At 42.1% G+C, this 144,179-nt stretch overlaps 2 protein-coding genes across 3 annotated transcripts in view; both read left to right on the top strand.

Annotated features, from left to right (window-relative positions):
* DGAT2 (diacylglycerol O-acyltransferase 2) overlaps positions 1 to 15,250 on the top strand; it is a 23,564-nt gene extending 8,314 nt beyond the window's left edge. The window contains exons 2-8 of the mRNA XM_064410846.1: positions 244 to 363; positions 1,330 to 1,437; positions 2,254 to 2,324; positions 9,755 to 9,959; positions 13,039 to 13,213; positions 13,864 to 14,066; positions 14,852 to 15,250. Of these exons, the coding sequence (XP_064266916.1) occupies positions 244 to 363; positions 1,330 to 1,437; positions 2,254 to 2,324; positions 9,755 to 9,959; positions 13,039 to 13,213; positions 13,864 to 14,066; positions 14,852 to 15,006 (1,037 nt within the window). The 3' untranslated portion in view covers positions 15,007 to 15,250. The remainder of the gene's footprint in view (positions 1 to 243; positions 364 to 1,329; positions 1,438 to 2,253; positions 2,325 to 9,754; positions 9,960 to 13,038; positions 13,214 to 13,863; positions 14,067 to 14,851) is intronic.
* A 13,548-nt stretch (positions 15,251 to 28,798) lies between these two features.
* Positions 28,799 to 113,925, top strand: UVRAG (UV radiation resistance associated). 2 transcript variants are annotated; one of them, XM_064410844.1, is made up of 15 exons: positions 28,799 to 28,992; positions 42,430 to 42,547; positions 43,919 to 43,953; positions 45,708 to 45,869; positions 46,696 to 46,770; positions 51,231 to 51,316; positions 65,874 to 65,979; positions 67,846 to 67,972; positions 68,899 to 68,983; positions 69,451 to 69,538; positions 70,101 to 70,161; positions 72,170 to 72,335; positions 86,755 to 86,833; positions 103,765 to 103,856; positions 110,290 to 113,925. In XM_064410844.1, exons 1-15 carry the CDS (start codon positions 28,912 to 28,914, stop codon positions 110,990 to 110,992), a joined length of 2,064 nt encoding a protein of 687 aa, XP_064266914.1. In that variant the 5' UTR covers positions 28,799 to 28,911; the 3' UTR covers positions 110,993 to 113,925. The 2 variants fall into 2 exon arrangements, with proteins under 2 accessions (XP_064266914.1, XP_064266915.1); XM_064410845.1 differs by having other exon boundaries at positions 28,808 to 29,041.
* Positions 113,926 to 144,179: the final 30,254 nt, after the last annotated feature.

Here is a 144,179-nt window from a genome sequence, read left to right as displayed (position 1 = left end):
GAAAAAAGCTGGATGTTGGCAGATGGCAATCCTTCCTCTTCCAGGATGCCCAAACTCCATGGAAAATATTAGCTTTTAGCAAGCCTTGCTGTAAAAGCAAACTGCAGATTAATCTGAAACCTCTTACTAAAATAAGTTGGACTTAAAGACCCTTCCTTTTATGATTCTGTTTCAAAGCAAAAATATTGTTTCCTTTGCTCAGTGTGCAATGTAACTTTATTTCTTTTATTTTCCTTTCTTTAGGCACGGGATCGAACATTCTTTCTGCTCTGCAGGATTTGTTGTGGCTATTGAAATCCAAAGTAGAGAAACAACTCCAAATCATCTCTGTGCTGCAATGGGTTCTCACTTTCCTTGTCATGGGTAACACCTTTTGGACTAAAGCAAAGGGGTTTTGGCTGTAATTCGGGATGAATTTTAATGCAAAACGTTAACTTCTTCATAAGTGTTAATTACTAGATGTGTACTGCAGCAGTGTAGTTCCTGGGATATGTGGATATTGTAAACCAGTTATATTGACAATTTCAACTATAAATGACTTTTCCTGGCTCTAGAAAACCATAAGAGCTATAGAAAGACTGACTGATGTTTAGCTTGTGTCAGTGTCTACCATGCAAATGAGGCTGAAACAACTGGAAATGTCTTACTTGGCTGGCTCATGGGAATATCCACAGAGATTTCTTAGGAGCAGCTGGTAACTGATGCAAGTGATTGCAACAGGAATGCCTTCCTCTTGGTTTGGTCTCCTTCCAGGAGGTATCAGAGATGAGCAAGAATTGTTTGTGTTAGACCAGTAAAAGAGTAAAACCTGTTTATCCCTGGGTACTTAGATTATGTAAAACCTCAGGCTGCTCTGCTCCATTGGATTGTTAATAATTAAGCTGGAGAATGACTGCTCTCAGCATCTGTCTCGCTCTACCTTCCCAATTCAGTTTGTGCTAAAATGACAATGTCATTTTTGGGTGGGATCCTTGGCACCCTGGTGGGATGGCTGATACAGAGCTGGTGTAACCTGTGGAAGATGTGTGTAGCTGTGGGGGAAAAAAAAAACATTGGTGTGGGCCACAAGAAATCTTCATGCTCATCAAGTCTGATGAAGCAGCTCCCTACCTGGAGATACAAGAGATGCCTGGAGACACCATTAAGGGGTGGTTGAGGTTTTCCAGAGCTCTAGAGGAAGCTGCCTCAGCCCTACATAAGGGGTTTTTGACCAAATCCAATTTATTTGAGGATTAATGATGTCAGCATAGAAAAACCAAAAGGCAAGGGGTGTAAATGGATATCAAAACCTGATGCAGTCTTGTTTTCTTCTTTCTTGCACCTCTCCAGGTATTGCTTGCACTTTAATCCTCATGTATATACTGTGTACAGATTGCTGGGCGATTGCTGCTCTATATTTAGCCTGGCTGGTATTTGACTGGAATACACCAAAGAAAGGTAAGTATTGCAGAACAGATACTTGTTGTTAAAGTGTCCCTGTCTCCATATTTGGACAAAGAAGCTCTTCCTTAATGCATGACTCTTCTTCTTAGTGGAACTTGGCTGAATCACTGACCAAAGGCATTATTCAGTGAAGCATTTAAATGTCAGCCCTCAGCATGAACAGTGACTGAAGGCTTCACTGATGCTGAGTGCAATACAAAATTAACATTCACTACTATTATGCCATTGCTGGCTTTTACTAACATTTATAAGGCCTAGGTTCTTTCTTTACTTCAGAAAGATCTAAAGATTCAAGACCTTTCTGTCCTCTCCAGCTCTTGCAAGGTTCAGATTGTGATGTGATTATCAAGGTGTGGCTCCTCTGTAGAGTCAGTGTTGCTACAAATTAAGCAGATGACTTTATTCCAGAAAAAAAAACCAAACCCCAAACCTGTAGAAGCCAGCTCTGGGAACCTGCAGTGGTTACAAGCTCTGGCAACTACTTTTGTAGCCAGATGAGCACAGTTCTCCATTGCTGCAAGATAACTGAAACCATCCAGGATTTTGGCCTTTCCCAAAGGTTGAATTGGAGTGTTTCTAGTTGGAATTGTAGAGTTGTCTACTGTTAATTTGCAGTCAAGCCTTAATTTGCTTGAAGTACCTTGTATTCTAGAGTGTGCACTGATTTCAGTGAATAATGCAGGTCTCCCACTTGGAGGAATGAAAGTGTTGATTCCTCTAGTGAGACGGCAAATGCTGGAGTCCTTTAGGCTTTTTGATGGACATTCATGTGGAAAGAGCTGTAAAGACGTGATTCTTTTTTTTCAACAGGGGGAAGAAGATCCCAGTGGGTGAGAAACTGGGCTATATGGAGGTACTTCAGGGATTATTTTCCAATAAGAGTAAGTAAAAGTTTAACTGTGTACCCTGGGGTTTAACTGCTTTTGTGTCTTGTACTGGCACTAGTCTATCTATGACACTGAACTATAAGCAGGACATGGCTCAGTTACTATTGCCATACTAGTGCTTGTGGCAGCTGTGGTTAGAAAATCTGAAATGTATTACCAATGGTGGCAATGTGGTTGCCAGAAGCTGCTGTTTCTAGTGGTTGTACCAGATTCCTGGAGGCAGTCTGCAATCCTTGTTCATCTCTCCAGCTTCTGGAGACACTGGCACAGGTTGTTCCAACAAGTAGTTGCCTCATCCCTCAAAGTGTTCAAAGCCAGGCTGGATGGGTCTTGGAGTAGCCTGGTCTAGTAGAAAGTGTCCTTGCCCATGGGAGGGAATTGGAATAGGATGATCTTTAAGATTCTTTCCAATGCAGATCACTCTGTGATTCTCTTCTGTGCTGCAGCAGTCCTGTGTAGTGCCTGACCCTAACACTGTTCCCCTCTCATAAATCATAAAATCTAGCTCAGTTTTTGCCTGTTTTCCAGTAGCATTTCTGCTCTGGGGTGTATTGGGCCAGAATATCTGGGACCTCTGTGCACCAAAAGTCACAGCACTTCACAGGGAGCAGTGAAATTTTGCTTTGGAGAAGTGGATTTTCCAGCAGTGGGAATAGCTTGAGTTCTCCAGCTTGTAACTTGCTCACCACATACTTGTATTTTTCCTACTGATTCAGACATGTTGCAGAAAGAGGACAGGGCTGCCAGACTGCTCTGGGACCACAGAATTAGCTGGGTGACTTGGAAGGGAGCAGGGGTCAAATTCGGCTAGGAGGGAACTCGATCCTCTTTGGAAGGGCACACAGCTGAAAGGACTATTATGTAAGGTTGTTGGCAAGTTCTACTCAGCTTGAGTATGAGGGAGGGACCTTGATACAGCTTTTGAGCTACCTATCCCCAAGATAGTCTAGCCTCAGAAAGGAAGAGGGAATCCAGTTCCAGCAGGATGCCAAAGCGGCTTAGACTGGATTCTTCCTTTGCAAAGACACTTGAACTCTCAGGGTGCCTGAATGTGCTGCTGGTGAACAAGCCTTTTGTTGTACTCCGAGAAGCATAGAAACATTTAGGTTGGAAAAGACCCTTAAGAGAGTCTGGCCATTAACCCAGCACTGTGAAGTTCACCATGAAACTTGCTGTTGTTAACAGGTAATTCTTGGCAAGTCTAAGTGTACATGGAAAAATTCACTATGCCTGGAAGTCAGCCTGGGTGTCATGACTGACAGAGAGCTGAGCAGGCTCTGCTGTTGAAGATGGGTCTCAGATGTGTTGTGTTCTAGTACCAAGTCCTTAGTGCTGCACTAAACTCTGCTGCCTTGGATATTGCTGAAATGGGCTCTCTTATGCTGGGGCCTTGGTTCTAAAGGGTCACTTGTAGTGCTGGTTCTGCTGTTCCATCATTCCTTGGATGCACATTTATCTTGTCTTCATGGAAATATGCTTTGCAGAAGCCCTGCAGATCAGATTCACTGTGGATGTTAAAAGTTTGTCAAAGAGCTGGGTTGTTTAGGTAGGTTTAGAGATGAGATGGGGTAGATAAACTAAACTTTGCAGCAGTTTTTAAGTAAACACTTGCTAGTTCACATATCTGTTTGTGGGAACTCCTTATGTGTGTAATTCCTTTGCTGCTAAGGGGGAGGAGTTGTGCAAGGTTTATGGATCCACTGGTATTTCACATGCAAAGGGCAGAACAGGAGGGCTGACAGCTGGGAGATGACTCCTGCACGTGTTTTGGGGGAACAGCCAGCTGGCTGCAGGGTTGGGAAAAGCTGCTGCAGGGATTTTAGGGTAAATAGGTGCTAGAAGTGTTTTTCTGCAGTTACAGGACTGATGCATGAACAATGCATCAGTATAAACAATGAATAATGTCTCTGGATATTAAGAATGGTACCAAGAACCAGAATGCCTTGGGCTTGCTAAGAGCGTGAGAACTCCTGGGTTAAACTAGGTACCTGTTCTTGTTCAAGAGGGAGACGGGTCTACAGAGGATCACTTGTTTAAATGTTCTCTCTGCAAAAATAATTTTTACTGGATTCTGATCGGTGTAATGGCTCAGGAGGATTTGGTTTGTGCCCCAGGCTTATGGTTTGTCAGGACAGTCCTCTCTGCTGCAACTTGTCCTGTGCAGTGTGTCTGCTGAGCACTGCAAGGACAGACCACACCAGTGCCAGGCACACTGGTGGCACTTGTAATGCTGAACTTGCCTCCAGCAAAGTCTGCATATAGAGCTGTGGTAGCTGCATCCATAGCTGCACAGGTACCAGCTGTGTTGGGCTGTCAGCTCAGATTTAACTCATAGAATCACACTACAGCTGGAAGGGACCTTAAAGCTAGTTTCATTCCTCCCCTCTGTCATGGTCAGGGACATTTTCCATTAGACCAGCTTGCTTCAAGCAGGCTGTGTATCCTGGCCTTGAACACTTCCAGGGATGGGGCAGCTACAGCTTCTTTGGGCAACCTGTGCCAGGGCCTCACCACCCACACAGACAAGAATTTCTTCCTATTTGGTTTGCTCTGTTAGAGCAGCTGCATGAGAATCAAGCTCTGCTCCAATGTTTGTGCTGATTAGGCTGCTCTCACTAGAGTCAGCAGTGCCTCCCAGCCTGAAACACCAGGACTATTGTACCCATACCTGAAAATATGAGGTCATGTTTTGTAATCCCAGGTGGATTTGGAAAGCAGCCTGAATCTGGCTCAGTTACTCAGCATGAGCTGAGTTGGCCACATTCCCATGGACTTCATGCAGCTGCTCTGATAATAACCTATTTTAGGGCACTAGAAACTTAAGTTTGTCTGCTGGTTAATGGCTGGCCTTGTAAATAGTGCTTTAAGCTAAGCAGCACGTGAAGTGGCTGAGGAATGTTCCAGTGAACTGAGTCCTGGACCTGAAGTGGCAGGTGAAGCCCGAGCCCTTGCATGGGGCTGCATGGGGCTGCACTGGAGCAGACATCACCTGCACACACAATCTCAGTCTCATGCTGTTGATCCCAGCAGCCTCCTAAGCACATGCTGATCTGAGGATGTCATGCTGGGAGTGCCATGACCTAAAGGTTTTGTTTAGGTAAAGAAGCTGTCACCTGAGCATGTGAACATCTCCACTAGAAGTAGGGCTCCACGTAGCCAGGGCTTCACACCTTTGGCTTACCTTTGTCAGACTGTGAGCTCTTCAGGTGTCTGCAGGGAGATCTGCTCACTGCAGGGGGAGAGTGGGCATCTAGCCAGAGCAGGAATTGCTGCCAAAAGTGTCTTTTTTTTCCCTCAATTTGTCTTGTATGCTGTGTCTTGGCTAGCAAAGCTCCTCCTTAGCTGTTGATTGTTGTACATGATTTACTGGTTGGAAATAGAAGGGTTTGATTGCTCTGTCCTAACCTAGTATAGTGGAAGGCATTCCAGCCCACAACAGGGAGTTAGAACAAGCTGAGCTTTAAGGGGTTTTTGGGTTGGTCCCTTCTAATCAAAGCCATTCTGTGAATTTGTGACATATATAATATTAGGAGCCTGGCGAGGGGTATCCAGGTCCCGGGTATTAAGGTGAGATAATTCCTTCCATCGTGCTGCTGGGTGTGATGTGGCTAAGTGCAGTTCTGGGGTTGTTTTGCAAGCTTACATGGTCATGAGACCTGCTGCTTGGATCCTGCAGGATGAGCTCTGGTTTTCTGTTCTCTGTGTGCTTCCAGTCAGTGCTGCTCAGCTCCCACCCAGACAACGGATTTTTTTCCTGCTCTTTGGCTCCTGGTGCTGAGCACCAGTGGTTCTGCAGTCCTCTTTCTCCACTGCTGAATGCGCCACTGTTCCTAAAATAAAATTGGCAATATGGTTCTTTAGCTGTATCTGGCATTCAAATATTAACACTCGTTTTCTTTACACTACTGCACTGGCTTAGTGCTTCTGTAGGCTGGCTTAGTTCTGTGTAAAGAAATCTGTTGTTATTAGACAGGTAGATGGACTTTGCTCCCAGAGAAACAGGTTTGGTCTCTTAACAGCAGCTGAGAACAGGTGTGTTAGTGCAATGGGGTCAAGGTTCATCTTCACTCCCAGTACTGATTATCCAGCTGAGGTGCAGCAGGGATGTGCTGACTTGGCCTCATCGTGGGGGCACTGAGGCTCCAAAGAGCTGTGTGGGAATGGAGAAGACCATGGAGGCAAAAGGAAAAACCAGCTGGAGGCCCAGAACAGAGTTGCAGCGGTGTTGTTCAATGACAGCTACAGCAATTCCTTGGGGCAACCTGATAACGCTGTTTGCTTCTCAAAGGGGGGGTTCAAAGAACCAGCAGTGAGTGATCAGTCTCCTGAAGAGAGGGATGGTTTGGGCTGGAAGGGACCTTTAAATGCATTCTGGTTCCAAAGCCCTATCTTGTGCACTTCACTATCTTCACTCTTGCTTGAGACTAGAAATACATGATTTACACTACTTCAAAAATTCCTGCTTCTAGATTAAATTTAGGCAGAGATGAAGGTATTGGCAGGTCATACCCTCCCTGGGCTGAGTTTGTGGATTAGCAGATTCAAGACCTCTGCTTGCAGAGAAGTGCCCAGCCCTGTCTGATGTCTGTTGGTCTTAGGTTCCTTGGCATGACTTGGGTGGAAGAACACACAGAATCACCAAGATTGGAAAAGACCTTGAAGATTGAGTCCAACTATTCCAGTGCCTTTTTCCTAATGTGTAATCTGAATCTCCCTTGGTGCTACTTGAGGCTGTGTCCTCCTGTCCTGTCACTTCTTATCTAGGAGAATAGACTGAACCTCAGCTGCACCCTCCTTGTTTACCTTCTGTGAGCCTGTGTTGTGGGACAGGTGTAGAGGGCAGTGGCAGCCTGCATGGGGCAAACAGGGGGAAAGCACACATGTATGAATATGAGGCTAAATCTCAGCCCTTCTCCCTTGCCTTTGTTTAGTTGGATCCCTGCATACCCCTTGCCCAGCTCCTGCAGTGCTGTGGGTGATTGATTGTCATGGGTGTTGCCAACTCTGTGGCTCCATAACAGGAGCTGTTGGAAAACAACCATGGCAATAAGGCTGCAGCTTGGCTGGGGCTCCTGTTAGGTATCCAAGCAATGGGCTACACTGGGATCTGGGTGTCCTTGCATGTGGTGGAGGGGCTGGAGCAGGAGAACAGCGTGTCTTCTGTATGTGTGGCTCTGCCAAGCTCAACATGCAGATGCCTCGTGCTCCAGAATGATAAGGACAAACCTTCCTTCAGCTGTCTTTCCTATTAAAGGAGCTGTGCTTGGTGCAGGCGAGAGATGAGGCGTGGAAATTTCTACCTTGCTCTGACAGGAGCTTTAAGGAAGGAGTGTCTGCTGCTTGTGCAGCCAAGCCATGTGTCTGTATCTGCCAGGTCTGTAGTCAAAAAGTCAGAATATTGTCTAGGTTGGAAAAATCCCCCAAGATCATCAAGTCCAGCCATTCTGCTAGAAGTGCCAAGGCCACCACTAACCCATGTGCCCAGGTGCCACATCCACAAAGCTTTTAACTCCCTTCAGGGCTGTGGTGTCCACCACTGCCCTGGATAGCCTGTTATAGAAGTCTCTCTACACCTGAGCAAGAACTGATAGATGGAGTGGTTGCTTACCATATCACTAGTTTTTTCCTGGAGGTAGGTTTTTGGTCTTTAGTCTGTGATCCCTGTTTCTTGTAACTGATCAAGGCTACAGCCTTTTTATCCTGGGAAGTGAAAGCAAAGCCATCTACTAATTAGCAAAGAATAGGCAATGGGGCTCTGCAGAGCTGTTGCAACCAGAAGTCTCTGTACCTTCTTCCTGGAGTTCTACATGACCTCAAACAAGAGGAAGTTATGAAGAGGGCCAGTCAGCTTGCAGAACCTGCTGCTGCATCATGCTTATATCACAGCCGCTGTTTAAATAGCACAGGAGCTGTGGCTTCATCTGGGGGCAGGGCTGAGAACAGGGAGAAGGGAATCAAGTTTCTGGGCATGCTGCTTTAGTGTGTCGCAATGGTACTCCAGCCCCCTGCAGCATGATCCAACAGAATGAACTTGCATCGTGCCAAAACACTCCTTGCCCAAGGCAGTGGGGTGGGTAATGCTGGTGTGACATCTTGGAAATCTGTGGGGTTTTTTTTCCTGTGGGAACTGATGGCCTTTGAATATACAGTTTGAGGGATGGGGTGCCAAAGCTTCAGCCTGTAGGTCTGAGAGCTGCTAGGGTGTTGTAGTTGGCAAAAAGTGGCACTGTTGCAGCCTGAAAAGAGGAGATGTTTAGATTAGATATCAGGAAGAGGTTATAGACTCTTAGGGTAGTGAGGTCCTGGCAAAGGTTGCCCACAGAAGCTGTGGCTGCCCCATCTGTGGAAGTGTTCAAGGCCAGGATGGACAGGGCTTGGAGCAGCGTGGTCTAGAGAAAGGTGTCTCTGCCTGTGACAGAGGTTTGGAACTGGATGATCCTTAAGGTTTCTTCCAACACCAACTATTCTAGCATATGGAAAAAAATTAAATTTGGTCTCTATTTTTGTAGGATGATGCAGCAGCCCTGCTGTGTTTTGTCCTGTGTGCTTCCTCAGACTGCATGTGTACTGCCTGGGGAAGATGCTCTGACACATGGGATGCTGCTGCTACCTATAGCATCAGAAAAGCCCCCTCTGGCAGTAGTGGTACCAGGGAATGGGTTTTTCTGTGCTAGCTGAGACAGCTATGGAGAGTCCATGCTTTGCAAACAGTGGAGCAAATGGTTAGAAATATTGCACAGCCTGAAAACAATGTGATCAGGACTCCTAGTGCATGCCTTGCAGGAATCAGAGGTGGCTTGAGGTCTTGTTGACCCTTTGGCATGTAGGCCAGGGCGGAACCTCTTACAAGGAGGGATAATTTCCAGTGGTTACCACCCTTCTGCACATTTTCCCACTTGGAAGGTGGCCAACAGGCCCATTAACTGGCTGGCTCTTTTTTCAGGCATTAGGTGAACTTGCTTCTGCTGTGAGACAGTGATGTTTATGTTCTTTTCCCCTCGTACTGGGATGTGAGCCACTAATGTGCTGAGAGGGCCTGGAGGAGGTAGCTGTGGCTACAGGACTGAAGAACTTGATTGGTTTGGGCAAGAGGTGTGTCAGAATATCTTGGGAAGGAGTAGAGAAGCAGAAGGCCCAGGCTGCAGCAGCCCATGCCCTATTCCTGCCTGGCTGGCTGGCTTCTTGTGTCCGAGATCAGCCTGTTTATCTTGCTCCCTCTGCTCAGGAAACTGAGGTCTAAATGCTGGTCCTACTAGAGCCTCTGAAATCCAGGAGAGCCTATACATGAGCTCTTAGGCTGTTCTCCCTGATAGGAAGAGAGACAAAACCTGGGGAATATGATTTTTTTTTTTTTTTTGCTTCTCGCACTTTTATTTACTATCTGAAAATATCCATCTTCAATTGAGCTCTTTTTTCTTTCCTAGCTGGTTAAAACCCACAATCTGCTGACCACCAGGAATTACATTTTTGGGTACCATCCACATGGCATCATGGGCTTGGGTGCCTTTTGCAACTTCAGCACAGAGGCCACGGGTGTCGGCCAGAAATTCCCTGGGATCCGACCATACCTTGCTACCCTGGCTGGGAACTTCAGGATGCCAATATTGAGGGACTACTTAATGTCTGGTGGTAAGCACAATCACACTGTGCCATTTCTGTTTGTGCTCTTGGCTCTGAGCTGTCTTCACCTCTGTCAAGTGAAAAGCTGTGTTGGAAGCTCGTGTAACCACTTCCTGCTGGTAGCATCACCCAAACATTGCTTTCATAGAGTTGTCAAGAGGAAGCTGTGAATAAATGTGAGAAATCCTGTCCAGTGGAAGGTGTCCCTGTCCCTGGGTTGGAACTGGGTGATCTTTAAGGTCCCTTCCAACCTAAATCATTCTGTGATTCTGTGAATATGACTAGTTTGGGCTGCAGGCACTGCTGTTCCTCTGTGTTCAACCTTAACTCTGGGATACTCCTGTCCAAAACCACAGTAAAGATATCTGACAGCTGTAGTCGTGGAAGGTGGAGGCATGGAACCAAGTTGTGCCAGTTATTGTGTGAAGGTACAGGAAGAAGTTGCACTGGCTGAAAATACTGAGTAACCATGGCCAGCTCGGCTCCTGGGCTCACTGCTACATCACTTGTCACACATCTGTGTTTTGTGGTGGTGGTGGATGCTGTCTCCCCCAGTTTCACTGCTGGGTGCCTGCCAGGGGTAAAGAGTCTGAAGTATTGCATGATGCCAGCTGTTGACAGACCCCCTTCCCTGAATGTTTTCCTGTAGATGGATCCCACAGATTATGCAGTGATGTGAGTGGGCCAAATTACATTAATAGGTCTGTTTTAATGGAGCCCAGGATTTTAATGCTGGAGGGTTTGTAAGTTATGACTGGGCAGAGGAAATGGTGTTTAAAATACCAATGAGGTGTTCTTGCATGGCATGAGCTTCCTTTTCGGAGCTTCCTTTTTCACCTCCTGTCAGTTAGAGGTGAGGGAGTAACATGTAAAGGCTGTGAACTGAACAGTTCAGTAAGCTGTTTTCTGTTTCTGGAACTGATTAATCAATAAATGACTTTAAAGCAGATATCTTAATAAGTACCATGGCTGGGAAGACGATAGGAGTAGCTGTACCTGACTCTGAGTTGTTAGAATATACTATTTCTGAGATTACTGTCTTAATTGAGGAAGAGAAAAACTAACTGGATCTGATGCAGAGAAGGTGTTTGTCCCAGTCTAGAAAGGGCATATCTCAAGATGGGTTTTGTCTTCTGGTACTGATGTTAGTTGCTGTGTGAAGCCCATAATTTGGGAATTCCCAGGACAGCAGTCCATGAGAAGTTGGGATCTGCTTTCCAGTCTGTCACATTTGTAAATTTAGTTGTGTTGCTTAAGTTTCCATGCAGTCTTTTTATATTTAAAAAAAAAATCTTTAATCTGTTCAGTATGACTGGCAGACAAGTCTTGTGGCCAGCCAGAGCTGCTTTCTCCTTTTTGGAAGGAATGTGGGAGTAGGCATTAGCAACATCATTGCTGCCTTGGCTATCCCTGAGCATTGTGCTTAAACCAGAGGAAAGTGGTGCTTCTTTGGTTCCTAGGATCTAAGCAAGTTTAGAGGTGTCATGACATTAAACTTCTGAAAGCCATAATTTGTCTTCACTTTCCTATACTAGAACTTAAGGGTGCTGATACAAAGGCTTTAACATCACTTGGAAAGTACTGCTAATTCCCTCAATTCTTTTTTCTATGGATGAACTTCCAGGTGGAATTATAACAAATCCTAACGCTGTACCAATACACATAGTTGGTTTACAAATAGTACTAATTCTTAACTTCACAGCCTACTAGAGGTTAAGGTACAACAGGGATCCTATAAGGCATGAAGGCATGACCAGAAAACCCTGTATCCTGTGTGAATGTGCTGAAGAGCATAATTTTGTTTATTGCCACTTATCTCCGTGTCTCATTGCACTTTCTGAAGGAACTATTTGGTGCTGTGAGCAGCAGTAATCTCCCTCTGCTAACAAGTGAAAGAGCTGAACATAAATCTGTTACCAGGCCTGTGTAGCCAGCATGAGCCTTTGTGTGGAGAATGGGACAAATTTGAAGCAGTGAGTATAGCCTGAGCCTTTCAGAGGAAAAACAGTCAGAGAGATGCAGTTGTGCTGAAAGAAACTAATTCTTCATCCTCAATTCCAGCTGTTCTGTCTCGGGTGTGGTCTGCTCTGTTCTTACCTGGAGCTGGGATAGGTGATGACCCTGATGCCCAGATGGACATCAAGGCTGGCAGACTTGTCCTGTCTAAGTCCCCAGGGCCTGTTCATCATTTAGTTCTTGGCTCAAGCAATTAATACCATGAGTGTAATAGGGCATGACCCAAAGTACTCAGATCAGATGTGTTGTGTTATGGGAATGTAAGTGATGGCATCCCATTTTTTCCTTGGCTTATTCTGGCCAAAAAAGAGGCAGGAGTGAGCTTGGACACCAGTAGTAGGATAAAGGCAAGAGTTTATAGAGCAGACAATCAAATTTCTTTACATTTTTTAAAGCAATACAGAGGAAATTAAAGGTGTTGTCTTTTGGTTTTTATTTTCCTGGAGTGGGGACTGGTGCTTTAGGGCAGAGATTGCTTACTAAAGGTGAAGGGAGGTCCTGCTGTTTCCAGTGTGCAATAGAGGGAAAGGTCTTCATAGATACTTTCCTCAGAGTATGGATTTACATAAGCACCCTGTCCTGTAAATTGCAAGAGCTTGATATTATTTCAGATCTGTCTTAAATGTTTGTCCATTTATTCTTTGTATATTGCTAAATCTACTCCACTACCTAATTTTGCTGAGGAACTGGTCAATATCAGACTCTCATCCATCAAAATAACACAACTGCTTTCTGCCTTTTTAAAGGTAAACCAAATCCTACTGTAAAGTTTACATGGAGGGAGGATGTCTGACACCAATGCCTTTGATATCACTAGATATAGAAAATCCTTGCTGAAGTCTTTTGATAAAGGAAAATTGAGAGCTGATGTTTGTGGAGTTTACAGCTAGGTCTGAACTGTTTGTTTATTTGAGGAATAGGTTGCCTGCTAATACTGCCTGCTCTGACCAGAGGGAGGTTGGACAGCTCAACTTGCAACTGAGGCATAAACCTTGTGCTGCAAGTATGAGAAGATCCTGAAGTCACCAGTCAATCTTGTAGCATGACCCTTGTGTCTGTCTGCTTAATCCAGGTATATGTCCTGTGAACCGTGACAGCATAGACTACATCTTGTCCAAGAATGGCAGTGGCAATGCCATCATCATCGTGGTGGGAGGGGCAGCAGAGTCCCTGAACTGCACCCCAGGGAAGAACTCCGTGACGCTGAAGAACCGGAAGGGATTTGTGAAACTGGCTCTACGGCATGGGTAAGGGGCAGCCTCAAGTACTGCTGCCATCTGGAAGGTGCTTTCATTTGAACAACTTGGTCTAGGTGATGTCCCTGTTCAATGCAAGGGTATAGGACTAGACGGCCTTTAAAGGTTCCCTCCAGCCCAAACCGCTCTGTGATTCTGTTCCCTGAAGCAGCTGATACCTTGGAGGGATTCTCCTTTCTGCAGTTCTGCTGTGCTGTGTGGGTGTTTGCCCAGAGCATCAGACATGAGTGTCCTTTGGCTTCTGCCCCTGAGCAAGGTGCAGGGGTTGGGGGATCCCTGGGACAGCAGGAGGCTTCTGCAGCAAGGAGAGGCAGTGTCAGTATGGGGTGATGACCTGTGCAGTCCCCCTGATCCCCATGTGTCTGAAAGGAGATGGCCATCAAAAACAGGAGTCGAGTATATATGGAAGTGTGTCCCGTACCTGACTGCACAGGCCCATTGTCAGTACAATTCTCTTGAATGCCTTCAAAGTATATCTATTATGTCATGCCAAGTCTGGCTGGCTTATGTCAGTACCTTGTGCTGCTAAAAAAGCTCTGGGCAATGGTAGCAGCACCTGTGCAGCCTGGCAGAAGTGTGTGGGGCTGCCATATTGGGCTGCAGTCCAGGGGCTGGGGGCCTGAATCTTTCTGTCTTTCTAGAGCGGACTTGGTTCCTGTCTACTCCTTTGGGGAAAATGAAGTGTACAAGCAGGTGATCTTTGAAGAGGGTTCCTGGGGAAGATGGGTTCAGAAGAAGTTCCAGAAGCACATTGGCTTTGCTCCATGCATCTTTCATGGCCGTGGCCTCTTCTCCTCCAACACCTGGGGGTTGTTACCCTACTCCAAGCCCATCACTACTGTTGGTAAGGTTTTGGTATAAACATGCTGTGTGCCTCTCTAGGTAGCAGAATATTTGAGTCTATGCTGTACACCTGCTGTAGTTTGGTATTGGAGTCTTGACTATAAAATGGCTTTCCCTTCTATATAAAAACCTTCCAGCAAAACTGAGAACGAGCTAGAAGAGTTTCCAGAGGTTACAAGCCTTCAATCAATGTTCTGCTTCCAGGCAATTTTGCAAGAGTCCTCTTTTTTGAGGGAAAAGGCTGTAGCTGTACTTTCTTTGGCCTTGGGTAGCTAAAGTCAGAAGCATCCTGGCCCCCTATATTCCAGTGGGGTGCATGTCTGACAGTTGAGTATTTAAAGCCAACCCTAAAGCTTGCGTTTGAGTCTTCTAACCCAAAGCAGCAGGGCTTTAAGGGAGGAAGGGAAAAAAGGACAGCTTAGCTTTTGTGGTGTGTATAGGGGAATACCAAAGAAGAACTGACTCATAGCTCATGTTATTGAGGAGGGATTTATCACTCTGCTGTAAACAGAAGGGGGACTTTCTAGCCACCTTGAACAGTAGGCGCATTTGTATAGCCAAAGCAGATCTGGTATTGCTGCAGATATGGTGTGTGTCCTTGTTGTGGGACAGTTGGGCTTCAGAGCCTGGTAAAACTGTGAGGAATTGGGCAAACCTCTGCTATAATGGCAAACTGTGCTGTGCCAGAATGGATGTGCTGAACTACCATAGCTGTGTCCATAGAGGACAAATACTTTAGGTTGTAGGAGCATTTAAGCTAATGTGGATTTGTCCCTTTTTTATCAGTTGGAGAGCCCATCACCATACCCAAAATTGACAGTCCATCACAGAAGGATGTGGACTTCTACCATAGCATATATGTGGACTCGCTGATCAAACTCTTCGACAAATACAAGAGCAAATTTGGCCTGCCGGAGACTGAGGTCTTGGAAGTCAACTGAAGGCACTGGCTGAGCAGCACCTCTTCTCTCAGAACCAACACATCGTTTCCAGGAGTCCAAGTTGTCACTGTGTACTTGAAAGCATGTGTGGGTGTATGTATTCTTCAAAGCAAGTGTTCAAAGTGTTGCTAAACCACTTTAAAAATAATAAAGGCTTTGCTTTAGAGAAATCCCATTACAAACATCTTTTTATACAAAAAATAAAGCACAAGTCCCCATTGCTGTGAGGATTTGGATAAATGATTGCCTTTGTAATCTGCTATATAATGCTGTTGGATCACCAGCAATGGATTAAAAAAATTCCTACAGCTACTGTACCCACTGGCACAAGCAATTTTGGGAGAGTAGGATTCATCTGGTTTTGAATTTAAAAAGCAGCAGGTTGATTTGAGCAGCATGGCAGTTTTACAGGTATGTTACATAAGAACCCTGTTGAGACATGCTTATGTAGTACAAAGGTATTTCTGCTTTGGAAAAGCCCTTTCTGGAAGTACAGTTGGGCTGCAACCCCCCTGGTGTGGCATCTGTGCTGGATGGTGCAGAGAGAGTCAGGTGAAGCTTGATCCATAGTGTAGTGGATGATTTTGTGGCTGCAAATTCACCACTGTATTTAAGACGTCAGTTTAGAAGCAGGTACTTCCCAGGTGCTGCTTGCACAGAGGCTTTTAGCTGGAAATATGAGACTTCTTCATAGCCACAAACCTCCAAGGATGAGCTCTAGGAGCAGTGGGGTGGTGCAGTCGTGTAGCCCTGGTGTTGCAGACTTTTAGGGTAGACCTTAGGGGGAAAATGCAGTGGGGCTATTGATGCAAGTGCTTTGGATCCCGGAAGTATGTGGGGAAATCTAGAGGTTACTTCTGGCCTGAAGATGGCTTCTAATTACTCCATCCAGTGAATGTAAAGGAGTAGCATTTGCACACACAGGATCTAAAGTGAGCTACTTTTATAAAAGTATTTATAAAATGTTTTATGTGGATGTTAACACTGCTTGTAGTGAGATTTCTTGAGAGTACAATTTGTTATGTATAAACCTGAAACTGCACTACTTGCATGTCTGACCTGCCTTTTCAACCATTCAGTTGAGTGTATCTTGAGCTCTAAAATGTGCCTTTCTTCCATGCAAGAGGATGGTACTTCACATTCCTGGAATCTTGCCTCTAAAGACAAATGTTCATCTGTCATATTTGATAGATTATTGTATTACAGAGTATCAATTTTTGTACCAATTTCTAGAAATAAACTTGGGCAAAAATAGTGGGCTGCTTTGGTCCCTTCGGTGTTGCAGGGTTTGTGGCTGGTATTACAGCAGTAATCTGTATGATTGCAGTTGTGCCTTTTTTCCTATGGGGAAAAAATGGTTTGTCTCTACAAAAGCAGACTCTCACCAAAATCACCATCTCTGTAAGTGTGTAATGGTAGACCTGGAAGAGATAGGTTAAGGGTTGAACTTGATATTAAAAGTCTTTTCCAACCTTAATAATTCTGTTCTACCATCTGCGTGCTACCTGCATGGGGCAGCCAGGATAGTTTAAGCAAATCTTTGTGGTTTAAAGTTGGGGTTTTGCCTGGGAATGTACAGGGAGCTGAGGCAGCCTCCCTCTGTGGACCTCCACTGAGCAGATACAGAAAGCACATGCCCTATTGCCCCATACAGCAGATTACTTTGGGTTTTGTTCCTGCCTCAAACAAAAAATGCTGGATTGCATCCCTGCTCCTCAGGTGAATAAATCCTTCCAGCCCCTTTCAGTACTTAAAAGGGAGCTTCATAAAAAAGAGTGACTTTCTATACAGAGTGCTTAGTGAGAGGACAAGGGCCAAATAATGACTTCTATAAATAGGCAATAAACCTAATAGAGAAGAGATTTAGATTGGATATTGGGAAGAAATTCTTCCTTGTGAGGGTGGTGAGACCCTGGCACAGGCTGCCTGAAGAAGGTCTTGCTGCCTCATCCTTGGAAGTGTTCCAGGCCAGCAACATGGTTCAGTGGAAGGTGTTCCTGCCCCATGGCAGGGGAGTTGGAATGAGATGAGCTTTAAGGTCACTTCCAACTCAAACCACTCTGTGATTGTTCTTGTCAGAGCCCCCAGACTTCTACTGCTGGAGGTGCAAGGTGCTGCAGAAATAGCTCACAGTGCTGAAAAGTTCATGTGGGCCCTTCTGGTAACCAGGGAGGTTTTAACCTGTTGTTTTTGGACTGGGTCTGACCTGTGAACCATGGAAGTGATCAATCAGTGCTGGCTGACTTCCACAGCCTCACAATGCTGTTCTCCAAGGTGAAAGCCAAACTTACTCTTTGCCCTTTTCAGGTGTGGCAAATGGAATTTTAAGTCTCCTGCTCAGGAGGATAAACCTGGTGTGTTGCTTGCTTCCCCTTTTCCTCACCCCTAGTAGGATTGATTTGTATCTCTGTGTTCTGCTAGCTGACATAAAGGTTGTGTTTCCCATGACTTCTCTGGAAATAAATAGCAAGAAAAACTCTGTCCAAACCACTTATAGCTACTTGTGACATGTCATTGGAATCCACCTTTGAGGATTGCATGAGCTGGAGGAGGTCAGTTCTTGCAGATCTTTTTCCAAACAGTGTTTTTGATTATCAAGTTTAAGATCAAAGCATAGCTGTAGACTGAAAAGCCCCCTAACACAGAGGAGGGAGAGAGATATTTCAAACAAGGCTCCGTTCTTGCAAAAAGGGATATACTATTGAATATCCTGTGATTTTCCATACTGTAAGGTTGGACCAGCTCTGCTGAATTCCTGGCTGTGCTAGGAGCGTAACAAGAGATTGACACTCAATATTGTTGTGCTATGACCAGTCTATGAAAGAGGAATTTTTGTCTGATCTCAGCTGTCCACTATAGACCAGCTCTGATAAAGCTGTTCTTACAATCTCTGTTGAGAAATGAGCATCTTTTCTTTCCTGTGGACCTGTCTTGCCTTCAGCTCAGTAACTTCCCCTTCCTCTGCTTTTGTTTAGCTTGATATATGAAGTACATTTGAACTTCTCTGGTTCTTTAAGATCCCCTAACATTCCTCATTATACCTGCAAGAATCCTGATAAATCTGTCCCTCATTACAGGCTGGAAGAGGGGACTTTCCACTTTCCCCAGTTTTTCCTCATGTGTTTATACATAGTTACTGTCCTATTTTGTCATCTTTGCCTCAAATCAGAGCTCTCCTTCTGGCAAACAGAACAAAAGGGTACATGACTCAGTTTATGGAAAAGGCATGGCAGTTGGATGCAGGCCACCTGCAGTGATTTATCCCTTCCTTGACTGCCAGCCATGAGCATCCTGAGCATGTTACATGAATCCTGGGTCCAGTTTTGAGCCCTTCATGACAAGAAGGACATTGGGGGACAGAAGTATGTCCACAGAAGGGAATACAGCTGGGGAAGGGGCTGGAGTGCCAGTAGTGGCTGGGGGAGCTGGTGGGGCTCAGTGTGGAGGAGAAGAAGCTTGGGGGGGGGACTTCACTCTCTACAACTCCCTGACAGGAGAGTGAAGTCAGGTGAAGGTTGGGCTCTGCTCCCAGGGGACAAGGGACAGGACAAGAGAAAATGGCCTTAAGTTGCACCAGGGAAGGTTTACATAGAATATTAGGGAAAAATTATTCACTACAAGGGCAGTCAGGCATTAGAACAGGCTGCCAAGGACAGTGGCAGAGTCTCCATCCCTGGAGGGATTTAACAGAAGTGTAGATGTGGTGTTTGGGGACATGGGTTAGTAGTGGGCTCGCTATGGAGTGGTTGGACTCAATGGTCTTAGGGGGCTTTCCCAATCTTTGTGATTCTGTGGGTTTGCTCAGCTGTTTTTCCCTCTCTGTGAAGCAGGGCAGCATTATTTCCTGCAGCACCAGCTATACAGGTGGGATATCACCAGCTTGCTTTGAGCCCCTCGTTAATTAGCATAGCATAAGCAGAATAATGCTGTTTGTAGTGTGTACGCAGCTTTTTTTTTTTTTTTTTAATTCAGTGTGGAAGCAGACCTGGATCTAATGGAGATGGAAAAAACAGAGAGGACGTGCTGCCCCCATAAGGTGCCTGTCAGTAACTCCATGATAATGTAACAAAGCCCCCAAGCATTTTGGGGAAACGCCAAGTAGCAATGCCAAGAAATCACTCACTGAGACTAGAACGACCTTCTTTGAGTAGGCAGAGACCAGAAATGGATGCATTACCCTCTAAATGAACTTCTTGCCAATTTAGCCCAAGCAGCAGTACCACAAGGAATAACAAATTATTTTTCTACAGTGCACATTCTCAAAGCTTCGTGCTGTAATATGATCCCCTTGAAAATGGTTCTGTTTGGCAACAGCTTAGATAATTGAAGTTTTTCCATTTAAAGAAAAATCCATATTATCACAAAAATAGGCTTTTTCTTACCTGCTTCTACCAGGGATTCAAGGGACCACATTAGGCAGCTGAAAGGGCAGAAAAAATGCTAATGTAGGGATTTCTCTATTTTGCTTTGTGGTTATCTTTTTTTTGTCTCAGATGGGGCTTTTGGAGTGAAGGTGTTTTAACAGGTTGTAAAAGGCCATAATGTAAGCCTGGTGGGAATTTGAACTCTACCCATAGTCTAATTATTTATTGGTTCCCTGATTCCTCTTGGATCTGGTCCACACTTCTAGCTAATCATACATTGGGAGCTTTTCCCCCAGTAGTTTTTGTCTTTGCAGTGTGCTTTCTGCTGTGATTTGATCAAGGCAGCACAGTGCAGGCACATTTGACTGAGCCAATATTAGCCTCTGTGCCAAAATGTCATACTGCCATTACGTGAAATCTTTGGAACGGTTGAGCTTGATGATCTGAGAGGTCTTTTCTAACCTAAATGATTCTGTACTTCTATGCAAATAGGTTGTACAGCATCAGCAACAATAGAACCCATCCATTCTTCTTCCTTGTCACATCAGAAGGTCTGGATATCCCAAATTCTTTTTAAATAGATGTAAAGGTTTCATCAATGAAGAGTCAGTCAGAATATTATGACCTACAGATGATACCTTATAAATATCAAAGATCAAGAAAGTCTTAGTGGTTTGGTATAATGGCATTATATTGTCTGGGAGATGCTTATAGCCAATGAAAGGACAAAGTTTTGGTGCAAATGCTGTCCTGGGGAGGCTTAAGAGCCAGTAGGCTCCAATTCTATGGGTATACTGATTTTTTTGTCTTCTTATGTATATTTAGCTTTCATCAATGCTTCCATCTGGCAGAAACTTTTTATTCAAAAGGCTTTAAAGGTCTCTATAAATATTCCAAAGAAGGATCTACTTTTCCTATAGATTAAATGCAACCACTTCTAGAGCAGAAAGCACCAATCATGACACACCAGATTAAGTGATAAAATTGCATTTCCACCTCTGCACAATGAAAACGCAGGTGCAGTAAAGGGAGGGACTTTATTTCAAGCAGAATTCAGAAATAAATTTCCTTCAGAAACTTAAGGTAATGTACCAGGAGATATTTCATGGTTGTACTAACATGGAAGCTTAGGAATTTTACATCTTGTTTGGAAGACAGCTCTTGCAGCAGCCTGCAGTCCCAGTGCTTATTTGTTACATGGGGTCGGTGGTCAGAGACAGAAACAACACACACTTTCAGAGATCCATGCAACAACAATGAGTTTTATTGTGCAGATCCTCTTTGTATAGGGGGTTTGAAACACCTTGCTCTGGTTTTAACACCACCCAGGTCTTTGACCAGTGTGATGTCTGCAGCTTAGACTGGAACATGATTGGGTGTAGTCCCTGTTTGGGTTTGAATGTATCCTATCATTGTTCACCGAGGGACCAGTTTATGGAACTGGGCTGGGTTTCTTATTTATAGCTGAATTAATTGCTGAGCCACAGACCAGCTGTGACACTTATTTGGTTGTGAACCACTAGCTTTTGGCCTTGATCTACCCACTGAAATCAGAAAGCATCTTCTGGTTGATCAACGTGGACTTTTAATGTAGTCCCCAGTGGTAGCAACCACTTTGAGGCTGGGGGGTGTGATGGACCCCATGTGCTGTTCTCCTTCATTTAATTGCCTTCTCATTTAAAATATATTTAGGTTTGTAGAATTACAGAATAATTTAAGTTCTAAAGCCTCTGAGACCAACTATTCCCCCAGCACCACCGAGCCCACCACTAATTCATGTCTCCACTGCCACACCCACATGCACTCATCTGTTAAATCCCGCCACGGATGTGGACTCTACCATGCCCTAGACAAACTGTTTCAGGGCTGGATGATCATTTCCATTAAATATTTTCCCAATATCTAACTTAAACCTCCCCTCACACAACTTGAGGCCACTTCCTCTTGTCCTGTCCCTTGTTCCCTGGTAGAAGAACCTGACTCCCACCTGGCTCCATCCTCCTGTCAGGGAGTCGTAGAGAGGGAGAAGGGCCCAGCCTTTTCTACAGGTTGAGCCCCCCAGCTCGCTCAGATGCTCCTTGTCATACTTGTGCTCTAGTTCTTTCACTACTTTCCCTATCTCATTCACAATATATATTTAAAATACATGTTTGAGTCTGAGAAGGAAGTTTTTTTCCATGTAAACAATAGCCCTTCTAAGCACCAGGAGAGTAACAGATATTCTAAGCATCATTTGCCTTCCAAAGCACCAGGAGTCCTCTTCTGTGTCCTGCGTGGAAATTATCTAATGGTTGTGAGCTGACTTAAAAATGCCTTCTACTGAAAGTGGATCTTCTCTGCGCACATAATGTGACCTAAACAGCTTGATGGTGTGTAAAAAAGACAGTGAAGTGTCTGTGTCTGAGGTGGGGTTTATCTATAATGGTACACTCAGGAAACTTATGATAAATTAATTAAATCAGTTTTAATAGCCCCATATTTATGTAGCTGATGGTGATGGTAAAGTGCGAACAATGGTCAGTTGTAAATTAATACAGTCCCCCTTGGAGTTTATTGCATTAAAGACTTATATTACTATTAATTTAAAGCCAAGGGCCTCTACATTAAAAAGACCTGACCTTTACTGTGCTTGTCACTGTGAGCTTCTGATACATTGCCTAGGGATTACCAGAACACCTTAGGTATCTGCAAGTGTCTCAGCAGTTCAAAATAATCTCTGTGAAGGGAGCAAACATATTCAGCTGCAACTAGAAATACAGATCCTAAGAAATACCTTGGACACAGACAGGTGCAAAGTTCAATGCCCACAAAAGCAGTCGTTATTGCTCAAGATTGATCTCTCTCAAAGCAAAGCTAAACAAACTCTTTTAACCCCACATCTATAGCTGTAAATTACATTATTTAATACCCATTCAGTGCAGAATTTGTCCTTTTTTCTCTTTAAACAGTTTACAAACTTGAAGTATTTTGCTCTGCATTTGGAATGCTTCTGCCCATCAGTGAAGTATGTTGTCTCACTGGAGGGATTTTGTAATGATCTCATACCCCAAAGAGAAGCATATTTGACCTGATCTGTGGCAGAAGTAGGAATTATTGTTACCCACAAGGTCATTTCTTCCCTTCCCAAAGGTGCTACCCTGCCAAAATTTGCAATAAAGTCCATTAAATAATAACTTGCAGGTAGTATCTCTCCACCATATGTCATTTTGAAGGACATGAGTCCATGTATCTCAACTTCAGTGCAAAAAGACTACTGATAAAGTAGTGCTTCTAGAAATGGCAATTAAATATTCCAATGTAATTTCTGGCAATTCCTCACTGGCACTTCATCCAGCTTCCTCCAGAGCTTTTTCAAAAATAGACTTCATTCTGCAGGAGTCTTTACCAGATTTTGTTAAAACTGCTTTTTGGAATTTTGTTAGTAGTAATTTTAATTATCTTCTGGTTTTGCTTAAAAAAAAAAAAAAGTCCAGAAGAAATGCCCTCTGGTATTCCATAATGTCAACATGAGGAGCTGCCAGTATGAGTTTAGACAACACATAAACACGAGACAGAGTCAATAATCTGGTGATGGTTTTGACTGTTGAATTCATCTGAAGAAAACTGAAGATCACAGAACCACAGACTGGCTTAGATTGAAAGGGACCTTAAAGCTCATCTTGTTCCAGCCCTCTGCCATGTGCAAAGACACTTTCAAAGACACTATCTATTATACCAGGTTGCTCTAAGCCCCATCCAGTCTGGCCTTGAATACTTTCAGGGATGGGGCAGCCACAGCTTCTCTGGGCAGCCTGTGCCAGGGCCTCACCACTCACAGGGAAAAATTCATTTGAAATATCCAATTTAACCTTGCTTTCTGTCAGTGTGAGGTCATTCCCCCTTGTCACAGACTCACAGAGTCACAGAATACTCTGAGTTGGAAAGGGCCCCCTAGAATTATTCTGTTCATTCCAGGCCCTTGTCCAAAATCCCTCTCCAGCTCTCTTGCAGCTCCTTTAGGCACTAGCAGGGGGTCTCAGGTCTTCCCAGAGCCTTCTCTTCTCCAGGCTGGACACCCCCAGCTCTCCCAACCTGTCTCCAGAGCAGAGGGGCTCCAGCCCTCAGAGCATCTCCATGGCCTCCTCTGGACTCTCTCCAGCAGCTCCATGTCATTCTCATGTTGGACTCCAGAGCTGGAAGCAGCTCTGCAAGTGGGGTCTCACCTAAGCAGGACAGAGGGACAGAAACCCTTCCCCTGCTGCCCTGGCTGTGGGATCAGCCCAGCACATGGGGGGTTCTGGGCTCTCAGCACACATGGTCAATCCTGTTCAACTTCTCACCCATCAATACTCTAAAATTCTTCTCCCCCTGGGCTGCTCCCTGCTCATTCTTTGCCCAGACTGTGGTTTGTGCTTGGGATTGCCCTGACCCATGTGCAGGACCTTGTAGGAATACAGCTGGAAAGTCAAGCTGGGAGCACTGTCCAGTTCATGACAGAAGTGGATATGTTAGCATTAGTAGGCCACCAGCCTTGGCAACAGAAAGCAGAACCTTGAGGAAGGAATGCAGAAGTTGCAGTGTGCTTGGTATGATGTGCTTGATAAGCAGAACTTACATGAGATAACACACACCTGCACTAGTTATTAGGAGGTTCTGAATTAAGCAATGTTACATAGTTACATAAATGTTATAGTTGTGCTGTTTTTAGTAATTGCTGAAAAGGTATATAAGCTCAGCTTTGTGAATCAATAACAGCTTCATGTGTGCAAACCATGGAGTCCGCGTATCTTTCATCAATTGCCACCAGGACCTTGGATGTGATCCGGTTGAACTTCACAAGGTTCACACAGACCCACTTCTCCAGCCCGTCCAGATCCCTCTTGACAGCATCCCTTCCCTCTACACAGCAGACACACCACTCAGGCTGGGTGGATGGGGAGGTTATGGAGGTGGGATGCACACAGTGCTCCCATGTCCATAACCTCCCCATCTGCCCACCCTCAGTCGTGTGTCTGCTGTACTTGCTGCAGCTGCAGGAACTTCATCTTTTATCATAACACACTGCAGGAACACCCATGGGGACATAACAAAGGTTGTACTGTGATCTTCAAAATGATGCAGACAGATAATGACAACCTTTTGATTTGGTTAAAAAATTCAAATGACAGTTTCCTAGGGCATCAGTAAATTACACAGGGCCCTATGTAATGCCATATTACATGGGTGAGCTGGGCAGGACTGCTCCAGCATTACTGCCTCCAGTGACTGCTCATAATTAGGGGCAACAGAAACCACTGTTCAGCTGAACCTTGCAAATACTCTGCTTAAAATAATCCAACAATCCTAATGAATGAATGAATTATTGTAGGCCCTATAATTCAGGAACAATCTGGGTTATTAAATGCCTGTCATCATGTTGAATGGTCACTGTGGTGAACTATACAAGGCAGGTACTAAACCTCTCAGAACCCATGAAAATCAGATGTAAATCTGAAACTTTATCCCTACAAACTTCTCATTTTATAATGCCCTTGGAAATGGTTGTTTTTCATGCTGACATCACAAAACCTAACAATAAATCTGAAATTTAGAATAAGGCCAAAGCTTGAGCTAGTGTGAGCTGGAAAGCTGCCAGGACTTCTTTGCAGCTGTACGAGTTCCACTGCTCCAAAATCAGCAATATATCCACACGGATTTTGGGGTCATATCTGAATTTTTCTGTGAGCAATATTTTACTTTTTAGTCCCTGAATTGTGGGCTAGAGCTCTCAGTCTACATCAAGCAGCAAATGCAATCTCCATATACACGACAGGTGAACTGCTATGGTAAATAAATAATATGACTTTTCTAAACATCACTATTTTATCATCACAGTGTGGTCCTGTGGAAAAGAAGAAAAGTAGGAAAATCCCGCTATGGTAATGACATATGGACTTAAAATTCAGCAAATTTCACTATGTAAATTAGTGTCCTGGTGTTCTCTGGGATAGAGTTAATTTTCTCCCTAGCTAGTAGCTGGTATATGGTTGTGTTTTGGATTTAGAATGAGAATAAGGTTGATAACATGCTTTTTATAGAAGGAGAAGATGAAGAAGTGGGGGAAAATCAGTCACAGAAGCATCATGTTTCATCTGAGGATGGACTTATTTTTTTTTAAACGATGCTTTGGGTTTTTTATATTTTGGGCAAACAAGCAGTGACATCTTCACACTGTTTCCATAAATTGTTTTTAGTGCTTTATCTCAGGAAAAACTATTCTTATAGCTGTGATCTTCTTTGATTTTATATCTAAGTCTAAGCTAGAGTTAGTTATGCTCTCTGGAGGAAACATATCGAGAGTCTCAAAGGCAGAAAGCATTCTCAAAATTTCTTGATGCATTCTGAATGCATTTTTCACACCTTGAGCAAAGAAACCCCCCCAGATTTCATCCTAAAAATCAAGTTTCAATCATTCAAGGTGAAGATGGAATGCTTAAAAGGAAGGAATGTCTTGTACTGAACCAGAAACCAGGAGGTGAATCAGATACAACAGGTCCACAATGACTGTGTTTGAACTTCCTGAGCTCAGCATGTCTCAGGAGTCTGGGTGCTTGAAAATAGAACACTGGCTGTAGAAAATACTGAAATAGAAGGTTTTTTGTTTTTTGTTTTTTTTTTTTTTTTTTTTATCAGTAAGAAAAAAAAAAATGAGACGTGCTTTTTCCCAGAAGATATTCCAAAAAAGGCCACTGTTTTTAATTAATTTTCCTGATCAGAGACAGCAACATCCTGTACTCACACACGCCAGGCTCAACGGTGTCCAAAACTTAAGCTTGAGGTATTGAGTTTATTTGATACCTACATGTAGAATCAAACAATTTTGGAAAATAAGTGCATATAGATGTGTTACTATGGGATAAACCAGGGAATCACCCAGAATAAAAGTTTAGCATCTCCATTTCAACTAGGAAGCATTTTGGAGAAAAGCAGACAATGGTGAGCAGCTGCAAAGGAAGGAGCAGGATGGAAGATGACTTCATGCTACAAGGATGGCCATCACACCCCAGAAAACCTGACTTTCCATTCCAGTTTTAATTTTAATTCCTCTTTTTAACAAGTTCACTGTTGAATACCCTAGGCCAAAATAAGTGCTGAAGACAGTGCTGTTACAACACCTCATGGAATATTACAAACCGAGGAGCACTGCAGGTGAATGGAGGTTCCTGGGTTCCAGCAGGATGGTCTCCATGGTGTGAGAGATGCACGGTCTGCTGTGCTCAGGATGGATGCTGCCTGGGTGGGGTGGGATGGAGGTAGGTGCTGAGGGGATGGTTGCACTGGGCTTTGGTGTGTGTGGGCATCATGGCTGGTCTGGTGTGAGGCGAGCTGGCCTGATGTGGGATGGATGGGCAAGGAATGGGGTGGTTCTACGTGCTGTGGGAAGGGTTTGTCTGATATGGGGTTGGTTGGCACAGTGAGGGGCAGGTTGTTCTGTTGTCGGGCAGGTTGGGGTGGATGTGCTGTGCAGAAGGCCGGTGTGATGCGAGGCAAGTGGATGTGATGTGGGGAAGTGTCACTGTAGGACACGAGATAACACGACGCGGACACGCCGCTGCTCTTAAGGCAGGAAAAAGGGAAGTTTATTTTCTGACTCTAATATTTATAGATTTTTAAAGGTGACAGTGGATTGGAGGGTGAAAGTGCCACCTCTCCAATGACACTGGATAAACCAACAGTCTGTCACATTTCTCTTTTTCTATAAAAGAATGCAAAACAATAAGTTGTTTACAGAAAGCGTGTGACAAAGTTTGCTACAAGAATGCAAACATCAAAAAGCTTAGAAAATCCTAAAAAATCAAAACAACAGGGAAGGTTCATAGAATCATAGAATCATGGAATAAGCTGAGTTGGAAAAGACTCATCAGGATCATCAGCTCCAGTTCCTGGCCCTGTGTAGGACACCACAACAATCCCACCGTGTGCCTGAGAGCATTGCCCAAATGCTTCTTGAGCTCTGCCAGATTTGATGCTGTGACCACTTTCCTGGGGAGCCTATTCCAGTGCTGGACCACCCTCTCAATGAAGAACCTTTTTCTAATATCCAACTCAAACCTTTCCCAGCTCAGCTTAGGCCATTCCTTCAGGTGCTGTCGCTGCCTGTGAGAGTTCGGAGACTGGTTTTGGACTCTGCTTCTCCTCCTGAGGACACTGAAGACCTCAGTGAGGCCTGCTCTTGTTGTTCAGTCTCTTCTCCAGGCTGAACAAAAGAATTGACCTCAGCTGCTCCTTGTAAGGCTCTCCAGACCCTTCACCATCCTCATGGCCCTCCTTTGGACCCTCTGCAACAGCTTACAGCCTTTTTTATATTGACGTGACACAGATGGATGTGGCACTGGGCACAGGCGGGCCTGTTTCAGGGCAGGTGTCACACGGGGCAGGTGGATGTGGTGTTGGGCAGGTGGGTATGGTGTGGGGCAGGTGGATACGGTGCGGGGCAGGTGGATGTGGTGCGGGGCAGGTGGATACGGTGTGGGGCAGGTGGATATGGTGTTGGGCAGGTAGATACGGTGTGGGGCAGGTGGATGTGGTGTGGGGCAGGTAGATACGGTGTGGGGCAGGTGGATGTGGTGTGGGGCAGGTAGATACGGTGTGGGGCAGGTGGATGTGGTGTGGGGCAGGTGTCACACGGGGCAGGTGGATACGGTGTGGGGCAGGTGGATGTGCTGTGGGGCAGGTAGATGTGGTGTGGGGCAGGTAGATGTGGTGTGGGGCAGGTGTCACACAGGGCAGGTGGATACGGTGTGGGGCAGGTGGATACGGTGTGGGGCAGGTGGATATGTGTGGGGCAGGTGGATATGTGTGGGGCAGGTGGATATGGTGTGGGGCAGGTGGATACGGTGTAGGGCAGGTGGATGTGGTGTTGGGCAGGTGGATACGGTGTGGGGCAGGTGGATATGGTGTGGGGCAGATGGATACGGTGTGGGGCAGGTAGTTGTGGTGTGGGGCAGGTGGATATGTGTGGGGCAGGTGGATATGGTGTGAGGCAGGTGGATATGGTGTGGGGCAGGTGGATATGCGATGAGGAGGGCGCTGACAGTGACTCCGGCTCCCCGCTCAGGGCCGGGCCCAGCCCCGCAGCCCCTGGTTGCCATGGCGACCGCCCCCCCGCCCAGCCATTTCCCGTCCCACCACGTGATGACAACAGCTCCCGCACACGTGACGGAGGGCACGCCGTCAATCAAACTCGATCTCCTCCAATCACCGCCCGCAGTCGGGGCGCCGTCCCGCCTGCCGGAAGCGGGCCCTCTAATCGGCGCCGGCGCGCGTTCCAGCGGTTTGACAGGGCCGGCGCGGCGGGGCGTTGATTGGCGTCAGACTGAGCCAGTGGCGGCTCGGGAGGCCGCGCGGGCTCCCGCCCCTGCGGCGCCGGGACCAATGGGCGCGCGGGAGGCGGAGCCCCGCCCACCCCCCGGCACTGCGGTAATATGGCTCCGTAGCGGGCGGCCGGCTCGGCGCTGCCGCCGCCATTAACCCCTGCGCGCCCGGCGGCCTCGGGGGAGCCGAGCGGGGACCCTGCGTGAGGATGACCTCGGCTGCCGGTCCCGCCGCGCTGCCGCCCGGCTCCGCCGCCCGCGCCCTGCATGTGGAGCTGCCTTCGCAGCAGGTACGGCGGGGCCTCGGCGCGGCGCTCGGAGGGCGCTGAGGCGGTGGAGGTGAATCAGGGGTGTCCCCTGAGGTGTGGGGTGTTCCGAGGTGAAGGGGATGTGCTCTTTTAGGGTGGGATGCCCTGAGGTGAGCGCAGGGGCGTGCTCGCTGAGGTGTGCGCTGTTCTGGGGTGAAGGGAGGTGTTCCCTCGGGGAATGGCGTGCTCCCTGAGCTGAGGGGCTGGACACTCCATGGGGTGTCAGGAGCCAGGTCTGGGGCATCCTGAGGCGGAGTCCCCAGGCTGATGGAGTCCCTGGGGCGAGGGGCAGTGTGAGCAGCTTTCTCTTCGGCTGGCAGGAAGGCGAGGGGAGCACGGGGCCGGGGTCTGCGCCTCTCTCCCGGGGCAGTCCGGTGCTGTTTCCTCTCCCAGAACACTCCTCCTGTGCCTGCAAAGGATCTGGAGCAGCCTGAAGGTGGGAGTTGCAGCGGGAATAGCACCGTGAAGATCGGTGTTAAACGTGGGCACCTCGTGGGGCCGGAGCAGCTGGCGTGTCCCCTCCTCCCTCCCTTGGCGGGGTGGGAAGCAAGTGTGCATATAACATGAGGTGTGTTGTGAAAAGTGGTGAAATGTTCTCTCCCCACTGCATCCTTCCTTCACCTCGCTCTGTTTTTCCTGTTTCCTGGTAGTTGGCTTTTGGTTTACTGGGCATTTGTCCCACACTTTCATTTTGGAGAGCACTGATTTTAAGTGAGGAAGGAAGACGCTGTTCTGCCTGAGCATTTAGCAATCCCTGTCAAACCGACTCTGTGCCCTTTCCCCTCGTGCATGTGGTGACCTTGATTGTACAGGAGCTGGAGCAGGAGTGGCGAAAGCGGGAATAATTAGCAAAATTTTGCTTTTCTTTAGAAATGGTGTAAGATGTGAATGTTTTGGCTCATTGGCTCAGTGCAGTGGATATTATTACGAGATCTGTAATAGACAGATTAGACACACAATCTGTTTCACTTGACCTACATGTTACCAGGTGGGAATATAAAGAAAAAACCTAGAGAAAAAAATCAACAGATGTTAACTTGAAGTGGATCTGCAACTGCTCTTTTGTTAAACGTGTTCTAGAAGACATCCACTCGGGGGCAAAGGGGGGGAAATGGAGGTGGCTGTTAGCCACCTGACCCTCATTTGCCAGCAAGTACTTATTCTGAAATGTGGGTCTCTCTGTGTTAATAAATAAACATGAACACTGCTCTGTATGAACAGGAAACAATGGATTGTCCACAAGATCAAGTCCTTCTCCTTGCTGAATTTTTGGTTTTATTCTTTCTCAGGCTTGTGCAAGGACCGAGTGCAAGGATCAGCTGCAGGGAGAAGCCTGAGATATTAGTCATTGGATTTCGTTTGTGAAAGTGAGACCAAAACACAGCCTTTTTCTTCTAGGAGCAGAAACTTTTATAGGAGTTCCTAGGAGCAGAAACTGAGTCATCAATTATAGGACCTTCCAGTCGAGTAAATATTTAGCGAGGATGCTTGTATGTTAACTGTAGCAAGTGTAAGGCTGTGACAGAGGCTGAGGTATTCTGCTGTGTGCTCTGCTAGCACAAGGAGCGTGTGCTGAGGGGTCTGGGTCCTGTGTCTGCACTTGGAATCAAACTGAGAAGCTCAGCTGAACACGCTGACAGCAAATCACCCTCTTTCTTGGTATTATCTGAGCTCAAAAGTCTGTTACTGAAGTTCAGGATACCTTGAAGGGACTCAGCACTTTTTTTCACTGGAGCTATTTTACTGCAGAATTATGGAAAAGATAAGTCATTGCTAGTCCATTGTGCCACCTCTCTAATCCCATAGTCTGGTTGACCCAAGCTGTGTGATGCTACGTGAGGCAAGGTAATTGTTTGTTGTATGCTAGCACGAAATCAACTTGGTGATTTGTTTCAGTGGGCAGCTTTCTCTAGGACACCCAAAGCTACATTTTTTTGGCTATAAGAATTGAGAGCAGGATGGTCTGAGTCATGGCTATAAATCTCTCCAAAGACAAATTCTCAGCTGTGAATTCAAAGTGAGTGTTTTTAATGACTGAAGTGACTTTTTAGGGGCAGAAGTACTGACAGTGTAATTTGGATTTAGTGTAGCTTTAATTGTTCCAGTGACATTCACATTGATTAGAAAGCAACGTTCCTGCTGCTGACACTTTTGCAGGAGAGCAAAGTTAAGTCTGAAACCTTTTGCTACTGTGTTGACACTTAAGTCAAAAGTGAGTGACCTCTTCTGTAACTTGTTTGTGTAGTGGGATGATTGGGGCACAGAATGCTTTTTGCTGTTGTATTCTGTATTTTAAGAAAGAGAAATAGAGGATATGACTGTAAAGAAATGCATCTGATCAAGTATAAAATTCCCATTTGAATCCCTTAGTAATTGTGTCAGGATGTTGTTCTCTTTTGCTGTAAGTGTGCACAACAGAGCTGAAAATGTGAAATAATTGCACTTCAGGAGCAGAGATTCTTTAGTAATATCTCTTCACAGTTGCTCGAGGCAAGAAAACTGGGAGTGTCATAATAACTTAAGGATTTCTGAATGCTCAAAACAAACTTCAATCCTGTCATTATAAGCAGTTCAAAGCTGTGGAGGGGTTGGGGGACCCAAACCTTTCAGACTCTTGTATATCCTCAATGGAAGGGATTGGACAGAAGAATGCAGCCTGAATGCAGAGAGGCAGTCATGCCTCAGTCAAATGATCTGTTGAGTGCTGCTGTGCTAATTGCTGGCCAAAAGAGATTTCGTGTGTGGCTGTCTAGTGACAGGAAAGCACACAGTCATGGATTCCAGAACCAGTGCCTGGGAGGGTCTGTGTGAGGGCGGGAGATGGATGTGCTGAGTATGGATGTGCTGGTAAGGAGGGAAGGGGTAAATTGTGCCATTGTGCGGAGCCATCAATTGTGTCAGAGCAGGTGACTCAATATTTTCTGTATCTTTCAGTTCACAAACATTCTTGATAGTGAAAGTTTCTGTGGAGGGGAGCAGCAATGAGGTTTCAGCTACAGGTGTCAGAAGTGTATTTAAGATAGAGCAAAATAGGGCAACCAGTTAGTGAAACTTCTCAAGGATACTTTGTAGCCTCCATTAACATTCCTAGAGGTTTAGTTGGAGCTTTATGCACTTGTATGAGTCCAAGAGCAGTGCTCATCATGCATGGCTCCTGTGGCTTCCACACCAGCATCTCTACCCTCAGGATCTGACTGTCTAACCAACTCCTTATCCATCTAACAGTCCACTCATCAAATCCATCACTCCAGTCTGGAGAGAAGGATGTTGTGGGGGACTGAGTCAAAGGCTTTACAGAAGTCCAGGTAAATGACATCTGTAACCCTTCCCTTGTCCACTGATGTAGCCACCCCATCACAGAAGGCCACTGGGTTGCTCTGGCAGGACTTTGCTTTGCTGAAACCGTGCTGGCTGTTGAATCACCTCCCTGTCTTCCATGTGCCTTAGCACAGCTTCTCAGAGGATCTGTTCTGTGATCCCAGGCTATCACAGAGGTGAGGCTGACAGGGTGGCAGCTCCCAGGGTCCTCCTTTCTGGCCTTTTTAAAGATGGGTACTGTGCTTCCACTTTTCCGATCACCTGGCACTTCATCTGACTTCCAGTATCACTTCCAACATCATGGAGAGTGGCTTGGCAATTAAATCAGCCAGTTCCCTCAATACTCTGTGATGCCTCTCGTCAGGTCCCATGGACTTCTGCAAGTTTAATTTCCTCAGGTGGTCATGAACCCGATCTTAGAGTCCCCATCCTGCTGTCCATCCATTCAGGATGTGCAGGAAGAGGGGTTGTCATTGGAGATGGAGGCACAAGAGTTGTTGAGCACCTCACCCTTCTCATCAGTTGTTACCAGTTTCCCAGCATTATTTATCAGGGGGTAACACCTTGGCTTTCTTTTTCTGGGTAGCATACATGGAGAAGCCCTTCTTTTGTGTCCCCTGCCGGGTTCAGTTCCAGATTCGGCTTGTGTTTCTTTCTTTAAAGGTGTGCGTCACTCATACACAATGCTTTGGGTAACATGGCAGAAAGGGATGATTCAAAGTGTGCTGGCAAATGTGTTTGAAGGGTCTTGTGTAGGAAAAGTGAAGAAAGTTACTGTATGGGCCCAGGGCTGCACCTGAATGAGACTTTAAACTAAACAATGAGAAAATAGTATCTTTTTAAACATTAGTTTTCTGTTCCTCTTGTTATATATTCTCCTGGGTTATATGGAAAATAAAATACTGATTCTTAAATATTTTACTTCCCATTTCCTACAAAATAGGAGGGGAGGGGGGCAATCAGAATAATGGATGGAAAGAGTTGTATTAGCATATTGCTTTCACTTCTCTTTGGCACACACTGTCTTTAGATGCTGAGTGGGAGGGCAGTGCTGCTCCAGTGAAAGACCACAGTGTGAGTTGTGACCTGCTGATCTTACTCAGTTGTATCCATACCCAGCTGTATCAATGTTTAGTGTTTGTTAGAGATAAATTAGAAGGAGTAGTTGTTAAAGTTACTGGAAAATTGTAATTTTAGCCTGGAAGACTGGCTGTTAAGCTGGGGCTAGAATTTTGCTATCTGCAGTGTATTTTCTGTAAGGGATGCAGGGGTGTTTTGCAAACCAAATGATCTGTTGATAAGTTAGACTGTTATGTCCAAAAGCTGTACTAAATCAGTTTTCATGCTTTATTTGGGATGTTTGTGGTGGGTTATGGAATGCTCTTAATTGAGCAACTTGCTAGCTAAAGACCGAAGTCTCATTTATGAAGGGAAACTGACTTTTTTGCTCTTGATTTATCAAGCAGCAACAAGATAAGCATAAATATGCTTCAGGTTATTAATCATTATATGCTGTTTGCTTGTGCAACCCAGAGTGTCCTTTAGTGCTTCTTTAAGGTCAAAATTGTCATTGTTTTGATTTTGTTGTTGGTTCTGTAAGGCCCTGTTTACTTTTTGGTTGCTTCCTTCTGAGTATCATCTTGATATTCCCTGGTTATTCCCACAGCAAATGTGAACCAATGCTCCCTTCCTCAAGGTCATGTTAAGAGGCTTAAGGGACTTCTCTCAACTACTGCAGTGTGTTATTAATGAGATGGGACTTGCTCCCTGATGTCCTTTCCTGTCTGGTGGGTTAGTTCTCATGCTGTGTCAAAGAAGCAGCTACAGATTCAGTCTATCATCTTGAGATTAAATACTTACTTAGCCTGTCTCAGAGAAAAGCATCAATAAGGAAAGACATTATTTCTAGCTACCTCTTCTAAAAGGTTTTGGTTCAAGATGGAAAGACTGTCTAGTTTCCTGTTATTTGCATCTTATGTAAACACCTATCAAGAAGAGCTTTATCTGGCCAGTGAGCAATGTTTGTAAGATTTTCTTAGCCATACTTTAGAGCAATTTTTTAGGGTGTGCTGACAAGTTCTTACTCTTTGGAGCTGTGGTGTTTGCCAGCTCACTGGATCTGTTGCTCTTGATGTTACAGTGACCAAAACCAAATACAGCTGTTGCAGCAATACCCAGAAAGAACTTTATTTGCCCAAGACCCTGCATATGCACATGATTTGGCTTTTGAACCCTTCCGGCTAACATTATGTTTAAGTTAATTCTGTGTATTGAGTCTTCTTTTGCCACGCCTAAACAGCTATGTTTGTGTCCCAAGACTGAATGTGTCTTCTGTACCTGCCCCTACAAGATGTTTTAAATAACAGGCTTTTACAGTCTTTCTTCAGAAATTAACACAAAAAAAAAGATGCACAAGATTAGTGAGTCATTTGAACATCATGAGCTTACATCAGTTTTAGTCTTAGTTTTTTCATTCATTTTGGACTCTAAGTGGTGTAGATTTTCTACATATGATTATGGGGTACAAAGAGAAGATTTCTTGTGCCAGCTGAACAGTTACCAGCTGTTTATATCATTTTGTGGGGGTAGAAGATGAGTTCTGAGTTGCGCCTCAGTGAAAATGCAATTACTTAGTGAGGAAGTAGTTTAGAGGTTTAGCTAGTAGGAAAGGGTGCAGGGAAGAATAGACCAGAGAACATAACTGTCTTTCAAGAGTAATACATAGTCTTAAGTTTTTTCAGTTATAGTATAGTTGTCTGTTTTAATTATTTTCTGGTGTGACTGTTGCTTTAGTTAGTATTAAAGGAGCAGATAATGCCATAGATGAACATATTTTGTTAGATCGAACACTGACTTCAGATGTTGCATTCTTTAACTCCATACTGACCTTGCAAAGGGCTGTTTTACATTCAGATAGCTGGAAAATAATTATAGTTCTGCATGGACCATGTCAATTATTGAGATATTCCTTATTCTTTCTGTTTCACTTTCTCTTTGTGTGAATTGGGGCAGACTTGATATCTTTTGAACATCTTCCATTTGCTGACTGTTCCTGGTGAAGCTCTCCGTGCAGTACAGAAGCAGGAGTAGCCACAGCATGGGATATGGAAGATTAGAAAACTGTATTGACCCTTGATGTGTTCATATGAAAGCTACATTGCTGTTTTCCTTCTTAAGGGAAACTTTCAAAAGCCTTTCAGATGTCCAGAAGTGCAAAGGAAAGGAGGCATTCTGATTTAAGGATCTGTAAACCAAAATCTTGGAAAACTTTGATCCCATGTTGATGAAATAGCTTTGATTCTTCTTGTGGTCATTTAGGCTTTTACTTTTCTTGTGGTCTTGTAGTTTGGGTAAATAATTCTGTACAGGTTCATTATATCTAGTTCCTTGCATAAGATCCTTGGAAATGTGAGGTATGTGATGTATGTGAGTGTGTTGCACCTTCACAGGAAAAAAAGTGTAATTGTGTTCCTACAGTGCATCTTCCAACTGGTGTTGTCCTCAGTTCTGATTGCTGGTAGAAATAGTTTTCTTAAAGGTACTTGCAAGAAAGTAGCTTAATCTTAAAAAGGGAAAGGAGTTCCTGGATGGCTGTTGATCACTTGACATGGGGAAATGGAGACAGGAAGGAGGCACAGTTATAAGAAGAACTACAAATGATTCATTGAAATAATTATGGCTGTATATGAACTAATTATGGCTATGTAGCTTTGAGGGCCTTGCTGTCTTCAGGTGTGTGCTGGAAGACATTAAAGTAGAATTCCTTAAAATTCCTTATGGTGTGTCCCACAGAAATTGCATATCAAATGCTTCTGCTTTCCATCAGAAGTAGATCTGAAAGCCCATGTGATTCTCTTGACTCTGAACTGTGGAAAATGGTTAAATTGCAAACCTCATAAATCTTCCTAGCGAGTGTGTAAATTAGAGTACAAACATTTCCTTGCCCATCTTGTGGTTTTAAGTAGCCATACATCTGAGTAATGCCTAAACTTCCCATGTACTTGGAAGTTTAGGAAGTTTTCTTGGATATTTATGTTTTGCAGCAGAGGTGACCCAAACCTTCTGTGAGATATGCTCCACTTCAAAAAAAAAAAAAAGGTATTAAATTGGAAAATGGCATCTTGAAAACTTACATAAAATTAAGTATGAATTTTTCTCTACCACTTGACTTCCAAGAGATTGGATCATGTGATTGCTTCATAATATTCAAAGTGCTATGGAGAGGTAAAAGCAAATAGTGCAAATCTGAGGAAATTGGAAGCTGCAATATTGAAGTGTAGAGCAGTGCTGTGATAATAAATGCTCATGTTGACTAAATATAAATCCTATTTTGGTAACCTTTTTTTGTTTTAGGGCTGGAGATTTTATACTTTTTAAGAAAAAGACCCAGCTCAACCTGTCTGCTATGAGCTACACAAAGCACACAGAGCCCTCTGTTTTAATGTGACTTAATTCTGACAAATATCCAGACATCTAAATAGCTGACATTGCAAGCTCAGGTTGGTTCAGTTCAAAAACAGTGGATTTGCTGTAGTAACATTTGTGTTGCTAACTAATCTCTGCCTTCTGCTTTAATGCTAAAATAGTTGGAAGGATTTTGTTTAAATTCTTCCGCAGCTTCTGTGGGTCATAGAGCAAGGAACCAAGCTATGAAATTCATGTGAAAGCCAGGTAAAAACAGAGTGTGTGCCATGTCATACAGGGGTCAAAGCTGATCCTGATCTGAAAAGAATTCAGGGAATTTACTTCCTTGACAGAATTGTGAGGAATGCACCAGTCTGAAAACGGAGATGGTGCCTAGAGATGAAGACTGTCTTGATTAAAAACTGTTTGATAAGCAGGGAGCTCTGTTAAAGGCTAAGGAAGTAGACCTGGTGCTGAAATTTTAGCTGGTGTTGAAAGTTCTTTGTTCTGGAAATATGATAATTGCTTTTCAGCTCATCAGGCCTCTGAGAGAGCCCTGAGTGGCGATGTAATTTTGGTGAATTTGGGCTAAGTAATTTACATAAACTTCTGCTTTGCTTATACAAGATGATTTCCCAGCTTTCTTTATGCTGGTTTTACCATTGTATTTACAGTTCAGGCAAAAGTTAGTTTCTGGTTACATGGGTTGTAGGGAAAGTCATCAGGAATGGGATGGGTGGGGGGCAGCCTTTTTCAAATTCAGTCACAGATGTATAAAACCTTCTCCTTGGGCAATTGAATTTAGGCTTCATTCTGGAAAATGTATTTCTATTTATAAAATTCTTTAAAAATCTGCCTGATGGAATTTCTAAAACTTGCTTATGGCCATGGGTGCAGTGAGCCCACTGTCCCTTAGCAACATCTGGAAGTTTTCAGCGAAACCCTCCATTCACAGTGGTGGTTGTTTGATGGCACCTTGGATGGTTTTTGCTGGAAGAAACCAAACTGCCTGCCTTGCTTAAGTTCAGATACTCCCTTGACACCTTTGCAAATTTATTCAGCATGTCAAAGGGCCTGCTGAGAGTAGAATTCATGAACAGCATTGCTAAAAGAACCAGTGCTAAAGAGGGAAGACCGTGCTACTGGGAGAAGGCAGATGTGGGACAAGGAGAAGACAGACCTCCCCTTTTCCCGGCTGTGAGCCATTAGATCATCCCAGCTGCCGACAGCATGATAGGCTCCATGTGATTAGAATGGGCTTTGCTGTTGCCCATATTAGTGACCTGAGCTTCACAATTGAGACTTGGAGCTGGAGCTGGAGTCAGTGTGATGGCTGAGTACCAGAAATAGAAAATGGTGTTTGGCTGTGTTCTCATCCTGCCTGGATATACTGACTCTTTTTTTTTTCTTTTTTTTTTTTCTGAGGGTCATCAAATTCTTGTAAGGGAATAATGAAGTGGTTAAGATGGAAGAGGAATCACAACTCTCTGTGCTTGCTTTTGCTACCCATTATATGACCTTGAACAAATAATTCTGAAATTCCATGAATACTTGAGGCTGTTGTAGGTAGTCCTGTTCTCCTGCCATGAGCAGTCCAGGCCTTATGTTAACAACAGTGCACTTCTCTCTCATTTGACTAATTCCCTTTTCTTACCTCCCTGCTGTGTCATCTCTACAGTGATTTTTATTAATTATACCAGATTATTAGACAAAAAACAGTGAATAGCTTTATCACTTTTCTTTCTCAGGCCTGGAGGAAAGCAAAGAGTGGTATCTGGATAAGCTTAAGCCATAAAGAAACTTAAGTGATGACATCTGCCTCCTCTGTCCTCTTCTGTGGTGGGCACATCTGTAGCTGTAGGGAGCTGAATTGGAGGAATTTAGCCAGATGTTACCCTTACTAACCCAGTTAGTTACCCTTACTGACTTTTGGTTTTGGCAGCTTTACCTTGGTTTAATTTTTTGGTCCTCACTATAAGACTGCACAAAACACATTGTGCAAAATGGGAAGATGCTGAGGGTGGCATTCTAGGCAGAGGTAGTGAAAGATTGTGGTATCTTTGTGTTGAGGGAATAAAAGCATGAAGGGACCAGACAGTTTCAGTCCTTTAGACCTCAAAAGACGTGGCAGACTGTCTAGAATCATCTGATGAAAAAGCCGTCTTAGCAAGGTTGATGATGAAAATACTTGATTCTGGAGCAGTCTGATTTGAGTGAAGCTGATCATTGCTGAGCAGGGATGGTGTTGCTGTGCTCCACAGCAGCTCTGTTTGTTAAGATGCTGTTGTAGTATTCTGGGAAGATGCTGTTCTGCCTCTGCAGGCATGAGGGATGAAACTTGATGGTAGGTTCTGCTCTTCAGATCTCTCCTACAGCTTTCCTGATCAGACTTTCTGTGTATCTTTGGGATAGCTGTCTGCTTATGACCTGTGCTATCTTTACATGCAGCAGTGTTTTTAAAATACAAGCTACTCAGGATTTCTCCTAATGGAAAATAAGTGTATCTCTTGTCCTGCTTTGTAGTCATTTATCTTCAACATAGAAGGAAGCACTAATTTCTTTCATATCAATCAACATGTAGTTTCTATATAACAGTTGCTTTTAATCAAATGCAACTTAGAATGGCCATTAAAGCAAAGGATGACCAGGCCTCTAATGTAATTTCACTGCTCCATTGGCTTTCTTGGGAATTGCAAAGGTCTAGGACAATTGTTACCAAAATAACTTGTGTCACAACCCCCCGAGAATGACCTGCTGTACTACTGAGCTATGCACTGATCCAGATATGCCCCTGTTAAGGCTGCATGTGCTGAATTGAGAACTCTTGGAAAGGTTAAACAACCTTTTCCATGGTATTAATTCTGCAAAAATAACTTTTTTTTTGCTGTAGGGTATCTCATTGAGATACTTGCCATAGATGCCTCTCTGAAGTCTTCCGTCCTGTATTGCTGGTAACCTGTAAACTCTTTGAGGAGATAGCAGTGATAGTGAGCTATATTCATTGCATATTTTGCTCTTTTTTTTAAAAATGAAAACAGGTCTTTCACTGTCATCTTGCACTCACGCTGGCCTTTTTGAAGTTAAGTGACTCATGAGGCTGCCAAGGTGCTTAGATTATTTTTTAGCCCCTTGTATTTTGAATTTTAAGGTGGGCTTTTTAGAATGACTGTTCTGGTTGCAGAGTGTCTTATCCTGGGGGAATCCTCCCTCACGGTGAAGAATTTCTTGACACTTTTACAGAAAAATCAAAATAGCTGAAACTTGTAGCTAATAAAAAAGGGAGCCTTTTTAGCACTTCACCTAGAAGGAGGAGGAAATGAAAGAATTGTGTATTATCTGCAGCTGCTGTATTCAACATAGAGTGCACTGGTTTATTCTCTAAAAAGAGTTGCTTTTGGAGTTTGAAATGCTCTGGTACCTCATTGTGAAGTGCATTCTCCTTGGCTCGTGGCAGTGCCAGGCTCTTTTGCTCCACGTGCACTTCAAGCTGGTGGTTTCATTCCAGCCATTCCCTGCCTTCAACCTCTTGCTGCTGCATTGTCCAGCTGTACTGAGGAACTGAGCTGGTGAAACTAACCCAGGAAAAGGGAGAGGTGGTTCGTGTCCATCCAGACTGGTTCCCAGATATGGTTCTGTGAGCAGCTGCACAAGTGCTTATTTATGGTGTAACGAATAAAGGGTGATGCAGTGCTGGGGGTTGGCAGTGTTTGGCTGATGCTGGTGCTAGCTGAGCTGCAACACACTGGGGTTTTTGTTTTGTGTATTCCAATGTCTCCAGCACAAAACGATATGACATGCATAGGAGGTAACCCTAGATATTTAAAACTTCCCTCAAAATAAATATTTACTTTGTCACAAAACAAAGCCCTTGATGAGGTATTCTAGAACCTATTTCAGTTGTCTTTGGTATGTCTTTGTAGCTGATAGTCTCCTGGTTTAAGGTAATTATTTTTGATCGGAGTTAATTAACTTTGAATGTTGCCTATGTAGAGTTCTGTTGAATGTCTGTTGACATTTTGGATAGAATTTTCTAAGAAAATAAGACCATATAGTCTCACAGAACTTTTTTTTTTTTTAATTTTGTAGTTTTTGTATATACTAGAGGTACCTGGGCATCCCATCTCAGGCTCTGTTTATAGTCTAAGTTGTACACAGACTTTGAATGGAATGACTCCATGAGTGATTTTTGGGCTGTCAAACAAAAATTGAATATTCCTCATACCTTTCCATAAAGGAAAACTAATATATCACTGGAGTGGTGTTAAGTGATATAAAGTGTCATGCGATGATTCTAAAACAGATTATGCCCTTTCAACTTTTGTTAAAAGCCTTTTAAGACAAGCAACAAACAGGAAAATTGTCTTTTGGCTTCAAAAGTTTTTAAAATGTGCTTTTGGTCAATCAGCTTTTAAGGTGGATTCAGCCTTACAAATAAAGACGCTTTTGGGAAAAATGGTATAAGATGAACTCTGAGGTAAAAGTATGCTGTAAGATGAACTCTGAGGTAAAAGTATGCACTAAACTAGTTGTTTGAGGCTTATTGGTGTATTGTGGTGACCCACAAAATATGTGGAGCCATTTGTCAGCGTCCCCATGGTAGTGGATGAGACACTGGTGAGTAGAGGGATTGATTGGGAAAATATGACCCTGAAGGATTTGGTGAGAACTTTATGTATTTGAAGTGGCAGTTCACTGAGTGCTGCATTCATGGGAGGCTGTTTGAAGCATGGGTCTTCGAAGTTACAACAGAAACAACAGCTAAGCATTGATTTAAGTATGATAGTCCTGCAAAATTGCTTTGTTAACTAGTTAAATTTTATAAGATGTTAATAATGTTAAATATTTGTCAAGGATTAAGGGTGTGATGTGCCTTGAAGTTAAGACCTTAGCCACAGCTATTAAAGCTGTTAGGCACAGAGTGGTGGGAGAGAGAGATTGATTTGATCTGATGATTTTAATTCAAGGTGCAGTATTGTAGTAAACCAAGATAATGTTGGAGTTGGATAACATAACTTAAACTAAATATTTTAGTGACCTATCCTACTGCATTCATTCCAAGGGAAAAGGACTCTCTCATCACAGCAGATGGTAACTGACAGTGAAAATCTCAGATTTCACTGTGCCCTTAATTTTCCCCGAAAATCTTGATATGTCTTCCTGATACATTTTACTTTTATTTAAGGTTGTTAGAGCAGTTTCCAGGATTACCGTGAAATCAGGAAGCTTTGTTCAGCCAGTTCCTTATGACTCTGAATTATGTTTGTTTGAGCTATTTGTCCATTAATGCTTGTTGAAAACAGCTTTGGCTGGGAAGTGTTTCCAGTGAGATGATGCAAAACATCTGGGTGATGCTGCTGCTGTGTTTGAAGCTGATAGTCACATTGCTTGAAACTGCTCGAAGAGTTGGGGTGATTTTGTCATGTGGGATAAAAACAACATACAATATATGAATAAGAACAGCTTCTCTTGAGTATCAGTGTAGCTTAATCCAGTCTTGTAGGTGCTTGTTGCTTGTCCTGCGGCTTTGCTGAATCCTGGCTGTTTACGTTTGCTATCTGACAGAGAAAACTGAGTGTTTGGTGGGATTTTTTTTTTTTGTACAACACTGCTTTGGGAATCATTAAAATGCTTTGAAAAAAGAGAAAGGTTGAAAATTAACCCTAAGAAAATTCTTTGAATCTTTTTTCTTATTTTTAGCGCCGTCTTCGTCACCTTCGGAACATTGCTGCACGTAACATTATTAATAAGAATGGTCATCGCCTCTTGGACACATACTTCACTCTTCACTTGTGTGATAACACCAAGATCTACAAAGGTAAACCAGGCTTGCTATCAACCTTTTGCTAGTTAATCTTTAAATTCTTATTGTATGAATTCTCTTCTTTTTTTTTTATCTTGACAACTTTGAGCCATTAGTTGCATCATCTTTGCTAACACTGGAAAGGAGTTCTTTAATTTCCTTGATTTCATGAAAGATTTCAGTGTTAGCAGCCAAGGAGGCAAAACAGATGACAGGTTTTGTAGTCTTTTAAATCAGCCTGGTTTTGTCATTGCTCTTCCCTGAGTGATGATGTGAGAAATTGGGAACCTCCAATAAAAGTTAAAGCTTTTAGAGCTTTGGTTGCCTTTTGTGGGGAAGAGTGTCCCACTCTGCATACCAGTTGTTTTACAGAGCATACATCAGCACATACTGTTACCAAAGTTTTCAAAAAATAGAATTGTCATCCAGTGACATGAAGCATCCAGGCACCTGTTCTAGTTTAGATAACTGTGTTTGAACATTAGATCTCCTCTCTTTCTTGCTTTTCTTTCCCACTACGGTATATAGTTCATTGTGGAGAGATGTTATTAAAAATATGTTTTCATGCTCCTTTTGGTGTGATTGGATATGAATTTTGATTTTCTCTTAATTTTTATTTTCGTCTGGCATAGTGACACATCTGGCATCTTGCCTTGCTTTTTTTTACCTTGGTTGGTGTTAGAAGGATAAGAATACAAAACTTCAGTTTGCTGCCTGGACTTCGTTGTGGTGGTTGGTTAAACCTGTCACTGATGACTGTTTCTGCAGTGTTTGGTGTTAGGCACTCTGTTGCACTTCATCAAAGCTTTATCCCTGGTCTCCAGTGGCCTGGGATATTGTACAAAATCTGTATTCCTGCCTCTAGAGCTGTCTGAAGTCTTCTAAGCTCTTGCTTTGACTGGGAAAGCCAAGGGTTGTTGGCACCTTTGTCAGGTAACTTGGCTGTTTCCTCTCTGAGCACCTGGAATGGGTCACCATTGCTCTTCAGGAAAGTGCTGTAATTAATTTATCCAAGCTGCTGTGTTCCAAGATGATGTGTAGCAAACCAGTAATTTTTGCAAATATCAGCCAAATTCTGTTAATTAGTGTGCCATGTTCTTTCCTCAGAAATCGAAGCCTTGTAAAACTTGAGGGTTATCATGGGTATAAAGATGAAATACTGAATTTAAGTAATGACTGGTAATAAGTAAGTGTGAAGGAGTAATTTTAGTCAAAAGCATGACTGCATTTCAAAGTCTATCTTATTAATTGGTTACTAATAAACTGGACCTGCTAACATTTATCCTTTTTGATTGTTACTTATTTTGGTTTTTTCTGTTTCAGATACTAAGATTTGTATCAGTGTTTAAGCTAATCTAAATGTGCTTTTTTACTATTTTTCTTTAGAATTTTATAAGAGTGAGGTGATCAAGAATTCTCTGGTAAGTTACTTTAATGTGGAAAACCTTTGTTTTAAAAATTGTGTATTTAGTGCAGTATATTGATTTCTCTGCTGAATACCAGAACTGTTTAATGTGTCTTTCCACTGTTTGGTTCTGTTAGGAGCATTGTGTTCTTCTCCTCCTTTTCAGATTCTTTTCATGAGGGTTAGAATAGGGAGCTGCTGAGTAGAAATGCTGATTTCTATTGACATCTTCATGTTGTGTAGGAAAACAGCAAAGAACGTGTACCTGCCAGATACATACATATGTTCTTTGAAGAGCTAATAGCTGAGCTGTAAGAAACTGAAGTTTGAAAACATGTTAGATTTTCTGAATTTTTCAGTTTAGATGAATGAAGGGGCCAGAACTGAACAGTTTATTACAAATGAGGAAGGGTAATAATAGGGTAGGAGTAGGATGTTGCAAATGTTGGCTAAGGGAGTTTGAAAATCTGCTGAAGAATTTTTAATGCCTGCATTAACAAAGTAGAACTGCTCCTTTTATAGCACCCTGGGTAAATGCTTTGAAACCCTGAATGCAGAGCTGTCTGCTTAGTCAAGGCTGCTAACTTCTCTAGTTTCTCTCTTTAAGCTGTTAGGATTTTTAGTTCTGTCTATTCTAAATTAGGAAAAGGAGAAACAAAAAGGGAAACTAGCCACAGGATATAAGATGTGGAATAATAAAAATCTAAATAAAAGATGTCTTGAGGACATCCTCTATATAACCTATAGGTATTGAGTGACCTGGTATTCTTGTACCTAAATAGCTATGAAATATTTCTTCTTGTTAGGAGGATTTGATTAATGCATTTATTCTGTAATTCTTAGTGGGTAATTTTGCATCTGCCTTCTTTTCAGAGGCATTCTATTGCAAATTGACTCATTCCAGTCAGGGATGCCTTTTCCAAGCTGCTTCAGCACTAGAAGGGAAGGCGAGTTCTTTTATGGGGCGGTGGGTTCCTGCCTTTTGTTTTGCAGGAGCTGCTGTTTCTGTGTTCAGCAGAGGAGGGAGAGAAATAAATATATATAAAAGCACTTTCCCAGTTCTGCTTTTGGACACCCTCTTGTCTCTTGGCACTAGTAATGCTGGATTGACTTGTTTTTGTTAGAGCTTGGGTCAGTTCTTTAGATGTTGTTAGAGACCAGTGGAAATTCTTGGAATGCATCATCTTTGAAAATCAGAGTTCTGGTGGAATTTGCAGTTTAGCTTAATGTGTGCTGGTTCTGAAAAGCTCCAGGTGCAAGTCTGATCTCGTGGAGTAAAGCTGAGCTTTTAGTGACAGCATTTGAGATTGAGCATCAGTCAAGAGGAGAAGAATGTGAACAAATATGTCAGCAAGTTCTGCAAATTTAATAATTGGGGAATATATCAGCATTTAACTTTGGGAATACATGCCATACTGTGGTTTTCAGAAGCTGAATTATAACTGTGAAAGGAATATTACTTCCATTTTGAAAGTTCCTGATTTGGTTAAACTGAATTAGTAATTTCTGAAATAAATTCTTTGATGTCTTTTAGTGGAAGGAAGCAAAACCCATGCAATTTCTGGAGTACTTTACAGCATGTACCTTTTAACTGAGGAATTCTCTCTAGCAAACCGTGTAAGGAAGCAGCAGAGCTTGAAATGGCTGTTGTTCCTAATTCTTAATATTTAAAAAAAATCTTTGAGATGGGCTTTGCTGCTTTCTGAACTGTCAATTTATGGACTAGTTTCAGCTTGTTTAAACTGTATTTCTCTTTCTTTGAATACTTAGAATCCAACATGGAGGAGTCTGGACTTTGGAATAATGCCTGATCATCTTGATACCTCTGTCTCTTGTTTTGTTGTGAGGATCTGGGGTGGCAAGAAGGAACACTTTCAGCTTTTGATTGAGTGGAAGGTCAATTTAGATGGGTTAAAGTACTTGGGCCAGCAGGTAATGTGAAAATATTTTTTTCTCAACTTTTTTTCTTCAGAAAACAAAACATCTGGATAAATTAATATATAGAATACTGAGAAAGAAAATGAGTGTGTTTAAAGATTGTATTTTAAAGTTTGGTTACAGATATTCATGTTAGTTTACATCAGAGCTTTAAATCCTAAAATCATATAGTTGTTGGGGTTGGAAGAAACCTTAAACATCATCCAGTTCCACCCCCCTACCATGGGTGGGGACACCCTCCACTAGACCAGGTTGCTCTAAGCCCTGTCCATCATGGCTCACTTGCAGGCATGGGGCAGTCACATCTTCTGTGGGCACCCTGTGCCAGGGCTTCACCAGCCTTAGAGCCAAGAATTCCTTCCCAGTATTACATCTAACCCTGCCCTCTGGCAGTGAGAAGCCATTCCCCCTTGTCCAAAGTCCCTCTCCAGCTCTCTTGGAGCTCCTTGAGCCACTGGCAGGGACTATAAGGTCTCCCTGGATCCTTCTGTTCTTGACACCAAACTCTTGAGTCTTACCTCTGTTTAGTTTCCAGCTATCTTAATTTATTTTTGTCACCTGGAAATGCAATAACAGGAAAGATGCTCTGTCTAGTGTTCCTGATTTCAAAGCAGAATGGCTGAACATGGTGACTATTGCTAAAGCTGTGAAGCAAACAGGTTTTCCATGCTAAATTCAGTTTTATGTGAGTTTTTGTGTACTTCTAGAATTACAGGTGATGAAAAATTGCTTTAAACTCTTGGAGCAGTTTGTGCTCATTTGGTGTGAAAATTTGCAGTAAGCTAGCTGTAAACTGATTTGTTTTCTTCCTTCCCTACAGATCCATGCAAGAAACCCAAATGAGATTATTTTTGGTCTCAATGATGGTTATTATGGAGCTTCATTTGAACAGAAGGTAAGGGTGTATTTGTTCTGGTTTGTTGGTACTGGGGACAAACTGAAATAGAACCTGTGAGATTGATTTTTCACATTTGGATGCTCAGAACATTAAAATGCTTTGTTTTGAGAAGTAATAGATTTTTGTATGACAGATATAAATTAATATCTTGCCTTGGTTGCATCTGTGATGTTTTGAAAAGACTTGAAGTGTAGCATTTAGGGTCCAAAAACCCTCTGGTTACTGAAAATACGCTTTGGCTGTATTCTTTGAAGCAGACATTTCATTCAAACACAGGACATATTGAAAGTGATGGGGCTGTTAAGACTCATTTTCATGGGCATATATAAAACCACAAAGTTTTGGTTATCAGTTTGAAACCTAGAGTTTGTAGGTCTTTAATGGGAAGCCATTTATTTGCTCATGCTGCACCAGTTTTATCCCATGGGTTTTTTTCCTCAAGGACCCACTGTAGTATTTGTGCCTGTCTGTCCAATGTTGTCTCTGATTATTACCTCATTGATGATGAAGAAGTTTAAACTTACCTGTTGTAAATAGTGCCTCTGACAGTTTTTTTTTTAAATCTCAAATTGTTGGTGGCAGTACTTACATATAGGTTGTGTTGAGGAGTCCCTGGTTGGAGAGGAAATGACTCCTTGACACACAGCTGCAGTTTCTGCATTCAGTTTTCCTGAAGCAGGATGCAGTTGTTTTTCAAGATTTCAGTACTAACAGCCTGGGCCTGAATTCAAAGATGGGAACGTTATCATCTTTTTCTGATTGTTGTCAGGACTTGTTCTCTAGTTCATAAGGTTTAAAGGTACGTCTTGGTTTTAGTTATAGAATCATATCCTGGAATCATTTGGGTTGCAAGGGGTCTTCAAGACCATTTCATTCCAGCTCCCTGCCGTGGGCAGGGACACCTCCCACTAGACCAGGTTGCTCCAAGCCCCATCCAACCTGGCCTAGAACACTTCCAGAGATGGGGCATCCATGCTTCTGTAGGCAACCTGTGCCAGGGCCTCAACACCCTCACAGGGAGGAATTTCTTTGAAATATCTGATCTAACCCTGCCCTCTGTCAGTGTGAAGTCATTCCCCCTTGTCACAGAGTCACAGAATATTCTGAGTTGGAAAGGACCCACTATGATTATTCTGTCATTCCAGGCCCTTGTCCAAAGCCCATCTCCAGCTCTCTTGCAGCTCCTTTAGGTACTGGCAGGGGGTGGTCTAAGGTTTCCCTGGAGCTTTCTCTTCTTTAGGCTGGACATCCCCAGCAGTCTCCAGAGCAGAGGTGCTTCAGCCCTCAGAGCCCTTTTGTGGTCTCCTCTGGACTTGCTCCAGCAGCTCCATGTCCTCCTTGTGTTGGAGATTGCAGGGCTGGGGGCAGCACTCAGATGGGGTCTCTCACCCTGCAGGTTCCTCATTCTGTGTTTTGGTTGCAAATAGAGTTGCAGCCTGTCATGTAGAGGAACAAAGTAGGAAACTCCTGTAGCATTACTGATGGATAAATTCTAAGTAACCCAGACAATTGTAGTCTAATAATTGTCTTACTTGAATAAAAGAACCACATCCAGAGCCTCTTTATTGTTATTGTCACTGATTCTTCACTTTTTCCTGGAGATGCCATAAAACTTCTAAATTCTGTATCCTTGACAATGTATAGGTATGAGAAGCTTTACCTTTCTTCCACCTCTTCTATCCAGCAGCAACTTGGCTGTTGCTGAGGTGCTCAAAAAGTTTTCTTTGAGTCATGTTCTTACTCAAGGTGCAGGTTTTTTACTGCCATGGATACTTAGCTCATGGCAAGGAAAAAGGTTGGATTTCAAGGGTTTAAAAAACCTTTGTGGGTGCCTTCTGAACACTCAAGGGTACTCTTTCTTTACTATTGATGTCTGACAGTAACTCTTATAGTATTTACAGCTTTTCTTCTCAGTGTAAGTACAAAAGTGTGCTGCCAATATAGCTGCTTTGTTCTTGATTACATTTGACTTTCACGTGATGGTGCCTCCAACTTCTAGACTTCAAGTTTATTATTATTTTGCAGCAGTAATTTTGCTGGAAGATTTCATCAGGATTCTGGTAATTTCATCAGAACTATGTCTAGTGTATTTTCCTTTCTGACACTGGACCACTGAAGTGCTCTGTTCCTCTCTGTTTCACCATCTCTACTAATCATGCACCCAACCTTTGTTTGGAGTTGCTTAAACTGGACCAATGTTTAAAGATAGATGTGTGCTTCAGGGATTTATTTTGAAGCTGTTAACTTGGATGTAAAGTATTCCTGATCCTTGAGCAGCTGAGTCTGTTTGGTTTTGGCTGAGGCTTCATGCCTGTGTGTAAAACCAGTATTTACCCAGTTTCAATATAATCAATTATGGAGGCTATACTAGCTCTCCTAAAGCCAGGCTTCTTGTCCTCTGGTTTCCTCAGTACCTTCCTGACTTACAGATTGCCTTTCAACTGTTTTATGCTTGCTGCTTCCAACTGGTAGAGCTCACCCTTCTCTTGCAGAGATACCTTTTCAGAAAGTGTATTGAGGGAAACAAGTGTAGCTTCTAGTTAATGACTAGCTTTCTGATTTCTCTTTAAAGAAGTAAAAGCAGAACTAGTCAATACAGCTCTCCATAGTTCAAAAGTTGTCAGAGGCATGGGGAAAGAAACATAAATTGTATTTTTTCAGGGATGCTGAATTGTAGCTTCATTTTCAACCATCAAGAAGGAAAGACCCTCATCTTTGGAAATCTGCATCTCTCTCTTTTTTCAGTCTGTGGTTTGCATCAATGTAGGTAGAGTCTTCCCCACATATGCATGTTCTTAAAGTATTTTTTAGCAGCTAGATCCTGGCCACTTTGCACAAGCAAAGCCTTTTTGTGTGTTTATTACTACATGTGCCTATATGTAGTAAATGTGGCAGAGAAAAAGACACACTCCTCTTTCAGAGGGTAAACTTCTTAAGTCTGAAACCCTTACATTACATGTTCTGCAAATTTACTCAGGGTAAAACAGTTTGCATTAAAATAAAGGCTGAAATAGGTTGCTGCTGCAAATTCTTTCACTCCTGAAACCAGTTATTCTAGGTCAGTCCTCTTGCTCTCTGAGAAACGTTGCACTTTGCTTTCTGAAGGCAGTGTTTGTTGAAACACCCTCAATTTCATGCTGTAAAATCCTAGAATGATTTGGATAGGAAGGGACCTTAGAGCTCACCCAGTTCTACCCTCTGCCATGGGCAGGGATACCTTCCACTGGCTCAGGTTGCTCCAAGCCCCATCCAACATGGCCTTGAACACTTCCAGGGATAGGGCATGGTAATGATGGGAACTTGTGCATTTTCAGTTTTGCACCATCCTAGTTCTTTCAGACAGACATTAAGATTTTTTTTAATTGGGTATTTTTTAATGGAGAGATGTCTGGATTTCAGCATTTAGCATCCAGTGTTTTAGGTATGAAAATGGGGAGCTGAGAGAGCTGCTGGGATGGTGCCTCTGTTGCAATATGATGTGCTGCAGAGTGTGTAGATCTCAGGATTATTTAGATGGAACCATATTTTTGGTGGAAAGGAATGTCTGCTTCTGCTCTGTGGCCTATGGTTCACAGTTGTGTCAGGAGATGTTGACGTTTACCTCTGAATTTCAACATCTTCTGCATGGTGACAGACTCTTGTTGGGGCAGGAAAGACTCTTTAGGCAGGGATTGTGGTACTCAGAATCCATCTCTATCTGTTGGAAAGCTGGCTGATCAGAGGTGCAAGTTGGGGCTGCTTTATACACTAAAGTAAGTGCCTTTTTTCCCTGTAATCCATAATCTTTCTGACAGTGCTGATGGTGGCTTGACCTGCTTAAAATGTACTCTATCATGTAAAGCAACACTTCTAAGTTTGCAACTTTTCTAGGAATTTGTGTGACTTTGCCTGATACGGAAAAGCTCAGTATCTGACATTTGCAACATGAGGAATTGCTGGTTTTCTGTTACTGTTTTGATACCTTCTGAGCAGAACAGATACTCTAGTCTCTTAAAAGAACAATCTTAGCCTATTCTTATTTTGTAACCTCCAGAAACTTGTTCACTCAAAACTGAGATTACTTTGATCTTTTAATGTATTACAGCACGGGTAAAGGATGAAGCTTTATCTCCTATTGATGTAGTTCTCTTGCACATGACTGAGTGGGCTCTCAGGTCTGAAGCTGAAGAATGGCAGTGTTGTCAGTTGCACTTTTCAGTGTTTCTGTGCATAAAATTCAGACAGTTATGGATTGTAAAGTTCAAGAAAACACACTATGTATCTAGAACATAGATAAACTGATAGGTCTTTTATACCTTTCTAGGTAAGTGGTGTTATTGCCACCTTAAATTGTTTCTACCTACCTTAGATAAAACATGTAAAGACAGATTTACAGGATCATTTATTCTACTAAAAATGCATGCTCTTACTCAAGATTTTTTTTCTTAATTTTTAAAGTAATACTCCTTTTTCTCAAGGATCACTCAGGTACCCTGAAGAACAGTCTTCTCCAGGTGGATCAGAACTGTGTTCGTAACTCTTACGATGTCTTCTCTTTGCTTAGGTAAGGTTTTTGATAATATTTTCTGTAGTGATTGTAACTTCTATAGTGTCTGTGTGGGAGGAATCTTTCCAAATATTAAAAAACCCCAAACATTCCGGTATGTAATGTGAGGGGAGATCCAGGTTGTGCCAATATACTCATGTAGTGAGGAGCTGGGCTGTGGTGTATGTGTGTTCAGTGGTGGTTGCTGGGCTTCTGATGAGGTGTAGATGCTTGAATGCTCAGAACTAGGACTGGCTGTGGAGCTGGACATGCCGTGTGGATGTCAAAATCATGGAGCTTCTTTGTTGGAAAGTTTCTGTGGAAGGCCTGTCTTCTCAACAACAATAAATTTTTTTAAAATACACAAGAACACAGTCAAGACCCAGTTACTCCAACACAGATGTGGTCTAAGAAAGGTAGGGTGTATTTTTTGCTTTTGGGTGGCTAATTAAATGTCTGTAGTGATAAAAAACATGAAGTGCTAGTATTAAGTTAAACAAGATGTCTTTTTTCAGATCTGCTTTAATTATAATAGTTCAAAAATACTAGTTATGAAAAATTATAATTGTGGTCCACCACTATCAATAAGTTGGTTTTGAGGACTCTCTATTTAAATGGCATTTTACAAGACAGGTTAATAACTTTGTTTCTGCAGTAAAGGCAGTAGATGTGCTGTGAAGGAAACCCTTGAATAGGAAATGTTTAATATGCTTTCAAAAGTCTATGTAAACTTTTGACTTTTTAAATCAGTTGTACAAGTTAAATCCATTTGACAGTGTTGACAGTAGGTGTCAGTGTTGCCTGTCTGTAGAGGGAGGAACAGTCAGCATAGGTTGCCTATTCACATGCCCTTATTTAAGCTCTCTTAATTTCACTGTACTCTTCCTTGATTCTGTAAAGCATATTTAAACTGAAGGCTGCTTTCTAAATGTTTGTTTTCTGTGCTTTTAGTGGGAAACAGCCAGGGGGCATATTAGGAAGTTCTGATTACATTCTGGCACAGTCCACTAGAAGAGAACTTGTACTACCTAATGTTAACTCTTTGTTAGACAGAAAAAGGAAAGCATGTGTTGTGTATCCTGATTACTTCATTCATGAGGGTTTTTCACATTTTGTGTACACATCTATGTAGTATGAGGCATGTTCCAGAAAAAAGACTCACTGTGGTCATGAACTTGACTAGCTGGACCCCTGTCTAGCTCTGTGTAATTGATCTGTAATCCTTCTTCTGAACATGCCTGATTGTTTTTCCTCAAGCTCACAAGAAATTAAGATGTCAACTGTGATAAAGTTCACCTTGTTGAGTGACCAGTGCTGTTTTGAACCCTGACTACTTGAGCTTTTCTCTGTTTGGGGATGTGAGAGTCCAGGCTCAAGTCTCTCACAGTGCCTAGGCATGCTGTTGGGTTTAATTTCTATTAAATTTTGTGTCTGAGCTGAGACATTCTCCTTTTTTTTTTTTTGTTCCAAAAGGAACAGTGTTTTCCAAGCCTCAGAACCTGGCCTGCTGCTTATTGTATTTTAGTGGATTGTGCATACCGTATCAAGGGGTTTATACTGCATTTAGTTACAGCAGAAGTTAGAAGCTGTAATTTGTGACTCTTCCTAGGTGTCATACTTGTCTGATCTCATTGTAGTTAGGAAAGTTCACCAGGAACTAAGGCAGAGTCCTCTGTGTAGTTTAGAATCCTTTATATTGCCTCTCACATTAACTCTCCTTTTTTACAAGTGCATTTTCTATACTGCTGCTTAGCTTTGATATGAAGCTGAAAAGCCTGGTGATGGTGTTTGTTTTAAAATAATGTCTAGTCACTTTTTGTCCTTTTTCTCCTAAGCAATTTGCTTTGCCACCTCCTCCAGGAGTCCATGCTTGAATAACCAGCCCATGAACTCTTCCCAAAGATAGTTTGTATGAGCGTGTTCCTCTTTGAACAAAAGAGAGAGGTGGGCATAATTTGAGTTATGATTCATTAGACAGGATGTACTTAGGGAGTTGTCTTGGTTTGAAAAGACAGGTGTCTGCTAAGGAAGGCAGGAGCCTCCCTTGAAACAGAAAATGCAAACCTCCTCCCTCTGAATTATTAGAATTTTGAAATTAAGGGGGGCTCTCAGGCAAAGATATGGGAATAGGAATAACAGTTATTTATTAGGAAAAAATTAAAAATGAAAAGAAAAATATAAAAATAAAAATGCAGTAATACAAACCAACACTGACAGAGTCAGAATGTGACCTGACACCCTGTTGGTCAGGGTGTTGGTAGCAGTCCAATTGGAATTGTGGCTGCAGTCCTCCTGGAGTGGCAGATGTGGATCTGTTGGAGCAGGGATCCTGTAGAAGGGTGGAATTTTCCTCTGAAGGTCCAGTGATGGTATAGATGGGTCTGGTCTTCCTCTGGGAATCCAGTGGAAAAAAAACCCCACTCTTCTGGGAAATCCAGTGGGAAAAGTCTGCCTGTGGTGTTCCAAATCTCAGATTATATCCAGTTAGGAATGCTTGGCTCCTCCTCCTGCGTGGAGCATCTCACAATTGGATGCTGTAATTTTATCAGTCATACAGTGACATTCAATAGCCCATTAATAGAAGGTATTTCCCAGAGGGAGGATTGGTTTGTGGAAAAGATAAAGAAAACTGTTCCACCTGGTATTAACAGAAGAAACTGCCCCAGTCTAACAGATGGCAATAGAATCCACACCCCCAGCCACATCCTGCATTTGCACCTAAAACAGGAGGAAATTGGCTGCTGTCTTCCTTCTTCTGTCCATTGGCTGTTAAGAGAATACTGAGTGTCCATACCATAAAGATTTGCATCTGGTCACATAAATCCCATATTTTGATGAGCTTCTCATGATAATATATTTGTTTGTAATAAACTTCACAGGCTGCACATGTGGTTTCCTAATGTTTTCACAATAAATGTGGATATGAAGAACAGCTTGTACTGGCTTTATATAAACTTTTACAAAAGGAAGCAAATCCTGGTGACAGTGGGATCTGAGTCCAAGTTGTGGTGGTACTGTGCTGCCAGATGTGGCAAAGCCACTGATAGCCAAAATGGAGAGAACTGGTTCTACCTCATCCCCTAACTCTTGGCTGCACAGTGAGAACTTCTGTGGTTGATCTGTGTTTCAAAACTGCTTTTGGGGGAAGTGATGTAGTTTTTTTCCTCAGAAGTGAATAGTTAAAATTTATGGAGCTTGTAAATTGACCTTAATGAAAAGTGTATGCTTGGCTCAAATTATCTTGATTAATAAAATTAATTGGGAATGACAGAGTGTGTGAACAATAGAAATTTTTTTGTGCTGGATTAAAATAGCACTTGTGTTCTGATGCTAAGTGGCTTTATAAGTTAGTTAAACAGGAGGAAAAAGTTAAATGATCAGCCAACTCCTCTTTACACAAAGAATGTTTCAGGACCTCTGCAGCTCACGACCCTTCTTCTGGGACCAGGGACAAGATCCTCAGGCAAACGTGGTGCTGCTTGTAAGTTGTTTGTGCCATATGGAAGTGACAAATGTCCAGCTATTTGCTTTAAAAGGACTAACTAACAAAAATTCACCACATCAGCTGGAAAGCTCGGTTTCTGAGGTTTTTGTTCCTCATCATATTTCCCGAAAAGAGATAATTTAAAGACTTTCTAAACAATATGTTGCTGGTAGTAATAGGTTATATAGTAACACCTTTCACACAGCACTTGGGCCAAATTCATCTGAGGTCATGTTCTGGACTTGTCTCAATAATCAAGTTCTGAGCACGTTTGCAGCACTAAAGGGAATAGGTTTATATTTAGTATTCTCTTGGTTTTCTAGCCTTTCTTTTCCTAAAGCTTTGAAAAATAGACATTTAGTATTAATTAGTGTTGGGAAGATGAGAAAGGGCTTAAAATGCTATGTAATAAAATTTTACTTCAATTGCTCAATACAAAAATTAATACAGTGTATTCGGCACCAGCTTTTTGTGTTGTTATGACACAGAGCAATTGGCTTGTGCCTCTGAGAATGTGAATGCCTGAAATCCACCCATATTCCTCCTGGATACAAAAAGTACTGTAAGAACTAGTGAAAATCTGCCCCTTGGAAGTTTTGCTTCCAGTAGTTTTTATTACACCATTCAGAACTGCCATCTCTATGGCTTAACTGTTCTTCAGCAGATGGCATGGTGTGTTTGTGGTGTTTAGTCAGTTAGTGCAGATTGAAGACATTTTGCTTGTGTTTTTGCTTTAAAAAAATGTTCTTTTACAACAAAACAACAGAATCTGACATTGGCATCATTTGAGTGCTAGGCGGGGTAAAAAGACTAGCTCCAGGCAGCTGCTTAATATTATTAGTGTCAAATCTGGTAGCATTTGATTTGATCAATACTTCTGGGTGTTAATCTCTCATGGGCAGGGGTATGCTTCAAGTGACAGAGTTTGCTTTAGGGTTTGCCATCTGTAATAGAACTGTTCATTTAAAGAAGAGTGCATCTCTTCATTGAAGAGGTTATTTAAGAGTACAAATGTTGCTAGTGTTTGTGATCTGAAACTGAGATATTCATAAAATCACCTTCTAGTGACCATAGCTGAAACATGTTGACATGATATAAAATCGGCTTTTGTTTAGCTCTGCTTATTTTAGGGAAGATGCTTTTAAATAGCTATTTTGCTTTTGTTTAAAATCTTCCTTCTTTATTAACAGTTTTATTGAACAAACAGAACTTGATCTTTGAAACTAGAAATGAAGACAAAATTACATGTCTGGTGTATGTAGGCTGCTGTGGAGCCAAAAAACTTATTAGTAGCTCCTCAGTGTAGTTTCTCTGAGACTACAGTCACTGGAATTGCATATGCCAAATCTATATGTAATAGCTTTGTGCAGCTATTTTTAACACATGGAAATAACACTGAAAGTGAAACTGTTTTTCATAAGCTCTGAGTAGGGAATAGTAGAGCAGCATAAGGGCTTTGTGGGCTTAAGCTGCTCAGTGCTAAGGTGTATCACAGGTACATTGACTTGTCTTCTGTAAATTGGTCCATCTTGAACAGTGTCATTGTCCTGTCTGACAGGAGCTCAGCAAGACTTTGCTATTGTATGGTTGATTTAAGTAGCAGTTCCAAACTTCAGACTTCCAGTTGTTTAGTGGGGTGAAAAGGAGGGGAAGCAGGAAGAAGACATGTTCTCATCACCAGCTGTCTGACTTGAGAAAGTTTCACAGCATCTGATAAATCCAGACATGAGCCATACAAAGCTGTACTGTCTTTTGAACTTCCCTGAAGTTCCTCTATTTTTAGCTTCATCTTCATGAAAGAAGTGAACCCAGTGGAGGTAGGAAGTAGATGGGACTACATGGAAAAGAGTTGCTTTTTGCTACTCTATTCTTTGTGGCATGCTGGTAGCTGCATAGAGGTAAGGACAGGCAGAAAAGATCAAATTAAATTTTAGAAGATGCACTGATAAGTAAGTCTCCTGTTTCTAGCTTTTCTCTTTGCTGTCCTTGACTTGGAGAAGGGTCTCAACTCAGCTGTGACCAAAACCTCTCTAAATGTTGCATGTTCACGGTGGTGGAACAGTCACCATCTTTTTGTAGCATGTGAATGGATCAGAAAATGATCACTAATAAATAACCTGATACTCTTGCAGTGCTTTGCTCTAGCTTTTTCTGAGTGTACCTTGGCAATCACATTTCAGACTTTTGGACTTCAACGTTGCTACTGCTGCTGCCGTCATCTTCTCCTAGTTGAGAGTGTTCACATCTTAAGTGTGAAGAGGTTATAGGATTCCTCTTACCTGCTCTTAAATCACCAAGTTCCTCTGCTAAAACATCCTTTTGCTAGTGATCAGCATCAGGGGGATTTTGTCATGGCCAGGTTTGATGTTTCTAAACAGGAAAGATTTGCACCTGGAAGACTTGGCACTTTGTACCCAATAGGCAGCCAAGACCAGGCAGGCATCCCCCCTTGGCTTTGGACAGACAAATTCAGGTGGCCTAAGGCCAAGACAAATAAATAGGAGCTGGAATCAGACTCTAGAGTCCCTCTGTGTGCTTAATTAAGCAGTTCTGAAATGGATGAACAGTTTAACAAGTGTCATCCTTCTTGGCCTGAAAACTTTGTGGGTTGGAATTGTGCTGTGATGGCTTCCTAAGAAGTAGCGATGGAGATGAAAGCTCAGATCTGATTTATTTTTCTATTTTGAGAGGTTCCTTAGGCATTTTTATTAGTGGCATCAGACTTTGGGACAAGTCTCTTCCCAGGCATTTTACCTCTATGGTGCTGAGCTGTATGGAAACTGAGGCTATTCAGTCATTAGAACACTAAACTTACAAGCCTGCCTTTTGCCAAAATCTGTAGCAGAGGAGTAGCATGGGTCATAGCAGGCTGAAACAGTCCATGAAGCATGAGAGCAGTATGTGTTTGTTAACTGCTGGGTTAGTAGTCTACTGCTGCTCTGATCTTCAGTTTTCCTAATATGCCATATGCAATAAGCTACCCCTGCAGTGGGACATTTTTAGTTTTGATATATTGCTAGCTCTTGGTCAAATTTTGTTTCAAAGCACTTTTGAGAGGAATTACACAAAGCTGTGCAGGGCTTAAAAAGTAGCTTTATTCTGCCTCTTTATTTGTGAGAATGTGTAAAATATGGTATTAATAAAGCAACACTGATAAGTCAGAACCCAGTCCTCCTCCTTTTTCTGGCTCTATGAAATGGATGAAAACCAGCATGCTGTAGAATTGTACAATAGTTTGGGTTCAGAGGGACCTTTAAAGATCATCCAGTTCCACCTGCCTGCCATGGCAGACCAGGTGCTGCAAGTCCCATCCAACCTGGCCTTGAACACTTCCAGGGATGGGGCACCTGCTACCACCTTGAACAACCTGTGCCAGTGTTTCATCATCCTCATTGTAGAAAATGCCTTCCTTATCTTTAATCTAAATAGTAAAGTGTCACCAAAGGAGAATCTAAGTAATTTACCTGGATACCTGAAAATTTTTAAGGAGGATTTTGTGAACATCAGGACTATTTATTTTTTTACACCTTTGTCCTGGATATGGCCATGAGAATGGTGCTGTTAGTTGCTTTCTCTCTCAGCCTGGGCAAAGATTTTGGTGAATGCAATCATGTCTCTAAAATCCTCAGAACTATCCAACCACACCAGGGAAAGTCAAGGCAAAATTTTGACGGAGAACAAATAAAACAGATTGAAGATCTTGTTGTGGGGAAAATGCTGTAATAAATTTGCTCATTAAAGCAGGGGAGGACAGGACAGGAAGTGCATGGATGTCCAAGAAGCTGCAGAGCACTCCTGAGGGCATTATGACCATCCCTGTTAGGTGGGAGTTTTCACTACTATAGCTGCAGAATTCTGCTTCCCCTTGGAAGAAGACTCAGATTTCAATTTGCGGGTGGCTTCCAGGAGGCAAGTGCAGCAGTATACAGCTTTGAAACATCAGTCACCTGAACACTGGGTAGTGTTCCACCACCTTCCTCCATTGCACAAGCTTGTGCTCTGCTGTCACAAGCACTTTATCAGTTGTGTGGCCTTGAGTGGAAGAACACAATCAAGTGGAGAGCACCTGATCTCTTTTTGAGTGGAGCCTGGAACACATTCAGTCTGAATTGCGCATCTTCCTTTTCAGTTGTTCAGTGAATCCCAGTCTTAGGCTTGCTCACTGTCTCAGAGTGAGAATTGGAACTTCTATGAAGACTTGTTAGGAAATGCCTGTTGAATTCTACTAGTGTTACTGTCCACCTGGCTGGCGTTATCTTGACATGTTTATGCACTTTAGAAATTTGATTTGCATCTAATTTACCTTTTTTACTAAATACAGTGTCTTGAATATGATTCTGTGTGCCCTGGCAGCAAGGTTTCTGTAATCACAAACTGGAAAACAACAAAAAGAAGCTTCCTTTGTAATTTGCCACATTTGTTTTTTGAATTAAAAAACATAACCATTTAACTGGATGGATCTGTGAACTGGAGTAAGAGAATTGGAGACATCTCACATTTTGTTGCTTAATTTCTAAAAAAACCTGAATTTCACTTTAAGGCTCTTTTCTTCCATTCATGCCCTGTGAGTGTTGAAGGTGATCTGTATCCTAGCTAGCTTCCTTAAATATTCCTCAAACTGGAATATTCCAGGAAGCTGGAACCTGCCCATTTGAAAGACGTGTTTTTTCCTTTTCTTCTCTGTTTCCAAATAGTGCAGAGCATTCACTGTTGCAGTCCACAAATCCACATGGACTTGATTATTTTAAAGCTTAATTTGAGTCTTAAATGTGTAAGTCTTAAATGTAGACTCTCCAATGTAAACATAAGGCTTACATGTAAGTGATTTAATTTGTAGGACTCAGAACTGTTTGAAAGAATGATGGAAAGTTATCTGTGCTGCATGAGCACTGTCTTGTGTGAGTGTGAGAAATTATACTCACTTTCAAAAACTTTAAAAGGTTTATTAAAGACTTATCAAAACTACAACAGAAGACTGAATAGAAAAAACATTACAGCACCAGAGCAGAGGATCTCTCCCACCATGTGCTTGCCCACACAGTGGAGGTTTTGCCTTTTAACCCTTTAGTCCCTCCCAAAGTTCTGTCCATCGACTCCTTCGCTGTCCAATGGTGGAGTTTACTTCCTTAAATCTGGATTGGAGGTCAGGTGCTGCCATAGTAACAAGCCGACCCACCCAACTGTCTGGAACCCAGGCCACCCCCTGATATCACAGAGGGAGATAAAACATAACTATAAATCTATAAAACTTCTCTTAACATATATATGTAATATTTGACTTTTAATCGTGAGAGTCAACCATCACCTTACATGAGTTTCTTACAGCATTGGCTCTTGTAGAGGTTTGATGTCACAAATTAGTAAGTCAGACTTGTGTTTTATTGTTTTCTTACTCCCTACTGTCTTTTCTTGCCCTACATCTGCTTTTGATAAATTGTAGGTATAGGTATCTTAAGAAATTGGAAAGGGAATATATGATTATAAATTAGGAATTTTTTCTTGTGGGAAAGCAGATGTAGCAAATGATGGTTTAAGAGATTATGAAAAAATCTCACAGGTGGCTGACACTCTACAGAATCTAAATTTGTGGACTGATAGAAAGTAGTGTGCATTCTAGTTTCTTAATTTAATAGGAAAATATTTAATTTTTTTTTCCTTTGATAATAGATTTGGGTACTTTACTTCCAGGATCCTACATGTCACTTATTGCTGGAAGTGTTCCATTTATTTTCTAAATCCCATGTAGTAATTCTCAGTTTAAATTTAGTCTTGCTGTAAACTAAGGTTGTTCTGGCAAATATGACCAGAGGCATTTATTTCTCTCGTGAAAAGGAGCCGTAGTATGTGACTACTATAATTGATTGAGGTATTTATGGCCTAAAGTTCTATACATGAAAAATCCAGATGTGTCCGATAGAAAATAGATATTGGGAATGGATGATAGAACTGCAAAATCATGTATCAATTGTGTGATAAAGCTGAGACTTTCATTAATGTAAATACAAGCATATGTTACCTTAATGTTGGGGGTTATGATTTTTCCTTTTGTTTCTTTCTCTCAGGGTATTTCATCCCATCTGTTGCTAAGAGACAATAATGCCCAGTACTTAAAAGAGACAAAAGATATAGCCAGGGGGAGGAGTGCAGCTGGCTGGACTGTCCTAACTGAGGGGCATTCCCTTGGGAAGGGCAGAGACACCACCAGATGACACCACAGAGACAAGTCCAGGCACATTGGAGCTCCAGTGCTTGCGGGATGGAGCTTCCTCTTGCAGAGGCTCCGCTCCCCAGGTTTCCCTGTGCGGAGAAGCTTTAAGGCGATGGTGAAGGAAGGAGTTGGTTCTGATGGAGGGGTTTAATCCAGAGTTCTTATTCTGGGCCCTGAATCTAGTAACAGCTCCAACAGAAGGGGTGGGTGAGGGGCTGGGCTGGGCTCCTCTTGTGCTCTCCTCTCAGCATTGGAGAAGGGACAGCTGGTCTGAAGTCGCTGCCCAAAGGATTTGCCGCCACTGCGGAGCCTTTGTCCTCTCACTGCGCCTTCTGCCAAGGGTGAGCCTTTGCTCGTTAGAGCAGCCCTTTAACTGGGACCTTAGTAACACCTGGTCTGACTGGAAAGGACCTTTGTCACCTATTGGGGTGCCTCTGGGGAAAACCCGGGAGCCTGACCCCTTCTGCACTCCTGGAGGGCGTCTCCCTGGCTGCGCTGCAGCCCAGCCCCACTTGGTTCTGCTGCTGCCTCAGGCTTTATCACTACGCTCTGACTCAGCATCTCGAGTCCACCTGACACCTGCGGCTCCTGCTGAGGCTGTGGAGTTTTCATGTTACCACGGGGTGAAGTGGCAGGGTGTGTGTGCCTGCCTCTGCCATCCGAGCTGCTGCTCCGAGGTTCCTATTTTTGCTGTGGGCTGTTTTTGCCATCCAGCCCGCCCGCGTTACCATGGGAGGGCAATGCAACTGACCTCGTGCCACAGCGCCCCCTGCAGCCGTGGAGGAATCACTGCCCCTGCCCTGCCTGGCCGGGAGCCAGCAGCGCCCCTGCTGGCCGCGAGCAGAACTGCACCGGGGGGAACGCGCTCAACGGCCGGGAGAAGGGGGTTTCTGCTGTTGGGCTTCTTTTTGTTCTTGCTGCCATTGCTGTTGTTTGTCTTGTTGTACAAGTAACTACTAGTAAAGCCCTGTTATTCATTTTCCCATATCTTTGCCTGAAAGCCCCTTAATTTCCAGGTTATAATAATTTGGAGGGAAGGAGGTAATTTTTCCATTTCAAGGGATGTTCCACCTTCCTAGACAGATCCCTGTCTTTCAAACCAAGACACTTAATAGGCATAACTCTCACTACACTCCAGCTTCGAGTTTTTTAGAGATTGCAGCCAGAAATGAACTTGCTATACTAACTAGTAAATCACTGGACTATTCCATGACCAAGAGAGACTAGGATACTGCAGCATATTGAAAAGGAAAGTGCTCCAGCTGAACATTCAAACTTACTGCAGGCTTAAAGAAAGAGAGTGTGTTGTTACAGCACATTCTGAAGTTGTAAAGTCAAGTTATGTTGGGCCACAGCACTGTTCAGTGCTGGGAAGTAAGGAAAACGGATTGATCTTGCAAACAAGACAAGAACATTATGTCAAAGAAATCCTCTAATGAGGATGAAGTCTAAAACATGCTAACCATTTTTTCCTCCTGTCCCCATCCAACCCGTAACCAAATTGGATTGATTGGTGGAACACTAGAATGGTTTCAAATCTTACAGCCAAGGTAGAAAGTGGGTTTTGGGCTTTTTGGGGGCGGGGCAGAAGGGGGCAGTAGTTGTTGGGGAAAGCAATTAGATGTAAGACTTGAAGAGCCTTGAGAAAATAACCCAAATAGCCTGTATTTCAGGAGCTTGGGATCTAGAAAGTATAGAGGAGAGATATTGAAATTTTATGTGCTGGTCCTTTGTAGACCAAGTAGGGATGCAGCTTGTGTTAGTCTTAGCTTACAATACATGGATTGCAATTTTAATATATCCAACTGTTTTCTAAACTGTCAAAGGAAGGGAAAGTGTTTCGCGTCTTCTTAATCTGCCCCATCTCAGAAAGCTGCTGCTACAGGAATGGAAGTAGAACAGCAGCCTTGTGGAGCTCCACTTTCAATCAGTCAGGATGCTCAAGACTTTAAATGTCTGCTCTGCTTTCCGGTTCTTTCCCAGGCATCAGCATGGAACTGGCCTGATGTTGGACAATTGCAGAGCAGCTCTCAGGGCCCCAAGCAACAGCAGTAAATCTGTCAGTCATCACATTCCAGTTGCTCTGCTTCTGGCTGACAGTGGCTGGGAGCTGCTGCACACACTGAGTGACAACACTGTTGGCTAAACTATCCCTTCAAAAAGGCTGGAGTTTCTGCTCTAAGTGGCTTGGCTTTCCCAAGTGCTGGAGGAAATTTGGTAGCAGGCCAGTGGCCTCTTCAAGTCCTCAATTAGCTTTTAAAGCACTATGGAAGTGCTATTTTTAATAAAGTACTTTAAAAAATGAAGTTTTGGGCAATGTAGGAAGAATCCCACGTTGGCTGATGGCATGTAGGTGATGTAATCAGTTGGCTTACTGTTGACTGTTATTAAACCAAGCAGGATTGTACTCAAAGGACAGCTTGTGCTGACTAAGCTGTAGCACTGGACCTGCATTTAGCCTAGAAATGGAAACAAGATGTGGTCAGTCAGGGTTGAAGTTTCTCTTTGTTTATTCTGTATATGTTTTAATCCAGATTTATGGCCTCAGCTTGCTGATCTCCATTGTGCAATCATAATTGCTTCCACCAAAGTCTGCTTGTGCTGAAGTGATACTCAAAATTTCCATGTTGGCATTCTTAATAGCTTAGTTTGTATTCCCCTTGTTGGATGACCAAAGATTTCCACACGGGGCTTTTTTTTTGGCTGAGAAAAAAAATTCTGTTGATGGTTGCTGCTTTTGTGACATGAAGTCCCTACCATTTTAAATTTCTTAGAACAACAGTGGATGTACTGGGGTTGAGTCAACCAATATCAGTAATTTTTCTGTCTTGCAGTGTAAATGGCCCCATTTGGCATCAAGGCAGCAAAGTTTAACTGTGCAAGGAATGAGTGGATGATGCTTGGCTTAAAAACAAATAAATTTCTTACTAAAACCAGATTTGATTGCTGAATTATTTTGTATAGCAGTTTTTGTGTGTCAGAAATTTATATTTAGATACTGATTCACCCAATTGAACAAATATTTGACTAAATGTCTTGTTTTGAGAAGTCAGTCTCTGTAGATGTTTGTTCCTTATCCTTTGAGCATGCATAGGAGAACTTGGTTACTACACAGCTTGTAGGTTGTTAATGAGTGTTGATCAAATCACTGTGAGGAACTCACATGGCAAATGACCTTTCTAATAATTTCTCCATTATGTAAGTACTCTTTCAGTGAGCAGAACACATTCCAGGAGGTTTTGCTGCCTAAATGGAGGGTTGTGAAAACTTGTAAGACTGTCTCGTGATCACCTAAGGGACTAAATCAAGAATGTTCTTCCAGTGTTAAACTACATAAAGAGGAAGGGGAAATGTCATTCATTTATTACTTTTTACCAAAAAGTTTTATCTTGGATAAGGCTTTCTAATATGTAGAAGGAAAACATTCCAGATTTCTCTTTTTGGAAGGAGACAACTTGGAAAGTGTGGAAGTGGATGACATGACAGCAGAGCTCTGAGTGGTGTTCAGGATGGTCAGCAAACCTTGGCTTTGACCTGTGTAACCACATGTTCTGTAGCCAACAGCCTCAGGGTGCATTCACAAAGGGAGGTGTAAGAAGTAGTTCCCAGTAGGATCAGGGATTCCAGGAGGTCTCACTTCTTCATTAGGTATGTTTACACCAAGCCCTTGGGTGTTGCAGGACTGTTGCTCTCAGCAGTCTTGGCCCACCCCCTCAGCAGTCAGCAGAGCAGTATTTCTTCATATGGGGTGGCCCCTGACCAGCTCTGCAGCTGCTGGTGCTATGAGCAGTTTGAGAAACTCAAGAGAAACCAAAGAAATTACTTAGACTTTTGCTTTAAATTATGCTATTGCTGGTGTTTAGGAAAAGCAACAGTGTGAAGGAACTAAAGGCATCTGGTGACTTAAGTGTATTCATTTAGAACTGTAACATGTAAAAGTTCTAAACCACAAGACCTTGTTTATTAATATTATTAGCACTGTTTGTTTCCATGTACAGCTCCTCTTTTTCTAATAAATACAATAATTTCTAATCTGTGTTAATTTTAAGAAAGATGTTAATGTCTCTCTTAGACCTGTTTTTGCCATCTTTTTCCTCTGCCTGTTTTTGTTCCAATAAATACAGCAAATAATTGGTTTTCTCTCTTCACCCTGAAGCCAGGGCTAACAATCAGTAATGCATAATCATAATCTTTTAATATTTTCAAATGTGATTCAATTAAGAAACCTATGTTTTTGCTACAGAAGGACCCATAGCATAGTGGGAGATACTGAAGAATGTTTCATGTTCTTGGCTGGGTAGCTGTGTATTAGCTAAAGGATACTTGCACTTTTTCTAAAGCTGGCCTGTGTTAACCATGTTGTGTGTATCTATTTTCACGTTAATGGTGATTTAACTTAAGTGAGGTACCTGTAATTATCTGCTCTCTCACCTGCAGCCTGGTCAGTATCTGTTGAATTCAAAAATTGAAGAGGAGATTTTGATACTTGGTTGAATTTAAAGACTTGGAAGTTTTCTTCATAAACTCTGAAAGTTATCACAGAATGATTTGGGGTTGTGGAACCTTAAAGCTTATCCAGTTCCAACCCCCTGCCATGGGCCGGGGCACCTTGCACTAGACCAGGTTGCTCCAAACCCCATCCAACCTGGCCTTGAACACTTCCAAGGATGGGGCAGCCTCAGCTTCTCTGGGCACCCTGTGCCAGGGCCTCACCACTCTCACAGGGAGCAATTTCTGCTCAAGGTCCCATCTAGCTGTGCCTTCCTTATGCTTCCTCATTTGGTATTTTGAAATGGAAGTCTGAGTTTGCATTCCTGTTGCTGGTTCTGAGGTGTTTGCACATGTGGGGAACCTTTATCACAGCTGTAACTTTCTCCTTGCAGGCTCCACAGAGCTCAGTGTGCAATTAAACAGACTCAGGTAACTGTTCAGAAAATAGGAAGGGAGATTGAAGAAAAGCTGAGATGTACATCTACGAGGAATGAACTGGTATGTTGGATTTATTAAAACCTTATTTTGTGGGCTTGCTGAAGCATCTGACTGATGTCTTGACTGTAAACTTTTTTTTTAACACTTGAACTTGGAGTCTTTCTTTACACCTGTCATTTTAAATGGGAACTCATCTGAGAACTGTGTAATACCATCAGTTTGACTTGTGTGAGTTACTCAGATGGATTGATAAATTGGTTATCCTATTTTTACCTGTATTTTGTATAATCATGCTATCAAAGCATAAACATTGCACAGTGCACAAAAGAGGTCTTTCAGAAAAAAGAAACTTCTAATGATTTATATGAAACTTGACAGGAACCTGTGCTGGATTTAGAGTGAGGTGAGTCTATTGGCTGTATCTTCTTGCACCCTGACTCTCTTTGGATGAACAGAATTCATACAAATGCTGTCATTCAAGTGACATATTCATTTTAAACAGAAATTTTACTAGATCTTACAATGGCATTTGACATTTGGTTTTGCCTGCTCTCCTCCCCTCCCCTCCCCAGAGAAGTCTGTTGACATTAGTTTCTGCTTTCTGCCCAGAAAAGCTGATCTTGGTTCAAAGATGAGTTGACAGAATAGCAGTGGTTTGTGGTGACTTCATTATGTTGGTACTCAGTGGTATGTGTCTGGTGCCTTGTAAAGGACACATTTGCAGTGTGAAGTTAATTTATTGCTGTAAAGCAGATTCTGAATTGAGAGTACTCAGCTAAGTTCCAAAAGCGTCAAGCTGGTTCAAGGATTTGACAAAATGGGAAAAATGGGAGCTTTTTTACCCTCTGTAATTACAGGGGTTATGTTGTAGATGAAGAGGTGAAGAAGTTACCTTCCATACGGGGTAATATAAAATCTCTTGTGAGTCATTCCAACCCAGAGCTTCTTTGCCTTCTGGTATCTTGACTGTTTAACCATTACCTTTTCAGTTATGGATATGTTTGTTCCTCCTTGCAAAGGCCTTTGATTTTTAATATCTGAGAGCAAAACTATATCATACAATACTAGTATGTTTTTGATTGGAAGGGGCCTTAAAGCTCATCCAGTTCCAAGCCCCTGCTATAGGCATGCACACCTTCCATTACACTAGGCTGTTCCAAGCTCTGTCCAACCTGGCCTTGACCACTTCCAGGCATGGGGCAGCCACAGTTTCTATGGGCAACCTGTGCCAGGGCCTCCTCACCCTCACAGCCAATAATTTAGTTCCCAACATCCCATCTCATGCTACTCTCTGGCAATGGGAAGCCATTTCCCCTTGTCCTGTCATTTCAGGCCCTTGTCCAAACTCCCTCTCTGACTCTCTTGGACAACTGGGGCTCTAAGGTCTCCCTGGAGCCTTTTCTCCAGGCTGAACACTCTCTCAGCCTTTTCTTTGTATCCTCTTATTCTCATAATCCTGAAGCTGGGAATTGAATCTGATAGCGCAGCTTGAATATCGCCAACCTTCTTCCAGCTCCTGCCTTCACTTTGTATAGACTTGTTACTGCTCACCTTCCCTCTTGCTGGTGAGCCCTTTGCCAGGGAATGAATGCTCATCCTGCTGCGAGTGCTGTGCTGTCAGTTTTGATGTCCTGGTAAAGCACTATTCTTAATTTTTGGTCTGGGCTAAAGAGAGATGCATCCCACAGGAGGATCAAGCATTGTGACACACAGCTGCATTTCTTTCCTTCCAAAGCAGCAAAATTATTAGTCTTTGGGAATCTGTTGCCTGTGGTAATCTATGAACTCCATTCCTAAGCAGGTGCTAGTTTTGTCCTGTTTTTTCATTCTCTCCTACCACCTCTTTATGCAACTGCTTCTGTGCGGAGAAACTTTTTTATTTATTTATTTATTTATTTATTTTAAAATCTGTATTTCTTCCCTTAGAAAAAGGAGAGTGAATGTTTACAGTTGAAGATCCTGGTGCTGCGTAATGAACTGGAGCGACAGAAGAAGGCCCTTGGTCAAGAAGTAGCCTTGTTGCATAAGCAAAAAAGTACTTTGCTTGACAGAGGTATGTGTAGAAACCTTAGCCTAGTTTATGACCAGAATGAAAGTGCTGGTTTATTCTTTGTTTTCATTGTCTGGCTGCTGCTTGTGTTTTTTCTTTACCTGAAATTTGCAGCCAGGTGTAATTTCTTCACTCTATATTATACTGAGTTTTAGACAGTAGTTTCTGGTATCTTGTCTCTAAATAGTTTCTTACTCTGACACCTCTCCAAAGCAATCTTAAATCTGTGTTTAATTGACATTTTATGAGAACATCAGAAAATCTGCAGTATAGTACAGTAAACATTGCCATCATAAAGGGACTTCATGTCACAAGGGATGTTGCTGTACCTGTGATTTGGATTCAGTTTTAAGTATTAGAAGACAAATATCACTTCTAATCTTTTAATATGTGACAGATGAAACACTCGGTCATCTTGGTATCATCCTTTACAAGGAGGATATCATCCTGGGCAAGTCTCCTATAGTGAAATGCTGTATCACTGCCTCTTCAGAGTTCACCAAGACCAAACTATACACATACTTGATTTTGTTGGAGGATTTCTTTTGTTTTCAACGCTTAGTTGAGTCTAAAGTAATTAGTTACTGCTAAAAAGGATGTTTTTTACCATGTATTTTATTCTGGCTGTGCAAGTAATGGGATCCCATAATTGGATTACTGCACTGTGTGGTTGTGAGAGGAATAGGTATTAAAGGAAGGTGAAATATGATGGGTTGTATTTGGCTGGTGAATGGTGTGTAGTGCATGAAGACAGGTGTTCCTCCTGTGCTGTCTGACATTCTCTAGTTTGGGAGCATAATATAGAAAATGGGAGAGTAAGAATAAGTGGAGGATTGTTGCCAACATTTTGTCAGTATCTACTTTTAAAACTTTGGATAACTAAGAAAATATTTATTTTTTTTTTTTTCCTGATTCCTCCTGTTGCTTAGCAAATGCATTTGGGACTGAATACCAGAAACTTGAAGAGCATAATGAATCTTTATATGAATCAAGAAAGGAATGCACTGCTAAGAGGTAAAAGGACCTATGTTTGTTCTGTAACTGGAAAAAAAAAGATAAGCTTGAGAGCAAGCATTTGAAAATGGGACTTCTGGCACCAAATTCTTCCTTATGTTGCCCTAAAACTTCTGTTGAGATGTCCCTGCTACAATTCCTAGATATCTAAAGTGATTACCAGTGTCAAGTCTAGAAGAGAAGAAAACTAATGCTTGGTTGTATGTGTAGACTCTGATAGGAATTTCAGGTGTGTTTTAGTGTAAGACAGCTTTGTAATACCTGATTCTTGTAGTCAAAATATGTCTATAATGTTTGGTATGCCTGAAGACAAACATTAGCTTTGTGTACTGTATTTTTTTTTGGGTGGATTTACCTAACTTTGGAGGAGGTGATAATTGGAAAGCTGCAGAAGGGGTATGACAGCTTGATACCTTTATTTTGAGCTTTTGAAGAAAATAATAGTTTTGGAATCTCTTTCCCCAAAGAGAACAGTTTTTGAAGATAAATGCCCAGCAGACTATTCGATGCAAGCAGTTGCTGTCGGAGCTGTCCTACATCTACCCTATTGATTTGGTATGTTTTCAACATCCTGACAATCTGCTAAATGTGAAATGTAGTTCCTATTTATTACACTGAAAACAAATATTATGCTTTACTTGTGACAGAATCTGCTCTTTGCTCATTCTGTTTATTTCAGCTTTTTCTTACATTTGGTCTTTAGTTTACAAACTTTACAGGGAGGGAACTTATGCCAGCACCTCATACACAGTGCCCTCTATGAAAATAGAATAGCTATAATTTAATGGATGTTTTCCATTTTGTGTACCATTGCATAAAGTAATCCTAACAGTAGGCTGAGTGCACAGAAACATGTTAAAAAGTTGAGATATAAAATCTTCTATATAATGAATTAATATAAAGTTCTTTACTCTTTAAAAAAGTTGCATTTATTTTCCGAACTATGTGAGATGTGGATTAAAATACTGTGTCACTCACTCTAAGTTTAGTTGAATATTTAATGTTTTAAATTTTATTTTATTGTTTGTTAGCTTTGTTGTCATGTTTTATGCAGGTTTTGGTGTTCTGGATGTTATTGTTTCATGCTCACTTTCCACTGTTGATGTTAAATTTACAGAACAACCAAAAGGATTACTTTGTGTGTGGAGTCAAGCTTCCTAATTCTGAAGACTTTCAAGGTAGCTGCATATTCTTAATGTAGTTGTTACAGTTAACACTGCTTCTAAACTTTGTAGAATTAAGAAAACTGGTAGCAATAGCTTGGGGTCCAAATTTTTGACCAGAAAGATATAGACTAGAAAAAAACAGACAAATTATTTGTTGGTACTTCCTAGCTAAAGCAAAGGAGGTTCCTTTTGACTCTCAGTAAAGTACCTCTGTGTTCTAAGACTGCATATTGAAACACTGGAACAGGTTACCCAGAGAGGCAGCGAAGTCTCCATTCTTGGGGATGCTCAGAACCCAGCTGAACACAGTCCTGGAGACAACCTGCTCTGAGCCAGGGGTGAAGTGCCTTTTAAACTCAGTGGTTCTGGAAAATATTAGTGTCTGACCTAAAATTCCATTGGGGCTACTTTTAGTCCATAAATCTCGGTAGGGCAACAGGCATGAATCTCCATTTGGTTTACTGTCATTGCTGGTGAACTTGCCAAAAAAATACCTTGCAAAAAAAGCATTTGAACATCTCTGACAGTATGGAGTACTTTACAAGTGACCTTCTACTTCAACTGTCATCCCTCATCCTATTCCAGGAGCAAATATATCATGTGCCTGTGTGTATAACAGTTGTACAGGTAACTGCATGCATTCATGTACAAATGTTTGATGTGAACTGGAAATTCATTAAAATCTCCTTGAGGATTTTTTGCCCCCAGTACGTGTTTGCTCTATTTTCTTAAGCAAAAACCTCCATCAATTGTCTGACTCTTTAAAGCCACCCCATAGTAATTAACTTATACTAATAATATGTATATTGGATGCTCGAATATTGGAGGAATAACCTTTAAAACGAACTAATTTGTCAGCAGGACAAAAATCAGTCTATTGCTTTGTTTCCTTGATTGCACTAAATGTGGTAATGAACTCAGTTTGCTGACTCCTGAGGAATGAGTGATGTGCCATCTTCTGACCCATTTTCAGTTTCCTGGTATTAATTCATTGCAAAAGAATTACTAATTCTTTATCCAAGTCTTTAGAAGAATTGTATTGTGGGGAAGAAGTACTAAACATTCAATTTAGTGAAACAGGCAGTTAAATTTGAAACCCAGCTGTCTGGCATGGATCTTATCGCAGACTCAGTAGATAGTATCTTTTAAAAAACTAGTTGTCAAAAAAAATCCCTGGAAAACCAATTTGGTTGCAAATTTTGAACCTTTTTTACAAAATCCATTTTGACAGGGATGTAACTTAAATACATACATCATGACAGGCTCTGATAGAGCTCAGTATGGTTGTTGGATATCATTATAAGCTTTGTTGAAGGTCCTCTGTTCAGCTGGTTTCATGGATGCATCAGAAGGGATGACTATAATGCTGTCTATATCCTTTAAAAAAGAATTAAAAATAGAGAAAAGAGAAAGGAAAAGCCTTTATATGGCTAAAAGATGTAGTTTCAATTGCAAGATCTATGTGTATTCTTGGCAGGTGAAGCTTTAAGGTTGAAACTTTAAATGTCAAATTGAAAATTATACTTTTAAAAAATGGGTTAATCTAAGTTTTTCTGGCTATTGGCAGAGAACAGAGTTCATAGCCTGGGGTCAATGTCTCTCCAACTGATCTCACTTGTGAATAAAGTTGAGGAGGAATGCAGCTTTCTCCTGATCCCACTCACACGGGAGTGTCAACTCCATCTAGAGAAACGCAGAAATCTTAATACTTGAGTTTTATCTTGCGAATTTTGTTTCACTTTTCCCATCTCTTCTTCACCCTCCCCCATCTTGGCAGTATAGCTTTGAAAGTAAAATTTGCAGGAGAATAAACCATCACCAGTTTTCTGTGCCTCATCGCAAGAGGCAAACACAATACGGTGCAAACACTTGTAAAGCTCTCCAAAACGACACCAGGTCTCCTTCTGTCCTTGAGTTCTGACTTCTGAGAGCTACAGTAATTGTTGTTCTCTGAGCAATAAAGATGAATATTAGGATTCAGTGGATGCAATTAATGATATAATCTTTTTGTCATTGACAGCAAAAGATGATGGAAGCATTGCTGTGGCCCTGGGCTATACCGCTCACCTAATTTCCATGATATCCTTCTTCTTGCAAGTGCCACTCAGGTATCCCATAATTCACAAGGGCTCCCGGTCTACAATCAAAGACAATATAAATGACAAGCTGACGGAAAAAGAGCGAGAGTGAGTATAGTGTAAATTCACTGATCTACTGTCTTCAACAAATCAACACCAAAAAGCCCATCTTAAACAGTTTTGGGCAGTCTGAGATGATAAGGAATTTGAATTTATTTGTTACTGCCTTCAGTAGCTGTGGAATAGTTGTTGAGTTTCTCTTGTTGGAATTTTGGGATAGAATAGAGTAACTCAGCTTTGTTATTCTGGGTTTGTTGGGGCATATATGGCTTTGATTGGCATCCAGTAATGCTAGAAAAACTTAAATAGTGTTTGTTAGTGTTTCATGAGTTTTGGTTTCTATTTGGAAAACTTGCCTTTTATGTTTTGCTACGGGCTATGGGAATAAACTGCAGATAGCAGGTGTAGTTTCACTGGGAGGCTGCTGCCAGTGCCAGGATAGTGGTTGATAAATGGGAGAAAATAAATAGCTTTGTTTTACATAGAGTTTTTTAATCAATTGAAAAAGCACAGTAACCTGCCACCTACTATAAATCAACTGAATATTCAATGTAGAGCTTTTCATTTGTTCTGTAACATTGTCTTTGAATATGCAGCTACATTGTTACTGTTCTCCTTCTAGGAAACTGTCTTGCTGTCTTTAAATTCACTCTCTGAACGTCTTCTGCATTTTGGAACTTTGCTTATTTTCCCACTGTCTTGGCACCTTTGTGCTCTAACATGAAATTAGTGGCAATTACTGCTTAAGGTTCCCTTAAGCCACTGAACTGCCAGGAATGCAACACTGACCATTGGTGTGAGCCCAACTGCTCTGTTCAGATTCTGGGCAAAGTTTGCCCAGAGACTTTATGGACTACCCATCCCTGGAAATTTTCAAGGCCAAGTTGGATGGGCCTTGCAGCAGCCTGGTCTAACTGAAGGTGTCCCTGCCCTGGCTGGTGGTTGGGATGAGATGAGCTTGAAGTCCCTTACAGCTCAGGAATTCTGCGACCCTGTATGTGTGTATGGATGGCTGCAGTCAGGCTTGCAGCATCAGTAACTTCATTTTTCCACAAAAGTTTGAAAAAGAAGCAAAGGAAATGACAGGGGAATGAACTTGTGGAAAATAGCTGACAGGAAGCTCTATTGACAGGAAGCTCTATTGACAGGAAGCTGTGAAAAAAACAAATTCTTCTCTTTGAAATATGCAGTCAAAGTATTAGAATATTTTAACACTAATTCCTCACAATTCAAATAAAGATGGAAGGGTTTTGTTGTGCCTAGTTGACAGAATTTGGATGCTTGGAAGTGTCTGATTTCTCTCTGAAGGTTAGTGACTTTTGGCATGACGGGCAAGGTAATTTGCCTTAATATTTAAACTTGTCTTCCTGTTGTGACACCATAAAACACAACTATATAATTATGTCTTGCAAAGTATATTTGATACCATTTAATAACTTGTCTGAACACACTTCTGGGTACCTTAATAGAACATTGACCTGTTTTGCTTCAGTGTAGTTCTTGCAGCAGATGATCACGCTCCTTCTGGTACATCACTTTGAGAAGGGTTGCAAACTACAACATTTGTATCTAGAAAACAAATTTCTGAGTAGTAGAGCTCCTTGTGTGTGGGTGTGTAAAGATTACTTCAATTTCCTGTTCTCTCATACAGCTTAGAAGGTTTAGTCCTTCATGCTACAGCCTTCCAAACTCTTGTGACTTAATACTTGATTTCACAACAGATTTCTGGAGGGGAGAGTTTTTAGCTAAGCAAATGAATCCCTGTTGGGCTATTTACCTGTGTTGTGCAAGATTTTTTCAGAATTAGCTCTGGCTGGAGATGTTCTCTTCCCAGCTATTGGAGAAACAATCCTACCAGCTCCAAGGTTTTATGTCAAATGTCTTAAATTGCTGGGATCATGTTTCTCCCTTGCTCCTAATTGTGTTGAGCATAGCAGTTAACATACATTATTAGATTTCTTTATTTCAGTTACCTGTGTTTTAGCAGCTTTTTAAGCTCCAACATAAATTGTTGAGTAATTGCAGTAATGTAATGTAATCCCATTATTTGATCTTTACTATAACATATAGCATCCTCATTATTGACTGTCTTATACTTGCATACTTGGCTTTTATTTTATTATTTTTTCATTGCAGGGTGTTGGAGGTTAGGATTTTTCCTTTTTTTTTTTTTTTCTTTCTCAGGAAATTTTTCTCCCATTTGTTGTCTAAGAGATGGGAATGACAGATACTTAAGAGCGACAAAAGACATGGCCAGGGCTGGGGACAGGGCACAGTTTGCTTCTGTCTCTTACCTGGGAGGTTTTCTCTTGGAAAATGCAGTGGTACTGAGAGACCTGGCTGGGAGTTAGGGGCTGGGCTCCACTCTCACCGTCTCTCTGAAGATCAGACTTTGGTTTTGGTGGTTTTGTGCCGGGAGCCGCCAGTGCCCCTGCGGGCTGTGACCATAACTGCCCCGAAGGGGAAAGTGCTCAGCGGCCAAGAGGAGGCTGTGGTTGTGTTTCTGTTTTTGGTTTGTTCTTGCTGCTGCTGTTGTTGTTTGTTTGCCGTTATACATATATATATATATATACTAGTAAAGCCCTGTTATTCCTTTTTCCATATCTTTGCTGGAAAGCCCTGTAATTTCAAATTTACAGTAATTTGGAGGGAAGGGGTTCATGTTTTGCATCCCAGTAAGGTTCCCACCTTCCTTGGCAGGCGCTTGTCCTTGAAGCCAAGACACAGGGTTTCTCTGAGTTCCTTATTAGGAATTTCTAGAAATTGTTCGTTGAGGGAAATAGCTGAGGTTTTCGCTCAAGAGCAAATTCCTAAGTACAGGTGTTTGTTTTTAAAGTCATACTGTATAAAGGTGTTACTACACTTTCAAGTTTCTTTACTTACTTTTCTAAGCCCTCCTATTGAGCTGGTTAAATATTTTGAGAGCTTTTAGAATGTAACTTCTGGGAAATGCTTCTTCAGATTGGTTTACTTGGATGATCCAGGTCACTTCTATGAGGACCTTGAGAATTCACAATTTTTCTCTGTTACATTGGGACTTTGAAGTAGGAGGTTGTGGTGAGAACTTAGCTCTTGTCTGGCCATAGTACTGAACTTAGAATGAAGTACAGAGTGACTACCAGTAGCATATAGTATATGGTCAGCTTTGTAATTATAGAGATATTAGTGTTTGTAATCTGCTTAATAACTGTTCCTCTCTTGTATTCCAAAACCTGGTTTTGGTACTACCAAAATGCTCTTAAGTTTTCTCCTATGATGTCTACTTGTATGAATTTTTGAATTACCATGTTAAGACAAGAATCTGATTTTGACAAAATTTCTCATTAACTCACTTCTTCAGTGGTCTCTTTCAGCATCTCCAGAGTGCATGCAATATGTAGGAAGAAAGAATTCTCAGAAGTTCTGGAGTCTGAAAGATTTCAAAGCAATGAGTGCACTTTGAGTCAGTTTGCAGAGAACACCATGTTTGACAGGAGCATTGACCTGCTGGAGGGGGCAGGAACACTCTGCAGAAGGATCTGGACAGGCTGCACTGGTGGGACAAGGCCAGTTGTATGAGGTTCAACAAGGCCAAGGGTTGTATCCACCCTTGGCTCACCACAATCCCATGAAACACTGCAGGTTTGGGGCAAAGTGGCTGGAGAGCTGGGAAGGGCCCTGGGTATGCTGATAACTGTGGCTGAACATGAGCCCAGGTGAGCAAGAGGCCAATGGCACCTGGCCTGTACCAGCAATGATATGGCATCAGCCCCAGGGCAGTGACTGTCCCCCTGTGCTGGGCACTGGTGAGGCACTTCTAATCCTCACTGTCTCCCAGCAAGACAGACATTGAGGAGCTGGAGCACGCCCAGAGATGGGGATGGTGTTGGGGGAGGGTCTGGAGAGGCTGAAAGAGTTGGCGGAGCTCAGGCTGGAGAAGAGGAGGCTGAGGGGGGACCTTTTCACTTTCTACAACTCCACAGGAGGGTGGAGCCAGGTGGGGGGGTTTCTGTTCCCAGGTAGCAAATGACAGGGTGAGACGAAACAGCCTCAAATTGTGCCAGAGAAGTTTTAGGTTGGATATTAGGGAACATTTCTTCCCTGAAAATGTTGTCCAGCCTTGATCCTCTCTGGTACAGTGGTGGAGTCAACATCCCTGGAGTGATTTAAAAGCCATGTGGATGTGCCACTTGAAACATGGGTTAGTGGTGGCCTTGGGAGTGCTGGGCAAGTGGTTGGATTTGGGATGTTCTTAAAGATCTAAGAACCTTAATGATTCTGTGATTCTATGGATATGTAATTCCCAAATTAAAGCTACTTAGACAGCAGCATGTTCCTCTCTCCAGTGATGAACAAGTTTGCTTGCAGAATAAATCACCTAAATTCTTTGGCAGTGTTCTGGTGGAACTGAAACCTAACACTTCATCACATGCTCAACAACAGAGTGCGAATGCTAAGATGAAACTATTTCTGATATGTTCTGAGACTGTGTTTCTCAAGCCCTGTATTTAATGCTTCTGTTAGTCTGCTCCCAGATTTTAATAAAGAATGACTCCCAGCTTAGGGCAAAATAAAGATTGTTGTGTCTGGAGTGAGACATACATTGTGACATTCCCTATGCTGGTGTTGCTGCTCATGTTACAGTGTTTTTGAGTGTAAACAGGTTGGAAAAATATATATATATATTCCTCTAAAAGGAAAAATAGGGTTTTTTAAGTTTCATCACTTTTCTGGTTTGCTTTGTATATCTCGACAAGTGAAATGCACATTCAAACGAATTCTTTATGTTGAATTTTTGAGCTATCACTCCTACTATGTCTCTTCAAGATTTTCAAGAGCTCTTACTTCCCTGCTAGGTAATTTGGAGCTGGAAACTATTTCAAGAAATAGTTTTACTAACATTATTTCTCTGTAATAATAGTACAGAGAAATCAAATAGTACATACAATCTGATGAATGCTACACCTTCTTCCCAACAAAATGTGTTAAGGGTGGGACTAGTAGGAGCAGTAGGAAGAAAGTTGCCACTTCAGTGTCATACTTCAGGTTGGGGAAAAAATGAAGGGGTAGAAAATGGCAACTGTAAAGGTTTCTTTGGTATTTTGTAATTTAGAGAAAGACTATTTTTTTCCTTTCACTGTGTGTGACAAGCACAGGCAGCAAAGGCCAAAGGATTCAAACAGCTACTGTGCAAGTCTTGGGCATGTACATTGAGGCATCTGGCAAATTTGCAGTTGTTTTATGACTTTGATGTACCTCAGGAACCAAAAGATGTATGAAATGGTGTAAGGGGGAGTGAAATTAAGGATGCTACTACCATTGGTTACTTGTCCTGTCTAAATTCCTTTTGTTGTCATTAAAGTAGGAAACATCTGTCTATTGTAATACTGGGCCCTCATAGAAAACTAACAATATAGCTAAAAGGGATAGGTTTGCTCTTGAAATAATTTCCTGAAAACTATTTTTTTGAGTTGGAGTTACACCTCAAATTTGTCTTTTTATGCAGCTGACCTTGAACATTATTGAAAACCTTAAGCATGCCAGAAGATTGCAGTGATTAGTCCGTTTTTGTCTTGATGTTTGATTTCTCTAGGTGCTGATACTTTGAAGGCCAGTTTGAATTCATTGCTGTAGCCCTTGTGGGAAGGGCAAATGTATAAATAAAAAACTCAGGTCACCCTTCCCTGGGATGGTGCAGACTTGTTGCAACTGAAGAGTGCATAAAGCATGAATCAGAGGTGCTCTTCTTGGGTCTTCAAAGTGGTTCTGGATTCCTTAAGGAGGGAAAGCATTGAGTAAGTTTATTTTAGTTGATGTGCAAGGTCTGCAGCACCTTTGCCATGTGGGGAGTGTTTATGCATCTCCACAGTTTGTTGACTGAACCTTGAACTCAAACCCCAGCAGACTGGATTAGTCCAGTTTGGGGTGCTTTTCATTTTTTTAGGAAACCAAATTTCAGAGAAGATTAAATAAATCAGGCAGGACATATTTAGAATCTGCACATACTCAATCAATTATTTTGGTGTATTGTGTTGTATTTTAGACCTACTCATTTTCACTGCTCAGAAAAACTGGTATGTTGTGTGTGGTTCATGCAGTGTTAAATCATGGAAAGTGAGTTACTGACAGTGGAAGTTCTGATGTAAAAAAAATCAGGATAAAATATGAATAAAGCATACATATGGGATTCCTTGCCAGTTCTGCTCCAAAAATGCTTCCAAATTATCTTTCTCGATGTATTATCTTTAATTTCTTTGAAGTGTGGCAAACTGGATTTGCAAGTAAGTGGAGATAAGTGTTGCTGAATTGGCCTATGGATAATTTTGGAGCATTTGCAATCCACTTGTTGAATGAGCATAAGCTGTAAGTGATCCCCCTTATTGTGGCTGAACGCCAGTTTGGAAGAATGGGAAAATAAGGATTTCAGCTGCAGTAGACTTAGTACAACACCACTAAAGTTGTTATTGCTCTGTGCCTGGTAACAGATAAGTCACTTGCAAACAAAGCAGTCTGAAAAATCAGAATACAAGCATGTGAAGAATAACTTTTCACTGACGTTAAGATTTTCCAACTCAATTGACACGTCTTTAATCATATTTGGTACTTCGGCTGAGGTAATGAAATGGCAGCTTTGGGAAGAAATCTTGGCAAACTTAGATGCAGGGAGATGGTTGCTTGAGAAATCTAATAGCTATCAAAGAAAAGTTGATTCTTTGGGGCAGATTGAGTGTGTGTTAAGGGTTCAACTGTATTGCTCAAAGAAAGCTTTTTGCCATGAACTTATCTTGAACTGTATTTTTACATTATACAATTCTTTAGGATATTTAGCTAGAATCCTGGCTTATTTGATTCTTGATTAGCAAAACAATACTTTTGCCTTCATTGAGTCAGCAGATATTGCTGTGGATAGATAAAGAATTAGATCAGGTGTTGTTTAATGAATTTAGATAATGTTAACACCGTTTCTGGGAACTGGAAGTTTTAACATGCTCCTGGCCAGTCTGAGAAAGCAGATTTTGTTTACTGCAGTATATGAGACTACTGACCCCAGACATCTGAGACCAGCTGAGAAATGTTTCTGTGAAGACATACTAGTCTTAATTTACTCCCATTGGAACACTGTACTCCTGTTGAGATTTTTTTTTCCAAAACATTACTTCATTTTTTAAAATAAGCAGGGACTTGACCTCTATAGAGTGTCTTCTGGTTAAAAATGATTCTTCAGTGGCAGTGAGATTTAAAGTTCTGATAGCGAGGTTGTCTGCTCTGTCCTTGCAGATAGTCCATGTATTGTGACATTCATCATGGCTTGTATGGTGCAAGCCTTGAATCCAAGCTGAACTATGTCATGGAAATGTCTAATTTACAAAAAGCCATCAGTGTAACTGGCTCCATAGATTCTTTGCTGTGATTTTGAGATGTTTGAAATCATTTGCTGAAGCAATAAAATGATACCCTCTTGTACAAAGTGGGGACTGTCTTGTCAGGAGCTGCCTGACTTTCATCATCTGGATCTTTGCTTTTATTTTCTTTCTACAGTCTGTACATATTGAATCTATCATGCATTCCCCAAGAGCAAGGTCACAACAGTTACACTTATCACAGAAAGATGCTTCTGCTTTTGATTATCATCATCTGAACAGTTCAGAAAAGCATTTTGAAAATACATTTCATAGGGTTTAATGTTTTATTTCCCCAGTAAACAAATTATTTATTTATTGTATAAAGCTTGAATGGGGATATGCTTTTTTCCTCATGGCAGTCTGTATTTTTGTCATCAAATTTGTTTTACAAGCATAGCTTTTTCTGATAAGTAGGAACTCAAAACCATATAGTAATCCAGTCTGAATTTGCTTGTGATTGGTAACTCATATTTCTGTCTTAATCTGTAATTAAAAGCAAAATGCATGCTTGTAATCCTTTCTTATGTATTTTCATTTAATTTTGGGTCTTCTGCAGGGGATCTGTGCAGTCTGCTCTGAAGCTGATAGAGTTGTGGTGCAGCTTATCTGAGACGGAAGCAGGTTTTAAAGGTGTGCAGCCAAAGCTTCTTGTGCCTTGATCTTCAGGTGGAGTGCTAAGATGTTAGGAATGCTGGATATTTTGGTGCTTGTGGCTCTTGAGCAGTTTATTTGTCCTAGTATTTGATTTTAAGTGTCCTGAGAAATTGTGATTTCAAGTGGGCTGTCTGGACAGTGGTCCTTCTGACTTAAAAGGCTTTCAGGGTTTAATTTCTTCTGGTTTAGGGAAGCCCCAGGACTTTTAAATAACACAAGATTCCTTCTCTGTATACGACATTCCATTACAGTGAGCAAACAAGGTGTGGTAAGGTTGGAGGGAAAACACTTGTTCTTTCCTCCCCTGCCTGCCCCCCTTGCAGACCCCAAAAGGGGGTGAAGCTGAAATAAGTCAAACGTCAGTAAATATTTGAACCTTTTCTTCTGCACTCCTCGTACTTCAGACATATCAAACAAGAACTTGTGGCTTTTTCAGGCCATTATCTTACCTAGATTGTGCTATTTAGTCCTGTCCTTGTATAGAGTGTCCTATCCATGGTCTAAAGCTTAAAACTAATTTTTTTTCTTAACTGACCCATTTTTAATAGTGTTGTGTGAGACACAGTTGTTCCCCCAGATCTGGTAGATGACTCTGCTATGACATGAGTGACTTACAGTCACAGAAATTACATCAGTTCTTTATCTGTATGGTAATGAATAACTGGGTTTCAGCTGCATTTTGCCAAGTCTGTGCTGCAGCAACCTCTCTGCAGTCATTCTGCTTACTGTCCTTGAGAATGAGAAATGAAAGAAAAAGCTAGGTTGAGTTTGTTCTCTGATAAATTTGACACAATTGGGCAGGAAGTATCAAAGATAGTATAAATATAGTCATGTGAAAATGCAGTGGTGTCAGCTTCATTTAATCTTCGGATTAAGATTCCAGTCTGCACTTAACTACTGGGTAATGTCTTGATGTCGAAATGGACAGCAGTGATGATTGGTATTCTCATGATTTGGAATTGTGACCAGCCCTGTTTAACTTCTAAGTCAATGACATGGACAGTGAGATGGAGTTTGCCAGTGACACCAAGCTGTATGGTGCTAGAGGGAAGGGGTGGCAGAGGGACCTGGACAGGCTGAAGGGTTGGGCTGTGCCAGCCTTGTGAAGTTCAAGCAGGCCTGGTGCAAGGTGCTGCACTGGGATCGTAGCAATCCCAAGCACTAGTTCAGGCTGGGTAGAGAATGGATCGAGAGCAGCTCTGAGGAGAAGGACAGCTTGGGAAAATGGCTGGATGAGAAGCTGGACATACCCTGGCCATGTGTGCAGGCACCCAGAAGTGCCCGTGTGCTGCGCTGATCCCACAGCATGGGCAGCAGTGAAGGGGGAAATTCTGCTCCTCTGTCCTGCTCTGGTGAGACCCCACCTGCAGAGCTGCCTCCAGCTCTGGGGTCCAACATCAGAAGGATGTGGAGCTGCTGGAATGAATCCAGAGAAGGCCAGAGGGGTGCTCCAAGGGCTGGAGCCCCTCTGCTCTGGAGGCAGCCTCAAAAACAGAATGCTCCAAGGAGACCTGAGAACTCTTTCCAGTGCATAAAGGGGCTCCAAGAGAGCTCACAGGCATTTTAGGCAAGGGCCTGGAGTGATGGGACAAGGAGGGATGGCTTCCCACTGCCAGATATCAGGGTTAGATGGAATATTGGGAAGAAATTCTTCCCTTTGATGGTAGGGAGGCCCTGGCAGAGGTTGCCCAGAGAAGCTGAGAAGCCCCATCCCTGGAAACACGCAGGGGCAGGTAGGACAGGGCTTGGAGAAACCTGGTCTAGTGGGAGGTGTCCCTGCTCATGGTAGGAGGTTGGAACAAGATTGGTTTTCAGGTCCCTTCCAACACAAACCATTTTGTGATAATTAAGTGTTCCTAAAACATAACTGTCCTAATTTAGCTTATAAAGCTGCAAATATTACTGGTCCTTAAAGTCCTGAATCACTTGGAAAGTTAAGGCTATGTAACATGATTCCAAACTAGATTTGGAATTTAGATTTGCCAAATGAGATGTAATACGATATTTAAATTGTGCCAGACTTTAGTCTGTGCAAGACAGTTGGATGTGATGTGTAAAAACCATTATTTTACTGACTTCTTCCCTTAAGAGCTTTCTGAAGTACAGATTAAACTTTGAGACTTTAATGTAATTTGGGCTATGGCAGAGGTCTGAACCGAAGAGAGAGTAAAAGATCTAAAACATATGGTGTATTACCAAAGTAGAAGCAGGTGAAAGCAGTTAAAAATGAAGCAATTTCATAAGTATTAAAAATAGTTTGTGTTAAAGGCAGGTGGTTATAGACAATAAAAGTGGGCCATCAGTATATTGGTACATATGTGATATTTCTGGATGCAGAATTCATAAATCACAGAACACAACAGTAAATTTATTTGGATTTGAATTCTTAAGAGATGCTTGAGGTCTGAAATAAATGTATGGAATAAGGATTCTTTCAACTTTTCCTAACATTTGCCATCTGCCTGAGCCAGGAATCCTGCAGTGATTTCCTTGAGTGTTCATCAAGCACCAAAGTGACTATTTGAAACAGCTAAAGATGAGCTAAAGATACGAAATTAAATGAGAGCCTGATGGCTGATGAGTACTTGTTGAGGGTCAGCTGGAAAAAGTAGGACAATGAAGAGTTTTTAGTGATTAGAGTAGAATACTTAGCACAATTTATTTGAGTTGTAAGAATGGTCTAATGCTTACAATACCACAAGTAGTCTAATCATCATTGTAGTTTTGAAACAGGCCTCTGGTTTTCCAGAATAATATCTGTGAGCAGCTTTAAAAGATCTCTTTTTCTGTAGTCACTTATCTGGATTTTAAATATGTCAGTACTGGTTAGCAGTTTTGGTTCAAGACACTATATTAGGAAATTGTTGCCTATGCTCTTACCAAAGCCAGGGGTTTTAAAAGTCAGTAAGGGAAGGGTTGCAATCCTTTCTTTTGTTAAGAAGTCATTGGTGCTCCTCATAAGGAAAAAACCCCACCAGAATAGATTATGGATATGAACTGCAGGCATCACACCTCAAACCGTAAATATGAAAATGAAAAATCCTTGCTTTTTCTCTGTCTGCACCTGAAATTTCTTGGTTTTACTTTCAGCAGCACATGAGCACAGTCTTCATTACATCTTGAATCATGGAAAAGATTTAAATTAACAATGGACGGTGACTTAAACAACCTTCTGTTCAGCTGTTTGCATGAGTCAACTGGAGTGGAAATGCTCACAACCAGCCACCATTGGTTTTTCATATTGACTGGAAACACCATCTGGTTCAAATCAGTCTAGTGTGCAGCTTGGATCACTCTTATCCAGAGTTCTCCACCTTCTGAATTCAGAGTGGGGCTTGTTTAATTTCAGCATCTTTGTCACAATTCTCTTAGATCCTAAACCCACCTTTACGCATGCCTGCTGGCTGATTATTCCCTTAATCCTGGTTCTTATTGCTTCTCCCCAGTACAGGCTCCTACCTTGCTGACATGTCTTGAAAGCAGTGGGAATACCAGGTACAGAAACAGCTCCAAATGGAGTAAACCTGTTACAAGTTACTAAACATGGTGGATTTTTTCTTGCATCAGGTTAATTTTCTCTAAATCAGGATCTTCTTTACAAATCACTATTAAAACTATCATGGCTGCATTGCCTGTCTCTTTATATACAGAAATAGATCATCTTCTGTAAACTCAGGGTGTGTTAGCACTGTATTTTAAGAAGTCTACATGCTATTGAAATATCATACTCCGTAGCTGTATGTAAATGACAGCATATTTTTACATGCTAACCCTCACTGAGCAGAAGCTGTTTTGTTCATATTCCTGACTGTTCACATGGCAGATGCATGGTTTCCTAGAGTGTGTAAGTGCTACTCCGAGGAGGACCAGAGCTCAACTTCTGAGCTCTGTTCTGAACTGAGAACAAATTTCCAACACTTGATAACTTCTCTCAGATAATCTTTTCTATTGATTATAGGAAGGGTACCTGTAGCTTGTGGTTTTTGGTTTTTTCCACTAAACATATCACACTTGTTCAAATTTTTTTATCTCAGAATAAGTATCTGTGTTTTGCTTTAAAGGAACTTAGTGATTTTTTCCCCAAATATATCAGCAAGAATGGAAAGAAGGAGGGTGCACTTCGGAGTAGAATAGATGGGCGGATGCCATTTTGAATTTTATTATGCATTTTGTGATTATAAAAACACTGAAATAGTGTTTTTGAAAAGTATTTTGTATAACTAAATCCTTACACAGCAGACTCAGCTTTGCAGCATGACAAAAGGAGAGATTAAGCTTACAGTCAATGCTTTTCTGTGGAGTGGGCAAGAAGAATTTCACACAGGGAGGCAGCAGTTCAAGTTGGGTTCAGTTACACTCACTGAAGCACTATATACAATGTTTGGGTTCCTCTCCCTTTAGTGTAATGCTTGTGATCAGGCTTAATGGGCAAGCAAGATAAAAAGACAGAGGCATAAAACCTAGTAATATTTTTCTCTTGAGTCATAAATGTGTGTATGCAGAGACATCCACTGGCAGTGTCAAGACTTCAATTTAAGTGAGTATGTTGTGAAAGCTGACCTGAGGATGTACGTGGTTTAAAGCCTTTCAAGATTAATTAGTGGAAGTGAGAGGATAGAAATCTGAATATTGGCAAAGAAGCAGGATCAACGTGATAAGCAGAAAAGCCTGATTTTCCCCTTTAAAAGCATCTCTGTGTGGGAGATGTCAGTGAGCACCATATACCAGTTTTTACCCCTTTCTATACTGCATGGATCAGAGAGCTCTGTGTCTAATAATAGAATGCATGGCTCCTGTTACCAGTGACTTCATGAAATGCTGTCTTCTAGGGAAACATGGTTTGTATTCCTAATGGTGCTTTTATTGTAAAAAATTGGTTAGTTTTAGACTGTTAATTGTAAAGTTATTCCTTAAATCTAACCCTTGCTCTGTTTGGGTAGTGTAATTGGAGATATTGAAATGAATTCCTCTTGCTTTGTATTTTGCACTTAGAATAATGTGTTGCAGAATTTTTTGTAGCATTTAGGAAAGTTTCATTTCCTTGCATGGGGAACTAGTTGGATTTATAGATCTATTAAGTAAGGTTAGCTCTGTGAATATATAGTATTCACAGAGATTTTAATGTTCCTTGGCTTAAAGAGACCTACCAAGTTTGAAAGTAGCAGAAAACCTGAAGCTGACATCTCAATATTTGATCTGCTGTAATCATGACTTGTTAACCTTTAGCTTTAATGATACTATGTAATTCTTAAAATTACAAATGTACTCTCCTATGGGGCTGATGGATGATAAAATTCACTTTGCCTAATCACCTCTCCAGAATATGTGTTGTTTCTAGTAGATATTGATCTCCTGTATTTGTTATCTTATATTTGAGAGAGACTTTAGTTTCTGCTGTGGGTAATTCCTTCAGCATCTTGATGAGGAGCTGCAGGACACGGTTCATGAAAAGGCAGAAACTTGATTCATGCTGTAGTTCCCATAAAAAATAAATTTTAGTTTGTTCTAAGGTTGCTGAATTGACCATGATGACCTCAGAATCTCTGGTGCTGAGGAGGAGGCAAAAGACAGTCCTTAGAAGTACAGTGTGCAGCTGTTAAAGCTGTTTGAGAACTGCTTCACTTAAGCAGAGATTCTTTAAGCAGATGTATAAAACTATATTCTTTAAAGCAGAAACTGTCAAAGAGTTTCAGTATTTAAGGGACTAATGTTTTAGTTCTCTTGTCTCATGCAGCAGTGCCATGCTATGTTCTTACAAGCTATTTGATACATTTGGGCATTTTAAATGTTGAGCAGTATTTATTATGTAGAAAAAAAAAAGATTGCTAATAAAATGTGTGCAAGGGCTATAGTGACCTATGATGCTGTGACTCAAGCCTTTGGTGCATGTGTGAAGTTTGTTGAAAGGAATCACTTCTATTCTGAATGTTGTTCTGGTAAGTGAGCCTGCAGATTTCTTCTCTGTGTAAAGGGCTTTGTGCTCTGTCAATCACAGGATAATGATCAAAAGAGAACAACTTTTTGAAAATATTCTTTCTGTTTGGAAATGAGCTAACCAAGTGTGACTGACTGAATGCAGAGGGATAACGTGGGATCTGAAATTGTGCTGTGTGCTTCTGAAATTACACTTTGATTAGTGAGAGGGATGTTGCAGCCCTGGGAGATTCATAAAGTGTCTTTTAAAAACCTGTAATACTTTAAAAAATGGAATTCCATAGCTGGGTTTTGGCATCCATTGTTAAATGCTGATTGACTGGAGTTGCAGAGGTTTCCTAAATACATCCTATGGAGGGGTTCCTGGGAGACATCAGCAAAGGAAGCTTTTTAAATTTTTACCTTCTCAGAAAAGGAATCTGGGGCTTTTTGAAGTTTACATAAGCATCTGAATAATTTCATCTTAAATACTTCCCCCCCCCTTTTTTTCCCACCAGATTTCCTTTATATGCAAAAGGAGGGGAGAAGCTTCAGTTTGAATATGGAGTTTACCTTCTCAACAAAAATATAGCACAGGTTAGTACACCTGAGATTATTTTTTATTATTATTTATATGTATTCTCTGCTTGGTGTCAGTATGATGTAAATGTGCATGTGCTGTCCTGTGATGCTGCTCTCTGTGATGAAAGTCTGTGAACTAAGAAAAATATCCTTGAAAACATAATTTTCACTTATCTTCAGCACTGTGCTTGAGATTTTGTTCTGTGGTGCTTAAAGAAGCACTTACCAGATAATAATGAATCTTTTCCTTTTCAAATAGTACATTCTATGAATCTATAGATGCCACACTGTTTTGAAAACTGTAAATATTCTCAGATTTTTTTTATTCTGTCACACTTGAAGATCTATTTGTGTAATTCTTGCTCATGTGTCTTTAATTTTGCTGTATTATTACTTCAGCTAGTACTCTACCCTTACAAGAAAACACAATACATGTAAAATATGAAATATCGCAAATGTGTGACTTTTATTTAAAAAGTTCTGTAATCAACCTTCCTTCTTTTTAATTTATTTTTAAAAAACATCCTTTACTCTGAAAATTGCAAGAGACTTTGCAAAGTTGTATTTGAGATGGCAGTAATACCTGCAGCTAACACATTTGGTAGTGGAATTCAGAGAATGTTCAGAAAGCTGGTCTTAAAGAGGCCGGGCTGTTTCTCTTGGTATGTAGTCCTAGGACAGGGTCAGCTGCTTTTATGCTGTCCCTGGTGATGTTCTGTAAAGAAAAACCTGTGATGTAAGTACTGCTTAGTTCCAGTGCTTGACTGTCTTGGCCACTGAAGACAGCTAATTTCTGACATTGAGTTGAAAGCTGTCTTGCCTTTGTTTATATATTACAATAATCTGATCAATTTAAGTCTCTTCCTCTTTGCAAACTTTCATGCATTGAAAAACCATTTTTCAACACTTCTCTTGCCTCAGATTCTCCATCTGAATTAATATTTTTCTTGAAATGAAATGCTGAAAGTTGGATACAGTGAGCAACTGTTGCTTTCAAAACATGGAGTAGGATGGGAGATATGCTTCCCAAATCTTGTCCTTTTATTTCCAGTTCATTGGTTCCAATGGGTTTGTACTCTTAAAAGCCTAGCAGAGTAAATCTTACGATTCTGTGCAACTAACAGCCCCAGGTATCTTCTGCACAGCAGCACAACAGTCTGTTCTGAATTTGTGCCGGTTGTTATGTTTGTTGCAGTTCTGGAGACAGGCACACGACTGAACGCACTGAGTTCAAGTGACAACAGCCAATGTTTATTGATGGACTCCTCCTTTTATAGGGGATTCAAATTTCCTGTGCTTGAACACCTGAGTGGTCGAGGTCTCAACACCACCCAGCTCACTGGCCAGCTAACTGTCTGCATTCAGGATTGAATGGGGTTGGCTGGGCTGCCCTGTTTGAGTTCAAATCCAACATTGTCTTCCCAGGGACTTGTTTGCTTCTACTCTTTAACGAGCTAGGCTGGTCAAGTTGGGGTTCTGTAATGGCCGAATTTATCTGTGCAGCTTCAGATCAGCTGCAGCTGTCACAGCAGGTGATTTGTTTAATTCACATTTTATATGCTGTATCTTGAATGTATTGTTAAATATGAACGTTCTTGTTCTTAATCATGTTTCTGCTTTGGTGGCAAAAAAAAAAAAAGCTGAGAACTCAGCTTTATGCTGGCTGCATCTGAGCCTGTGCCATATCCAGATTACCTAATTAAAATATTGGATAGAACTGGGGTTCTGTTATTCCAGGTGGAGTCCCATTTTGACAGCACTTCAGTTGTAGTCATGAACCATTCTTTATTACACCCAAAGAGTATTTTCTCTGTATTCACTTGTACTTCATCAATATCCCATTTCCCCAGCATGCTTGTGAGCATATTATAGCAGAAAATGCCAAGAGATTTAAATTCCAAGAGAAATATGACATTTCTGTTTCTAACCTGTTTGAAATCACATTAGTCTCACAGTTTTATTCTTGAAAAATCTGACTTTTTAATGCATAGTTTCTACTAATCTTGTTTGTTTTTCCAATTTTCTCTTCCATCACTTTTTTTGCCATTCCTTATCCCAGACTGAAGTAAAGTTTCGGAGTCTTTCTGTGTTGTTTGTTTTTTAATCTTGGATTGCATTTACCACTTTCCAGACTTGCCCATGCTTAGTGTATTTTGGACAATAACCTCTGAAATTACTTAAAGTCTAAAATATCTTAAGACAAAGTAAATCGAGCCCTACTAATCTTGGAAATGGGCTCAGCCAGGCTGTTAATGTATCTTAGACTCTACCTCCTTGTTGGTGGTATTACTAATGGCAGCCAGCTGTTCACACTTGACCTCCAGAGGGGAGATTAGTGAGAAAAAGGGATTAGTCTTTCCCTCAAATGCTTTGATAGACCTCTCTCTTCATTACTATCAAAACAATGCTTTCCTTAATCTCTGCTTACTAGTTAATTTTGTAACTTGTGAGTCATGATGCTGCTTGCCTTTCAGCCCTTCGTTGTCTTTACCTTATTCTGGAGTTTGCCATTCAGTTATGTGATGCAAGCTGGAAACTTTCATTTTTTTCATCAAAATGATGAATTCTTCATTGAGCCCAGGGTGGTTTTCTTTCCTGTTTGTGTAATTTGGTTTACTTGACACTTGTGCCTGTGGTATTTTTTAATAGAAGCTGTCACCATTTCACTTGTTTTCGTGTTTATCTCTTTTACTTGTCACCTCTGAGTTGTTACCACTCTTGAACCTACTGAAACCTCTCATTCTGATTTTTCTTGTTCTCTTTCCAAAGGACTCTGGGTGGTTGAACACATGGTCACTCACCCATGTTACCTTCCAATTCCTTGCAGTTGGTTTCTGAAATCACTGGCATATGTTTAAACTTACAAAAGTAAATGAAGGCTTTAAGTATGTTTTGGTACAAAAAGAATTTCCAGCTCTACTTGGAGTCATTGGTGCTGGTGCAGGCTAGTCAATGGCCAGACTTTGAAGTGGTTAGTAGGACACTAGTGGTTCACATGTTAATCTTGAGATTGTATGCTGTTGGATATAAAAACATAATAAAAGTAAATTGGAATTTCTGGGGGTACCTCTACTACTTGTTTAATCATGAAAGTGTTACAATGTCCACATAAACTGTGGTAGTCACCTTTGTTTTGATGTCCTTGGTCAAATATTGCTGCTTTATATAGTTCTGCCAAGGGGAAATTCCACTGTGAAAGCAGAGCAGGTAAATAAAGTGCAGAAATGCATCACAAAACCTCTGTGCTCTGGGACTGACTTGACCTAGAAACCCAGGATTGTCTGAGTTCTGGTATGTTTCTTGGGATGCTGAAACTGTTGAATTTACATGGCTTTTAGCAGACCTTATGGCTGCTTTCAGAGAAGTGTCCAGATATGCTTAGTTCTTGTGAACGTGTGAAAAATTAAATTTGGACAGAGAATTAGCAACTGCCTCTCTCTTATCTCCAGACCATCACCCAAAGGTGTTTACCTTAATTCAGAGAACCAGTCCTCTTTGGCAGGAATAAATGTAAATCAGTTGCTTAATTCCCTTTGTGCTGTGGGAAGGTTGGAGGTGCCCGGGAAGAATAGTGGTGACTTCACTGGAGCATGAAAACAGGAGCCTGGGTCTTTATCACCTCACTTGAATCATTCATGCAAGTTTTGAACACTGTGACAAATAAAGAGCCCAGAAAAGTTCAATCAACTTGAAGAAATACTTTGAAATTATTTGTATAAGCTTTCCTGATTTCACAATTTTTTTTCCTTTTACAATTACCTAGAATTCTGGCAGCAAGGAGAAATGTGAGTGTGGAAGAAGTGAGATGGGATTGATATTAAATAAAATTACTGACATAAAAACTCTTCTAGAGATAAAGGGGTACTGTTTTGTAAAACAGCAGGATAATAACACTGGAAACCACATCTTGCACTCAGGAGAATTCAGCTGGAATTAGAAGCAGCCTAGTGCTGGCTTGGTAGAGTTTTTTTTGGAGAAACTTGCTTTGCTGTTACATTCCAAAGTTGAAACAATGTGTGTTAATTCTGAGAGTTCATAATAACTTCCATCTGCATGTGAGCACGAATTGTTTCAATACCCATATTTTCTGTTTGTAAAATTGCATCCCTCACAAAGTTCACAAAGGAGCTTTTTGAGTTGGATAACATTATCTAAAGCTGTAAATTTCCATTTAAGATTTCAGCTGTTTGACTCTCACTAGCATAGAAACGTGGGGTTTTTTTCAATGATAAATTAGTCACTTATGTCTAATAACACCTACAAAAATTCACTATAATTATCAAAGGCGAAGTACAATAGAGTGGTTAAAGTGGGGGTGAATTGCACAGCTCTCCAAAGCATTAGACATTGGGAGAGCATTCAGCAAGTACTAGCCCCATAAACTCTGTAGCTCCTAAGTTAGGGATGTGTATGGAGTATCTGAGGAAGCTGAAGCTTTAGTAGGAGAAAGAAGTGAACTCTCATCCTGCTATTCACAGCAGAGTAATTGAGATTACACCATTAAAACCTCTTGTTATGGTGGATGAATATTAGGAAATCCCTGAAGCTGGTGAGGTTTTTTGTGGGTGATAAGTGAACACAGAACAGGGTCAAAATGGCATCTCTCAGAGTTCTCTTTGTTCTGAACATACAATGTGGGTGTCACCCAGTTCTGCTGAGGCAGACACATGGACCTTGTGGAACTGACCTCTCACAAGTGCTTGAGCAGTGGTCTTGCTGCTATAGGTTTCTTTCATCTCAATAATTTAATTAATTTTTAAACTTTGAAGTAGGGGTTATTGAGAGAGCAGTGGCTTTGAGTTTTGAGTCGCAGGCCTGTAAAAAGAAAGCATCTTTATTGTTGCTTTACTGGCTGCTTTGCTGTCTCTTTCCTTTGTTCCCAGAGCCTTAATGGCTTTGGCCTGACTTCAGTGTAGGTTCTTCATTACATATGATGAGTTGATCTTAATTTAGTGACCACCCTCCCTGAGGTGAGTAAGTCCCTAGTGAGCATACACAGTGTTACTGTGGGAGAATAACTTGCCCAAAATTGTATGCCCAGAAAGTTGAGGGTGGTGAGGCCCTGGCCCAGGGTGCCCAGAGAAGCTGTGGCTGCCCCATCCCTGGAAGTGTTCAAGGCCAGGTTGGATGGGGCTTGGAGCAGCCTGGTCTAGTGGAAGGTATCCCTGTCCATGGCAGGGGGTTGAAATGGGATGAGCTTGAAGGTCCCTTCCAACCCAAACAATTCTATGATTCTATATTAAATTATTTCTGTCCTGTGTTGGTCGTTATGTCTAATGGGTGCATTTATGATGTGTAGCCATTGAGGAGAGCATGTCCATCTTGTTCATCAAAGTTCTAATTTCTTTAGGTATTCAAGAGGTTGTCCCTTGCCTGTTGCTTGACAGGCATTATTTCTTGTCCAGTTCCCAGATTGCTTGTAGAGGACATAATTTCAATAGAGCTATAAAACTGGTTTCTTTAGGTACTAGTAAGAAGGGAGTTTACTGCAGCTGTTTCCTTGCATGGGGCAGTGAAGTTACTTACATTGTAAGTGTCAAATGATTTTGCTATTTCAGTCAGCCACAGAAGGACTTCAAATTAATTTGCCTATTAATCTTCTGGATTTCTTATTCTAAGTCTTATCTCAGCTTTACCACAGAACCAGAGGGCATCTGTGTGACTGTTGTGAGACCTCTTTTATTCTTTTGCTGTGACCTTGGTCACTATCTCCATGTGGCGTTATTTGACATGGCCTCAGGAGTGGTGGTGTTCTGTCCTTGTCTAAATTACTGGCTCTTGAAAACCAGACTTGTAAAACCAGGTGTCAAATAATTTGGACCATTTTACAACTCTTTGTTTTCCTACAGCCAAAAACCCAAAGAGTCAATGTGTCTAGTCTTACCTCAGTTCGTAGAATCATACAGCAGTTTGAGTTGGAAGGGAACTTGAAGACCATCTTATTTATGGGCAGGGACACCTTCCCTAGACCAAAACCCTCCTTACACCAGCCCTAGACCAATTTGCTCCAAGCCCTGTCCAACCTGGCCTTGAGCACTTCCAGGGATGGGGCAGCCACAGCTTCTCTGGGCACCCTGTGCCAGGGCCTCACCACCTTCTGAGTAAAGAATTTATTTCTAGTATCTAATTTAAATCTGCCCTCTTAGTTTAAATCTCTTGCCCTTTTCCTATTCCTGTCTACCCATGTAAAAAGTTCATAGCTGGTGTTTGTTAGCAGAGTCTCTGCGTATGGTGTCAGACAGAGCATCATCTTCCAGGCATCACTTCTAAGTTCAGTGAAACCTGTGGAATTTGTTACACTGTATGAAATAAGGTTACTTTTTCTTCTGTTCAGCCTGAATGCCGTGCTCAGGATTGTTTCACAGGGAAGGCTTCTTTTCTCATCCTCATTTGTTTTGTCAGACCATTATTGTGTTGTGTTGGACTGATACTCCTATTCGCATTGGCATCACTTGCTCAGCCCTGGCCAAAGAATAGTTCTGCTTTCATCTGACAGTCATTAGCAACACATGAACTTTGCTATTTGATATGAAAAAAAAAAAAAATCACTCTCTTGTCAGCTCTCCAAGGTTCTTTTTTCATCAATAGAGTACAGATCCAGGTAAGTAACTAATGTCTAGCCCTCCTCTTGTGTGTTCATGGCCACTGTGTCCACGTGGTGGCAGGTGGCGTTTATGTGCTTTGTGTAATCTGCTTCAGAGGCTGAGCAGCCAGTGCTGCTTTCCTGGGAATGCTGCTTTGTCGGGGAGTTGCTTGTCTAATGTATAAAGTAATATTCACAGAACCACAGAAGAAAACCAAAATTCTTGCTATATTGTAGGTGTAGTTAAAGTGCCATCTTCCTAATACCTGCATGGAATTAAAGTTGAATGCTTATGTGCTAGTGCCATGTGTAAGTGGCTGAACTGAAACTCAGCTGTTAAACATGAAATGAGGCAAGAGGTTCAGTTTCTGGTTCTGTTAGACTATCAAACATGAGAGAAAATCAGCTCTGTAATAGAAACTAAAAGCTTTTCCATGGGAAGTTGAACAGCAGAAATGTTAGGCCTAGAAATTTGTCTTGGCAATAAACACTAAGGAGCAGAAGTGTCTTTTCAGAATTCTGTAGGTAATGGTGTATATGCAGTGGTTATGGCCCTTTGAGTGCAGGATACTGTGACTTGCACACTACATCTTTTATGAGGCCCCTAAACTAAGATCATAAAACATACAGTTCAGAAGGAATGCACTGTCTAAATCCAAGGCCAATTTAGCTACGTACGGAAAAGTGTTCTTGAAAGAGCATAGGCTGAAGCCAGAGTCTAGTCCTTGTCTTGTGAAGTGCCAGGCTTTCATTTCAGTATTAAGAGGAAGGGACTGCACCTGAAACATCACAAAGTACCTTCTCCAGCTGTGTAGAGCCAAAAGCTCTTAGGAGAGGTTTCATTCCCGAAACTTTCCTGGGGTAACAGTGAGCTGATACTTGCCCAGATCATTTAGAATTGGGGAATTTATATATGTTTTTTGCAAACTTTTTGGAAAGGCTTTCTTTTTTCCTTTCCTATCACCCATGCCAAGAAAAAAATAGGTTGAAATGAGACTGGATTAGCTGTAACTGAAGTCCTGGCTTTCATTCAGCTGAAAGCCTGCCTATCCTTGTCTGTAGGCAAAGGCCAACATTAACTTGCTCTGTGAAGGAGCAGATCTTGGGTGTTGAACCTGTACAGATCCCAGCACTTGCAACCTAAGCCCAGGCAGTGCTGGAGGCTCCTCTAGCTGTGATGGGATGACCAGTGTGGTTGGATGACTGGAGGGATGATGCACTTCTCATTTATGGACAGGCTGGGAGAGCTTGGGTTTTTCAGACTGGAGAAGAGACAGCTTTAGGAAGACCTCAGAGCTCCTTCCAATGGCTGAAGGGGCTCCAAGACAGCTGAAGAGGGACTTTGAAGAAGAGCCTGGAGTTACAGGACAAGGGAGAATGGCTTCCCACTGCCAGAGGGTTGGATTTTTAATATACTGGGGTTGAAGTTTAGAGCAAGTTGTTCTCTTGCAAATGGAATCAAAGGGTCTGATATGTATGGGCTCATTCCATTCATTTTTTGGTCAGTCCAGAATGTTTGGAAATCCAGAGCTTTAAAGTATTTTATTTTCAAGAGACTAGAAATACTGAAGGGGTTATTGCATCTCTCTTTGCTGGCCTTGTGTGTAATTCATTTGAATATTTGTGAAGTTAATATTATGTAATTAGGCAAAACCCAAGCTCTGCTTAATTTTAGCACGTATAAGTTGATGTTTTCAAGAAGACCAGTGCTGAGCTGTCCTTGGCTTAATGCCTTCTGACCTCAGCTTTTAAGTTTGAAATACCATCCATCATATGGGAAACTATTTCCTGTGTTGGTGTGTCTTACTGACAAGTGGAGTTCGCTGAATGCTGGTGTTATCCTGATAGGAAGCAAGCCTTTCATAGGTTAAACTGTTCATTCTGTACTCCTCAAATGAGAGGGCTTCCCATTTGATTCACAATCTAATCTTTTTTTAGAAGTCAGTCTCTTTTGTTTGCTGACAGTAACATAATAGATACCTGGAAAGCAGTTCAGCTGAAATGCAAGATGTGGCTGGGAGCAAAGAATCCCCAAATTCTTCTTCCATTTAAGCTCTGTGTCATGGGCTGAATCACTTGCTCTTTGAGTAAATCTTTCTTGAAGCAAAAGCCTTTTCACCTGAAAGAGCAGGGTTCACAAACCTGGATGAATGAATGGCCAGAAGCTCAATTTCACCCATTTTAAAACAAGGGCTTTCTCAACACAACATGAAAGAGCAAATAGCTGAAAGATTATACAATCTCTAATGGAGCTCATTGTTTGCCCACTGAAATAATTCTGTGGGTTCCTTTCCTGTAACATCTTAAGGTAGAAGGTAGAGCTGGATTGATGTCATATGTGAAAATTACCTGGTTTTGGAGAGGATTTATTAAAATGTGGAAGTAACAGAGGAATGGAGGAGGAGTGTGTAGCACTATAACCCTAACCATACATTTTCTCTGACTTCCATCCAGGACAGCGTAGGAGAGTTCTCTGTACATACCTGTATATTCCCTGAGAATATTGCCCTTCTGATATTCCTAGGTTCATATATAGGTAAAAAGCAAACTTCAGGTATGCAGATTACACTTGGGGAGCTAAACACACAGAGAAAATGTCATGTTTATGATGGAGGCACAGAATGTTCCTTATCTTTCCCCTTTTGACTTTTCTTGTCCGACTTCTTGTTCTGTGCCTGATGTAATGGTTTTTAGTACAAAGGTTCAGGATGAATGAAGTTACAGGATATAATTGTACCCATTTCCTATAATCCAGTGAACATCAATTAGTGATACTGAACCCTTTTGAGAAGCTCTGACCTGAATCTGTAAAGGTTATGTGCTGTGTAGTTTCATCTCATCAAGCTATAAATGCAGCAAGACTGCAGTAAACATGGTTTTAGTTATTTGAGTGCTTCACTGGGGAATGGGGGAAGCTTTTTGGAGGCTCGTAACTGCTCTATCTTCTAAATTGCCTTTTAAAATGTTCTTTTATGAAACAGTCATGGCATATGAGGTGTACCTTTATGGGCATGGGAGCCCATATATGTGGCTTTTGTAACAAGCCCAGTAACTGCTAAGTTTTACAGGAATGCTTATATGAGTGGCTATTTCTCCCAGCCTGTCTTTGACAATGGTTCCCCTTACTGGACACCAGACTGTAACCATGAAGGCTGATGTTTGAGACCTCTCTGGAGGGGTGTTGTGTTACTCTCAAGAAGAGTTTCATATACAGCAGTGGGAGAGTTCTTGAGGAAATGCAGCTTTTTGGCTTATCTAAATGTTTAGTTCTACAGTGTGTTCTACATGTACTCAAACACATACTCCTATTTCCTTATTTTCTTGAGGTCTATCTCCAATAAACATTATTGCTATGAAACCAAAATCCAGTATTAAATATTGCTGAAGTTTTAAAAATAAGAAGAAAACTGCTTCATAAATGTTTGGTAGAATAGTGTAAGTTGCTGTGCATTTAGAATTGAGGCTGCTGCTGTCTTTGAATAAAGATCAGACTTTATGTTTTGGTGAATGCAAGAGGAAGAAGCACCTTAATGTAATTCCAGGACAAATCAAAGAAGGTAAAAGGTAATTAGGTCTGTTACCAGATGAGAATATAGTTTCCCTGATCACTTCTGAACCATTCCTGTATATAGATTTATGCATGAATTTCTCCTGCCCTTCAGATGGAAGTGAATTAAAATTCTCCAGGCTGACAGGAGAGGAAGGGAGACAGGCTCTTCTTGGGGCAGGAAGAACCAGTCGTGACAAAAAGTTTCCATCTCAATTTGATGCAGTTTGTGAGAACTGAATCAGCCAGAGCTCTGTGAGGATGTTTTGCTCTAATGTAGAAGTGAACGTTTCTGAATTGTACTAGTGACTGTCTTGGTCCAGGGACTGTGTAGCATCTCCAGTGTTAGTTATCGCTGTTAGAGTTCAAAGTGAGAAAGTGAGGGGCTCTCAACATCAGAAGGACATGGACCTATTAGAGCGAGTCCAGCGGAGGCCACGGAGATGCCTCAGAGGCTGGAGTCCCTTTGCTCTGGAGACAGCCAGGAGAGTTGGGGGTTCAGCATGGAGAAGAGAATGCTTCCATTGCCTAAAGGGGCTCCAAGAGACCAGGAGAGGGACTGGAATGACAGGACAAGGGAGAATGTCTTCCCACTGCCAGAGGGCAGGTTTAGATGGAATATTGGGCAGAAACTCTTGGCTGTGAGAGTGGTGAGGCCCTGGCACAGGCTGTCCACAGAAGCTGTGACTGCCCCACCCCTGGAAGTATTCGAGGCCAGGCTGGACAGGTCTTGGAGCAGTCTGGTCTAGTGGAAGGTGTCTAGGCCCATGGTGGCGGGGTTAGGACTGGATGAGCTTAAAAGTCCTTTCTAACTCAAACCATTCTATGGTTTGTGATAACAGGAAATTATCTTACTGACATCAGCATCTCCCTTGTAAATGTGGGACAAACCAGGTTAGTTCAGACTAAGCAGGCTTTAAAAATAGCTGATTGTAAGTATCCTTCAGCGGTATAGCATAAAATGCAGTTATCTTCTCTTACTGCTTTGGTTGCTTTTTGTGTGCCTTATTTGCTATTGCTAAATCGAAATTGTAGTGGGAGTCTTTTAAGATGGTTTTAGTGAAGGCTTTAGGCATGCTGGGTTGGCTTGAGGAACTTGAAAGAGTATGCTCCATGGATTAATGAAGGACAGGGGTCTTCAAGGATGTGGATGTAACTTGCTTTCTTGGTAGTTTAATACTCCTGAATGAGTTGCAAAGTAAACATCTGCTTTTCAGGTACAACTCTGGGAGACGGACACAGGCATATAAAGATAAGTCATAATATCTGTTGAGAGATATTATATTTGAGCACTTCCTCTTGCTTGGATGAGGGCTGTCACTACTGTAGCAGTCCTCTATTTGCTCCTTCGGGAAACAAAATTGAGAACTTCAAGACTTGTTATAATCACAGTGGTTAATTTTCTTTTTTCAGCTCCTACTCCCCCAAGAATCTTAAAAAAGTTTTAAAACCCCTTTTGTTATGTTTACTTCCAAACTGTAATTGATGCTTGCTGGTAGTCTTTTTAAGTATGAAAAATGAAAATGATTTTTAGATGCTAGTTTGGAGGTACGTTATCTAAAGAGCTATTGATACCACAACATGTTTCACTAATGTTGTAGCTTAAAGGGTTTTTCAGTAAACCCACACAGGCGTTCAGAGCTAGAACTAGCCAGATTCAGTAAAACAAAGGCAAGCAAAAAATTTCATAATTGCTCCCAAAAGATATAAACACACACAACTGTTTATATAGCAGCAGGCCTTATTTCACTGATCCCCCATAGTTGTTTATATAGCAACAGGCATTATAACAACACTTCCCATTTTCTTTATTGCAGTGCTTAGTAATCTGAATCTCTGCCAGTGTTCTGTTATACTCTGACAAAGTCACCCAGGATCTTGTAAAACAATTAACTATGTCATTTTAATAAAACTTCTAAAATTTAATATTTCTGTTTGACATTCTTAGTATTTCAGTGTTTGACATTCTCTGAAAACCTTATGCAAATGCTTGGCTTGTGACCAGCTCTGCAAATTTCATTGAAACAATAGTTTTGTTTCTATTTTTCTCTGTAGGTTTTCGCATTTGTGGAGCAGATGTTTTTATTTTTTAAAATTCTTGATGCTATCAAGATAAACTCCTCATATAGCTAAAAATAATTCAAAATTGATTTTGACTGCCTTATTATTTCAAGATCTTTGCACAGTGTGATAGTGGGTTGAGTCCACCTATTGTGTACGTACAGGTACTGCTTCAACATCAAGAACCAGTTGCCTGCAGTAGAGACTAAGAGAAGTCCAAAATATAGCAGATTTTGGCATAGACTTGAATATTATGCACAATATGTACTAAAGTGGTGGCTATTTTAAGCTTTAATAAGATATTCTGCCTGTTAGACTGCTTCCACATGGCTTAGAACAAGATGAATATGGCTGGAGAAACAATGTGAGAAATGATGAACAGATGAGGGTAGAATTGGAATCATTCTGCATTCTCCACAAAAAAAAAAAGGATAATTGAGCCCAGGTACTCTGTGGTTTCTGGCTGGAAGCAAATGTATATGCTTGTATACCATTAGTTATTAAATACTGCTGCAGGAAGTGGACAGTTGTTTTTTGCACATAAATGCAGGATATCGTTGGTTTTCTTAAGAGCAGGAATAGAGTGGCAAACCTCCTAATTTTGATCTTGAATGCAACCTGCAATTACCCACAAATAGAAAGATAACTAAATGGTTTCTTTTAAAGCAAACGTGATGGAAAAACTGTAGTAGTCCTAGTACCTCTTCTAGGCTTTATAGGAAAGTAACAGAAGTTTTGCAGGTTTGTATTTTAGTTAGTTAACAAATTATGTATCTCTACTGGTAGATTTGATAAATGAACATTTTGCTGTGGATTACCTTTAGGAAGGCAGTAATCTTTTCTGTTGTCTAACATGATTTTAGGTCAGGATTTTTAAGTCTAACAATCCAGTTCATGAAATGAATCCTTGCTGTTTGGAAGCTGTTTGGTTGGCAGTGGAGATGCTCAGATTGGAGCTGTTCACTGCTGGTTCACTCACTGACCTTCCAGTGTAAGTTCTGACCATTGCAGAGAAGGAAATACAGGTGGAAACTGGAGCAGCTGAATATTATTTTTTCTCATTTTAGAGTGCAAAATAATTATGCCTATTTTGTTACAATTTAACTTCAGTTTGTCATGCCTCATCTACAGCTAATGCTGTGGTTTTGTTGGTATTAGTCTTTTAAGGAAATTTAGTCTTTAAACACTTAGAAAGCTAATGCAAGTTTTTAAAGAATGAATCTGCCTTTTGTTCTGAGAACCACTGTTTAAATGCAGCTTATTTTAACATTTATGGTTTTCTGTAATGTTGGGATATATAATAGAAAATACCCACTGGTATAATTAGCTGGTTTTCTGTAGAGAAGTTTGCCTTAAAGTAAATGTATTATCCTATTTCTCGAGGTTTCTCTGCACAGATAATTCTTTAAATTCTTCTGCCTTGAACTGTTCATAAAATGTGATGCATCTTGTCTCCTATATGTTGTTTCTGTGGAATAAGTGTTGCTAGTGACAAATATGAGAGCAGCATTTGGGAAAACAAAGCTGTGCATAGGAGCTAAATATTGGTATAGAAATCAGAATTAATACTTTATCACTGGAACATTATTAATGATTTATTCAAAGTTCTGTGGAGAATACATGGTCTTCTATGTGAACACAAGTCTTGGACATCTCTTCACTCCAATTAAAACAGACACATTGTCTTTGGATGGCTGGGTCTGTAATATCCTGAAGAAGCCATCTGATCTTCAAAATCTTATATAAAATGCTGCTCTTGAAAATTATTGCATTGGAAATGTAGTGTGGAGATGGGTGACTTTTAATAGAAACAATTGAAATTTGAACAGTTTCTTAGGAGAATCAAGACAGCACATGGTTACCTGTGTCTGCTCTTATTTTCCTGCCCTCTTAATTCTTATGAGCAAAGCAGCTTCTCCCTACATTTTTCTCTTCTCAAAATTGATTTTGATGTTAAGAAGTACTTGTGTAAATGCTACTATGACAAGTCACAGGGAATTATAGAATGGTTTGGACTGGAACAGACCTTAAAGATCACCCAATTCCACCCTCCTGCCATGGGCAGGGAGACCTCCTCTAGATCAGGTTGCTCCAAGCTCTATCCAACCTAGCCTTGGGGCCCCATCCTTCCAAATCTGGGGCAGCCCCAGCTTCTCTGGGCAACCTGTGCCAGGGCCTCACCACCCTCACAGCCAAGAATTTCTTCCCAGTATTCCATCTAACCCTGTCCTTTGTTAGTTTGAAGTCATTCCCCCTTGTCCTGTCATTTCAAGCCCTTGTCCAAAGTCCCTCTCCAGCTCTTGGAGCCCTTTTAGGCACTGGAAGGGACTCTGAGGTCTCCCTAACGCCTTCTCTACTCCAGGCTGAACACCCCCAGCTCTCCCAGCCTGTCTTCAAAGCAGAGGGGCTCCAGCAACCCTTGGTGTATCTCCATGACCTCCTCTGGATTCAGTCTTTATGAGTGTAGTTCAGTGCCTTACTATTTATTGGATGAGGTGGATTAACTAGCCCTGCATATGTGGTGTTGGATGTTAAAAAGATTAAACTTAAGGGAAGGTGTATGAGAAATGCTTTATGGATTGGGGAAAAAAACCAGTCCTACTAATATTTGTTATTTTACATTGTCAGAGGTTAAGGAGAGGAGGAAGAGGAATTCTGATCTTTAAAGTAAAAAAAGTTGGTTTTAAGCTCCCTCCACCTCCTAGTTTGCATTTGTTTGGTGTTGTACCTGTAGTGGCCTGCATCATGCAGCAAAGCAGAGATTTCCTTGTCAAGATATGTGAGACTACTACAGAATTATGTGAAGCAGGAGTTAACCTTTGCTGCATTAATGGAGTGATATTTTTGAATCCAGACTAAAACCCGATTCATCAGCTGATTTTTGAATTTATTTTTTCTGTTCCTAGAAGGCAGATAAGTTTTTCAGCGATTGCTGGATTTGTAAATACATCAGCAGCAGCTTGTACTGATGCAGACACAAGGCAGTATTGCTTTGCTTTTAATTAATTACGAAGCCAAATAGTATGCAGTCTATGAAGTTAAATAATAACTTTTTCTAGGGGTTTCATGAAAATTGCATCCTAACTTTACTTAATATGCATTTCTACTATTGGAAATACGAAAATGTCTTTTAGTAGAAGTATTGGTTTTGCCCATGTTTGGATACTGGGGTCTCCCATGAATTCTTCTGATCTTGGCTGTTGGAGAGATCCCTTAACCCACCTTATTTTCATGCTCTGAAACCTTAAAATGTAAAAATGACTATAAAAAGGGATATTCCATGAACTTTTCATTGTGGGAGGAGGAACAAATGTAAAGTTTTTGAGTTGGTGGGTTTTTTCTTCTTTATTTCTTTTGCTCCAGGCTAGTTCTCCAGTTAATGAATTCCACCATAATCCCATCAGGAGAATGTGGTGATGGTTTTGTAATTTATATTGTATGGTTGTCTTAATCCAGGTTCTGTCATTGTAGCAGAAAATATGAATCCAAGCCCACCATATGATTTGGCTTTGTCCATATGGAAATAATAAACTGTAATAAATGGCCAGCTGTTGTACAATGCAGTACTGAGGGTGATTTTCTTCCAGAGTAATTATTCTTTCTGAAACTCAGACAAGCATAAAAATGATTCCCAATTTCAGGAGACTTTTTCTCTGAAAAACTGATTGTTTGGGAGAAATCAAAAATTTTTGAAATGTAAGATACTTTCCTGCATCTTGCTGTCAGGAATTGTGGAAACAGGTGTGTGATTCTAAACAAAAGAAATTTAACTTTGAGTGGGACTGTTCCATGTTTCAGCAAGTAGCTCTATCAGCACTAAATTTGTGCAGTTACTGTGTGAGCCTGTGTTGGAGTCCAGCAGAGACTTCTGAAGTGTGTTAATGTATGCTGAGAACTGCTTATTTAATTTAGAGATACTGGAATGTAGGGTGATGGGGTCTTTCTTCATATTTTAACCACACAAGGGATACATTTCTCTGCAAAGTTTCCCTGAAATTTTGAGATTCAAACTTAAAGACAAACTTTTTCCCTTCCATGTGCTGTCTTCAGAGGTATTTTTAATTTGGTGACTTGTTAAGCACAGAGTTTATAATTCTCACCAGTGACAGTTATGTCATGTGGACGACGTAAGAACAACTTGTAGGAGTCAATATTCAGGTTAAAGTGTGTCAGTGTTTAAAGCCTTTCCCTTTGCTAAGTAGCATTTGATTTGAGTACTGGATTTAATTATGACACGAATAACAGGTGTTTAAATGCTGATATAAACTGTGTAAGGAGCACAGATATTGATCAGTTGTGTGACAATATATATTGTCACTCATTGATGTTACTATAATAATTCCATTACTGATTCCAGTATACACTGTTACACTCAGACTTGAGAAGTACACACAAATAAATATTTTGAATTCATGAATACAGAACATTGTGATGGAATTTGGTGTCTTCCCATAATGGACATGTTTTTATTAAGCTGTGAACCTGCTCTCCTGTTGCAGATAGTAAATGGAGAAAGTGTAAGGAGGTTTAAGAGTCAGGTTGACTGATTATTTTGTCCCTGTTCTTGGGTGGGTTTTCTAATACAAGCAGTAAATAGACCATTTTCTTATAGGGGAATAAATATCTTGGAACTGCTGGATAATCATCCTAAACTTTATAAAAACCTAGTGACTTAACTGACCATGATGTTATATTCTTTGGGATTCGGAAAGCTGTGCTAATTTTAGGATTTTTATTTTTTTTCTGATTTTGTAGCTTAGATACCAGCATGGGCTGAGTACTCCAGATCTGAGGCAAACTCTTCCTAACCTGAAAAACTTCATGGAGCTTGGACTGATGGTTAGGTGGTAAGTATTTTTTGTAATTTATAAGAAGAGGTGGGTGCTACAAGAAAATTGAAGGTAAGGATTTGTCTTAGACAAGCAGCTCCTCTCCACAAGCTGAAAATGCTTGGTGAGATTATGACCTTCCCAAAATAAAGGCTCTGTAACTGTCCACAACATTCTACTGTTTTCTTACATTCTTACAAGTTCTTCCATATGATGGGCCCACAACCCTTCTCAGAGGCTGATGTAGCAAGGGAATCCTGTTTAAAAAACAATGTTCTTCACTAGAGGGAGGTGAATTAATTGTTGTCTTAAGACTGTATTTTATGTTTGGTAACAGGTGCACCTTCTGTATCAAACTGCTTAAGCAGAACAAGTCATAACCTGGGCAGTCCCTGACTGTGTAATTCAAGTGAGCTGCATAGGAATCTGAATGATAAACAACACAACCTCTCTGTAGTATAATTGCTGCTAATGAAAATTGCTGTTGCATGTTCAGTGTTGTTGCTAAATGAGAAGCTACATTAATAAATAACTGAAGGTTATAGTATCTTCCAGGGAAATCCTGTGTACTTCCGTTCTAATTCATTTTGGAGGATTCAGACTCACCTTCCACTGTCTGCAGAAAATCAAAGCAGACAGATTTCTATGTTTTAAGACTAAAGTTAGTTTAGGTTTATCTTGCAGCAGTTGTTTGAGCAGGAGGCTTAACCAGTTCACCTTAAACAGAGGTGAACTTTACTAAATATGAAGAACAGTTTACTACTCAGTGGATTTCAGCAAGCGATGGTTTGTATTCATATGGTTTTAGTTTACGCTCTTTGAAGTGTGTGCATTCATACAGTCTCTTTGCCATTTTAGGTTAAAAGCAAACCCAAAAAAATCCTCCATGGTTTTTGTAGAAGAGCTCACTTATTTCATACATCCGTTAGAGCAAATTTGTCTGTAAAGTCTCTGCTTCAGTATTTTATGAGTTCCCCTGTTTTGCCTTGAGCTCTGGGCTAGCCTTTGGCCCTTTGGAAGGTCTGCAGAGTTTAGTGTTTGTCCGTCAAAGTTTAGTGGCTGGTTCCCTGAGCCTGGTGAGATTTGTGTTGTTTTGGTTTCTCAGGCATTACACTTAAATGATTAATACATGTTTTCACATCCCAGCTTGTGTGATTTATTGCAGCAAGCTTGCAGGTCTGCAAGCTCTGCTTCCATCTTCATACCTCTCCTGGTACCAATATTCTACTGTGTTTACTTTTGTCCCCGAATCTTTTCTGTTTCCTTTTGGGTATACTTGTTTCTGTGTCCAGTTTTTTAGTCCTGGAGTTTCACTGGCCTCCAGAAAAGTAGCTCAGTTTTTTAGGTTAGCTTTTGTGGATGCAAAAGGCCTTATGCAGGTTTTGTCTTAAATCCTTTTTCTTGCGAGCAGGAAGTTTCTTCCAGCATTTGAGACCGAATTGTAGAAAGATTTGGATGGGAAGGGACCTTAAAGGCATGTTGTTCCACTCCCCGACCACGGGCAGGACACCTTCCACTAGAGCAAGTTGCTCCAAGCCCTGTCCAGCCTGGCCTTGAACAATTCCAGGGATGGGGCAGCCATGCTTCCGTGAGCAACCTGTGGCAGGGCCTCACCATCCTCACAGACAAGAATTTCTTCCTAATCTCTAATCTAAATCTCCCCTCTTTTAGTTTAAAACCGTTCCCCCTTGCCTTGTCCCTCTCTCCATCTTTAAAAAGTTGCTCTCCCTGTTTTTCATAAGTCCCCTTCAAATCCCCACTTTTGTGTAGCCTGTCCATTTTTAACATTTTTAGTTAAAATAGTTTTTTTTCTTTTTGCATGTTCAGATTTACCTTTCCCAAGTTTAGGCTCTTTAGATTATGGATGCATTAAATCAAGAGACTCTGACTAATTTTCTCTCCTATTCTTCAGCTTTTTGCCTTTTTTTTTTCACTCTGTAACTTATGAGGGATAGTATGTGTGATTAATAGAAAGTAAAGAACATGCTGCAAACCTGAGCAGTCCAGCAAGATTTTTTCTTAGTGAATAGACAGTAGACTGCAAATACACGATACTCCTGTTCTTGTCTGTAGGCAGGGAGATGCCCTTTGGAGCTGCATTTAAGGGCTTTCCTCAAAAATGCTTGAGTACCAAGGCCTTAATTTGTGTTTTGAAGCTATGTCTTGATTAATATACTGCAAGAATCAAGAGGAGCCCAAAACATCTTAGTTATGAAAACTCTGGTGGCTTGATTTATGAAGATTTCATTTTTTAAAAATGCGTTGCTGAATTTCTTAGCTGCCAAAAGATACAGTTTCATCTTAGCTTCATATTGGCAGCCTTCCTATTGCTATTGTACATTATTTTACCACTAATCTCTAAGAAGGTGAGAAACTATTACTGCTTTTTAGCACAGTTGACATGACATTGGCTCTGAACTGCTCATGGAGCTTCAAGCGTTTCAGATAGCTATAAACCAACTAAAACACCTTCATTTAGTATTCTTACTGCCATGAGGTCATAATTGACAACACAAAAAGATCAAATGGTGTTTAGGTTTTTGTGGGGTTTTTTTTAAAGCATTCTCATAGCAAAGAGCTGTAGCTGTGGATTTTGGCTTTTGGCCAGGCAATCAAAATTTAGTATTTTGTTCAGCTGTGATCCAGTAATGTTCCTCACAGGAAACATTTTGTGTGGAGGAAAAGATACATATTTGAGCCTGTAAATTGTATTTTGTCCCTCATATTGCTTTACAGTTTCTCTGAGCCACTTGCAGACAGCTTGAATAATCACAGGTGAATCTGACCGAAAAAACATTTTTATAAAAACTGCAACCAGAATGTGTTCACTCAGAAAATAATTTCAGAAATGTTTGTGTCTTACTTCAGTGACAGTTTATCTCACCTGTTTACAGTGGGGAGTCTTCCACCTTAGGGCTAAGAATGCTCAAACTGACTGTTTGTTAACTAGCAAAAATTAATATTTTGGGAGAAAATAGCTACTTTGTAAATTTGCTGCCAGAGAAACTTAGAGCTGAAGTCAGACTGTTAGAATTTACTTTTGAGGTTTGGATACAATTGGCTCTAAACAGGGTGGGGAGAGGAAAAATTCAGGATTCCTGGGACACAGGAGCAGATGGTGATGGGTCCCTCAGGGCTGAGCTCCAGCAGTGCCGGTGAATTCTCCCCGCAGTAAACGACAGCCTGGCTGTCCTCTAATGCCAGAGACAGAGAAAGAGAACACAGCTGCCCCCAACCCCATTTTTTACCTGTCCCCAAAACTTGTGGTGTCTCTGTCTCTCTGGAAGAAACTTCCCGGAAATAAAAAAAGAAGTATAGCCAGATGCTCTATTCCTTTCCTGACTTCAGCTACCTTCTTTTGTCTTTCTTAAGTACCCATAAGTATCAATAAGTACCCAGTAGTTAGTTTCTTAGCAACTTATGGGGAAAAAATTCTATATGTAAAAGAAAAAAAAAGAAAGAACCCAACCCCCAACAGTGGCTCTTACCTCTCTATTTCACTGTCTGCAACTGTGTATTCTGTAAAACAGCTTCTCCTTAAGGTGATTTGAAGGTTTTGTGGAAGAGACAGAAGCCCTACAGATGCATTTAGGGAGGCAATACGGGAGAGAAAATTCAACAGGAGTAGTACTACTCACTGCCCTCCCATGGGGACACATTCTTCACAGAGGGACTTGTTGCAATCTACTTTATTCTATTTATAAAGGGGAGCAAAACAAGAAAAGTAATGTGGAAAAGGATCTACACTAGAGACCGCTCGTAACTGCTGTTACAAGATGTGGTTTCAGTTTGAACAATTTTGTGTAGTGGTTTTGGTTCGCCAGTCTGAGTTTCCCAGCCAACACACCAATTAATGTAGTGGGTGCAAACGTCAGTGCACCCACTAGAATTATTTAATAATTTTCTGCTGCAAGATAAGGGTTAGGAGGAGAGCAAAGCAGGATCAAAACTTTAAAGGGTATAAAGAAAATTTTATTAACGGGGCTAAAAGAAAAAAAAACTCAGAATGAACCTTCAGAACACTTTTCTTCCCCCCACACCCTCTTTTCTTTCCCACTGACAACGTAAAGAGGTGAAACCTGGGACTTTTAGTCAGTTTGCCACCTTCAAAATAATCTTTCTTCAGTTCTCTTAGGGAGAGGAGTCTCTCTTGCTATGCCATGGAGACTTCTCCACAAGAAACAGTTCTCATGGCTTCAATGTCACAGTGAATTATCCAGCTGGGAAAGGAAAAACTGTTCACAGTGTGAAAGTTCCTTCCATGCCTTGCAGTTTTCCCACAGCTGCTTTCATGGGCCATATCAACTTATAGAGTACTAATTTAAAGGTGAGCTGCTATAGCATAAAAGCAAAAGTTCTCTTCAGCCATCTCTAGGAAACAGAGGTTTTCGTCTTCTACTCCTGGGGTAAGGTTTCTCATCTCTCTCATTTCTTTCTGTTCAGCTTACTTCAACATCTGCTTACTTAAACATGGGTGCTTCTGCTCACAGGTGTGGCTAGAATGGGACATCCCCCCAATGCATTCCATGAGTTACAGAGGGAAAGAAAAAGTCTGATGTATCAATTACATCTTAACCATAGCCTTACAAGAGAATTTCTGCCCAAGACTAAGGCATCTCCTCAATCTCCTCCCATCTAGGATTTGACTTCTTCACTGACCTCACTGTCCCATGTTGTTTTCTCTATGTGTCTTCATCCTTTCCTTTTTCCTGATTAAGGAGAGAATTGGTGTTCGTAGGTTCATTTGTTCTCAAGCTTTATCAATTAAAACAGTTGTGTATAGAGTTCTGCAGGGCTGGGAAGTTGATCTCATCCAGGCTTTGCATCGGAGAAATAACTCGCTGTGCCTCTCTGTTGGTGACGTGCTTTTCGCCGATGCCGTGCAAGTCGTGCTGGCTGCTGGTGCCACCCTGTGTCTTCTCCTCATGCAGGGCACCAGAAAAAAAAGAAAATAAAAGCTGCTGCTGCTGCTTTTGTCATTTGGACGGCAGCGTGGCTGGCTAAAAGCAGCCAAGCAAACAAAGTTCACTGCAAGCCATGCTGAGATAGCCACGCCGATTTCGGCCAAGCGGTTCCAGCCATGTGGCCGCTCCTGGCCTTGGGGCCATTCCTGGTGCTGGTCCCGGCCACATGATTCCTCCCGGCATTGGGATAGGCCCCGAGGGCATGTCCCAGCAGTGCTGGCAGAAAAAAGGACTGGTGGGCTTTCCAGGAAGTGGCTTGGTCCTGCTGGGAAGGGGCCCCAGCCAGTCCACCGGGATGGGGTCTGCATCGCAGAAGAGCCCAGCCTGGCCAGCACTCAGTTACCTGTTCCAAGGCCAGAAGTAACAGAGCTTTTCATGGGCTTACCTGTCCTTAAATATGTTTTCACAGCTCTTTTAAGTGGTTTAACTGGGTGTCAATCTTCAAAACTAGCCATCTGATTGGGTGCACCACAGGGAACCCCCACAGGGAACTACCCTCGCAGTCTGTGGACTCCCTCCCCACCTAAAAACCAAACAAACTGTTAAACCACAACACAAGATTTTCCTGTGCCAGACAAAACATATCAGGCCTTGAGCAGAAGGAGTTTCTTTTACATGGAGTTTGTGAAGGAGTTTCGTATTGACAGTAGTTGAATCTTAGAATTGTATATTCAGTAGATCAGTAATAGCTTGTTTTTTACTATTTTTTTTTAAATTTGGAAGAAAAATGAACCAGCTGCTTATGTTAATGTATAGCATGCTATTTATATATAGGGTCGTGATTATAGTTGGATAAATATTGAGCTGATGAAGGAAAGTTCTCATAACACACCTGAGATGATGTAAAGTGGACTTTCCAAATTATAGAGCTTGAGACAGTGAAAGTGGTTTGTAGAACTCTGTTACAGTAAAATTAGACTTGTAAATTAGGCTTGATTGGTTCATGTTCCTTAAGAATTAGAGGTTGGCATTTGTCCAAAAAGTTTTGGAATGACTGGCACAGAAAAGCAGAAGATCTGGCAAGAATAACCCTCTGCAAATAGTGAAGTTGGTGTGGTTTTTCTCCTTTGTGCAGCTGTTACTACTCACTTTTGAAGAGTTTATGATGACCCAGTACGGGCCATAAATACATAAATATATGGTCTATAGTAATATTCCATAAGTGCAACTTGGTCCTATAAAATGGTGTTAACAGTGCAAATTAGCATAATGTGATGGTTTCTTGGATGATTGGCTTGCCAAACCATAGAGCTGTGTAAGTGTTCTTACAAGACCTCGCTGTTTTTCACTACAGCTGTCCTCTGGGCTGTCTTCTGTGGTTCATACAGCACTAAACATGTTTGGGATTTTAGCACTTTGGGATAGAAGTTGTTGGCCAAACAGAGCCTGGAGTTGTGATAAAACAATTGCTTCAGCCTTTGATTAAACATCTGTATTGCTCATGAGCGTGCCTGATGGGTGTGATCTATTCTTTCCTTCTTTTATAGCGATCGACACCATACATCCAGTGCAATTCCTGTTCCAAAGAGACAGACCTCTAGCTTCGGCAGATTGGATATTGGTTTTTCCAGTGGGCTTCCTTCTCCAGATAAAGGACTCCGAAAACGAGCCAGCACAGGAACCGAGAGACTACAGTACAAAACTCCTCCTCCTAGTTACAACTCTGCTTTAACACAGCCTGTTGCTGTCACAGCCTGTGTGGGAGAGCTGGATAAAAAACCTGGACCCATATGTTCTTCCTTGGACACCTCCATGGACTCCTCCAAAAGAAATACCAAAAAAGGCCAGGACTTGTGCAGTAGTTTGAATGGAGAAAACGGAAGCCTAAACAATACCCAAGACAGGCAGGAATCTTTCCTAGGACATTCTAGTGCAATAAATGGGGCGTTTCTACCTGGCAAGTGCTCTGGCACCATGAACAACGAGCAGCCCTGTGCATTTCAGCCCTCACTCAACCCCGTGCTTTGCTGCACTGTGGAGCAGGCAGAGGAGATCATGGGTATGGAAGCGACAGGATTCAGCGCGGGAGATCAGCTGGAAGACTTTACCTCCATCCCAGTGGAACATGCTGTAGCGGTTGAGTGTGACGAACAAGTCCTAGGGGAGTTTGAGGAGTTCTCTCGAAGGATCTGTGCACTGAATGAGAACATGTCCAGCTTCCGCAGACCTCGTAAAAGTTCGGACAAGTGAGCTCGGACGGAGATTTGATAGCAGACATTGAGGTGAAATCAGTGGTCTGGAATAGAAATAAAATTGCACTTATTCTTTATATTAATTATGAAAATAAAAAAAGCTAAAGTTGTTCCTATGGTGTTAGACAAATGGACTTGAGCACAATAACACAGGATCATGGTGTATTCACAGCCCAGGTAACTTCATTCTGCTTTAAGTCCTTTTCTCTCTGGTATTTATAATCTGTTGGAGGTTTTGTGGGATTTTTTTCTTAGGGCATTGGAATCCACTTATAAAGGCTTTTCTGAAAACAACTTCTAGTGCTGATCAGCCCCTTCTATGAATGTTTGTTATGTTCTTAATTATTATTTAGAGTTAAATTTATTTTAATCTTTTCAGAAGAAAAACCCTTTAATTTAATATATTTTTACAGTAAGATGTCTTGACATTCTCCCATGTACTCCTGTGTTTGCTTGAGCAATGTAGTCAGTATTAGAGAAATACCATGAATTTGCTACAATTGGACAACTTTATTTTGGCTGTGCTCTGTAGCCTTTGAAGTTCTAGTTTGCACTGAGGAGTCTTCACTTGGCAGTGTGAACTTGCCAGAGAATGAGCACCTGTGTGATTTTTTTTTTGCAGTTTCCTTGCACCTGGTTAATCAGAAATGACATTTGGGGGGTTTTCCACCCCTCTTTTCCTCCAAACTTGCTCTTCCTACCAGTGGAAACCTTGAGAAGTTCTGTGTAATAATCTCAACCTGACCATTCCCCACTTAGGGTGGGCACAGATCTCATTAGTAGAGACTTAATGAACCCAGTACCAACATGGGGTTCAGCTGCTACCCTCCAAGGTGTGCAGTGGGGACAGTGTGCCCTGAGACACTTCAGACATCTTCCAAAACACCCAGACTGGGAATGAAGCACTTTGGAATCAGGTGAATGTGTGGAATTGCTCCATCCTCTGTAAAAAGGAGGCACTTAACATTATTCATCTGAATTTTTATTTTTTTAACCATCTATACTTTGAGGGAAGAAACTTCCAGTGGTTTGCTGGAGGTGCAGTTTGCTGTTGGGTAGGTTACCACTGTCACATGTGTTCAGCTGCACTAATGAGAAAGTAATTTGCAGCCTGCTTTGTGATTCCTGGTATGTATTTCAATTTGGATTTCATTGCTCTTGCTTTCTATATTGTATACCCAAGAATCTGAGCTCAGTTGTGAGCTCTGAAATATAAAAGTATATAGCAGAATAAAAATACTTCATCTTGTCTGGCTTTTTTTTCCTCTCCCTGGTTTATGTTTTCTTTTGAACCCACAACCTAGTCTTTTCCTAACTTCACTGTAAGGCTAGCTGAAATTAACTTTTTAAAAATATGGATATGTATAATCTCAGCTTTCTGTTATCAAAACAAGATGTGTTTGTGAGAACCGGTATACATAATAGCACTGTTCTAGAATATGCATTTTTCCAGGTAACGCCTTAATGATTGCATTAAAACTATATTCACATTTCTTCGGTTAGCTTTTAATGGTTGTGTCCACAGTTGAGTGGTTGGATAGAGCCTCTCTGCAGCAATTTGCTGGCTTCAGTCTGTCCCAGGATGAAGTGCTAGATGGAGCACTCGGAGACCTTGATTTTGAGACACCGAGCACGGTTTCAGGTACACAGTTGGACACATCCATGAGCATCTTCTCCCCCATATTAGCTCCTCTGTTCAAACCCCATGAAAACTTCCCCAAAGAAAGTGCTGCAGAAGCTTAAAGTGCTGCTATCATCTTTGGAAAGAACAGTTAGGAAGCCCTTGCTGTCCTTTGGCCTAGAGAGGGAGAAATGAACACCTGAAAGAACAGCACTTTGTGGTGATGAGCATAAGATACTCTGTCCTGGGCCCTGTACCATCTTCTGATACCAGTATAATTTCAGGTGGAATTCAGTAACTTTAGGTCAGTTTTGCACCGTGTGGGATGGGATCTGGCATACTCGAGGCAGCACAGGCCTGTTTGTGCACACACTCGTGTTCCTATATAGCAGAAAAGCATTAGCTTGTGTATGATGGTGACTTTTCAAAGCAACCCAAAGAGTAGTTGTGAAGTCACTGTGTTTCATAGGTGAACATGGAGTGTCTCAGAGCAATTTAGCAACGTGTGAAATTAGGTTTGTACAGCATCAGTGGGACTTTTTTTTCCATTAGTTTTTATTTCTCAGGTTGCACAAACCAAATGAAGTCTAGTTCTCCTCCCCAATGTTGTGTTGCTGTTCCTGTTTAACCCTTGCAATTGGTAATGTGCTAAACACTACGGTTGATTTTTGCATCTGTTGCACAAAGCTGCTCAGATGGGCTTTCTGTGGATGTATCTGGTTAGCCTTAAATTATCCCTGTGTTTCTCTTCCACTCCTGCCACTTTCCATGTAGCATGTGGTGTGAGGTGGGACAGGGCTGATGAAGCATTGACCAGCTCCTTGTGGCTGTGAGGAAGGGGCTTGTACAGACTGCAGCTGTGTCATAGCTTTCTCCTTTTGGTGTTTATTTTTTTCACCCCCTGTAAATTACTTTGGAAATAGTGTAGTGGAAGAGAAACAAACAGGAGATTTGAGGGTGAGATAATGGATCACAGTGTATGTTCACTTTTCAAGAGCCTTTCAGTTCCTGCACAGCTGTGGCACTTAAAAGTCTGCAACTGTCTGCAAATTGAGAAAACATTTCATTGCAATCTCAATCTAATCCCTCATTAGAAATCCTTAAGATTTTTGAGCATATTAGTTTTGGAATATCAGATCCCACTATATTTTTATAGCAAGCACAACAGCATTGGTTTATCCTTGCTTGACCAGGTATTTAAAATAAGCAAGACCCGAATATCGCATAATAAATGACACATTAAAATTATGTTGGCAATTGCAGGAAAGCTCATCTGTCTTTATAAAATAAAATTGATTTGTATCTCTCAACTTGTGTGTGTTCTTCAATGGCTCCTTAGTGTTTGTTTTCTTTATGAGCCTGGTTTAAACCCCAGTAACGTTCCCAGCCCCAAAACTCCTTGGCTTATTGTTCATCAATTCAATATTGCTTCCAGTGTGAATGGTTGGGCAACAAGATTTGCCTGAAGAGCTGATTGCCTTGATGGCTCCAAATCCTGTCTCAGAACAGCTGGTACTGCACTTCTTTTTCATGCTTCTCCTCCAAAGATGGCATGCAGCTAGAAAAATAGCTCCAGCCTACATTGAATTAAGCTGGATTTGTAGACATTTATGGGTAGTGGAAATACTGTGTTCCTTCATCAGGGAAGCACCTTCTGTGATTCCAGCTAATAATCAACATATGTCTGCCCAAAATGCTGATGTGTACCTTGAGGAAGTACACATCAGTCAGCTGCAGGAGTCTGTCCACAGCTCATGAGTCTGGTGGGAAGCAGTGAAATGTGAAGAGCTACAGGGACTCTCCAGGCATCCTTAGGAGGTTTTTTTGGGTTAGTTCTTTTTCCTCCTACCCAGTCTGTCTGTCAGCAGAGAGTAAAAACCCAGGGCATCATCTGTATAGTCCAGGAGCTGAAGTGGGAAGATACAGGAGGGAAATTTACTTTAAACTATCTTACAATGTTGAACAGCATTATTGAAATTCAGTTGCCTGAAAGCGAAGAATTGGAAAGAATAAGATGGAGGTGCTGCTGGAAGAGTGGACTTAATCTAGGTAAACCTTGGGTTCTTCTGTGCCTTATTCTGTCACCTTCAAATGGCCAGAGAAGGTATGTCTACTTGCTGTCTGGATTTTGACCTTTTTCAGGTGGAAGTGTTTTAATGTCTCTGTCTGCTCTGAAATGATGTGGCATAGCTGGTATCTCTGGGCAGCCATGAGCACCTCCAGTCGGCAGGCAGGCTGGTCTTAATGCCAGGTGAAAAAATATTTTCCAGGGGAAAAAACACTCATTATTCAAATATTTTAATTGCTCATTATTTTAATATTTTATTTTGTATATGGTAAATTGCAACATTGGTTTACAATTTTTCATTAAATAGTATGAAAGCTTTTTTGCCCTAAGTAACTGTGAGATGTCATGTCTGCTGCTGCTCAATTTAGTGTTGAATGTATTGCATTGACTGGCTCAACATATAACCTGCAGGACTCTTCAATCCTGCAATCTAGGTTACTTTATTAGAATCATAGAATAGGCTTAGAAAGGATGTTCATAATCATCCAGTTCCACCTCCTGCCATGGGCAGGGCACCTCCCACTAGACTTGGTTGCTCAGAGCCCAATCCATCCCGGTCTGGAGCACTTCCAGGGATGGGGCAACCCCAGCTTTCCTAGACAACCTGTGCCAGGGCTCCACCACCTTCACAGGGAAGGATTTTTTTCCCAACATTCCGTCTAACAATCTCTGACAGTGGAAAGCCATTTGCTCTGGTCTTGTCATTCCAGGCCCTTGTTCAAAGTTCCTCTCCAACTCTTTTGGAGCACCTTTAGGCAGTGGCAAGGGCACTAAGGTCTCCCTGGAGCCTTCTCCAGGATGAAAAATTCTATTTCTCTTGGTTTTTTTCTCATGGCAGAGCTGCTCCAGCCCTCAGAGCATCTTTTGCTGATGGTGCTCGAACTGTGAGCTGAGCCTGGACTTCCATGAGTCCATCTGTCCAGCTGCCTTACCTAGTGTGTTTCTTAAGTCTCTGTTAAAAAGGAGTTTGCAAATCATGTTGTATGGTCTTGTCTCAGGTGTTAAGTGAAACCATGGATGAGAAGCAGTTACAGAATCACAGAATCGCAGAATCACAGAATAATTTTGGCAACTCCTGAACTGCCATAGCACACTTAGGTTTATGTAAAACAGATGTACAAACATAGAACACTCTTACCTGCCTCAAAATTAAATGCAAAATGTATTTATTTTGAAATACAGCAATAAGGTAGCTCAGTCAGTTAAGCTGCACAAAAATCTGTAAACCTTGAACATGCAGAGTTGGTACACGTAGAAAACCTGCCTGCCCAGCCATTGTGTTTCTGCCAGGCACAAGATGTGAGATTTACCTTGTGGACAGGGCAGGCAGAGGAACTCCTCCTGTTGGGGAGATGTTTCTCTCTTCATGCTTCATACAGAAGGTGGCAAAATGGTGACATCACGATGGATGGCTGGGTTACCTATCCCTACTGAAACCTGAATCCCAGCAGTATCTCTTGTTGACTGTTCTACTGATGAGTCTTTTAGGTCTTCTCCTTTCACAATGGCACTATCTAGCTGGCCAGATTGCTGCCAACACTGCCAACACTGCTAAGTGCATTTATTTTTGTCTGAGATCTATACATGCTAAAAGCAAGGCATTTTTTGGGAAGTAAATCTCCTTTTTCTTACAGGGTGTCTCCAAAGGAGGATGTACACAGAATTCCTTGTCCTCCCTTGATGGAGGTCTGCTGCAGAAAACAATCTGTCTTTTTTTCAGCCCTTGCTTTTCTGATTTTTCTTTCAGGAGTCTGGTTTCTCCAGCACCAGTTGTGTTGTGTACTCAAGCAGGACACAATCAGTTCCTGTGCAAGAGAAGGACAAAAGCAATTGTATGGTGGTTTTTCTGCAGTCTGGGAACACCTTCTTTAAAACCCTCTGGGCAGGCTGAAAGTTACCTGGAATTCTCTAAAAACATTCCTTATTTTCTGTTTCTCTGTTACATTTGCAACCGCAAAAAAAAATTACTTGTTTTGGAAAGAAATTGATAACTTCACATATTTTTCAGATGGCCTTGAAAGGCAAGTACCCTATGGATTCTGTATGGCTTCTCTACCTATTGATGTCTGTCACATCTCCCTTTGTCCTGTGTGGGTCTTGGTCTCTTCTCTCAGTGAATAAATGATAGGACAAGACAAAACAGGCTCAAGATGTGCCACAGGAGATTTAAATTTGATACCAGGGAAGCTTTTTCCCCCAAAAGTTGCTGTCCATCACCAGCACAGGCTGCCCAGGCCCAGGGCAGTGGTGTAGTCCCCATTCCTGGAGGGGTTTAACAGATGTTTACATGAGGCACTTGGGAACTTGGGTCAGTGATGGCCTTGGCAGAACTGAGGGAACAGTTGGACTTTATGATCATGGCGAGCTTTTCCCGCCTTAATGATTCTGTGATTCTGTGTTTATTCAGAATGTTGACTTGGGCAGCTAAAAACTCTTGAAACTACAGCATCTTCTCATTTAATTGCTTGGTGAGTTTAAGCACGTTCAGCCATGTTCCTGCTGCACATTTTTACCATCTACCTGGTTTTGTTCTAGCATCTCACCTTTGGATTTCATATTCCTCATCTACCAGATGGACCCCTCCTTTCACAGATCACCTTTCTTGAACTTTGAACACTGATACAAGGCAAGTGCAGGTCCACAGACTGTGGCAGCACTCTTTACCTTTGCCTCCAAGTGTGCCTTTAATAGCCTTTTCCCCTGAGCTAGCAGGAAATGTTCTCATGCTGGAGTAAGTGGAGGGCTCTGGCTGGCTTGGCTCAGTGTTTTTATAGCGATAACTTTGTCAATAATGCATAGTGTGACAACAAAAGTGGTTTGGCTACCCTATTGTCCATTGAGGAGGCTTGCTAAATTGGGGTAGGATTTGTCCTGGGTGATAATTCCAAGATGATGTCAGCTTTGCTGGGAACTTAAAGAGCCAAAGAGGGAAGCTTTAATCCTCCCTGATGTTAGCCAGATATCAGGTGCTGGAGCGTGTGGGTTCCTCTGTGCAGCAAAGCTTCCAGCCTTAATGAAAAGTGTTGTTGTCTTGAGCAGAGTTTGTCTAGCTGAGGAGCAGTGGAGTAGAGGAACATTTTTCATGCTCTTTGGCTAAGCATCTTGGAACTTGTGCCTCAGCTGTGATTTTCAGCATAAGATAAACAAGCAAAACAGACACCATTGATCATTCCCTGCCTGCCAAAACAAATGAGTCCCAAAGCTTTTCATCATTTTCATTACGAGCCTGTTCAGCCCCAGAACAGGCTGCCCAGGGCAGTAGTGGAGTCCCCATTCCAGGAGAGATTTAAAAGCTGTGTGGATATGGCATTTGGGAACAAGGTTAAGTGCTGGGTTTTGCATGCTGTAGGAATGGTTGGAGTCGATCACGTTAATGATCTTTTCCGACCAAAATGATTCTGTGAACTACCTTTCTTCCCTGACAAAACCACTGTGAAACAGGCGTGACTTTAGTTTGACCTAATGTCCTTCACTTTAATTTTGGTGCTAGGGTAGTTAGTGAAAGTAGAGCAAATTAGAGGCTCTGGAATCTGAATAACACAAGCAGTCACTGGAACGGAGGTGCATGAAGTTTCCAAGGGTGATTTTTAATGACTTGGCTAGGACAAATGCTTCTAGCCTGAGATTGTTCCCAGTGATTGGAAGCCAGAAGGAGGAGTGGACAAAGGATGGAGATGACCAGCTTCTCATGCCCCTGAGTGTTTGCAGGGAAGAAAAGAGGCTGCAAGTGCCATGGAAATGCCATTCCCAACTTTGGTAATTCACGGGGGTGCATGGCCATGGTCTGCTAGATGATTGCATTGTGCATGTGCAAGGCAGAGGAAGTTCAGTGCTCCCTCAAAGCAAATGAAATTCTGATCTTATCCCCAGATTCACCATAAACAGGTTAGAGAATTATGGGGTAGTTATGAATAAAGGTTTATGTTTGTTTTATTTAAATTTTTTTAAGACTTCAGTCCTATGATCTTTGGTTGGAGGAACCAAACTTCACCTTCCTTTTCTCCAAGTATTTTCTCCATGCAGATAACTACAAAATGTTGAGAGTCTGTGAGAAGAATTTAGGAGGAAACTTTGGGGAATATGACATTAATTAAGGAGAATACCAAGAATAATAACATTAGCACCTACTGAATAGAAACTTCAACAGAACCATTTATTTAGAGATGGTGTGTATTTGGACAACACTCTTGCACCCTTGGTTGGTCTTGATGATCCTTGTGGGCCCCTTCCAGCTGAGGATATCCTGTGATTTGTATTGAATTCTTCTCATGTAGCTTGAAATTATTTTAAAATCTGGCATGTGGCTTGTACCTGGGATTTCAGCTTCTTCTGAGCATCCCTTGGTAGGATACCTTTCCCCACCCCTGTGTGATGGTGTGACTCCTCTGTGGATGTGAGCGTGTGCTTCCTGCACTGTGTACCCCCGGGGTGCTGCTGTGTGGGTGCAGTGAGTAATGAGCAGCAGAAGAGAATTAGCTCCCACTTCCAACTGCTTAGGATGGAGCATAAGAAATGAATGGAGTTCCCCAGTTTTCCAGTCCAGCCTCCCTGTTTCCACATGAATTCAGGTCGATGCAGGAGTGTGGATGAAATCCCAGGCACAGGCTGTCAGTAGCCCTTGAACAGGGGCAACATTCTGGCAATGTGCCTGGAAAGGAAGATGTGTCATCCCTCTTGCCCCTGTGCACCTCCCCTCTGGCATCCCTGCTCTGGATTAATTCTTGTGTGCCTTTAGCACAAGGGGTGGGATCTTGTCTTCACCTGTGTCTGGGAGGATGGGAATCATGATTGCATCTGGCACTTTAGTCTCCCAGAATGACACAAGTGGCTGTGATTTGGATGTGTACTAATAGAGGAACTTAGCCTCCCAATATATCTGAACACTGCAGAACTCTTTGGGCAGCCTCTAACTGGGAAGTCTTACCAGCCAAGGAAATCATTTGCAAAGTAGGAAAGGGGCTGGGGAGAGCATGAGGGGGCTCATCTCCTAGACACAGTAGGTTTGTTCAGTCTTAGCTGTTATATTTGCACAGGGAAAATATAAATATAAATATAAATATAAATATAAATATAAATATAAATATAAATATAAATATAAATATAAATATAAATATAAATATAAATATAAATATAAATATTGCTGGTCTATATCTGGCTGTGCTGGTCTATATCTGGCAAATTTCACTCTGGATTCCCTGATAGGTGACCCCAGGGTCCTGCTGCATTCTCTCAGTGCTTATTTTTGACATTGTAATCCAAATTGACATCCAGTGCTTGAATATACAATAAGTTCATTACAGCTAAACCCTCCAGCTCAGGGATTTCCTTTTGGTAAGTGTTGGAAAAATCAGGATTCCTAGTGGTATCGGGCTGAAAACGTTTACAGATAAAATTCAAGTTAGCAAGTTATGCCAAAATATTTTTGGAGCCAAAGTGAAACTGTATTTTTAGCCTACTCCAGTGATGCCTTATCCTTTCTTGTCTAATCCTACCTCTTCCTGCCTGGGACTGGAGGCGGAGGGGCCGGCCATGCATAGCTCCTGAATAGGGTTTTGGTGCTGCTCTCAAGGGGATCTCATTGAATTGCAAAAGATGAATCCACAGTCCTATGGCTAAGCACATTCCTTGAGCCTGTTTTTGCAACTTAAAGTGTTTCCTCTTGTCCCTCTTTCTAATGAGCATGATAAAATCTGCACAGCATTTTTCCTGATCACTATGTGATCCCCCTGATAAATGCCACAAACAGATAAGACTTCAAATATCCCAGTTACCTCCAGGAGTGGGACATATCTTCCATGCTTTCCATGGCTATATGAGTGTTGCAACACAGTGGGGTTACTACTTGAGCTCTTGACCTGCTCGTCAATAAGCTGTTATGATGAGGGGTGAATTTGGCCCCATCTGGCACATGGACAGCAGCTCTTCTGCTTCCACCCTCTCCCCTTGACAGAGCTGATACCCTATAAAAACAGATGCAGCTCTCTTCATGCAGTGGGTCTCAGCTGGAAATTTAAGCTGGTTTCTAATAAGATGAAGGTAAAACATTCATTGCTGTGTCCCAAACAGGAACTGTGAAGTGGCTCTGTGTGGGGTTGAGAGCTGGGAGAGGAGTCAAGAGGTTCTCCAGCACAGGTGATGCCAGAGTCAGAGGAACTGCTATATAAAAAAAAAAAAAAAAAGAGATGCATCTCCTGCAAAGCATTAACAAGATCCAAAGAGAATGGGAAAGGTCTCATCTCTACTCATCCACCACCATGTGGTGAGAAGAAATGCATGACCACACAGAAAATATGCAGTTGGGGTATTTCAGGAAAAAAATCAGAACTGTAGGAATAGGGAATATTAGAAAAGATGATCCATAGAGACTGTAATCCCTGCTACTGGAGAGTGTGAGAACAAAGACATGGAATCATAGAATGGTTTGGTTTAGAATGGACCTAAAAGCTTATCTCATTCTACTCCTGTGCCGTAGGCAGGGACACCTTCCACTAGTCCAGGCTGTTTCAAGCCCTGTCCAATCTGTCCTTGAACACTTCCAGGGATGGAGCAGCCACAGCTTCTCTGGGCAATCTGTGCCAGGGGCAGGGAATAATTTATGATGATAGAATCAGAGTAAACAAGACTGGAAGGACCAGCTTTGAAGATTGATCCGAGGTTACCCAGTTTTTTTTTGTCAAGAGAGTTTCAAGTATCTCCAAAGGTGGAGGTTCCCTAACCCAGACCCCTGTTCCACTGTTTGACCACCTTCATGGGGGAAAAGTTTCCTAATTGGGTTTTCTTCTCTTCTAACTTGGCTTGTTAACTCCTTTCCTATCACTGAGCATCTCCCATGAGAGCTTGTCCCTCTCTCATCTCTACACCATCCCAGAGTTGCAGACAGTAATAAAGTCTGTCCTTGCCCGATCTCCCTGTGTGCCCTGAGCTCCAGTTCCAACCAGCTTGGTGGCTTTGCTGTATTCTCTCACCATTTACCTGGTACTGGGGAGCCCAGACTGGTCCCAGTGCCCTGTTTCACAAGTGTCAAATGGAGAGAAGGAATCACTTCCCTGGTTCTGCTGGCTCCACTCTTGCCAGCACCACCCACAACATGGTTTGTCTTCATTGTTCCAGGTTTTTCCGTAAAAGCTGTTCTCCAGCCCAGCAGACTCTGGGCTGTAGACACCCTGAGAGATGCCCCGTCCTGTCTCAGCAACTGAGGGTGGTCTACTCAGGCTCCTGAACTCCTTTCCAGCTCCATGTTTTTGTTCATCCAAGTCATATGTATCCTTAATTCCCAAAGAATTAAATTAAAAAAATTAGGAAAAGGTTCCTGTTCTTTCTTCCCTCTGTGGTTTTTAAATTTTGAGCATCTTAAACCCAAGTAATTTGCTTGTCACTGGAAGTGTAGCATCCTGTATGGCTCCTGTGAGAAGAACATGTGATAAAAGTAGGATTATCACTTGCAGGAGCAGCACAAGAACAAACCTGGTAACATACCCTCCTGCAGCACAGGACCTGCATGGAGGATCAGCCATGGAAACAATTCCTTGCTGCACGCTCCTGCCTGTTGCTCTTGGTAGCTTTTTGTTGAGACAAATGACACAATTTCTTTTCCTACATGTTCATGTTTTTGTGGCAGGAGTGTTTAAAAGCAGCAGCTGAGCTGAGCCTCATTCCTCTAGGGGCAGCCTAGTCAACTGGAAGGGGATGGGGCTCTTCCTGATGGCCACATCTAAACTTTCCCTAGGATTTGGCAAGGAGAGGCTGCTGTGGGGGTTGGCAAGGAATGAATCTATAGGTGAGAAAGTCCTGCAAAGTTTGATTTTTGAAAATGCCCTAAAAGAGGGGATAGAAACCTGCTCAACCTGAAGTCGTAGACCTTGCCGTCTATGCCATCTATTCTGGTGATTCAGAATAGATCTAGGTCTTAAAATTTCACATTTCTAGGACTAATATATTCCCAAATTATTCCTTCTCCTCTCCAGCTAAGTAAGAGAAAGAGGCTGCCACTGCCAGGAAGGGAGCACACGATGCTGGTCCCCATGGCTTGGTATGATGTCCAGTTGCTGTTACAACTATCATTTTTGCTGGAGCAGGAATGGATCAATACCCTCTGTGTTCATCCAAGGTGGGGCTGTGAAGATTCCTCCTGGGTGGTACTCACTGCCCAAGGAGCTGCTGCTCATCTCTGAGGAGAGCTTGAGCTGAAGTGGGGGACTTGGTGTGCCAAAGGGTGGCAATGATCTGAGTGCTGGGTTCTTCCCTCTCCTGCACATCTCACCCTAGGCAGAAATCCAGCTGTTGAGGTTAGCTCCAACCTTCCAGGCTTTCTGGTTTTGGGGAGCTGGAGCATCCCTCCCACACAATCAGCACGCTGCTTTCACTGGCTGTCTTCCTTTTGCTATAGAGGTGAAAACATAAGGGGAAGTGTTCACCCCATGATGCTCCTTGGCAAAATGCTTGGAAACCTTTGCAGGGAAGAACAGGATCAGCTAAGCTTTCTCCTTGTGTCCACCATATGCTAACACCTCCATGTCTCTGAGGACCACTTTCCAGACAGCTTTGGGAATCCAGGACCTACTTTTCATCGGAGGGGTGCAGTCTGCACCCAGCAACAGCTTAGACCCTGATCCTGGAGAAGTCAGTGCCGAGGATGCTGGCTGATGACACACTGCTCAGGTGACAGGCTGTGAGGAGAGGGGTGGCTTAGAAACAGGAATTTGGTTCCATTCCATCATATTTCCAGTGAGTCTCAGTTTATGAATAGTTCAGGTCAACCACATGCTTCTTTCTTTGACACTTTTTTGAGGCTGAAGATGCTTTGGGGTTAATACTTTGAAACTCTTCTTTCCTGGCTGCCTCCATCTCCTTGCCTGCCAGGAAAAGCCCAGGACAAGAGTCAAAAAGGTGCCTGTCTGGATTAATGAGGAGCCAGCACTTTGCTTTTCCCAGGGCATGGCCTGGGTGGTACCAAGGAGTCTATAAAGCATCATGGGTCCTGGGTGCCAAGCTGCTCTCAGGGCTGGTTCCCAAATGAAGGAGGGCATGGGAGTGGGGTTTGTTTCCCATTCTCAGCATGGAAGCAAGCTGGGAAGACAGACAGAAGTGGTGCTTGTGAAGGACAGTTTAACATCTGGAAATTATTTGCTGTAAAGTCACCAAAGTAATGCAGAGTGATCTTCTGTCCTTTTGAGCTTCTCTCCTGAGCAGATGGGAATTGCAACACCCACCTGGCAGAGTAATGGCTGAGTGGACAGAGTCTAGCACTTGGGGGTGGGGATTTGCTCCAAGAGTTTTCTTCCAACAGTGTTTGGGATGTTGAGCAACAGATCCACCTTTTGCCAAGAGCTGTGTGAAATGAGCATCCCAGCAGCTGTCTCCTGAGGTAGGATGAGGATCCAAAGGCTGAAGGGAAAGAGCAGAGGCATTTGCAGTGCAGTTTAACTGGCTGTTGTGAGCTCCAGTTAGATTCAAGGATGAGAAGTGAGCTTAGGGTCCCACTCTTGGGGTGCAGGCATCCCTTGGAATAGAGAAGTCTTGCTGTAAAAGCATTATTTTTCCCTATCAGCAATAGAAAAAACTTGTGAGGAGCAGCACACGTGGAGCCATTCCTACAGAGCTGCATCCTTAGCCAGACCACGTTGCATTTTTCATAGAAAATGAAGAAGGTTTTCCTTCTTCCTTCAGGATCACACTTTTACTTCACAACTCAGATGGCTCCCTAAACTAGTCTCCCAATCCTGAGGCAGGGAATGCATGAGGAGAACACAGGAGACAAGGCCTGATAGTTTTCAAGTTTTTTCATCAGCGATGTCTTTGTTTTCTTACTTTGAAGGGCAGGAGAGCTTCAAACACTTGGAAATTCTTAGAATCATAGAACTGTAGAAGGATATGAGTTGGAAGGGACCTTAAAGCTCATCAAGTTCCAACCTTCTGCATCTTCCACTAGACCAGCTTGCTCCAAGCCCCATCCAACCTGGCTTTGAACACTTCCAGGGATGGGGCAGCCACGGCTTCTCTGGACAACCTGTGCCAGTGTCTTCACAGTTGTTGGGTTGTGCACTTCAACCTTCCTGCAAGTGCTGAAGTACAGGTGAGAAAACTGGAACACTCTTGGAAAGCCAGAGATGGAAGCATCCTGCACAAATTACAGGAGACAAGGTAATTTTGTTGGGTTGTGGGTCCTAATTCTTATGGTAATTGCACAATGGTTGTGTGTTATTCCTTAGCACCAACCAAGTCCTCCCAGAAACTGGTCTGTTTGTTGCTGGTGGTGATGGGGAAAGAGAAAAGCCACACTGCTTTCTTCAAACCAGACAGGGAAGCAGGATCAGTTTCAGATTTTTTGAAGCCAAACATGTCTGAAGGGTTTAGATCAGGGATTTACAGTCTGCAGCATGGCCCTCAACAGTGAAACATGGGAGATTTGCAGCAACTTGCTGGGAATTTCCAGAAGTTTGTACAGGTGCTTGAGTCCTTCAGAAGTCAGAACCTCAAGAAGAGGGGACTTCCTGAACAGAGAGGTCTGAGCTGAGCCATAGCCACTCAACTAACCCAGGAGACACTGTCCTCTGGTTCCTCTGCTTCTTTCCACATGGACATGTCTGAAGGAGTGCTCCTGGATGGGGCTCTGATCAACCTGATTTAGTGCAAGGTGTCCCTGCCCATGTGTCTTGGTTTGAAAGACAGGTGTCCACCAAGGAAGGTAGGCTGGATTGGAAAATGTAACCCCCTTCCCTCCAAATTGTTATAACTGAAATTACGGGGCTTTCAAGCAAAGATACGGTGGAAGGAATAATAGTTCTTTATTAGTATGTATATATACAACAAAACCAAACAACAACAGCAGCAGCAAGAACAAACCAAACCGCAAACCCAGTGACAGCTTTTCTGCGATGGCCGGGCGCGTTCCCCTCCGGTGCAGTTCTGCTCCTGACCAGCAGGGGCGCTGGTGGCTCCCAGTGGGCGGGGCCAGTGCAGTGATTCCTCCGTGCCTGCAGGGGGCGCTGTGGCGTGGGCTTGACCGCCTCTCCCCACACGGTTAATGGCGCCTCAGCTGGGAGAGAGAGACAAAGGGCTCCCTGTGCGAACTCACAAAGGGCAGCCGGCCTCAGTGCGACTCAGGAAGCTGACTGGACTGCAGCAGAAAACCTCAGAGCAGCAGTCTGGAACAGCAGAAGTGGGTGCACCTGCGGTGGAAAACAAAGTGCAGCAAAGGCTCCAGAGTGGTGCCAGGAGCAAGGGGATGTTGAGTGGACATGGGGTGTTGGGTTAAAGTGTGGCACAAAACCCTGAAACATCAGCAGAAAACAGCGGGGCCGGGCAGCGGCAGGTGGGCTGCCACAGGCAGGTGCCACAGCAGCGGGGAGACGTTCCCTGCAGCGGGGCTGGGTCTCGCCTTTTCCCCTGAACCCCTGAGCAGATGGTGAGGGTCCTTCCCAGCGAGGTCGGGAATTGAAAGTATCCCAGTTCAATGGCCGCTCTTACAAGCCAAGGCTCACCCGTTGTAAGAGAAGAAGTAAAGGGCTGACCTCCGTGGTGGCAGCAGATTTTCCCCTGCAGTGGCACCAGCCCGGCTGGCTGTGCCCCTCCTGTCTCAAGAGCCAGAGAGAGCAAGGAGCTGAGCCCAGCCGCTCACCCTCCAGCCAAAATCTCGTGGTACCTCTGCACTTCCCAAGAGAAAGCCCCCACCCAAGAGTGCAGCCAGCATCCTGGCTGGCCACTTCTTTTGTCTCTTAAGTATCCTCATTACTCTCTCTTAGGCAACAAATGGGAGAAAGTTCCCCCAGAGAAAGAGGGAAAAAAGGAAAAATCCTAACTTCCAATACCATAGCAGAGTTGGAACAAAATGAGCTCTGAGGTCCTTTCCACCAAATCACCAAATCATTCTGTGATTCTAGAATGTCTTTCTTCAAATGGAAAAGTTATATCCAGTTTTGTTTCTTGGAGACTTCGGCATAGATGAGCAGAGTAAAAGTAACCTCTGCCCCAAAGAGCTTGGAGTCTTAGTGTGAAAGAAGATGAGGATGTGAAAAATGAGGTTCACTCTCCTGTAAAATGTAGAGGTTTAATAAAGGACAATAGGAGATAAAGATAATAAAGCAAAGATTTATGGCTTGGTGCTTGGAATTCCACCAAGAGCACAACTGCTATTTTGGAGACACCCTTTAAATATCTTTCCTGTTGCTTCTGACTATTGCATATTCATAAACAATTATGCATATTTAAACTTTTCCCCAAAATAGTTTACATGTTCCAAGAATGGTTTAGCATGGCTTCTCCTCAGGTCCATCTTTTTAGAGCATGGAAATTTCTTGCCTGTGGTTTTGGTCTGTTCTTGTTATCACCTCTAGTTAGGGTTTTGGTCCATATTTTCTGCAGATGTTGGGTGCTGATTAGTAGCAGGGGTCTCTATCATATGTTCATTGGATGTTATCCCAACCAAGCAGGCAGTTTAAGACAAGCATACCATATCAGCTATTTCACTACTAAGTCTAAGTTTAGTTAAGAACAGAAATTAAAACCCCCTATATCTTTATAGCAAAGTTAGTTTAACATTATACATATAACATCCATATTAATATTTGTGAAAAGCCAATATTATATGTATTTATAACAAGGACAACTGAGGAAATGATGAATCAGTAAATTAGAGAAAGATGTTCTCTGTATTCAGTTTCTTTATGAATTCCTTCTCAAGTATCTTGATGAATGAGAGTTTTTGCCCTGCCTCCTGTTTGGAGGCTGCCCTTGAATTCAGGCACTAAAACAGCCCTGGGATTGGTCTCTTATTTTCTGTTTAAATATCAGAAATCCTCATGTCTCCTGGAATGTCAATCTGCCAGGCTGCAGAGAACATTAGACCATTAAGATCATGCATGGAGCACCTGCGTGCTTTGCTCTTTATTGTTACAGCTGTGCATGTGCAAGCAGGAAGAATTTAGGAATTAAAGAGGGTAACATTACTGAACCACCCAGGAACACTGGAGCGACGTGACTGAACAGCAGATTTAGCTACAGAGTATGGTTTTGTCTTTTCCTGCCTTCACAGCTCTGGGCTGGGAGGTGTGGGGTGATCTACCGCACTTTGCTATGGAGATCAGAGTTTGCTGTCTCTAAATTAAAACAGGGAGAGCTGCAGCTTTTTGTGTCAGAATAAGGCTGAGCTGAACTTGCAGAATAAAGGTAGCATTGAGCAACCTGATCTGAGAAAGCTGTGATCCTGCTGTGGGCACTCCAGAGGTGTGTCCATCCTCAGTTATTCTGTGATTCTGGTTCTTACCGCAATGATATGAGTCACAAGTAACTACCTCTGGTACAAACATCCCAGACAATTATGGCAAGTGGTGCAGAGTCCATCTGGCAGCCAGTAACTAGTGGTATTCCCCAGTAATCAATGCTGGCATTAGTGAATGTCTTCACTGACCACCTGGATGAAGTTTGCTCCCAGAAAGCTTGTGGGGGGCAGTAGACTTAGGTAGGGAAGTGGACTGGAGATCAAGGCTGCTACTCAGAAGAGGGCCTGAGAAATATGTTGCTTCAGACTTGAAAAATAGGCTGATAGAGTTTACACCAAGTTCAATCAGGGCACGTGTAAGTTCTTATATCTTGGATTGAACAATCCCATGCAGGATGGGCATCTAAACCTTAGATCACAGCTCTGCCGGCAGGGAAGGACAAGGCTCTGCCCCTATCACATTGTGTGAATAACTGAGCATTGCAAACTCTTTTTCTCACAGAAAGGGTTGCAGTTCATCAGGTGGAAGTTTGAAGGCTTTCCTGAATAAAATACAAAGGAATGTTCCATGAAGAACTACAGTACAGCCAAGGAGAACGAACCTTTCCCCAGCTGTTCAACACATCCTGTAGCTTTTCCCAAGAACTGCATCTTCCAACCCCTGTCTTTCCAAGCCCCACAAAATTGTGCACTTAGCAAGTGGACAAGGAAGCTCTTCACCCAACATGTTAGTCTTTGCCTTTCATTATTCCTCTTAAATGGTGAATCACAGAATTATTGAGCTTGTTTAGAGGGCTTTTAAGCTCTCTAAGATCATCAGGTCCAACTAATCCCCAAGAAACTACCAAGTTAACCTATGTCCCCAAGTGCCACATCCAGGGATAGGGACTCTACCACTGCCCTGGGCAGCCCTTGCCAGGGCTGGACAACCTTTCCAATAAAGGAATTTTCCCATTATCTAGCCTAAACCTCTCCTAGCACAAATGGAGGCTCTTTTATCTTGTTCTGTCCCTTTTTCCCTGGGAGAAGAGCCTGATCTCCACCTGGCTACACCTTCCTGTCAGGGAGTTGTGGAGAGTGAGCCTCCTTTTCTTCAGTTTGAGCTCTGCTAGCTCCCTCAGCCACTCCTGGTGCTGCAGCCTCTTCCCCGGCTCTGTTTCCTTCCCTGGACATGCTCCAGCCTTTTGGTGTCCTTCTTGTTGGGAAGTGCCCAGAACTGCCCCCCAGGACTGGAGGTGCCTCAGCAGTGCCTGGAACAGGTCCTGGAACAGCCAATTTGGCACATCCATGTTAATTTCCGGCCAGCTCTTAATCAAAATGAAGGAAGAAGACAAAGCTTGGTGGACATTTGCAAGTCCTGCATTTGTATTTGTGCTCTGCCACAAAGCTCCTCTGTTAAGTCTTCTGACACAGAGGAGTCTCCAGGAGTCCTTCTCAGGGGCACCATCAGAGAGGTGTCAAAGCATGGAAATATTCCAGAGATGTGGGTGCTCGCACTCAATCAGCTGAAGTGGGGCAGGGTGTGTTATGTTCATAAACAGAAGCATTTGGGTTGCTTCTAAATGTTTGTGGAGACCAGGAAGTTTTTCTCCAGCCTTCACTGCCTTGCTGAGATGCTGATGAGGGGTTGTCTGAAGAAGTTGTGTTGCTGAAATGCCCAGATTTCCTTCCCAGGCCAGTCAAAATAAGGAGCTTGGATTTTTTTCTGCATTGGCTCCTGGTGCTGACACCTCTCTGGGGACAGTGCTGGAAGGGCCAGCGTGCAAATACCCTTTGATGACAGGCCCAGTAAACGCCTTCTCGGGCTGGAGAAGTGAAAAATGACAGTAATTTCCTGCCCACACCAACCACACAGATATGTTCCCTCATGAAGTTTTATGAGGCTGCAGAGCCTGGAAACGTATTAAAGGTAGAAAGGACTAATCAGTGGAGAGGGAAAAACTGATTGAGAGGAAATTAATGGTGCGGAACTCTGAAAATTTAGAAACTCCTCTGAAGACCCAGGGTGTGATTGTGACCTGACCCACAGAGGTGGCAAAACTCCAATCGATCCAAAGTCACAGATTTACAGAGCTCCTTGCAGAGATTTTGGCACACTAAAAGTGGGCAGGAACTGATGCAAAGTGTGCACACAAAGCAGACAGATGTCTAAGCACTGGTGTTTCCTTGCCCTAATGATGGAATGAGTCTATCATAATTATCTTGAGTTTTGTGGAGTCTCCTGGTGTCTTTAAGAACATCCCAGTCACCAGTGTTCCATAGAGGCTGCCTATGCCCTGCTATTGGTGAGTTTTTCAGGGAAGGGCATAGCAGGGGATGTCTCACCCTGTTTCAGGGCACATGCATTTACAGCCATGTATTTTCAGATGTCCTGGCTCCAACCCAGAGGTTGAGGCACATGCGGGGACATGTCTAAACCCTGGCTCCTCCTTACACCTTCCATCCTGAGCAGCCAAACCTGGTAGTTTTCCAAGGGCTGGCTCTCTTTCCAGCTGTTCAAGGCCTCAGGTGCCAGCTCTTCTGGTCTCAGCCACCTTCCAGAACTCTGTGCTCGTGCTGCAGTACCAGGAACAGGCAGTCTTGGTTTGCTGTGGACTCAAGGCACAACTGCTTGCCATGGGCTAGACAGGATGGGGTGAAGCAGTGTCCTCTGTGTCAGAACCCCAGGAGAAACAATCACTCTGGGGGTGGCTCTGCTGCTCTTCTACTGTGAGGGGTTTCATTGGTGCTGAGGAGTCCAAGCAGAGGTACAAGAGAGAACATAAATGGGGAAAAATAGTCAAAATGGAATTGAGAAATACTCTAATTTTTGTACAAGTTGTGGTCAACCTATTGCCTTCAACTTGCCAAAATGCTGACAAATATGGTAATTGCACTGAGTGTGATCACACAACTTTTGTGAAAGATCAAGTGGCTGACTCTTAGGAAAAAAACACCTTTCTTCTTTAATGTGTCATTTGAAAATTACAGAAAGAAAAAGAATGATTTTTGAAGGATCCAGTTTCAGCTATGGGGAGACTATAGACATGATCTAGTTGAAGGTGTCTCTGTTCATTGCAAGGGGCTTGGACTAGGTGACCTTTAAAGGTCCCTTCCAACCCAAATCTTTGATTCTTGGATTTTCCAAACTGAGGGCAACCTTGGCTTTTTGCGGTTCCACTGCAAGTTTTCTATAAGAAGTCATTACTGACCTTGTTGTTAACTTTACTGGGATTTTGTGTGAGAAACATCCCCATCACAACTACCTTTTCCCTCAAGGATCTTCAACTGCTTTTGAGATAAAGGCAGGTTTATTATCTCTGCTTTAGAGATGGAGAAAACAAGATGTATAAATGGGATTTGCCTGGTGTGATGGGTTTTTTTACATCTGGACTAATTGCTCCCTTTATTGTTTCTGGAGACAAACAGACACTCCGACTCATTACTTCCTAATACAGATGATTGAAATAGGTCAGGTGACCAGCTCCAACATATTTATGCAGTGTTTGTGATGGGCATCTACAGGGAGAGGACGGGGGGAGTAGAGACAGCCTCTCTAGGATAATGTTTTTAACTACCCATGCAAGATACTTATATCTAAATAGTCACAGGCTCTTTCCTGTCCTAGTATCGGATGATGGATACATAACCTTTCTCCATAAAAATATACATAATTAAGGGTAAATTTTTCATTGTCATTCCCAGCTTGTGTTGAACAATTTATTTTCCTCTTTTTTTTTTTTTCCCCCATGGAATATTGTTGTGAGTGAAGAGATCTGATCTATGTCTAACATAATAGTCTTGGATAGGTTTTTTGAGTAATGACACTGTTATTGTACGACCTCCAGCAAGAACAATTTGCGAAGTGTTATGAACTTTTGAAAATGACCTGACAACAGCTCTCCAACCAGAGTGGTTTTACAGGGGTCTGTTCCAATTCCACAGGGCTTGGAAAGAGGGAGGGGGAAAATAAATGTATCAGAGATCTCTGCAAGCTGCCCTTCAAGTTTGTGGTGTTGGTAAAGGGGCCCAGTGTCCACTGTGCAACACCCATGGTAGATGCATCATTTTCTTTGGGGCATGAAAAGCTCCAAGTACCCAGTTGTTGTTTTTTTTTAAATAGTCTAAACCTAGAGCTACAAGGTCACCTTTATGATTTTCTCAGAAGGTTTATCTTCACCCATGACCATCTACTACATGTGAACACAGAGCCAGCAGACTCGTGCCCAGAAGCTGCAGAGACCTTATGGATAAGAAGAAAAACACATGACTATAGATTCTGTTGCCTCCTTGTGGGCACACAGTTCCTCTGGGCCACCAAGATTTTGCTTTGGTCCACTTTGTCCCACTTGCTTGTAATAAGACACAGGTCTAATCACCATGAACTTAGGTGAGACCTGAATGCAAGCTGCTGCTGTAACAACTGAGGTCTTCGTGATGTAGCATGGGCTGGTCTGGTGTATCCAGAAGTTATGGTGTGATTATTACTTGCTAGGATATTTAGAAATTAATTTCTTCCTCCATGTGGGGTTTGGGTCCCCTGAGGGCTGAATGGAGAAGGTGAATGTTCAGAACCAGGCTTCAACTGGCTGAAAGCCAATTGTCTGCCAAGATTTACTTCACAATCCCATGGCAGAAAGGGTTAATGTGGGACTCCTGTGCCATCATGCCAAGAGTAAGAGCAACAAGAGAAATTGGTTGTAGAGTCAGGGTCAGATGGGGTGAGACCCTATTATTAAGGTGCTTTGATAGTCATCAAAGGATTTATAGAGAGGTTTTGCTGTATGGGTGGAATGAGGAGACTGCAAGGGAGAGGAGGATCAGGTTCATGGTCAGCGGGTGTGGAGGGACCTTCAGAGGTGTGGTGGGACTCAGAGTGGCAGGAGCACTGATACCAGCACCCTGCAAATACTATGGCATGAGGATGGATGGATTTTCTGTCTGTAACAAAGCAGGGATGGAAAGCGTCAGCTGGGGAGCCATGCTGGGCATTCTACCAACACCGTCTGCTGTGTGCCACAGCTCTGGGGTCCAGGGACCCCCTGCTCTTTCCTCTGATGCCAGTGGATGCTGTGGGTCTGCTAATGTGCAATTAACAAGATCTGACCACCCTTCTCACTTCACCTGTTCTGTTGTCTCTCTCTTGAGTGTGACAAGGAGTGGGGGCTCAGCCTGACTCTGTGGCCGAAATGCCAGGCACTGCTGACACACAGCAAAGCTGATACCACCATAATGGGGGGAAGTGGCTGCCTTATTAATTACAGTGCATTACAGAGGAGGAACCAGTACATTACAAAGCAAGCCACCTGGGCTGGCAGATTAGATGACTGGAAATCCCCCCAAATTGCCTGAATCCTCCTAACCATGTTTTAACCATAGAAGCCCCACGCTGGCATCCACCTCCCAGGAACCTCTATCCATGATATCCCTCCATCCAGTGAGACTAAAAATTTGGCCTACAAGAGAAACATCAAGTTTAGCTGGACTCCCAAAGATTTGTGACCAACACTCCCTTTCTCCCTGCTGGGCAAAATTATGTGCAGCTGAGATGTGCTCACTGCATTCCCTTGAGATGAGCCCTTCTGCCTTTGTGGTACCAGGCGCCTCTGCAAACAGTAAAGTTGACTTGAACCATTATTAAAATAATACAGAGACCCCAGAGGATCCTTAACCATGAGATCTTTAACAATTACTACCTCTAACACTGTTGCTACTTGATTTGAACCAGGGTTTCTCCTGCTATCTAAGTGCTGGAGCAGACCTCAAGTCCGTTCCCACAGGGCTGTGAGTGCCATGTGACTTAATTATCCTTGATATTTTTCTAGTCATGTCAAGGGTTTCCTTCGAAATGCTATATAGCTGAGAAAGAGTTTATTATTTGCTGTCAGGGGGCAAATAACACCAAGGCATCTCTGAAGACATCTATAACATATATGTGTAATGTGAAGGTTAAAATAAATCAGTAAAAAAAGCCATTCTCTTGAGGGCAATATACTGTAAAATATTTCATCAGAAGGCCTGGATATTATTGCACTTGCAATTAATCTTCTTGGTTATAGCACAGCTTGTTTTCTCCTGCCACATTATCTTTCTCTGTTTTCAGCAGCCACTAGATGTCAGGGGGGAAATTCTTTTGGCATTGTTTTTGAGAAAATTCCTGTCTAAGTTGGAAGCTGTTGAGTTTCTTCATTCATTTGATGTCCAAAAAAATGCCTCATATGGTTGGAAATGCCTTGGTATTTCTGTCCCCCAGCTTCTCCCCTTGGTTTGCAACCACGGATCTTCATGCAGCTGAAGAGGCTCAGCTCTGGCAAAATGATAACCACAGCACTGATCATTTTTCATCCACTGCATGCAAGTCATGGATATTTTATTACTACTCCTGAATTTTGCCTAGGTTTAAACACTGGCTTTTGGAGCATTTGTAACCCTTCTGTTATCAGATCATCATGTTGCAAGTATTCTGTGACTTGATTTTTATGACCGGAGTGAGTAGTTTTTGTTTGTAAGATGAGTGGTGGGGACAAATCTTGTATAAGAAAGATGTGCTTGCAAGGAGCCACAACACCAAATGGACTTTGGGAGCCAGTGCTCCGGGAAGGTGATGGGAGAAGACACTTTGTGGGTGGTTCTTGCATGCAAGGAGACCACCTTGGTGCAGATGTTCCCCTCCTATCATGAGCACCATCAGCATGAACCTCCTCCCCAGGAAGGGTCAGGCTCTTTCACAGAAAGAATTCAACAGGAAGGTGCCAGAGACCCACATATCACTCCCTGTCTCCAAGAGTCATTGCAACACATTTTTTTTCACACAGGGGAAAGGGGGAACAAATGCAAACCGTGAGTCCCACAAAATGGAAACGCTATTGAAATGTTTTCTTGGAAGTTCTCCTCCTCAGCTGTGCACTTCCAGGGCCAGAGCTGACTGCTGTGAGCAGCTCTGCCCCTCAAAACAATGACATGGTAGAGAGGGCCAGTTCTCTTGTAAAGAGTTCTGTCTGGGAAGAGAATGCTTAAAGGTAAAAGGTTAATGCAGGAAGACACAGAGAGGGTCTCTGACATTTGAAGATGATATAAATGCTGCTGCCTTTCATGGCCCCTGGCAGCCCTCCCTGCCCTTTGAATGCTTTTGTTTTTTAGCCCAGCCTGCTGCAAGTTTGAAGTGGCTTCTCCCCTGTATTGGAGAGCAAGTAGTTTGGGAAATTTGGAAATTTGGTTTCTGCCTGGTTCATCGTGTATTTTGTTTCATAAATTTCCTCCTAATGTGCATGAGAGACTGAGAATCATAGGCTTATGGAATCATTTAGGTTGGAAAAGCCCTCTAAGGTCACCGAGTCCAACCATTAACTCAGCATTGCCAAGCCCACCACTTAAACCACATCCCAAAGTGCCACATCTACATGGCTTTTAAAACCCCTTCAAGGATGGTGACTCCACCCCTGCCCTGGACAGCCTATGCCAGGGTTGAACAACCCTTTGAGAGAAGATTTTCCTAACTTCCAATCTAAACCACTCCTGGTGCAACATTGTGTGTTCTTCAGGAGGTGTATATTTGAATTGATGCAATATGTAATAGTTTTGCTGTGGTGGAGAGAGGCTGCAGCCATAGACATGGTGCTTGGAACCAAAGATGCTTTCTAAACATAAATTATAGGTGTGACCTATGTTTCTTTTGTGCCATGGTGTTTGCTGCAGGCAGGCATCCTTTGCTCCAGATAGACCAGATAGGAATGAAGTGTTTGTAGCTACAGAGCAGAAACCAGACTAGGGCAACCGTCCTGCCTCTGCCTGAAACCATGAGTCACTTAAAAATAACAGCCCCAGATGGACACACCCCTATGGTTGTGTTCGAGGGTGCCAGGATGAGGGAAGAGATGACAACCTTGCCTCCATGTTTCAGAAGGCTGATTTATTATATTATGATATATATTATTTTAAAATTATATATTAAAACTATACTAAAAGAATAGAGAGAACAGGTCCATCAGAAGGCTGGAAAGGACAGGAGAGGAATGATAACAAAGGCTTGTGACTCCCAGAGAGTCCAAGCCAGCTGACTGTGTTTGGCCATTAATTAAAAACAACCAACATGCACCAATCACAGATGTACCTGTTGCATTCCACAGCAGCAGATAGTTATTGTTTACATTTCTTTCCTGAGACTCCTCAGTTTTTCAGGAGAAAAATCCTGGCAAAAGGATTTTTCAGAAATATCATGGCTACACACCCCCTTGGGTCCATGTCAAGCATCCAAAAAGGAGCAACAAAGGTACCTCAGAGGCTTGCCATGGAATCCATCAGCATCTCCCTGACACCTGTTAGGCCAGTTCTTGTGCTTCGACTAAATCTTCACACCCCATCTGAGCTTGGGATGGGGAATCAAACCACATCAGTCACAGGGACAACATGTTGATCTTGACAGAGAAAACATGCAATGGTTTCTTTTATCTTTTACAGTCCCATGCCTATTCTATGGTCTATTATCATTCAACAGCTCTGCTGTGATTTCTGTGTCCCAGTGCTGCAGGATGGATATGTCCAGGTTGATTTACCCCAAATTACCAGTAACAATTTCACTTATCTAAAGCCAAATTTTGGTTCCAGTATACAAACACTTCGGCCGAGACTCTGCAATCCTTATGGCAGATAAGGATTGCAGAGTCTTACATCACTGCTTATTTTAATTTATCTGAGTTGCAGCTACCCTTGCAGCCTATTTCTCCTTGTACTCACTCAGTCCTCACCACTGTGATCATCTTCACATGAGTTTCTTTTCTAAGTGAATTTTGAATTGAAGTCATCTGCCTTGTTTTCTACTTGGCCCCCCTAAGAAAGCACAACTTATATGATCGTGTTCTGCCCATGCCTGTGTCCATCTCTTTATAATGGAAGCACAGGCACCATCATGCATTTGATGGCACCTTCATGAGGGCACTTCATGCTAAAGCTTCCCCATACACAACTTTCATGGTTGCCTCTATATCTGATATTATTTCCACTTCCTGCACCAGTGGAGGAGGTATGGATGGGTCTGAAGGACAGGTGCTCTCTAATCTCAGTCCTGTCTTTTCTGCAAGAGGTAGGACTTTTCTGCCCAAATTTAGTGTCTCTAATGTACTTGTTGTCATCTGAGTTCAGCATCTAAACGATTGCTACACTTCATGGGAAGGACCAGACTCACCCTGTCATCATTCATCCAAATAGAGGGAAAACCGCTGGGTCAGATGCTCTGTGCTTCAGACCAGCCTCTTCTTTGCTCTGTAGCAGAATCCAGGCACCTACATCAAGGATTCATCTGTCTGCTTGTAGGCATCCAGTGCAAGCTGATGCTGTAGAGCATTCTCCTTGGTCTCCAGCTTCCAACATAGGAGAACATTTGTGTCTTTGTAGGTCTGGGGTGATGCCTACTATCTCTAAGTATTTATAAATGTACCATTGATCTGACTATATTTCCATTATTTCTTGCTTCTTGTCCTAATATCTTCCATTTATTCCCTGTATTGTCACTTGAATTAGCCCTGATGGAGGAACAAAAGAAAACATTTCTGGACTGCCCCTTGACTTGGGCACAGATAATCACAGACTCAGACCTCCATTTTCACTTTTTTCCATCATTCCCAAGTGGCAAAAGTGAATAAATGGAAGGACTCTTGGCTGTTACTTTGGCCCCTATCAAAGCCTTCTAGAGATACTATAACCTCTATTTCCACATAGCAAAGATAGCCTGGCTTCATCTGGGGTTTGCGGCAAATGTTTGTACAGTGTTGGGAGGTATTAGAATGAAAGGCACTACAGAGCTATTAAATAATCACGTTTACTGTGCTTTCTCAAGTGGGTCCCCTGAACAATGTAGTGTGCAAGTAGTGTGATTCTAGCATCATAATTGACATTCAGCTACCACACTCCCCACATCCCTCTGGAGCTGAATGTCTTCCATGCAACTTCATGGCACTGGACGTAGAGCACTTAGCGTGTCTTGTTTCATCAAGTGCACTTGCCTGCTTTTCTCTTTTCCTAAGCTGGCTTTCCCTCAGGAAATCCTCACAGTCTGGTAGAATTTGATCAAGACAAGACTAAAATAAAGTTCTGTTGAGCTGTACTTCTAGAATTGCACAAGGCTCTTCTTTCTGATGCTCTTGAATGTCTCCCTGTAAATTTGCAAGGGCAGAAGACAATACAGTGAGGAGACTTGGATTCTTAGCAATTTTCTTATTGAAGTGATTTACCTTTCTGGTCTTATTTACTTTTATTACTTTGAAGTTGGCCCTTTAAATCACTTTTAAGGGAGAGAAACTTGGTGATGTAATTCATTCAACATACTGCCAGAGTCTGTGCTGAGAGAAACTATATGCTACATATACTCTTGATGATATCTCTGAGCAAGTCAAAACTCCAGCCTAGAAGAAAATGTCAATTTCCCACCCCCACCCCCCTTTTTTTTTCTTACCATCAGCACAGGTGGTGATGTTCAAGCCACCAGCAGCTAGGTACTGATTGTTCTGGCCTCTGTGCTGAGCCAAGTACCATTTTGAATGGTTTGCCTCCTGGTTGTGATGCACAGACTCTATCTAGAGACTGCAGTATGCAAAACATTAACTGGCAACCATCTGAATATGTGTGTTATTGAAGAATTTCTGATGCTTTTTATTCAGATATTTCTAGACAGCCTGCAAATACCAGAGGGAAATGCTTTTCCAGCAGGGTTTGAGTGGACTCAAATCTAGACAGAAATGAGAAGAACAAAGACTGACAGGAAGCAGAGTTTGATTGTGATGGATTTCTGTCTCAAAGCTGATGGCTTGTTAAACTGATTTATTTTAAGTTTGTCTATGTCATGGTTTGACCCTATTTTTTTTTCCTGTTTCCCCTTTAAAATTCTCTTGGGCTTTTTTTACATTTAGTCTACTACAATCTGCTATGTACATCACCTGCCCTGTAGAAATCAACTAATAGGATAAAAATAAGAAGAAATTGTTTAGTTTGAAATAATTCCTTTCTCTGAATAATTATTTTAATGTTGAAATAGGAACATAATATCGAAATAGGAACATAATATCTTTGGAGACACCTTCAGTTTCCTGTCAAAACAGTTTGAAAAATCAACAAGTGAAGAAATCTCTGGGGGGCAGGTAGATGACAGACTGAATGACCACGTAAATTTAAATTCTTGTGGTGAAGTTTATATAACAAATGGGAAAATGAACTCACAGGGGGTTCCTTCACTGTATTTCCTGTACTGAATGGAGGAGAAACTAATAGTGGAAAACCTTAACCCAGGTTTGAATCTGGAGGCTGAAGCTATTTTTCAAATAAATTAGATTTCTTATAACAGATCTTGATTAGACAAACACTTCATAGATTCTGAAGCATTTCCTTTAGTGCCAGGCATATCTGATTTTTCCATAATGTGCTCATCGCTGGAAGAAATCTGAATTACTTGTCTGTATGGTGAGGACATTATAAAACCCTAATTGTTGATTAGCCTAAAGCAAAGGAGTAACGTCCGCAGTGCAGAGCAGGAGTTATCCTGGCAGCAGATACCAGTAATTTAACTTACACAGCAGGATTTCAGCAAGAAATCATAGAATCATAGCATAGCTCGGGTTAAGAGGGACCTTAAATCTCCTCTCATCTCCACCTCCTACCATGGGCAGGGAACCTTCCACTAGACCAGGCTGCTTCAAGCCCTGTCCAACCTGACAATTGATGTTCTTCGAAGACTGGGGCAGGTGCATGAGACTGATCATAAAAAAACAAGAGTACATACATTTCATTACTGTCTTCCAGTGTCTGATAAACTGGGAAAAGGCTTGATCTGGGGTATGTCATCTGTTCAGGAAGTCCAGTGAGTGCTACTGTAGTTTGTTTCCTTGCAAGGAGGGTGATTATAAGCTAGGAGGAAACCTGGGAGAGTGAGAAGCTATTCTGCATGGAGAGAGTCTTGAGACCATTGGGTTGGAAGAATCAAGTCTGGGGACACCTTAAAGGAAACACAATTTCAGCTGAATACTCAGGATTCAGTATTTCAGACTTCTGGGGTCAAGTATTTAGAGAGTGGACACAGACCCCTGCAGAGATTAGACTCCTGCAGCTGTTTGTCCTCTTTCTGGGATCACAGTATTCATCTCTGGCAATAGGAAATGTGCTAAATGCAGAGAGCCTTATTTAGGTGCTCAGCAAAGCAATGTTTGGACAGATAGGATTACCTTGTTCCTGGTTTGTGAAGTTCATACCTTGTGTGGCACATCTTCCCTCTTGGAATAGGGGGAAAGGGAACAGTAGGAGGGAAAAGAAAGTGGAAGACAAGAGAGGGGGCCTGTGGGGCATGTCTTCCCATCCTGAGCAATTTATTTTTCTTCTGGAAAACAAGGAAGTTGAAATTAATGGGACAAGAACACTTTCCAGGTGCTCATAAGCGCAAAAGTGCAATAATCAAAGATGTAGTCTAAAGAAGGAATCTTGCAGCCTAGGAAGAAAAAAAAAACAACCCAGGTAGAAGAGCTGTGTGTTCTCTGATGTGTAGGATGGTCTCCAAGGTCCTGTGCTGCATTTGAGGGCATTTTGGCCTGCATAAGGAGCTTCCTTGGGCCAGCTGAATCAGTCAGTAGAGGAACCTGGTGTAGGAGCTTGTTCTCGGGGTCTGAAGCACAATGAGAAAGATGTAGAGAGGGCCAAAGGGAGAAGGACCAAGAGGGAAAACTGGCAAAGGCAGGTGACAGAATCACCTATTATCTGTAATGGAGAGAGATCTCTCTTCTCGCTCTGTGACCTCAAAACTCTAGGTCAGCTCTCTGCTATATCCTACAATATCCTGCAAGATTACATTTACTCAGCTCTTCTTGAAGGGATACAGAGCCAACCTTAACACAGATGATGCAGCATGAGCTCTGGCTCTGACTTCCAAATTGTCCCCCTGTTGGTGATGAGGATAGAGAGTTGCATCAAGCTTAGGCTTTGTACCCTTCTGCAGGGAAGCACAGCTCCATCCCACCCCACTGATGAGCCCAAGTCAGGGCTCATGATTTCATGCCACATGAAGATACAACATCTTTGGCATCAGCAAAGCACTTTGGAGCACGTGGAATTGTAAGCTAAGGGATGCTGTTGCCCCAAGGCAGCTAACATAGGGCATAAGTGTCCAGCTATAGGGCTCCAAAAATAAGAAGTATGTGGCATTTTGGAGCAAGTCCAGAGGAGTCCTTGGAGATCCTTCAAGAGTTGGAGCCCCTCTGCTCTAGAAGCAGGCTGGGAGAGAAGAGGGTGTTCACCTGGAGAGAAGGCAGTTTTGGGGAGACCTTGGAGTTCCTTCCAGTGCCTAAAGGGGCTCTAAGAGCTGGAGAGGGACTTTGGACAAGGCGCTGGAGGGGCAGGACAAAGGGGAATGGCTTCCCACTGACAGAGGGCAGGGCTAGATTGGATATTGGAATGAAATTCTTGGCTGGGAGTCTGTTGAGGCTGTGGCACAGGTTGCCCAGAGAAGCTGTAGCTGCCCCATCCCTGGAAGCGTTCAGGGCCAGGTAGGATAGGGCTTAGAGAAACCTGGTCTAGTGGAAAGTGGGGTTGGACTAGCTGACTTTTAAAAGGTCTGTTCCAATTGAAAGCAGTCTGTGACTCTATGCTATGTTTGAATGAGTTGCTGATGTCTTAAGGAATGGTTTAAATTGTCAGTTTGTGGCTGGTTTCCTCCCCTGAAGGTCTCTGGGCAGAGTGGTTTGCTCTTTTGTGGTTACTGATCCCCAAAGAAACTCCTGATCCAGGGCAATGCTGGCCCTTTTCATCTGCAGCATTCACACAAGGGCTCCTTCAGTGCCCATCATCCCAACAATGCTGACCTTGTTCTGACATCACTATAAATTTCTAATTAATTAATTAAAAACCAGTGAACTAGTTTCTCAACTACTACTGGGATTTTCATCAGAAGAATTTGCAGTGCCTTGTGGAAAATGGGTCATTTTAACTCTTGGAAAATGGAAGCATCTAGAATGTGGTTTTGTGGAAAAAATTCCCTATCTTTTTCAAACATCAACTCCCACATATCATTACGTAATTAATGTTATTTGTTATTATTTCTTGTTACTCTATGCTATTTATAATAATTGCTGATTGCTAATGATAACTATTATTTATCATTGTTGAGGTAACACCTGGAAACTTTGGGGCTGCAATGGCCTACAACATGCCAGAAGTTAGGCAAATATACTGGAGAAATCCAGTCTTGACTTTCTTTCGTCTGTCTCTCAGGTTGTCCTGGGCTTAGACCCAGCAAGCATGTTATCCACTCCTGACTTGCTGACAGCTGTAGAGAGCACAATGAGTCAGTTCTCTACTTGAGATGAACCACTGGTCAATTAAACTTTTACTGAAAATCTCTGGGCATAAGAAGGGAAATGTTTATGAGCTAATGTTAAGAGTGTTAGGGCTAAAGGGGAATAAAAGCCTCCACAATTTTAATGGGGGAAAATGAGAATCCAATCTCATTAATAAACAAAGAGCAGGATGTAATTAATAAATGCCTCTAAACCTGCCAGAATATGGAATTCCTTTCTAAATATGTCATTAGGAAGAGAAATAAAGAGAAAAATTAAACTGATAAGGATAGGCATGGAAACTTTGAAAATATACAAAATGTAGTAGCTGGCTGACATTTATCCTCCTTGTTAAAGGCATTTAACTAAAGAGTTAAGGAATCACTGTGGAGCATGTGGAAGTGTGGCCATAGGACATAAAAGCAAATGTTTCTAGTTTGCTTTTATATGGTACACATTGTCTGTGGTGCCTATCATGTTGCAAATATAGCAGAGGGATATGGCCCCTGGTCAGAGGGAAGCATACCAGTGGATCTGGTCTGTGACACCACCCCAGAGGGAAATTTGTAACATGCAGGGAAAAAAGAAATATTTCTGGATCTTCCAGGATTTGGGGAATAAAAAGCTCTGCTACAAAACAACCATACTGACCAGATTAGTAGTGGAGAAAAATGGTACACAGAAAAAAATATATTAAGTTTTAACACTACTTCTAACTACTGGTATGTCAATAACTTCACAACTTTTTCATGTCTTGGACCTCACATTCACTTAAGATGCCCCTTTCATCATGGGCCCCAAAAGCTCTCCCTTTTATCCTCCTGAGGTACAACCCAGGAGGGGTGTGGAAGCACCCACCAGCCCCAGATTGAGTAGCACTCTCTCCTGAACTTCATTTGCCCATGTGCCTTGATGAATCCAGGCTCTGACCAAGAGACAGCACACATCTGAGAAACCTGAAATGGGCAGCAGAGGCAAAATCTGGCACTGGGGAAGGCCTGATGAAAGCAAGGAGAAGGAGCTCACACTGGATGTGGCACAGATGGGGGAAGTCTGAAGAGAGCTGTTTGGAGAGGAAAAGACTTGATCAAAGACACACTCAGGACGAATGTCAGTGGGATGGGATGGCATTTGTCAAGATTAGAGGAAAAGAGGTTCCCACACAAGGATTTGGTGTTGTGGATAGGTTGGAAAAGGTACGCTGCAGAGGCAGTGTGTGTAAGGCAAGGAATCAGAACTGAACACAAATGCCAGAAATTATCAGACTTCCCACTAGCTAACATATTTTAACCCAATTGTTATTTTTCCCTTCAAAATGAAAGCTCTTGCTCAATCATGAATTATCAATCAGTGTCATAGAGATCTGCAGTAAGATTGCACCATTGTAGAAGTCAACCACTTGTCTGTAAAGCTATGCATTTGCTGAAGGTCATTGCTTTGCCTTAGGTCTCCCTGGGTTTTTTTCCTCACTTAATTATCACTGGGAGAAGAATCAGCCCCAGAACTGTCTAGTCCAGCTTTTTCCAAGTACACAACACAAGTGATACTATTTTGGCAACTTATCTGTGATATTTTTTAGCTGTTCTTTTTCTGGACTTTAATATGTGTTTCAAATCTTCACAGTGAAGAGTAAAAAGTAAATAAAGAGACAAATCAGATGGGTAATACACAGGCCCTAACAGAAGATGGAGAAGAGAAACAGTAACAGATAAACCTAAACAAATAGTCAAACTCCTAATAAATTATGAGCAATCACCAGACAACTAGAGCAGAGCAGCCAAATTAGCTGCCTGATGCTGATGGTCTAGATAAAAAACTAAAACAAATCTGGACCAAAGAGAGGCTCTCAGCAGTTCGCTTTCTGGCCAAGGCAAAAATAACATGTAATCATTTAATACCATTTCTTCAAATAAACTTCATTTTGAGATAATAATTTCCAGATGGATGAAGGTTTATAAACATCTCTGCCACATGATACATTACCACTGGGCAACA

This window comes from Passer domesticus, chromosome 2, assembly GCF_036417665.1.
Source record: "Passer domesticus isolate bPasDom1 chromosome 2, bPasDom1.hap1, whole genome shotgun sequence".
In the NCBI taxonomy this organism is placed as follows: Eukaryota; Metazoa; Chordata; class Aves; order Passeriformes; family Passeridae; genus Passer; species Passer domesticus.
Note: the sequence above shows the minus strand (reverse complement) of the source record. Positions and strands in the feature narration are given on the sequence as shown.

Bases quoted from the DNA above. Each gene is read 5' to 3' on its own strand.
- UVRAG (XM_064410844.1), top strand. From the start codon at position 28,912: ATGACCTCGGCTGCCGGTCCCGCCGCGCTGCCGCCCGGCTCCGCCGCC. The intron at 28,993-42,429 runs GTACGGCGGGGC...TCTTATTTTTAG, and splicing joins TGGAGCTGCCTTCGCAGCAG to CGCCGTCTTCGTCACCTTCG. The intron at 70,162-72,169 runs GTAGCTGCATAT...TGTCATTGACAG, and splicing joins TAATTCTGAAGACTTTCAAG to CAAAAGATGATGGAAGCATT.